Source organism: Chionomys nivalis, chromosome 8, assembly GCF_950005125.1.
Source record: "Chionomys nivalis chromosome 8, mChiNiv1.1, whole genome shotgun sequence".
Taxonomy (NCBI): domain Eukaryota; kingdom Metazoa; phylum Chordata; class Mammalia; order Rodentia; family Cricetidae; genus Chionomys; species Chionomys nivalis.
Window position 1 is genome coordinate 70,149,332 of NC_080093.1, and position 133,421 is coordinate 70,282,752.

Here is a 133,421-nt window from a genome sequence, read left to right on the forward strand (position 1 = left end):
ACCAGGTAAAGTTCCGGCGTCTGTCTCTGGCAGGGCTACATGGCGTCTCTCTCTCCACCTTCCTTCTCCCAGAATTCAGTCCAGTTTTCCCCACCTACCTAAGTTCTGCCCTATCAACAGGCCAAGGCAGTTTCTTTATTCATTAACCAATAAAAGCAACACATAGACAGAAGGACCTTCCACACCATTTCCCTTTTTCTGTTTAAACAGAAAGGAAGGCTTTAACTTTAACATAGTAAAATCACATATAACAAAACATATATCAAGCAAGAATTACAGTTACAATATTTATACCTACTTTATCTTTTATCATAACTAAGGAAAACTAGAACTATAAATTCTTCAACTCCATCAAAGACTCCAGAAGGATATATATTAACTAAGTAAGCAGGAAGTACATTGTAAGCAACTTCCAAAACTCTAGAATTGACAGAGGCATCTAGCTGCCTGGACAGTCACCCAAAGTTCTTCTGTACCATTGGGGCATCCATCTTCAGCCCACAGGCCCATAGTATCCAGCAGACTTTTCCATGAAGCAGGAAATTTCAAAGACAGTTCCACCTATTCTGGCAGTTTGTCCATCACATTTTTCTGTGTCCTGCAGAATTTCTAGCAGACTCTTCCATGAAGCAGGAACCCCGAAGATCGTCTCACCTTTAGGCAACTTTAGCAGTCATCTCTCTGTGGGTTCTGCATGTTCAGTTCATCAAACAGTCCAGGCAACAGCAGTTTCTTGCCCAAATGGCTAACAAACTTCATGAGGAGCCTCTTTGATGCCCATCTTCCTCTTGAAGTAGATTGATGCTGCCAGGAGCAGATGTGTCTCACTGTCATGAAAAGTCCTAAGTTCATAAAACACTTAAATGCCATATTCTGAAGGTCTCTGAAAGATTTGAAGAATACCTAACTAACGGAAATATAACTCTATCTATCTAGAAAACCTAATTAACATGACTACAATCTTGACTATTATAGATGATTATCTATTAACCTATATTTCTTAATTATAAATTACTTTTTAAAAAGATTTATTTATTTATTTGTTATGTATACAACAGTCTGCTTCCATGTATGCCCGCACGCCAGAAGAGGGCGCCAGATCTCATTACAGATGGTTGTCAGCCACCATGTGGTTGCTGGGAATCGAACTCAGGATCTCTGGAAGAGCAGCCAGTGCTCTTAACCACTGAGCCATCTCTCCAGCCCTTTTTTTGTTTTTTTGAGACAGGGTTTCTCTGTAGCTTTGGAGCCTGTCCTGGAACTAGCTTTGTAGGCCAGGTTGGCCTCGAACTCACAGAGATCCACCTGCCTCTGCCTCCTGAGTGCTGGGATTAAAGGCATGTGCCACCACTGCCTGGCTATACATTACATTTTTAAATGAACTGCACAAACACAATAAGTTAATCAAGAGCAAAAATATACATATAACAAAATTGACCTAAAATTTGTATCAATAAACCAAGATCCATACCAATGCAAAGTATCCATCTCTATAGCATATCCCCCTTTAAATGTAAAGAAACATTTATAAACAATATTTGGAAAAATGGGCATAGTTTCTCCAAACTGATTCCTGATGTTTATTGGGCAAAGTATTTTCTTTGGGGGACTGTTCACAGCAAACTTTCGGGGGGTCTTGTTCTATCATACCACATTAGTCTGGAAGCAATCCACAGGTTCTCATCCCCTGTGGAAACAAAAGAAGAACTTCTTTTCCAAAGCAACACATCCTTAGACCCAAATTTGGAAGTCATGATACCTTTATAATATACATGCTGGTTTAGCTCAGTGGACCATACAATGAAATGTCTCTGTACTTAGCTCATTCACATTTAAAAAATTCAAAGATAACACAATAATATACATAATCCAGACTCTCTGTGAATTTTCCATTTTTATGTGGCTTATTTTTCTTTACTCCTTTTAATCTATGACTGTCTTTAAAGACTTTATTAAAAATGATTTACTTCTTTTCCAACTCTCTATACTCTTTTTCTTCTCTCTCCCCAGCCTCATTTAGAGGTCTTTTATATCTGGATTTGTCTTTATTGCATATATGTAATTATTTTGTGTCTTGAAGAGATTTTAAAATGGTAAGCAGCTTGGTTGCAGTGACTCTGAGTGCTGGTTCCACCTCTCTCCACTTTCAAAATGGTGGAAGTACCATTATTGCCAGCTCTGGGGCTACCAGGTAGGAGCCACGCTCAGCACTTTTAACTCTGAGAATAAGTGTGCAGCACATAAACCCTTTTTATCTGAGAAATAGCTAAATCTGCCATGCAGAGCACTGCACAGCTTGGAAATATCTCGGTGTATATATGGTGGTGGGAATCTGCTATGCTCTCCTGCCTGTGCAAGCCTGGTAGACCTGATCCCGTCACCTGCCCAGGTGGGGAGTGCTGAGCCGTGGGCATGGTCTCAGCTACTTTCCTCCTGACCCCAAGTGGGCACACAAACACCCGGGCCCACAAATGCCATTCAAGTGCTCCATAGCTAGAGTTCACGTTGGCAGCACAGCCCAGGAAGCCATGTTTTAAAACCGCACGGCTTTTTCTCTGCTATGGCTGAATCAGAAAAACCTCCCATAAGGGAGCTGCAGCATGCCGCCAGCCGAAAAAAATGAGGCTAAACTTTGTTTTTCTGTGTCTAGAGTTCCTTTTTCAAGCTTTTTTAGGTTTTAAATAGATTTAGTCCACCACGTTTGTACTCCACATGTAGTAGGAGGCTGCTTGTTGGTTCCCAACTGCCCGGCTTGCTTAGACCCGGAATAATTACACAGAAACTATATTAACTAAATCACTGCTTCACCCATTAGCTCTAACTTCTTATTGTCTAACTCTTACATATTAATTTAACCCATCTCCATTAATCTGTGCATCTCCACGTGGCTGTGACTTACTAAAGTTCCAGCATCTGTCTCTGGCAGGGCTACTTGGTGTCTCTCTCTCCACCTTCCTTCTCCCAGCATTCAGTTCAGTTTTCTCCCACCTAAGTTCTGCCCTCTCAACAAGCCAAGGCAGTTTCTTTATTCATTAGACACACAGACAGAAAGACCTCCCACACTATTCCTCTGAGAGGGCCTGCCAAGCAGTGACCTCTCCCCAGGGAAGGTCAAGACCACTCCCCTTCAAGTCTACTTAAACTGCCCCCCAGAGAAGGAACACTTGGCCTCCGGGTTTTGCATGGTCTCCCTTTCTCTCTCTTCCCCTCGCCATGCTTTCCCAGTGCCACTCAGGAGCACTGCATTAAATATGGGCATCTTTTATTCGGTCTGATTTGGTCTGATTGGAATTATTTGCGTCAGTGGAGAGGCTCATCTAAGAAATATTCCTAATATTTGGAGATTCCATGGGGGCGGAGGCTGTTTTTCCCACAGGCCAGGGCCACATGTTGGAAAACGCCCCTCTTGTCCGTGTTCTCTGCCAGGCTAAGATCAGCTTCATCTAGGTGAGTTTCCCAGGCTAGAGTACCTTTTGAGCTGCAGCTAGGGTCCCAGAAGACCCATTTGCACTCCTTTATCTTTTGTCGATTTTCGGGTTTTCCGTGGAAGTCATGATTGTGCCAAAAGCCCAGTTCAAGCGGCGAGCCAGGCCTTGCTGAGATGGGACTTTGGTGTTTCTCATGAACTGTTTTGACTCAAGAGCTCTGTGCCAATGGATGCATTGCGACAGGCTTGAGTCCCAATTGGCATGGGCTTCTAAATGGGTTCTTGAGATTCAAACTGAATCCTCAAATGCCCCTGGGCTGCCTTTTACAAAAAATCCTTTTAAATTGTGACTATCTAGCATTTAATGTAAAACCAGGCAAGGATCCAAAAGCTCATGGTTACTGTATTCCTGCTCCACCCTGCTCCCCTTCCCCCTCCCCCTCCCTGCTGTTTGCTGTTGGTCTCACTCTGGGGTTCTCTAAAACAGATCTGTTTCCCGTCCTTCCCCTCGAACACCGTAGAGTTCCTCCATCCTTTTGTTCTTGTTCCCCCTTACAGCCTCTGCTAATCTGGTCCTTAACGGGACCACCTCTGTGCTTCCCTGGCTTCTGCCGCCTACTTACACCAGGATTTTTAAGTTAGCCAGCTAACACATGTTCCTAAAAGTTTTATTTGTCTGCCTATTAGAATAATGTGGCCACGGTATGTCTGTGAGTATGTGGGTGCATTTTCATAGTATGCTCCTTTCTATCTTTATGTGTGTTTGTGTGCATGATTTAAGATCTGTAAAATTTATAACTCCAGATTTCAACAGCTCTGGAAAAATACAAAGATGTGGGTAACCCCCATTTTGACCCCACCACCATCTTGGGTAAGACTCCCCACGTGTGCTAGTGTTCCTCAACTTATTAAAATATCCTCTTAGCCAGTGGTGACGCACGCCTTTAATCTCAGCACTCGGGAGGCAGAGTCAGGCGGATCTCTGTGAGTCCGAGGCCAGCCTGGTCTACAAGAGCTAGTTCCAGGACAGGCTCCAAAGCTACAGAGAAACCCTGTCTCGAAAACAAACAACAAAATTTGAAATACCCCTTTTAATCTTCTTACATTACTAGCATTGGTAAGCTGTAACTAACTGGGTAAAATACATGTCTAAATTTAGTTTATATGTCTAGTTTAAATATAACAGGTAATGGTGCCCAATTCTCGAGTGCCTTTACAGATCTGCTTCTAACACAGAGACATGCCAGCTCCCGCAGCATCCTATAGCTCCTCCAAGAAGATGCATGGTTACAAAAGACCTTTCGCCTTGAGGCTTGCCTTTAGGTTTGGCAGCCACCCACACAGCAAAAAGCGGCCTTTCACCTCTTCAGCTTCCTGGATGCCACCTGGGGAATCGGTCTTCTCATCCGGCCAAGACAGGTAGACTGAATCTTCCCCCCACAGGAAAATATCTGGGCCTCTTGTACTCAGCAGCTAACAGCAAACACTGCTTTTAGGCTGATGTTCTCCAAGGACAAAGGAAAGGGGAGACCACGAGAAACCTGGAGACCACGTGTTCATTCTCTGGGGGGGGGGCAGTTTAAATAGCCTATGGGAGTGGTCTTGACCCTCCCTGGGGAGGAGTCACCGCTTGGTGGACCCTCTCAGAGGTGGAATTTGGACTAAAGCAACTCCGGGGAAGAGGGCTTGAAATAGAACTTTCCACCCAACATTCCAAAGATGGGTGCCAGGGGCTGGGATGAGGCCCCCAAGGGAGTCAGAACCCGTAGGTTGACAACTGCTGTTTTAGACAAATATAAAAAGTGGGGGGAGAGCTGGGTGGTGGTTGCATATACTCTTAATCCCAGCACTTGGGAGGCAGAGACAGATGGATCTCTGAGCTAGCCTGGTCTACAGAGTCAGTTCTAGGACAGCTGGGGCTGTTACACAGAGAAACTTGTCTCAAAAAAGACAGAGAGAGAGAGAGAGAGGAGGAGAGAGAGAGAGAGAGAGAGAGAGAGAGAGAGAGAGAGAGAGAGAGAGGAAGAAGAAGGAGGAGGAGGAGGAGGAGGAGGAGGAGGAAGAGGAGGAGGAGCGAGAGGAATCACCAGATAGTAAACTCTAAAACCAAATAAAGCCTAAGCCCCATGGCGTGGAGAGACAGCTTAGCAATTAAGAGTACTTGCTGCTCTAGTAAAGGACCTGATTTCTGTCCAGTATACATGTTGGGCACTACACAACAGTGTGTAACACTAGCTTCAGGGAACAGACACCTCTGGCCTTCACAGTCGCCTGCACTTACAGGCACAACCACCACACACACACACACACACACACACACATAATTAAAAATAACAAAAATCTTGGTGGGGTTAAGAGCACTGACTGCTCTTTCTAGAGGTTCTGAGTTCTATTCCCAGCACCCACATAGTGACTCCCAACCATCTGTAATGAGATCTGATGTCTTCTGTCATGTAGGCAGAACATTCAAATATATAAGTAAATAAAACTCTTAAAAATAGTAAAATAATAATAGAAATACAATTCTTTAAAAGAAAAAGAAAGGACTAGCGAGATGATTCAGAGGGTCGGAGCACTTGCTGCTCTTCTAGAGGACTTCAGTTCAGTTCCCAGCACCCACGTCAGGTGGGTCACCACTGTCTGTGAGAGCAGCCCCAGGGGTCAGATGCGAGTGGTCTCCACAGACACCTTCACTCGTGTGCAATGCCCATATGCAGACATATACACCTACACATAAATAAAAATTATAAAATAAGTTTTTAAATAAAAGGAAAAGCAGCTGGATGGTGGTGACACACACCTTTAACCCCAGCACTCAGGAGGCAGAGGCAGGAGGCCAGCCTGGGCTACAGAGCAAGTTCCAGGACAGTCACAGCTACACAGAGAAGCCCTGTCTCGAAAAATAAACAACAAAAGATAAGGAAAAGCAAAAGTTGGGATTAACTGGGTGAAGGAAGGGAAATGGTTGTGGGAGAACCACAGGGGGAATGTATTTTTCTTTTTCTTTCTCTTTTCTTTGTTTTGTTTTCCTTTTTTTTTTTTTTTTTTTTTGGTTTTTCGAGACAGGGTTTCTCTGTGTAATAGTTCTAGCTGTCCTGGAACTAGCTCTTGTAGGCCAGGCTGATCTCAAACTCACAGAGATCCGCCTGCCTCTGCCTCCCGAGTGCTAGGATTAAAGGCGTGCGCCACCACTGCCCAGCTGAAAATGTATTTTTCTAAAGACATCCCAAACAAGGATATGAAAACCAAAATGGCCCATGCTTACTTAGGACTAGGATGTTTTGTAACCCTGACCTTTACTGCATCAACACCCCTCATTCACAAGTCTAACCCGAATACTTCAGGAAACCATGAGACAACTTTTCGAGACAGGCTTTCTTTGTGTAGCCTTGAATATCTTGGAACTCACTCTGTAGATCAGGCTGGCCTTGAACTCAGAGGTCTGCTTGCCTCTGCCTCCAGAGTTCTGGGATCAAAGGTGTGCACCACTACCCCTGCCACCTTACAGCTTTTTACAAAGGGAAATCTTTAAGAAAGGTAAGTAGCCAAGCAGTGGTGCTTGGTGGATCTTTGTGAAATTGAGGCCAGCCTTGTCTACAAAGCAAGTGCCAGAACAGCCAGCACTGTTACACAAAGAAACCCTGTCTCAAAAAGTAAAAATCCAAAAAACACTTTTAAAAGATTTTTTATTTTATGTGTATGAGTACTCTATCTGCATGTATGTCTGCACGCCAGAAGAGGGCATCAGATCATTACAGATGGTTGTGAGCCACCATGTGGTTGCTGGGAACTCAACTTAGGTGCTCTTAATAGCTGAGCTATCTCTCTAGCACCAGGAAGACAGTCTTTTCTTCTTTCTCTCTTCCTCCCTCCCTCCCTCCCTCCCTCCCTCCCTCCCTCCTTTCCCCTCCTCCTCTTCCTCCTCTTCTTCTTTCTCCTCCTCTTCCTTCTTTTTATTTTGAGACAGGGTTTCTCTGTGTAACCCTTGTTGTCCTGGAACTCACTCTGTAGAACTGGCTGGTCTTGAACTGAGGCAGGCAGCATAAAGAAACAGAAGACAGAATGAGTATGAGCTCAGACAGGACTGTTTATTAGCACACACAGAGAGGAGCAGCCTCTCTCCCTTGGGGACATGGAGGGGTCTGCGAGGGTGATAGGGACATCGCTGCAGCTGCAGGGTTGTGTTGGGGCTTGACGTCTCTCTTTCTTGGAGTTGTTTGCTTTGAACAAGACATTATCTTGGTACTCAGGTTCTCTGTGCAAGCATTCCTCTGGGTTGAGGCAAGTTGAGCAAGGTCAGCTGTAATCTCCGAGAATCCTGTTTTTACAAAGCAGGAGGTACTCTACAAAATGAGTTTGCTCTTTGCCTGAGCATGGCCATATTAAAGACTCATGGGAGAGGCAAAGTCTACCAGGGTGAGGTTCAGCAGGAGTGTTTGCAGAAAATGTCCACCCCCACCTGTTTACTGCCTGCATACCAATCCAGCCATGATTAGCTAAACCTACCTCCTTATCTGACCTAACGACCCCTCCTCCTAGTTCAACTGGAATCAACATGCTGCACTTCTGGAGTGCTTCAGGGAGATCCAACCCCAGCTTTTCTGGACTTGTTTCCATGTGTCATTTATTTCCTCAAAGGTGTTCAGGGACTGAAGCTGTGCAGGATGCGGCAGCATCCTTTCAGGAATGTAACTTGGAAAACCACAGGATTATATAGCCACTGTAAAGAAATCTACGCATGACTATTCTTTAAGTAGACAACGCCCAGGTCATGGGATGTATATTGTCCTTTTCCTATGTGATTGCCTCAATACTTAATAAGCTCACTAACTGCCTCACTCTGACTCATCCTACAATTCTTTCCGGGAGCAGGCATGAATCTGACCTTACCTAGTGGCTGTCCCCAAGGCACGGTAGGCTGCTGGTGGCTGTGTTGGGACATTCTCTACCACTACTGAAAAATCCTCAATTTTACTTGACCCTTCTCTTTCTCTTGACTTGTATGACTAACAATGTCAGTCTTCTCTTTCCACAACCAACCCATGGCAGGTTCATTGACCCTGTGTTTTTCCAGGCTCCATTTATTTAATTCCTGTCCTGTTCTCATCTACTCGCTTTTGTGTGGACTTTCTTCTAAACCTTGCGATGCACAGCCTCATGAATGCTAGGCAGGAACTTTACCAGTTAGCCACACCCCCAGCCCCAATTCCTAGGAGTTTTTAAATAGTCTTGTTCTGTTGGAACCTCCAGCTCGCTCCTGCAGAATCGGGAAAGCCCCATTCCTGTCTCTCTCTCCAAACCTCACCCGCTCAGAGAGCCTCTGAAGGAAAGGTGCCAAAAAGTCCAGTTCCCCATTCTTAGTGGCTACTGCAGCTTCCTCCCCTGATGTTTCCAGCTGCCCAAGTGCCTGCCTAAAATGCTCGGCCTTTGACCACAACCCCCGCTTGTGGTGGACACGTCATCACCCCTCGCCTACAACCTATAAAGTCTCCCTGCTTTCTTTTGTGGGGGTGGCTTCTCCAGCCTTGAGCTCTGGGATTGGAGAACCCACTTGGGAGTTGCTTTGCTCAAATAAACCTGTTGTTATACTTTTTCAATTAGTCTTGATCCCATTTAATGCATCAGCAGAGAAACCTATTAGCCCTGATTTCTTCAATGCACACTGGTTTTCTAAAATCTATTGTTCAATCTCCATGTATCTGTGTAGTACCTTTGTTTGAGACAGGGTCTCTCTAAGGCAGTATTGGAACTTGATACATGGATCAGACTGGCCTTGAACTCAGAGATCTATCTACAGTGCCTCCCAAGAGCTAGAATAAAAGGCATGCACCACCCCACCTGCCTGTACAGTTTCTGTAAGCTCTTGTCATTAAACTTTAGTCCAGCCTGATCTTATAAGATACAAAAAAAACAAAAACCCCAATTAACCAGATAAAAAAAACAGGTCACTGAGATGGCTTATTGGGTGAATGCACTTGTCCCAAGCCAAACAACCTGACCTCAACCCCATGACCCACATGGTGGAAGAGAACTAAGTCCTGCAAGATGCCCTGACCTCTTGAACGATGGCATGTGCTCTTGTGCTGGCCTGCATGCACATGCACACGCAATGTAGTAAGATTGACTTTGAGAGATAGAAAAATTTATTCAAATTATTTTGTTATTTGTGAAAGCTAGCTTTTGGACTAAGATATGACCAGTTTTAGAGAAGATCCCATGGATGGCTGAGAACATGTATTCTATAGCTTTGGGTGGTAATTTTGTATAGATGTCATTTAAATGTAACCCTGAATTTCTTTTTCTTTCTTTCTTTCTTTCTTTCTTTCTTTCTTTCTTTCTTTCTTTCTTTCTTTCTTTCTTTCTTTCTTTCTTTCTTTCTTTCTATTTATTATGTATACAATATTCTGTCTGTGTGTATGCCTGCAGGCCAGAAGAGGGCACCAGACCCTGTTACAGATGTTTGTGAGCCACCATGTGGTTTCTGGGAATTGAACTCAGGACCTTTGGAAGAGCAGGCAATGCTCTTAACCTCTGAGCCATCTCTCTAGCCCCGAATTTTCTTGTTTTTAGTCTGGATGCCATACCTATTGGTAAGACTGGGTATCGAAATCATCTACTATTATTGTATCTCGACCCATCTGTCCCTTTATACCCACTACTATTTATAAAACCGGAAAACCCAACATTTGGTGCATATATATTTACAACTGTTCTGTTTTCTTTATTAATACATACTGGCTTCTTGACTTCCATTCCTTCACGTTCAGTCTGTGTATGTGTCATTGCCAATGAGATGTTTCTTAGAAACCAAATTTATTTATTTTTTTAAAGACAGTTTCAGACACGCAACTTTAATACTAGCACTTGGGAGGCAGACAGATCTCTGTGAGCAGCCTCATCTACATAGTGAGTTTCAGAGCAACAGAGACCTTGTCTCAAAGAGTCTTACTATGTCATCCTACCTACCTCCTCTTCTTGAGTGCTGGTGTTAAATGCATGCTCCCCTTGCCTGACTCTACTGGTTGCTAATCCAGAGAGGCTGTGTTTGATTCCCAGCACCTACGTGGTGGCTCACAACTATCTGTAACTCGTTCCAGAAGATCCAACTCCTTTTCCTGGCCTCTGCATGTATCAAGCACACACACAGGTCAAATACCCATACCCACAAAAGAAAGCTAGCTAAATATGACCAGAGTTAGCATTATGCCCAAATCCACAAAGTCCCCCCAAATTCAACAAGGAGACAGAATCCTGTATGTAAAAGCAAAGAGCCTTTATTTTATGCAAGTTTGCAAACTCGGTCTCTCCACATGCCCAACCTACTGGAATAAACGGAGGGCCTCAAGCTCAGTTAGAGTTGGGTTTTTATAGTAGTAGAGGTGGGGGTGAGGGGTTTCTTAAGGTTAAGGGCCCCTGATTGGCTGACATTTGTCTAGGGGTGCCCTGTTGAGCGTGTCCTGGCAGGTGATCCTGTAATGGAAAAATTAAAAATGCTGCATGATCCCCAGCGGCAGTAGGCAGCAGAAATTCTGTAGGTCCCCAAGCGGTGGTAGTGGCCATGTGGTGGCAGGCAGTGGGCCCTGAGAGCAGCCAATCCTAGGAAGATATGGCTGCTGGTCCCAGAGCGGTGGCTGGTCCCAGGCAGGGAGACACATGGTGGGTGGGCAAGAGACAGAAATATGGATAGACATGCCATGCAGAGTGAGGTTGGATATTTATTCAGGGAGTTATGGAGGGGGAAGGGAGAAGGGGAGAAGAGCAGAGAGAGGAGAGAGAAGAGAGACAGAAGTGGGGGAAGGGGAGAAGTGGGAAGAGGAAAACAGAAAGAGGGAGAGCTCAGGCCAGAAGCTGAAGATCAGCCTGCCTCAGCGGATGGGGGAGGGAGTGGGCATGGCTTGTCTCTTAAAGAGACAGAACAATCATTACAGGGAGCATGGGATGATGTGTTCCTTTCCGCAACTACTTCAAGCTGACATTGGGGCATTGTTATCGGGGTCCAAGTAGGTTGAAAGGCTAGCCAAAGGTAGGGAGGAAATTTAGGCAATGGGGCATCATCAGACTTTGTTGAAGGGACAGGGGGTGTTCATATCAGCTGGGCTGGTCCACATCAGCTTTTAAGGAGGTTTAGGGCTCACCACTGTTCAGAGCAGGTTGTAGTCAGCAGCTGATGCTTAGATGCGTCTGCCAGCCAAGTGGAAGCCTATTGAGATAAGTTTAAGCTAGGAACAGAAATTAAAATTTAGAAAAAGAGCAGATAACAGGTATCTGTAAACAGAAGGAATAGATTTATACCTTTGAGTCCTAGCAAAAACTACTGACTTTGGTTAGAAGGATGTATATTTTTCTTTTGTCCAGAGAACCATGTATGGTGGCTTTAGAATGAGCTACCAAGTTCACTATAGCTTTGTGGAAGAATCTGGATACCTAGCCGGGCGGTGGTGGTGCACGCCTTTAATCCCAGCACTCAGGAGGCAGAGGCAGGCAGATCTCTGTGAATTCAAGGCCAGCCTGGTCTACAAGAGCTAGTTCCAGGACAGGAACCAAAAGCTACGGAGAAACCCTGTCTCGAAAAATCCAAAACAGCCGGGCGGTGATGGCGCACGCCTTTAATCCCAGAACTCGGGAGGCAGAGGCAGGCGGATCTCTGTGAGTTCGAGACCAGCCTGGTCTACAAGAGCTAGTTCCAGGACAGGTTCCAAAACCACAGAGAAACCCTGTCTCGAAAAACCAAAAAAAAAAAAAAAAAAAAAAGAAAAATCCAAAACAAACAAACAAACAAACAAAAAACTGGCATTATAACTGCCCTAACTATTAATACTATCAGAGATCTCAGAAGGATAAATAAAGTATATCTGAGTACAGATCAAATAGTTTCTGAATCTATTAAAAATAGCAGGGACCAGAGTCCATAGAGTCATACCCAGGTCTCCATAGCACTGGAGGCAGAAGTATCCAGAACAGCAGTCTTACAGTCTTAGCCAGGCCCATAAGGTGAATATTTTTCCTATGGAAAAGACTGACCTTATTTTGTCTAGGAAAAAGTGGTGCAATCAATTTTCCAATGTCCTGCTGTTCACAGTCTGGATGGGGTCCTGGCAGCAAGTGTTGCACTGGGTTATCTTGCCCAGTGGTCACCGTAATCCAGGTGGAGACATCATAATGCCCCACAATCTTCTTTGGAGACCTTGGGCTACTGCTAGGATCTCAGAGTCTCTAATATGATAAGCTTTTTTTTTATTTTTATTTTTATTATTATTTTTTATTTTGGTTTTTCGAGACAGGGTTTCTCTGTAGTTTTGGAGCCTGTCCTGGAATTAGCTCTTGTAGATCAGGCTGGCCTTGAACTCACAGAGATCCGCCTATCTCTGCCTCCCAAGTGCTGGGATTAAAGGCGTGCGCCACCACTGCCCAGCAAGTTTGTTAATCATTATTTTAAATGCCATATTCTGCAGATCTCTGAAGTATGAGGGCTGCCTAGGTATGTCTGATTAGACAAACTCTGCTTTTCATTACTTGTTTTAAGTTTGACTTTGAAAACATATACAGGGGGCTGGAGAGATGGCTCAGTGGTTAAGAGCATTGCCTGCTCTTCCAAAGGTCCTGAGTTCAATTCCCAGCAACCACATGGTGGCTCACAACCATCTGTAAAGAGGTCTGGCGCCCTCTTCTGGCCTTCAGGCATACACACAGACAGAATATTGTATACATAATAAATAAATAAATATTTAAAAAAAAAAAAAAAAAAAAAAAAAAAAAAAAGAAAACATATACAGGGAACTAAATAAGGCTTGTTTCTGTAACTGATTATATCAGTACTTTAAAGATGACTGACTGCCTTGTATGTTTTAACAGTCTATAATAAGTTAGCAGCTTTCACAAGACTAGAACTCTATACTCTGTAATAATTTTGAATTAAAGCTAATAAAGAAACTGAATTAGTCATTCCGAGGGTAAACACAGAACAAGAACAGCTATATCTAGCTGTTAATGCTGTCTCCTGCAAAGGCAAGAAACAGGTCCCAAGGTGAAATGGGAACAGGAAGGAATCTAAGAGCTAGCATTGCCCTAGGGCAAACTGAGACTCAGGTCTACCTTCCTGCTAATCTATAGAACCCATTTTGGCAGGTGTGTACCAAGTTGCCCTGGGCCCTACATTTTTTTCCCCTTCACAAGTACCGGTGACAGGACACAATCATGGATCCTGTCTGTCCAGGGGCTCAAAGGGGTGATACTGGGACCTCAATACCATCACTCAAACAGTATTGACCCATTCTTGAACAAAAGCCATCAAGTCTGTTGATAAGAAGAAGCAAGATCATTAGGGGCCTGTTAGAGCTGAAAGTAAGGTGGTTAACCAAGGAGACCAGCTGAACAAGTTTTCATCCAGCTTCCCTGTGAGCATTCTGTTCTCTATCATTAGGCCATTGAATCTCTAATGACCCCAGAGTGATTGACATAGAAGCAACATTCTTTCCCCAGAAGAGGAGGTCCAAACTTCTTAGTATCAATACAAAAATTTATAACTCAGTTTATCCAAATAGCTTAAACCCAACAAAGTTAGCAAAAACAAGGAGGCTAAACATACATTTTTAAGCCTTAATAGACCTTGAACAAAGAAATACATTTTTTTTTTTCGAGACAGGGTTTCTCTGTAGCTTTTTTTGGAGCCTGTCCTGGAACTAGGTCTTGTAGACCAGGCTGGCTTTGAACTCACAGAGATCCGCCTGCCTCTGCCTCCTGGGTGCTGGGATTAAAGGCGTGCGCCACCACTGCACGGCCAAAGAAATACATTTTTAAACCATTAGTTAATATTTTTAATGCTTTGACCTTTTATAACTTTTTTAGACAACATAAAAACTCTTACTGAAGGCTTTCTTGTGGTTTTCCTCAGTGGTGTATGATATATTGTATGGCTACAATATTTTAAACAAGAACAGAAATATGCACATAGTATAACAAAAAAACCTTTTAAATTTACATCACATAAAATGTTGTATCAGCGTGAAACATTTGAGACCAACAGTAGTTTTTTTTTCATACATTCACCAATAATAATCTGTAACCAGCCCCTATAAATGATGACAGATATTTATAACACATTGGCTCTGAATGATCAAAGCAGCTCTGGTGGAGGAAAGTCTGGCTATAATGTTACAACATGGCCAATGAAGCAACACCTAAAGCCAGAGTTCTTGGCCCGTGGAGCCAAACCTTGGTCAGGTTTGATCAGAAGTTGAGGCCCACAGCCCCCAGGGCAGGGGGAAGGAACTCACCCATCAGCATGGGAAGGGACAGGGTGGTATGCAGCACGGGTGTATGTGTGTGTGTGTGTATTGTTAACCTCTCCAGCCATAGCAATTAACCCCAGATTCTCTGTTCAGTGTTTGAAATCCTATTGGTATACATCTGCCCCTACAGCTGTGGCTGGCAGCCTTGCTACATTGACAACAAGGCTGCATAGCCCAGCCACTCATCCACACAAGCACACTGTCCCACAGCCTCGTGCTCAGGGCCAAGGCTGACTCCTTTTCATGAAATGTTCAAGGCCATGGTAGAGGTTATGTGTCTTATCCCTTTTAGGAAAATATACCCCTATGCTTATGGCCCTATCTCTAAAGTCCTGTAAGTGATCACAATATCAAAGTCAAAGAAATCATGATTTGAGTCAGTCCCATATCTACAATAAAACCCTTCCCCCCTTCACACCTTGGAGCAGATATGTCACCAATGCCATCAGTTTATACCTTCCCCTAGAGAGATGGAAATTTTTTGTTTTTCAAAATAGACTTTCTCTGTAACTTTTTTTGTTTGTTGGTTGGTTGGTTTTATTTTTTTGTCTTTTGAGACATTGAGACAGGGTTTCTCTGAGTAACAGTCCTAGCTGTCCTGGAACAAGCTCTTGTAGACCAGGCTGGCCTTGAACTCAAAGGGATTCACCTGCCTCTGCCTCCTAAGTGCTGGGATTAAAGGCATGTGCCACCATGATCTGGTTCTCTGTAGCTTTTTAAGCCTGTCCTGTAACACTCTGTAGACCAGGTTGGCTTCGAATCTACAGAGATCCACCTGCTTCTACCTCCCAAGTGCTACGATTAAAGGCCTGCGCCACCACAGCCCAGCAAGAAATGGAAATTAAGTCGTTCCTGGAGGGTCCTGTCGCCTGCCTTGCCACAGCTCTCCTCTGAGACTACAACTCTGCAAGGGTCAGCAGATGCGCATCTGTGATGCAGAGAGCCTCTGCAGCTCCAGTGCAGCTTGCTGCTGCATCTTCATCCCAACAGAAGATAAAGATCAAGAGGGCGGGGTTCTTCCCCTTCCTTATAACTCTGCCTTATAACTCTCCCAGCTGCGGCCTTTTCCTGTCTGCAGAGCTGTTTGCAAGTTAAGAAAAAAAGGATAAAAACCCTTCTGGGGACTGTTCTTCACCAGTCACAAGTAGTAAGTACTGGGTGAGGTAGCTCAGCAGCCACGAGACGGGGAACCTTGCAGGGCCTTTAGACTCCAGGTCTTTCCTCTCAACAGCCTTCCCTACTTTGCTGCACCTCCAGGTCACTGACCCTGCTCGCTCTAATCATTCTGGATTTTCCCTGAGCACACCTACAACTACAGTATTGCTGTGGTTGCTAGGATCTGAACTCAAAATGTCCTCAAGATTGGCTTGGAGTCAGCAAGAATGTGAATAGCCTTGCCCTCATCTGGCCACCTCCTTCCCTTTGTTCGACTGTGTCAATTGTCTGTTGATCTACCCTGAAGTTTAAAGTGAGGAAGGAGCCAGAAACAATGCAAAAATAACACTAACTTTCCTTTTAACCTTCTGGTTTGTTTTTTTCCCCTCGTTTCTCCAGGCTAAACCCACAGTCCATTAGTAGTGGTTACAGGGCTCCGCCCCATCTCCACCCCTTTCTGCCCCCGTTTTTTTGGGAGGACAGCCAGTCCTAGCACTGCTTCCACTCCCTCCCACTTGGGTCCTACAAAATATTCAACTCAAAGTCCAACTGCGCATTTCCTACATTGCAACACCCATACAGAGATCCCTACCACTGTGCACCAGGGCAGTGAGGCTCAGAGCTCGGAACCAGGTGAGTGGCAGGGTGGGGTGGCCCCCATAGTCCTGCCCAGCTACAGGTTCCAATATTCAAGGGCCAAATAGTTGATCCATCTTCATTAGTCTATTTGAAGCCCTGCCTGGGCCTCTAACTGCTCTCCTTTCCCCGCGCACACTCCACCTCAGAAGGGCAACTGTAGCTTGTCTGAGTTTCCCCTCTCTTCCCTGGCTGGTTTTGGAATCCTTTTAAATAGAAAATCTCTCCCCAGCCTGCAACAAGCTTAGTAGCTAAACTGGTTATGCTTGTCTCAGAGCAAAATAAGATACCAGGTTTAGATGGTTTGGGGCGTTTCTGAAGGATGAAAAGTGGGGAAAGGCACATGCGCATGGGCTGACCATCCAGCTGCACCAGGAAGTGTAAGAGACACAGGGCTGGCTCCCCAAGTGTCCTCAGTACATGCTGGTATCTATCCAAAAATACCAAACACTGTTTTGGTTCTACCTCAGAGTGCTTTAATGTCTGGACTATGCTTGGGACCCAGGGACACGGAAAGTTTGCAGGTGAGCAGTGACACAGCCACAGAAGTGACTTTCTCTGGACTTACACTTGCCTGTGATCCCAGGTCTACCTGCCACCTCGGTGGCTGAGCTTTCAGAGCCTCAGGAGCCCAATCTTATTTTTTTCTTTTTCGAGACAGGGTTTCTCTGTAGCTTTGGAGCCTGTCCTGGAACTCGTTCTGTAGACCAGGCTGGCCTCAAACTCACAGAGATCCACCTGCCTCTGCCTCCCGAGTGCTGGGATTAAAGGTGTGTGCCACCACAGCCCAGTGACAGGATCCTAATCTTTTTATTTGGAGGGGGGTTTCAAGACAGGGTTTCTTTATACCTTTGGAGCCTGTCCTGGAACTAGCTCTTGTAGACCAGGCTGGCCTCAAACTCACAAATATCTGTCTGTCTCTGCCTCCTGAGTGCTGGGATTAAAGGCATGCGCCACTATCGCCCGACCAGGATCCTAATCTTGAAGCAAGAATCTGCAGTATTGTGAACTTGTTTTTAAAAAAGTGAGTTTCACTGTTCTCAATGCAGTTGTTGCAACATGGAGTTGATTGAGGATATCTCCCGTCCACCACTGGTGTATGTGAAGGGTATCCCACTCATCAAATATTTTGCGGAGGCTCTTGGGCCATTGCAGAACTTCACTCCCTGGTCTGATGACTTGCTTATCAGCACATACCCAAAGTCTGGTAAGCAGCAGGGGGTTCCCCAATGTCCTAAAGACCTCATTTTGGCAAGCAGGTCCAGACTCTGTATTCCCTTCTTTCCAGGTACTACCTGGATGAGTGAGATCCTGGATATGATCTACCAGGGAGGCGAGGTAGAAAAGTGTCTCCGGGCCCCCATCTATGCCCGGGTGCCCTTCCTTGAGTTTGGATGCCCGGGAGTTCCCTCAGGTATGAGCATCAGGGTGCTAGTGGAGACACAAGTGGAGAGAGGTAAGACCAAGCCCTAGCTTAACAAAGTTCTCTGCTCAACTTTAGGTCTTGAATCTTTGGCAGAGACACCAGCCCTGCGGCTCCTTAAGACACATCTGCCACTGTCCTTGCTCCCTCAGAGTCTGCTGGATCAGAAGACCAAGGTAAAAACAAACAAAAACTAAAACCCCAGTTATGGTAGTACCTTCCAGCATTTGGGAAGTAGAGGCAGAAGGACCAGGAGTTTAGGGCCAGTGTTTGCTACACAGCAAGTTCAAGACCAGTCTGAGCTGTATCTGACCCTCTTTCAAAAACACGGGGGAAAAAGAAAGAAAGGGAGGGACAGATAGAAGGAGGGAAGGGAAGGTGAGAGGACGCAAGGGGCCCCTGGAGTCATTCTAGCTTTGGTTTGCTTTGCTGGAACTCGTGGGACTACTTAAGCCCTGTTTCATTTTGTATGGAGGGTCTCTGGCTGTCACCCTGGCAGGGCTCTGATAACAAGGAAATTGGACTTCTTCAGTGTAAACTAGAGATGCAAAGTCCAGATACACATGGGACATAGATGAAGGGGCTGGTGGAACTCTAACCTACTATGTGGATGTGCTGGCAATAAAGGAGTCAGACAAGATATAGTTCACAGAATAGCCAGAACTTTGGCATCAAAGGTGTAATCTTAGGTCAATGGTACCGCTACCATATCTCAACAAGTCAGCTTCTAGTCCTATTTTCTTTTCTGCCATCCCCAAAAGAAATGCTGAGAGTTTCCCAAGTGCTAGAAGGCACAGGACTTCTCTGGGTCCTGTGTAGGGTGATAGGAAAGCAGAAGGAGGAATCAGAACTAGGGACTGTCTGCCTCTGCAGATGATCTACATTGCCAGAAATGCAAAGGATGTGGCCGTCTCCTATTATAACTTCTACAACATGGCCAAGGTGCACCCTGATCCAGGCACCTGGGACAGCTTCCTGGACAACTTCATGGAGGGGAAAGGTGAACCTGAGTCTGTAGCATGGAGGGGGCTGGAGCCGAGGGCACAGCTGGAGCTGAGGGCACAGCTGGAGCCGAGGGCACAGCTGGAGCTGACAGGCATGTCTGTGCCCCATTCCCTTCCCCAGTGTCCTATGGGTCGTGGTACCAGCACGTGAAGGAGTGGTGGGAGCTGACACGCTCTCACCCTGTTCTCTATCTCTTCTATGAAGACCTGAAGGAGGTGAGACTGCCTGCTGCCACTTCCTTCTGTGTCACAGGCAGGAGCATCACTCACCTGGCCCTGTCCTGGCCCTGAGCCCCATCCCTATCCCAGCCCCACCCCAGACCAGCCCCTCCCATCCTACCTCCTGGCTAGGCCCTCAGTGCAGCTCATCAGAGGGTGCTGCACAGCCCTTATCTTGAAGCAGGTGTCACTCATGTGCCATTGTTGATCTGGTGCTTTGCTGCTCTTGCTTCTCCCTGCTCCAACGTGCCAGGTCTGGACACCAGAGATCAAAGTCTGTCCCTGTCCTCTCCCAGAGTGAACCCACAGAGATCATGCCAAGATGGCAGGGTAGGAAGCTACCTACTCTGCATCAGGGCAGAGGCTCACAGTCAAGGGGTCAGGTCTGAGAATTCCTTGGTAGAAGTGGCCTACTTCCTATGGGTGCTCTCCCAACCATATCGCAATGAACACCCAGAGATCATCTCTATGCTTCAGAATCCAAAAAGGGAGATCAAGAAGGTCCTAGAGTTTTTGGGGCGCTCTTTGCCTGAGGAGACCGTGGATCTCATTGTTCACCACACATCCTTCAAGGAAATGAAGGAGAACCCCATGACTAACTACACCACTCTCCCCTCTGCAGTCATGGACCATGACGTTTCTCCCTTCATGAGGAAAGGTGGGTAGTAGCCTGGATGGGCATTTGGAGGATTTGGGGAAGGGAGGTCGGATGCAGCCAATAAAGCCTGCAGTCCCATGGGTCCTGTGGCTGTGACTACAGTCTCTCTTCCTCTCTCCCTCTTCAGGTACCACTGGGGACTGGAAAAACATCTTCACTGTAGCTCAGAATGAGCGCTTTGATGCCCACTATGCTAAGATGATGAGAGGCTGCAATCTCAAATTCCGTTGCAATCTGTAAGTGGATATGGCTATACTGGGAATGAGGGTAAGCTGACATAACCCATTATAACCTCAAGAATGAAATATGATGCATCCATGTTGTATGCCTACAGGAAATCTGAGCCAACAGAATGACCAGGACTGGGGACGTACATGAATGAAGAGGGTTTTATCAACATCCGTCAGGAAAGCAATCCATCCGCGCATTGAAAAGGAACCCAAACATGCAAGAGAAGAAGACAAAAACTGTATTTTACCTGAAAGAATAAATGCCACTGGGAGCTGACTGGGCCTTCTCCCTCCTGCGGCCATCAATCCCATGTGTCTGACAGAGGAGGGCAAGAGGGTCTGAAGCAGTGAGGCCCAGGAGACATGGTGAGAGGAAGAGTGTTTATTTGATTACAGGAACTCCTTTGTTGCCTTTTCCCATGAGACTCAAGTCTGCCAGCCAGCTTCACTTTTTCTTGGGCTCCTTACAAGCCACCACGTACCTCTGGGCCACATTGAGAGGAGGGGAGTAGCCATCTGCATAGGAGGTGTCTTCAAACAGGACTGAGTAGTCATCCTGAGGCTGTAGGGCACACACAGGAAGCCTGGTCAAGATGCTTCTAGGCCAGGGCAGCCTTTCCTTGACCAGAGCCCCAGCTGCATTTCCCCGCCTCTCCCGCCTTCCTCTCTACTCTCCTCCTGGTGCTACCAGGAAAGCCTATGTTCAGGAGATGAAAGGCTACAAGGCAGCAAGCAGGCATCCTGAAGAAAGATGGGGAAAACCCTTAAGGTTCTGGTGTCCAAGACCTTCCACGGTGGCTCCTTACCCGCTGTGGGGGGGTGTGAATCAGGGCACGGTAAAAGCAGGTAGTCTGGGGATATAGGGCCAGCACCAGCTGCTCCTTCTGAAACAAGGCCTCAGGGTCTGTCTCAGGGTTAGCTTTCCACTGGGGCAGTGGGATGATGCGTCGCCGACTCAGGGTGTGTCTCCTGGGGGAAAACACAGGCCGTGACCAGGGAGGCCTCTCCCAGAAGCCTGTGACTCCACTGTTCCCCACTTGGACACTCACTCTTTGCCTTCTTCGTCAATGTCGTCTACCTCATACCTGTGGGCAAACCAAAGGGAAATAGTGCTGGAACAAAGGACACAGTCTGCATCCAGGAGGAAGCAGGAGAGAGGATGAAGAGGGGCTGCAGAAGCTGGCGTGGTGAGCATGTGGCCGGCACACACTCACTTGTTGGTAGCGTGGCTGTAACTGACTACTTCAGCCAGGATCCACTGCTCGTCCCCATCCACAGCCTTCACTCTAGCAGCCACCTTGTCTCCAGGTTTGGCCACATAGTCCCCTGAGGCTGGAATGGCTCCACAGAGGGGTGGGGGCCTGTGAGAGAAAGCCTGTTAGTCTGGGCCCCTGGCACCAGCCCTCTCTGGCTAGTTCCCGCCCTCACTTGTCACCAGGCTTCCCGATCCAGAGGGGCAGGGTCATGGCCGACTGCTGCAGCAGTGTCATCAGGACCCCTCTGCGCATGGTCTTCCGTGGGGGCTCCGAGTCACTGTAGAGACCTGCGATCTTGGCCGCTGTGGGAAGCAAGGGAAGCCCTGAGGCCTTGTGGATGGTGCCTGACCCAGTCACATCCCAGCAACTGCTCTGAGCTAGAGCACGCTATACCAGGATCCCCAAACCATCCACACCCCTTCTTAACAGATATCTAAGGTTGGGAACAGCCAGGCCTAACTCTCAGACGGGTGAGATGTCAGGACAGTGACTACTGCCATGGAGAGGAACTAAAGAGAAGGTTCCTAGGATGCAGGCTATATTCTGTTTCCTGACCAGGGCCCTGGATATGTAAACGTGCTGGGTCAATGAAAATTCCTGGAGTGAGATACGCACGCAATCTCCTTTCTACTAGTGTTTGCATGCCAGCAAACACTGCACAGACTATCTAGTGTGAATTCTTGGCCTCGTCAGCCATGGCTCATCACACTCTTTAACTGAAAACAGACAAAAATGGTACCGTGATCACACTAAGGGGAAAAAGAGTTGCATCTGGGGCAAGACAGATGTCAAGAAACCAGGGCAATGGCACCCAAGGAGACCTATAAGGCCGGGGGCTAACCCAGCTTCAAATGTGTTCACCAAAGCATGCCACAGAGGGAGCAGTGGTAGAAAGGAGAGAGGTGACCAGCCCTGGCTAAAGTGAGCAAGGGCAGGGTGAGGGGTGGGGCACAATTACCTGGGTCTGACCAGAGACCTAGGCAAACTCTGCCTCTGAGTCTGTCTCAGACAGCTGTCGGGTGACTCCACCAACTTGTGTCCCATGCTCCCCGCCTGCCAGGGCCATAACTGCTTTCCCCCAAACCCACACCTGGCCTGGTTAAGAAATGCCCTGCATTTTCTCCCACTTACCAATCCGCCTCTCTTCCAACAGAGACTTGATCTCAGCTATCTTATCCAGCGCTTTGCGGAGGATGCTAGGCAGGGAAGGGAGAAAAGGGTGCTGGGTGAGGCACTCAGCATAGGCTTCTTGGCAATTTGGGCTCCCGGATCAAGTCTATGCTGAAAACTCCAGATGCTGTTGGATGTGGCTGACACCTGTAATCTTGGCACACAGGAGGCGGCAAAATGAGCTCCAGGTCCGCCTGGGCTAGAGTGAGACCTTGCTTCAAACACAAAAGGAGAGGCTCTAGAGATGGCCCAGTGAATTAAGGACCAGTTATGCAAACTTAGGGCCTGAGTTAGATTCCCAGCACCCATCTGAGAGCCAGACATGGCGCCTGCAATCCCAGTGCTGGGTGACTGTGGAGACACTAAGATCCTGGGAGCTCACTGGCCAAACAGCCTGGCCAAATTCATCAGTTTCTGGTTTGTGGGGGGGCAATAATCAAGGAACACGTCCAATATCAACGAGTAGCCTACACATGCGCTTTCACCCACGTGCATGCCCACTCACATGCGATATATGTATACACTACATAGCATATACATACCACATGTACACACACAATACTAATAAAAAACAAAGAGTAAGATAAACTACAGACCCTACATAGAAGTAGAAACTACCCCAGAAGTCTGAGTCTATGACAGTGGCCCCACAGGATTATAATTTGTGCCTCTTGGCACCCTGCCAGCTTAATGTCATAGTGCAATATATTACGTTCTCTGCACCGACAGTCACATACAATCATGTACACTCAATCACACTTGATTATAGTAATGACTACGCCACTGATTTAGAAATTTACTGAGGTTGGAGAGATGACTTAGTGGTTAAGAGCACTTCTAGCTGCTCTTCTAGAGATCCCAGTTCAGTTCCCAGCACCCACATGGTGGCTCATAACCACCTACAATGGGATCTGATGCCCTCTTCTGGCATGCAGGTGTATATGCAGATAGAACACTCATACACAAAATACATAAATACAAAAAACCACAATCAAACAAATAAAATTTAGCTGGGTAGTGGTGGTGCACACCTTTAATCCCAGCACTTGGAAGGCAGAAGGAGGTGGATCTTGAGTTCGAGGTCAGCTTTGTCTACAGAGTTCCAGAACAGTCAAGGCTACACAGAGAAACCCTGTCTCAAAAAACCAAACCAAACCAAAACAAATAAAAATTTACTAAATTATACTTTTGACAAAATACATGTGACACTGGCAGCTACATTATACATTTCATGTTCATGGATGTCTTTATTGTCTAAGAAGCCACAGTGAGTGTCAACGCATCTAAGTTTGTGACAATGCTGTGTGATACTCACAGTGGGATTCACCAATGGCAGGGCTCAGAAAACTAACTAACTAATGACTGTGAACTTTTTCAGTGCTAAGGATAGAACCCAGGGCCACTGGAAAGCTAGGCAGCTGTCCTACCACTGAGTGATAGCCTCAACTCTGTTTTTCAATTAAAAGCATAAGGAGCAATGTAGCAGAAAGTGTCAGGACAACCCCTGGAGAAAGCAGGCGCTCTGAGAGGTTACTGATACGGCCTTGTCCAACTCTGTAGAAGCCCCACCAAAGTTCTGATCCAGTCCTGAGGTGACAGGAATGGAAGTTCAGATTTGAGCACCTCAGGTCCCTAATAGACTCATGTTTGAGCAGGTGGTCCTTAGTTGGCGTGGCTTTTTGCGGAGTTGTGGATCCTTTAGGAGGTGGGGCCTTGCTAAAGGAAGTGGCTGGGGAGGGGCAGTCCTGTGCTCTGGCCTAGCTCTCTGCTTTCTCAGTACAATGCACTGTAACCAGCAGCCTCATGCTCCTGCTGCCATCCTTTCCTTCCATGACAGACAACCCTCTCAAAGCAGGAAGCTAAAATAAACCATTCTGTCCTTAAGTGCTTTCTTCTGGGAGATTTATTACAGTAAGGAGTAAATAACAGTGAAGCTCCAGGGCTGTTCCAGGTAGCAGAAAAAGCAGAACCCCTAGAGACAGCAGGCAAGCTCAGAATAGCCCCAGTTACAGGAACTTGCTCCTGTAAGACTAAAGCCATTCCCACTCCTGTGTAATCAGTCCTGTAGGCTGAACCTCCAGAAGTCAATTTACAGATGGTCCAAGCTGGCAGGCAGGCCGGCAGTGGATATCACTATATAGGTTCTCCAAGTCTCCCAGAGAAGGCTTCAACCTTAATCAGCAGGAACAACTCCACTGTGGGTCATTTTATCCTGTTTCCATAGCAAACCTATAGCAACGCTTTAGCCTGGGAGTGCTGGGACTCAGACAGTGAGGCACCCAGAAAGCAGACAAGGAATGACAGTCAGGAGGCCAAAGATACTGTGAAAGGCTGATGGGCCTGTTTGGAGTTCATAGTTTTATGTCCTACATCCAAAATTGCAGTCTACATCACAAGAAACAGCAACAACAAACCCCACCAAGAACCCAGTCCAATGCTTCAGGAAAAAAACATAAAGGGCTACTCAAGGGCTGGAGAGGTGGCTCAGAGGGTAAGAGCACTGGCTGCTCTTCCAAAGGTCCTGAGTTCAATTCCCAGCAACCACATGGTGGCTCACAAGCATCTGTAATGAGATCTGGTGCCCTCTTCTGGCCTGCAGGCATACATGCAGACAAAACACTGTATATAAATAAATAAATATTAAAAAAAAAAAACCCGGGATACTCAAACTAATTGGTGACATGAAATGGGATTTTCACACAGTCACAGAGCATCTCCCCACAAGACATTTGCTAACTACACAGAAGAAAACAGAACCTGGGAGATACCACATCAAGTAATGAGACATAGTATCTTGGGCCTTCCAATAGAAGGCTACCACTGTGCTACCAATGCCTCAAGTGTCAAACCTGAATCTAGAAGCCAGGAAGCACTAAATACACCCATGAGAGGGTCATTCTACAGAATAACTAACCTATAGCCTTCAAAAGGTCAAGTCACAAATGGCTAAGAGAGATTAAAAACTGATCCAGATGAAAGAAAACTGGAGACATTTGCACAATGGAGATCTGCACTAGAACAGGGCCTCTTTCATGATGAAATATGAACAAGCTCTCTGGGTCACAGTTTTATATCTGAGCTGATATCCTAGTTTATACGATATACAAGAAACACTATGGTGTTTATTATCATCTAGATGAGTTCAGTAGCACCCAGCGGCATGGGTCTGTCTGACCTAGATGGAGTAGCGTCTTGGGAAGGTCTGGTTGGGTGTTTACAGGGTGACAAAAGGATTTCAGTGCAGGCCAGTGTTCACCTAACAGCCTCTAAGTGCCGAATGCTGGGTAGGTCGTGCTAGAATCATTCCATACCAAACTCTTTTGAGTCTTCACTCTGCCAGCGTTTAGGACAGAAAGGGCAGTTTGCTTTTTATTCTCAAATGAAGATTTGGGGTGTAGGTTTTGATCCTACTGCATGTACTGGTTTTGTGGGAGCCTAGCCTGTTTGGATGCTCACCTTCCTAGACCTGGAGGGGGGAGGACCGTGGACTGCCCACAGGGCAGGGAACCCTCGGACTGGAGAGGGACAGGGAGGGGAGTGGGGCGTGGGGAGTGGGAGGAGGGGGAGGGAAAAGGGAGGCCGGGAGGAGGTGGAAATTTTTAATAAAAAAAAAAGATTTGGGGTATAACTCAGTGGTACTGAGCTTGCCTACTACACACAAGGCTCTGGGTCCCATCCCTAGCACTACAAAAGGAAAAAACACAAAAAACAGAAAAAGAAACACACACAGCTTTCTGCCCCCCCCCCGTTTTCTTTTTTGGTTTTCGAGACAGGGTTTCTCTGTAGCTTTGGAGCTTGTTCTGGAACTCACTCTATAGACCAGACTGGCCTCAAACTCACAGAGATCCACCTGCCTCTGCCTCCCGAGTGCTGGGATTAAAGGAGTACGCCACCACCGCCAGGCTGTAGCACTGTGACTTATGCAAGTTCCTCTAGCCCAGGTGAGTGGGAAGGGCTAGGCATTCCTAAGAATTCGTGTTGTTTCTTCTTCAGGAGTAGAACCCATTCTTCTGTGCTCCAACCTCACATGGGGAGCCATGCCAGAGCCCTCCATCCAAACTAGAAACCTTGCCATCTTGAACCTCCCTTCTGTCAACTAGTTCCCTAAATAGATCTCAAAACATCGCTGCTCTTGCACTGGCTTTGCTCTCTGTTCTTCTCCCACTGCTCCCGCTGCTCCACCAGCACCATGGGCTTGGTCTTTAACTGGCTTTGAATCTTTCTCCAACTCTTCTTTTTCACTGCAACTCTAAGGCTTTATTGTTCCCCAAGGCCTCTAGAGTGAGGTGTGGTACTCAGGCCCTTGTGAAGCCCTCCCCTGCGTCTGAGCCAGGCAGGCTACTCTTGTCCTTATCCCACAGCTGGCTCCTTAGGGGCCTAAACATGTAGCCATTACTAAAAAGAGCAAACTAAGACTTATTAGGACAATTAATTTTCTGCCTATAACTTGCATTAAAAAGTGAAGAGATCTGGCTACACATAACGGCACATTAACTGTGACTTCTGTCAGAATCCTATGAGATGCGTTCATTTAAAATAAGCAGAGCTCTGTCAGCACCTAGCAGAGTACTAACTGTGGACTTCTGCCTTAAAAACCAGATTTCCCCATTTACTAGTTATATGAGTTTTGGCAGATTTTATTATCCCTCTATGAGTCTGTTTCCTTAATAGTAAATTGGGACAATCCTAAAAACTACATCAAAGGAGTGCTTTGAGGATCAAGTGAAGTAAATTAACACAGAAGTATTTGGGCCAGGTATGGTGGAACACATCTTTAATCCCAGTATTAGGGAGGCAAAGTCAGGCCAATCTCTGTGAGCTGGAGGCCAGCCTGGTCTATGTAGTGAGTTCCAGGGCAAGCAGAGCAACACTGTGTGATTCTGTTTCAAAAAATAAAAAAAAAAAAAATAACAAAGTACTTAGAATGAATGGTAACAGGAGCACAGCAGTGCCACACAGTGGTCCTTGTTCCCATCACAGGCACAACAGTGCCACACAGTGGTCCCTGTTCCCATCACGGGAGCACAGCAGGGCCACACAGTGGTCCTTGTTCCCATTACAGGCTCAGCAGTACCACACAGTGGTCCCTGTTCCCATCACAGGAGCACAGCAGCGCCACACAGTGGTCCTTGTTCCCATCACAGGCACAACAGTGCCACACAGTGGTCCTTGTTCCCATCACAGGCTCAGCAGTGCCACACAGTGGTCCTTGTTCCCATTACAGGCTCAGCAGTGCCACAGAGTGGTCCCTGTTCCCATTACAGGCTGCAATAGTCAGCATATTCCCATGGCAGGGGAGGGTCAGTATGGGCCACAGAATCTGGCCTTCTCCCCTCATAACCTCACAGTATGTTCACAATCCAGTAGAGTTATTTATTACCTATATTTTAACAACAAGGCAAGGGAGTTTCGGCCATCTGTAGAGCAGTAAGTAGAAGGGAAGGTCTTGGGAGAGGGAGGCAGAGCAGGGGCAGCTCGGTGGGTGGTACTCACTTGCACTCAGCCTCTGCATCGGCCTTGGCGGTTGTGTAGAGGCCACGCAGCTTTGTCCGGTAATAAGGAGAAACTATAAACACAAGCATGAGGAGGTATGAGCAAGAGGAGGTGGCAACATGTAACCCTAATTCCAGGACATCAGAATCAGCCCACAGAGGCTCAAGGCCAGGGCCTGGGTTCCTAGCTTTATGAGTTCAAACACGCTACCAAGGGGTTAATAAGATGGCTCAGTAGGGAAAGTACTTGCCTTGAAGTACTTAGGAACCCAAGCTTAAAAAAAAAAAAAAAAAAAACAAAACCCAAAAAACAAATTAGGCATGACCAGCCTGGCTTAAACACTGAGTTCTATAACAGCCAGGGCTGTTATATATAGTGGACCATCTCAAAAAAAGAATGGTGTCCAAGAACAAAACATGAAGTTGGCTTCTTCTGCACACATACACATACATTTACGCCTCCCCGACGTACGTTAAGAAAGTGCTCCCTGTCTGCTCATCAGGGTCACATTTCCATATGGTAAAGATGCCACCACCATTCTCGGAAAGCACCTTCTAACTTGCCACCCGTCGATACCTGACAGGTGCAGAGAACCAAGGAGAAGAAAGAACTATCCAAGGCTATTCTGAGTTAGAAAGCACCAGGCACAGGGGGGTGACCTGCCTTGGAGAATATTCAGAAGCCATGGGTGACTCTGCTTCAGAAAAGCCCCGTGCCCATGAGCTCTAAGGTAAGGGTGAGTTCAAGGCTGCTTTTCCAGTCCTGAGCTGAGAGACTCTGAGGTCTTTTGGTGCAAGGCCATCAGTCCCTGCCATTTTAGGTCATTCAGCCAAAGAAAAATGACCCTACAGAGCAATTTTAGAACATGCACATACAAGCAAAAATTCCTTTGAAGACACAGTAAGGCCATGTTCCTGGTCTCAGCCCTTCCCACCTCCTTTCTCTCCTGCCCTCAGTTACTCACTCTTGTTCTCAGTCTGCATCCGCTCGTGGGTTTTCTGGATGTTCACCAAGTTGTGCTCACTCCTCGAACGCTCTTCCTGTAAGGATGAGGTCAAGGGGCCATGAGGTAGACCCTCGCCCTAACAAAAGGCTCCTTCTGTGTTACACTGCCCCGTCTGTGGCTTTTGACAGACGATTCATTTTATACCTATCCTTACAGTGTCATACCCAAGAGTTCTACCCCTAAACACACTCCATGCTGCTCCCATCTTGTCAGCCCACCCCAAGTCTCCCAGGCTCTGACAATAACATCCTTGTACTGTCTCTAGGTTTGTCTTTTATGGACTTTGTCACACAGTTGGAATGTGTGTGTGTAGCATATAACCTACTGCAATCTTTTTTTTTTTTTTTAAATATTTATTTATTTATTATATTATGTGTACAGCATTCTTTCCACATGTGCCTGAAAGCCAGAAGGGGGTGCCAGGTCTCATTATAGATGGCTGTAAACCACCATGTGGTTGCTGGGAATTGAACTCAGGATCTCTGGAAGAGCAGTCAGTGCTTTTAACCTCTGAGCTATCTCTCCAGCCCAACCTACTGCAATCTTATACTTAGCAAATATGCATCAATATTTTAGATCTTTATGTTTCAGGGTATACCAACTACAAAGGGAATGTTCTGGAGAGGAGTTTCTGGGAATTGCTCCCTCCTGGTTCACTGGATCACATGGTCCAGCAGAATAACCAGTGTGTGGCTATAAACATCAATAAGCCAGACATGGTGGCATATGACTTTAAACCCATCACTCAGGAGGCAGAGGCAAATAGGCCCCTATGAGTTGGGTCAGCCTACTTTATATAGCAAGTTCCAGGCCAGCCAGGACTACATAGAAAGATCCTGTCTCAAAAACAAAACAAAACAACCACACACACACACACACACACTTCAATGAGCAAATGTCTGAAAAGGCAATAACGGACAAAATAGAGCAATGGCATGTTCAACATGCTTCAGTATGCCACAGACACAAACACACCATGCTTTATTGGTGAATGAAAGAAAAGGTATTTTAATATATAGGAGGAATGAGATTTACAGCACTATGGGCTGAAGATATGGCTCAGCAGTTAAGCGCACTGGTTGCTATTCCAGAAGACCCAGGTTCTAGTCCTAGCACCATGTGGCAGCCCACAAATGTCTGTAACTAGAGTTCCAGGGCATCTGACAAACTCTTCTGGCCTATAGGGCACCAAGCACACATGCAGTGAACAAACATACAGACAGGCACTCAACCATAATCATAAATAAAAACAAGCCTGAAAAAAAAAAGAGTAGAGAACTAGCTATCACCTGGCAGATCCAGGATCTTGGTACTACATGCAGGACAAGCAAATGTGCATGTGACTGTCACCTTTTAGTCCTAGGATGGGGCACTGCACATTTTCTGATATGAACGTCACTGCATCTAGGCCATCATTATACATCTGCAACACGAGCAGCAAAGTAAACACTGGCCCACAGACTGAAAGGGCTTTGGGAACTGGCAGATGATGGCCTGTGCCTTGTGGGACAAGACAGATTCCTGACGAATGAGGAGCTGCCTTCAGAGGAATGATTCTCCCACTCCAGACAGACGCAGGTTAAGATCTCCCTGGTAAGCCAGCTTGTGGGGCTACACAGAATATTAGAAATGGGTTAGATCAATATGTAAGAGCTAGCCAATAAGAGGCCGGAACTAATGGGCCAGGCAGTGATTAAAAGAATACAGTTTCCGTGTAATTATTTCGGGGCATAAGCTAGCCAATGTGGGCGGCTGGGTGCCGGGGACGCAGCCCTGCCGCTCTTATTACTACAGAGTGGCACCCAACGTGCTAATGAACTCCACGTAAAACCTGAGAGGGCTTAAAAAGGACACAGAGAGAATTTAAGACAGTTTTTTGCTGTTTGTGGGTTGCGTGCCGCAAAGAAATTGTCCTGACTCAGCAGCAGGAAAAAAACTGGCTGTTTTAAAATGCCGGCTTTCTGGGCTGTGCCGCCATTGCGATCTCTGTCTGGCTCCTGCGGGAGAAAGAGTCTTTTGAATGGATCATTTGGAGTAAAGTGCTACGATTTGTTTGATCGCAACTAGACTCACTGTGTGCCTAAAAGGAAGTCATTGCGTGCTGCGGCTCAGAGGCACAAGCAGCTCCACCATGCTACTGGTGCAATGTGCAAGGATCAGAGACACGAGCGGCTCAGCCATATTGTACTGGGCGGGGCAAGCTGGCAGTACCTGTTTTTGACCTAGGAGTGTCACAGCTTAGATTCTTAAGCCCCTAAAGATTTAAAAGCTCAAAACAAAGTGCTCCTGGATAGTAAAAAAATTACAGATTCACAACAGATTCAGACATAAAAGACCACAGTGTTGGTGAATGTACGTAGGCTTGAGAGAGAGAAAAAATATATATAAAAAATAAAGTTAATGCCCTTAAAAAGGGGATAAAGTCTTTAAAGAGACAGAGTACAGATAGTTATAGATTAAAAGAAATAAAGAAAAATAAGCCACGTAAAAATGGAGAATTCACAGAGAGTCTGGATTTTTTGTATTATTGTGTTTTCTTTAAAATTTTTGACTGTGAAGGAGCTAAGTGCAGAGAGACATTTCATTACATGGGCTGCCAAGCTAAACCAGAATGGATACAAGGGTATTATGATTTCAGAATATGGGTCTAAGGATATAATGCTTTGGAGAGGGTCTTCTTTTGTTTTCACAGAGGATGAGACCCTGTTAATTGCTTCTATCCCAATATGGTATGATAGACCACGCCCTCCTGAAAGGTTGCTGTGAATACCCTCAAAAAATTGCTTCACTCAACTGCTCACTGAGATGAACCTGGCACACAGGTTACACCATAAAAGATCTGAATAACAGCGCCCCCATTCAGCAGGAAGCAGTTTGGAGAGAAAAACTGCGCCCATGTTCCCAAATATGGTTTATAAATGTTCTTTTACATTTAAAGGGGGATATGATATAGATGTGACTAATTTGCATTGGTATGGATTTTAAGGTCAATTTTGTTGTATGTATATACATATTTCTAATCTTGATTAAGGTATTGTGATTGTATAGTTCATTTAAAAATGTAATGTATATAGGTTGTTAATGGATAATCATCGATAATTATCAAGCTTTTAGTCATGTTAGTTAGATTTTCTAGGTGTGCATAGATATATTTCAGCTAGATAGGCATTCTTCATATCTTTCAAAGACTACAGAACATGGCATTTAATGTTTTAATAACTTAGGGCTTTTCATGATAATGAGACACGTCTGCTCCTGGCAGCACCAATCTACTTCAAGAGGAAGATGGGCACCAAAGAGGCTCCTTAAGGAGTTTGATAGCCATTTGGGCAAGAAACTGCTCTTGCATGGACTGATGCATAAACTGGACACAAAGAACCCGAAGAAAAAGAACTGCTGAACTTGCCTAAAGGTGAGATGATCTTTCGGGGTTCCTGACTCATGAAAGAGTCTGCGAGACATTCTGCAGGACACAGCAAAAAGTGACTGAACTGTCTTTGGAATTTCCTGCTTGATGAAAATGTCTGCTGGATACTATGGGCCTGAAGGCTGAAGATGGATGCCCCAACGGTACAGAGGAACTTTGGGTGACTGTCCAGGCAGCAAGATGTCTCTGTCATTTCTAGAGTTTTCTTATTTCTTGTTTACTTAGGTAATATTATATCCTTCTGGAGTCTTTGATGGAGTTGAAGAATAAATAGATAGTTATAGTTTTCCTTAGTTATGATAAAAGATAAAATAGATATAAATATTCTAACTGTAATTCTTGCTTGATAACTGTTTTGCTATATGTAATCTTACTATGTTAAAGTGAAAGCCTTTCTTTTTTGTTTAAACAGAAAAAGGGGAAATGATGGAGGTGGTTCTTGTATTTTATCTGTTGCTTTCATTGGTTAACTAATAAAGAAAACTGCCTTAGCCCATTTGATAGGCCAAACCTTAGGTGGGTGGAGTAAACAGATAGAATGCTGGGAAAAAGAAGCCGAGTCAGGAGTCGCCATGATTCTCCCACTCCAGACAGACGCAGGTTAAGATCTCCCTGGTAAGCCAGCTTGTGGGGCTACACAGAATATTAGAAATGGGTTAGATCAATATGTAAGAGCTAGCCAATAAGAGGCCGGAACTAATGGGCCAGGCAGTGATTAAAAGAATACAGTTTCCGTGTAATTATTTCGGGGCATAAGCTAGCCATTGCGGGCGGCCGGGTGCCGGAGACGCAGCCCTGCCGCTCTTATTACTACAGAGGAAGAGTATTTGTTGATTAGAATAAGATGATCAACCTGAGCTCTCTTACAGGAAAAAGGCCAAGAATGGAAGTCAATCTAGAAATGGTGAGGGCCTCTAGAGTCAGGCAGGACCAGCAAAAATGCCAGGTAATTCTAAAACCATCCACCATGGGGAATAAAACCAACCATCATGGGGAAAGAAAGGGTTTAAACACTGACTCAGCAGAGCAGGTTAGGTACTTTGAACAGATAGAGGCCAGAGAAGCCACAGACAAGCCCTCACTGCTGCAGCCCATGGACATACTTATGTGAGTCTCATGGACCTCCAGGGCACTTGTAGTGCCGTGAAACACTAGGGCTGCTCCTGAACCAGTTAACAGAGCGACCTCTGCTGTGTCGACACCAATAAGAATGATCCTAAATACCTCCTGCGTCTATCTCAAAGGAAGGTGGCAGATTCCAGTATGTAACGCATGGTGATCTGTCTGGACTGAGGCAAGGTGACTGGTTTTCTTTTCAACCGATCTGGAGCCCAGAAATATGTGGCCATGGGCAGCAGAGGGTTAACTCAGCAGGCCTGGGTTGTCTCAACCCCACACATGCTAAGTGCTTTGGCCTTTGACCAGATTCTGGAAGCTAACTCTAAATCCTTCGACTGTCTTGCCCCGTAAGAACATCTGCGATTTTTTGGAATTTGGGGATGGAGGCAGAGGAGTGACGGCTGATGGGTACAGGCTGACCGTGGTGCCAACTGCGTGACTACATTTCTAGAGCAATCACTGAACTGAACGCCTTCAACAGGAGCCTTGTGTTGGGTGTGATCTGTCTTTCAGACCGCTGTTAAACAAAAGGAACCCTGAAATCTTGTACTGGACAGAAAACCCAAAAGGAATGGCAGTCAACAAGACTTCCTCCTGCCGCCTCTTTTCCAGCATCTTAGCTGACGGTGGTCTCTCTGAACATGACCCCACCTCCACACAGCTTCGCACCACAGCCTGTGTTTCACTCGCTCTTACCTGGGTTTGCTTGATCAGCTGATGGAGCTCTGTGAGAAGCTCTGCAATTCGGGAATCAGCAGAAACGAGGGCCATGGAATGGGCCTGTGAAGGACATCTGTTCAGAGGGAAGAACGGAGGGAAAGCTGTCACTGTTTGCTGTGGGTTGAGCTATATTTCTGAAGTGTGAAGTCCTAACCCTTGGCACATGTTAAGGATGTATTTGAAAACTGGGTCTTTGCAGATGGAAGTCAGAAGTAAGACAAGACCTTAGCCTGGAGTGACTGTGTCCTTATCAGAGACTAACACGCTCAAAAGGAAGATAACCACACAGGCAGAGATTGGAGTGATGTAGCAAGTGATTGTTGGCCTTAAACTTGAAAGCTTTTGCCTTTGCCTTCAGAGTGGCCTGAGTGATAGCCAAGCACCGCCACACTCTACTTTAAATAAGACATTATATGAAGATGATTTCCAAGTCAAATGGACATTATTTTCTTACTAGAAAGAGAAATCACTAAAAAAAAAATCCTTCCCAAGGTAACTTAAATATATTGTAATAAATGTTTTTGCATAACAAAAAGTAATCAGAAAAATAAAAATGACAATAAAAGGCAAAAAGAAAGTTATGACTAGTTGAAGATAGATACATCTAAAATACAGTTTTCTTGGAATGAGGAAGTTTTTTTTGGATGGGTGCTGGAATTTTGTACAATACTGGTTTCTAAGAAGGGTTGTTCTGGTGCCAGGCATGGTGGTAGGTACCTGCAATTCTACCTACTCAGGAGGGACAGGGGAAATTCCATGTTCCAGGCCAGACTAAGCTACATAAAAAAACAAAAACCAAAAACAAAACAAATTATTTCAAAAAAAGAAACAAAACAAATACTGGGTGTAGTCAGTGGTAGAGTGCTTGCCTAGTGTGCACAGGCCTTACAGCCAATCCCGAGGGTGGAAAAAGCTTTAATGTGACACACTCCCGATGAGCAAAGGATGCACAAAGGAGATCCTAAGGAGGCAAGAGGCAAACGTCCCATGTCCATTCTTTGTATAAACGCACCCAGTGGAATATGACTAGAAACTCCAGGCACGTCTCAGCATTCTAAGAGGGCCCAGAAAGGTAGAAGGCCATGTGGGATAGAGACAAAAGACAAGGTTTACCACAAGAAATGACCTGGTACCAGAGGAGCCCCCTTGTGGGTCTGTGAAAAACACACAGAAGAACACGTTCCTAGGCATTGGTGGGGTTAGAGAGTGAGCAGCATAACAACCCACTGCAGGTGACAAGCAGCCTTTTGAAAAAAGAGATGTTGAGCTCAAAGAATAATAGAGGCACACTGCTGCCTACTGGGCTATATAGAGGAAAACCTTATGCAAAAAAGGTGTGTGTGTGTGTGTGTGTGTGTGTGTGTGTGTGTGTAGGGTGCTGGAGAGATGAGCACTGGCTGTCCTTGCGGAAGACCTAGGTTTGGTTCCCACCATTTACATGGTGATTCAATATCTCTAACTCCAGGTGCAGGGGATCTGATTGTAGGGCCAGCCAAAGAAATTGGCCCCAAAACCAGAGCCAGTGAAAGAAATAGTTTAATACTCTAACCCTGAACCCAGAACCAAAGAAATACACCGACTCCAAAACCAGGATCAAAGAAACACACTGGCCCTTGAATCTGAGACACTGAAAGAAATATGCCCTGGCCCCAAAACTAGAGCCAAAAAACTTAAAAAGGCCAAACACAGTTTGGCTCTGAAATCAGCTATCTCTGCTCCTGACCAACTAAACTAATCAATCCCTGAGCAGGGAAATCTAACCAATTCCCCTTCTCCCTGGGAAAACCCCACCCCCAAGAAGCCCTATAGAAGCCCTGCATGTCAGTTTGCCTGCTCTTCTTCCACCTGGTAGAGGCAGCCAATCTCCTCGTTCTTCCCTCCCAAGAAATCTCTTGAACAAGGAACTGCAAGTTGTTACAACTTCAGCTTTGCTGGGGAAGCCAGAGAAGGAGAAGAGTGGGGCTGTAACACTTTTGCTGGGGAAACTTTCCCCTAGCAGAGCTGAGTTGTTCCACTCTGGAGCGCCAGAGCTGAGCTGTAACAACTTCGCTGGGGAAGGCCTCTCCTACAGGAACAGACTTGTTACATTGGGGAAGTCTTTCCCTAGAGCAGGACTGTAAACTGTCACACTTACTGTGGTCGGTGCTACTCCCTGGCTCCCAGCTGCCAGAGCACTTCGCCACCAGAGCTGTAACACTCAGTATTCCCTGGCTCCAGACGGCCAGGATCCCTTTCCTTACGAGCTGCAATGCTTACACTTGATGCCCTCTTCTGACCTCAGAGGGCATCAGGTATGTATATTGTCCACTTACATACAGGAAAAATACTCATATATATATAAAATAAGTAAATAAATAAATCTTTAAAATTTTCAAAGAAAGCCGGGTGGTGGTGGCGCACGCCTTTAATCCCAGCACTTGGGAGGCAGAGGCAGGCGGATCTCTGTGAGTTTGAGGCCAGCCTGGTCTACAAGAGCTAGTTCCAGGACAGGCTCCAAAACCACAGAGAAACCCTGTCTCGAAAAACAAAAAAAAAAAAAATTTTTCAAAGAAAAATAGTTCTCAAGGCTGAAAGGATCAAGAAAAAGAGGATGACACAAAGGAATATGAAGACAAAGATAAAGTGGTTTTTATTTTTGTCTATAATTCATTTAACATTCCTGGACACAACTCATTCTCAAAGAAAACAAAACTACAAAGCAGGGTATGGTGACACATACCTGCAATCCTAGTACTTGGGAGGCAGAGGCAAGAAGATCAAGAGTGTAAGGCTAGCTGGGCTATATGAGACCCCTTCTCAAAAAGTTAAAAATTAGGGGCTGGAGAGATGGCTCAGTGGCTAAGAGCATTGCCTGCTCTTCCAAAGGTCCTGAGTTCAATTCCCAGCAACCACATGGTGGCTCACAACCATCTGTAATGAGGTCTGGTGCCCTCTTCTGGCCTGCAGACATACACACAGAGACAGAATATTATATGCATAATAAATAAATAAATATTTTTTAAAAAGTTAAAAATTAAAATCTCCACAACAGTTGTTGGCTTTAGACAACACTGTCCTAGAGGCACTTTCAAGAGCCATTCATATTTCCTGGTAAGATTGTGAGCTGACATGGAAACTGAAGCAAGTTCTTCTTGGTATACATCACAGTTGATTAGCTTTATATGGGGACAGTTCTTTTGTTTGTTTGTTTTGATTTTCAAGACAGGGTTTCACTGTGTAGTTTTGGCTGTTCAAGAACTCACAGAGATCTACCTGCCTCTGTCTCTAAGAGCCAGGATTAAAAGTGTGTAGCACACTGCCCTGGAGAGACAGTTATCTTCAACTGTGATACAATTTACATGAAATAGTTGGTCTATTATCTGAATGCCACTCTGCAATTATAAAACAAATATGGCTAATCAGGACTAGATATAGTTCAGTGGTACAGTGCTTGTCTAGCATGTTCTAAGTCCTGGGTTCCTGTGTTTCTTTGGGTTCCTGTGTTTCTTTGTTTTTAATTAAAAATTATCTTATTTTATGTATATGGTGTTTGCCCATCTATGAATCATGTGTGTGCCTGATTCAGACAGAAGCCAGAAAGAGAGCACTGGATCTTTTAGAACTGGAGTTACAAATGGTTGCTAGTCATCATGTAGGTGCTGGGAACTGAACCTGGGTCCTCTGGAAAAGCAATTAGTGTTCTTCTGCTGAGACACTGCTCCAGCCCCCCCTCCCCTTTTTGAGACAGGGCTATGCTATGTAGCTAGATTCAACTAGAACTCATGATGTGGTCTACAATGTTCTTTTTTTTTTTTTTTTTTTTTTTTTTTTTTTTAAAAATTTTGGTTTTTCGAGACAGGGTTTCTCTGTGGTTTTGGAGCCTGTCCTGGAACTGGCTCTTGTAGACCAGGCTGGTCTCGAACTCACAGAGATCCGCCTGCCTCTGCCTCCCAAGTGCTGGGATTAAAGGCGTGCGCCACCACCGCCCGGCCCTACAATGTTCTTGAACTTGTGATCTCCCTGCTCTGCCTCCTGAGTGCTGAGATTACTTACAGGCATGTGGCATCATTCCTGGCACGGACTGATCCCTTGTGCCACCAAAACAAATAATAAATCAGAAGAACTAAGTAAGGATGGGGGAAGACAGTTCAGTGGGTAAAACTACTCGCTGCACAGGCATATCGACTTGAGTTTAGATCCCCAGAACTCATGTAAAACCTGGAGGCAGTAGTATAAGTGGCTGAAATTCTAGCACACCTCCAGGAAGGGAGAGATTGGACAGGTGAACCTCAAGAAGCATGCACACACACACTGAGACAATGGGGACGTTCTATCAGGAACTCACCAAGGCCAGCTGGCCTGGGTCTGAAAAAGCATGGGATAAAACCGGACTTGCTAAACATAATGGACAATGAGGACTACTGAGAACTCAAGAACAATGGCAATGGGTTTTTGATCCTACTGCACGTACTGGCTTTGTGGGAGCCTAAGAAGTTTGGATGCTCACCTTACTAGACCTGGATGGAGGTGGGTGGTCCTTGGACTTCCCACAGGGCAGGGAACCCAGATTACTCTTAGGGATGATGAGGGAGGGGGACTTGATGGGGGAGGGGGAGGGAAATGGGAGGTGGTGGCGGGGAGAAGGCAGAAATCTTTAATAAATAAATAAACAATAAAAAGAAAAGAAAAAAATAAGTACTAAATTAAATTCCAATAAAAATTGAAAAAAAAAAAAAAAGCGTGCACAGCACAGAAAGGACCGGCACCACCTGCTTTATATCACCACGAAGAGACCCTGTCTTAAGGTGGAAAGGTAAACACGCAAAGACTGTCCTGCCTTCTACATGCACAGCGTGGTATGCATTAACCACTCACCTATCTGTTACATACACTCATATATAAACGGGGAGGAGGAGGCCTATTAGATTTCATTTTCATGGATGAGAAGACAGAATATTGTTCCGACAGCAACACTCCCCTGCTGATCTACAGGATTCAATGCCATCTTAATCAAAATCTTTTCCTGAGAGAGCACATTTCCAAAAGTGTCAGGAACTATTCGAATGAGCAAAATACAGTGCAATTATAGTGCCTTATGAGGTCGTGCAATTATATAGTTTTTTGTAGATTAACTTGCATGATTTCCACCAGTGAGATCGCTTCATTTGATGTGGACAAGATAGTGTGTTGACATCTAAGGTTATAACAGATGGCATTTGACACTCTAGAACACTCATGAGTGGTCCTTAAAAGATGGCACGAGAAACAAGAGGAAACTCATGAGCTGTATGAAATGTGTTAATAGATAATGGGCCTCTAACTCTTCAGAGATCTGTTGAATATGGTATTTCAACTGTTTAATAAAAAAAAAATTTCCTGTGACACACAGAAAGACCAGTTCCTAGCAGGGACCTTGAGGTCTCCAAAGGAGGCGGACTCCACCCAGACTGTGGTAGCACTAACTATTGTAAAAAGAACTGCCCCAGGCCTCACCCACCGACAGGACTCTGCCCAAACTGGACTCTGATGGGTTGAGAGCTCTACTCTGCCTTGCTAAAGTGGGTTAGTTTTTCCAAGTCCCTCCTCCACAGGAAAACCCGAGACCTTCTGGGTTTGGCAGCTGAAGGCTGAAGATTTAATGCTGTCCTGTGTGACAGATGAACACGAACTACTTCTGACCCAACAAAGCCATTGAGATCACCACAAGAACGCAGGCTAACCATTCAGGTAGCTAGTGAGTCTCTGTCATTTCAATTGATATAGAAGCCATTTGAATTAACATCCTGCTCTAATTTATCCTTCTCGGACGTGACGGTGCTGACAGCTAACTGTGGCTTTATCAGTTTAACAAACCCGTTCCTCCTCCCAAGCCTGCAGTTTTCTGGTCAGTCCATGCGATGGTTTGAAAGAAAATGGCCCCCAAAGGGAGTGGCACCATTAGGGGATGTAGCCTTTTGGTCTTGTTGGAGGAAGTGTTTCTCTGTGGAGGTGGGTTTGGAGATCTTATATATGCTCAAGCCATGCCCAGTGAGACAGTTCACTTCCTGTTGCCTTTGAATCAAAATATACAATTCTCCAGCATGATGTATGCCTGAACGCTGCCATACCCCAGCCACCACACTCCCTGCCATGATGATAACGGACCAAACCTCTGAACCTGTAAGCCAGCCCCAGTTAAACGTTTCCTTTATAAGAGTTGCCGTGGTCATGGTGTCTCTTCACAGCAATAGAAACCCTAAGACAGTTCATTTCATATGTAAAAATCAGGCCTACTAGGTCTCCTGCTAAGAAAGGCAGACAGTTTACCTTGCAATGACTACTATTACCAAGTCCCAAGTTCAAAATTTTAAATTTCCTTGGTTGTCTTCTAAGTATATTTAAAAGTGCTTCTCTTAGCCGGGCGGTGGTGGTGCACGCCTTTAATCCCAGCACTCGGGAGGCAGAGGCAGGCGGATCTCTCTGAGTTCCGAGACCAGCCTGGTCTACAAGAGTTAGTTCCAGGACAGGCTCCAAAACCACAGAGAAACCCTGTCTCAAAAAACCAAATAAATAAATAAATAAATAAATAAATAAATAAATAAAAAATAAAATAAAAGTGCTTCTCATTGTGCTGAAAACATCAGAGTAAACAGTGTTTGTGCTTTAACCCAAAACCATAAATTTGCTGTGACTCAAAGGTGTGAGTCAGTTCAGCTGCTTACAGACACAATGAGGATTTCAGTGCTGATTACTAACGGTGGTAATGCTAATACACCCAAAACCTGTATTTCTTTTTGTAAATATTTTAAAAAGTTCATGTAAACTTCAGTGAGCTATGACCTGTACCTACCGGTCACAGGTCAAACTGACTCCAGATAAGTACTCCTGCCAACCAACAGCCTAAGCTTCCCTACCTACTGCCTATTCCCAAGGGAATATCAATCTCTTACTCCCCGGCCCCACACTCCACTCCTGTCTTGGGACTACTTCCACACCCCCAACTACCAGGACCATGGGCCTGGAAGTTTCAAATGTACACCCAAGATAAAAAATTTCCCCGAAACTTTAACTCCTGTCCTCACTCTGTATCTGTCCTAGCAGGGTTCCAATCAGCTGAAGAGTGCAAACTGCTCCCAAACTGCCTGCCACGCTCCAGCCCCAGGGATTCCTTCACAACCTGCATCCCACAGGGCTCCAAAGTGGCCTGCACTTCACTAGCCCCAGGTGGTCCCTCAGAACTGGGAGGTGATAAACAGACATTCCTCAGTCTGCACTTCTCTGTCCTTTCTGGGACTTGGCCAGAACTCCAGACTTCCTGGGCTCTGACTACCACACCCCAATTTCAGCTAAGAATCAGGTACAGAAGAGATTATGCCCCCTTTTATCACCAACAAAAAGGCTAGAATGTTAGGTCCCCAAAAACCTCAGGACAAATGGCTGTGTTGCCTATTAGCATACCAAAGTGCTTGCTTGTGCTCTGGGCTCAGCAAGAGCCCTTCTCACTGGAACCTCTCTTATCTATAGAACCATGACCTTTGGTCACACGCTCTTTTGGTTCTCTCTTGGTCCTCTTGTTCCCCCCCCCCTCCATTTCCTCTCATTGGCTCGATCCAGATGCCTCTGGCTGTATTCTCTCTCATATCAACAATAAAATCCTTCTCATTTTCACCCACAGCTCTGTTTCTCCAGTCCTGCCATTCACAGAACACAAGTTGTTTTTCAAAGGCTCAAACAGCCCCATAGCAGCTGCTCTTTGCCAATCATCCCATGATCATGGCACCTCCAAATATGCTGGGGTCTCCACTGCAGCTGGGCTGCACCTTCACCAATAGTCTCTCCAGGGCCCGGGACCCTGCCCCTGCCACACAGTGCCAAGCCTCAGCTGCTCTCCAAGACCCCTTCTACCCCAGAGTTTCCACTGCTACTAAGGCTGCAGTTAACAATGGCTTCTCAAAAAGGCAGGCCTCGGCTGCTCTCCAGGATCTCTTCAAATCCTGAAGCTCTCATGCCGCCCAAACCAGCTACGCTGGAAAGACTCTTTTTTTTTTTTTTAATTTATATGGGAGGCCACAGTTTTGTTTTGTTTTGTTTTTTAATATTTATTTATTTATTATGTATACAATGTTCTGTCTGTATGCCTGCAGGCCAGAAGAGGGCACCAGACCCCATTACAGATGGTTGTGAGCCACCATGTGGTTGCTGGGAATTGAACTCAGGACCTTTGGAAGAGTAGGCAATGCTCTTAACCACTGAGCCATCTCTCCAGCCCGCTGGGAAGACTCTTACACATTATCAAGTTTGGTTGCCAGCTTGAGCTGTAACCGTGGCTCTCTCTGGACCATTGTTTATTTCTCAACTCCAGCTAACCAGCACTGATTGTCCCCATTTAGTAGGCTGATCTCTTATAATCACAGCTGATTCCTTAGCTCCAGCTGACCATACACCTTAGAGTCTTTTTTTTTTTTTTTGCTTTTTCGAGACAGGGTTTCTCTGTGGTTTTGGAGCCTGTCCTAGAACTAGCTCTGTAGACCAGGCTGGTCTCGAACTCACAGAGATCCGCCTGCCTCTGCCTCCCAAGTGCTGGGATTAAAGGCGTGCGCCACCACCGCCCGGCGACCTTAGAGTCTTAATTCAAATATATTACACAAACTATCCTCAAGTCTTTGAAGGACTGTCACACGCCACAAGCCAGGCCTCCATCACTTGCACTTCTCCAGTACTCCTTATCTCCCAAGCTCCACACAACAGACCATTAGCTGCAAGCACCCAGTGGCCTTTCCAGCCCAAAGTGCCCAAGTCTACAGTACTCCTGAAAACATACCTTAGGTCTGTTACAGCAATACTCCATTCCTAATACCAATCTGTCTTAGTTACGGTTCCCTTTTTATCTTCCTCCCTCCCTCCCTCCCTCCCTCCCTCCCTCTCCTCCCTCCTCTCCCTCCTTCCTTCCTTCCATGCATGAGTGCTCTCTCTGCATGTATGTATGCATGTACACCTGCATACCAGAAGACGGCAGCAGTTCCCACCACAGATGGTTGTGAGCCACCATCTGGTTGCTGGGAATTGAACTCAGAACCTCCAGAAGAGCAGCAGGTGCTCATAATTGCTGCACCATCTCTCAAACCCCATTAGTTAGGGTTTCTATTGCTGTGCTAAAAAATATGCTCATCAAAAACAACTTAGGGGTCAGGAGTTGGTAACACACACCTTTAACCCCAGCCCAACTTAGGAGGCAGAGGAAGGTGGATCTCTGTGAGAGTGAGTTCTAGGACAGGCTCCAAAGCTACACTGAGAAACCCTGTCTCAAAAATCCAAAACCCAAAAAACAAAACAAAACAACAACAACCAAAAAAAACAACTTAAGGAAGAAAAGGTTTATTTCAGCTTATAGTCCATCATGAAGGGAAGTCAGACCAGGAACTTAAAGGCAGGAACTGAAGCTGAGGCCATGGAGGGATGATGCTTACTAGTTTGGTTCCCATGGCTTGCTCGGCCTGCTTCTTTATACAATCCAGGGCTATCTGCCCAGGCCTGGCACTACCCATAATGGGCTGGGCCCTCCTACATTAATCACTAATTAAAAAATGCCCTACAGGTTTGCCCACAGGCTAATATTATGGAAGTATTTTCTCAATTGAGTTTTCTTACTCCCAGATGACTCTAGCTTGTAGCAACTTGATAAAAAAACAAACAAAAACCACAAAAAACCAAACCAAAACAAAACAAAAAACAGGACAGGTACCCAAATGGTAATTGAAATGGCATAATAGCACTAGGGAAAAACATCTAGACTAATGAAACAGAAAACAGAAACCAGGAATCTATGTTAGGGCTAGAGAGATGGCTCAGCACTTAAGAGCACTGGCTGTTCCTTCAGGGGACCCTAATTCTATCCTTACTAGAACTACAGGCCTGAAAGTTCCAAATGTAACAATATCTGTTGTGGGAATTCATTCAGCTGATAGCCTTTTGGGTACCAGTCCATGAGGGCGAGGTCTGAGGTACTACGTGTGGATTGATAAGCAGACGTGAAGCTTGCTCGCTCTCTTGGCTGGTGCTCTGAGTTTTATTCACAGCTTCCAATGCCCACAGAGCAGACGATCACAGCGGCTCTCTACCCTTATCGTGAGTTTCCTCAAATAAATATTTGTTATCCTTTATTCTGGGCTCTTGTGGATTTCCTTAATCAAGCCCAGCATGGCCAGAACCCAAACTTAGCCACCTAGGTTTGGAAGAAAAACTAGTGCTCCCAGCTTCCTGTGCCTGGCTTAGATTCCTCCCCTCCATCCACCCATCACCCCGCAGCTCAGCTTGGCTCTGCTGGCTGTCCGCACCTGCACAGCTCAGGGGCTCCACCCCCACCCCCACTACATGGCTATCCTGAACAGCATTTGGCAGTCCTTCAGCGCACGTGGGTGCTGCTTTTTTCCCCTTTGTCTTTAACAAAAATCTGTTCAGTTTGGGTTTTAGCTTTTGCTTAGAAATCCACAGGTTTGGCAACATATGGGTAAGGCCGGAACTTTTGACAGTACAACTGCTACACCTGCTGGCCAACATCGTTATTACACCTTAAACTCTCAGCAGCCAACTGAACACCAGCTCCACCTACTGGTCAATAAAGATTATTACACCTACGACAGTTTTCTGAGGATTTCAACAGAGATAAGTTATTTGATAACTTAATATTAGATTAATTTTTTTTCAATTTGTAAACCACGCCCAAGATAATTGCGGATACTATCATCATTCAGGAATTTTAAAACATTACAGTTTCTACTATGGATGGAATACTAGAAGTGGTATATGACGTACCTGGGACATATGGGACATATACATTTTTTAGCAGTAGCTACTATTAGTTTGATACTTCATATTATATCCTTAAAGAGATGGCTTGATAACAGAGCAAACAATGAGAAACTTAAGGAAGTGATGCAGACTTTATAGACTGGTAATGAGAGGTTAGCTAAAAGGATTCATACCATTGAAAATGGTAGTCATAACTTGACAGGCAAACTCACCCCATGTCAATGGGTTATGAACCTTACAGAATGGTACTGAGAGATTAGCTGGAAGGACTTATACTACTGAAATTAACAATCATAATTTGTCAAAGAGTCATGACAAGCTAGCAGATAGAACATCCCTCCTAGAAGGCAATCTGCATGCCTTCCGAATAATCTCTAAGAATAAAAAGATTCCATACGGGTCTGCCAGGGCTTCTATCAGAAAGTAATAATAGAACTGACCTGTTATTGACAGGAAGTGTACTGGAGGCCTCAGAATTTCATAAAAAATATCATATCAATAGTAAAGGTTTAAAAAAGGATTTCTCCATCACGTGGCATCAACAAGTTACGGAAATCATAAAACATTGTCCCACTTGCTCCTTCTATAACCAAGCTATTTTACCTGCAGGAAGCGTCCCTAAAAGTATGCAAAGAAATGAAATTTGGCAAATAGATGTATTTCATTTTTCAGAATTTGGAAGATTAAAATATGTACATCATACAATAGGCACATTTTCAGGATTTTAATGGGCAACTACTTTGATTTCTGAAAGGGCTGATGTAATTACACACCTATTAGAAGTTATGGCTGTCATGGGTATACCTGCACAAATTAAAACTGACAGTGCTCCAGCATATGTCTCTGGCAAGATGAAACAGTTTTTTGAATACTGTAACATAAAGCATATTACAGGTATAACCACATATTCCTACAGGACAAGTGGACATTGAGAGATCTAATCGCACCTTAAAAGAAATGCTTAATAAACAGGTGGGGGGAACCAAGACCCCCAAAGATAGACTACATAATGCCTTATTAAACCTGAATTGTCTTAATGCTAATGAGAAAGGACCAACAGCTGCAGAGAGACATTGGATAATAGAAAAAAAACTTCTGAATTAAATCAGCCAGTGTACTTCAAGGATATGTTGACATCAGAATGGAAACCAGGAGAGATGCTACATTGGGGAAGGGGTTTTGCTCGTTTCCACAGAAGAAAAGCTATGATACCATCAAAATTAATCAAGATTTGGTTGGAAAAGGAGAAGGGAAACCTCACAAGGGTTGGGGCACGATTCTGTTCTTGCCTTTGCAGGAAAACAGAAAATACCCATTTTCAAGAAGTCAAGAGACCTTGGACATCTAGACACCCGAAGAAGAAAAGATAGCTATCTAGAAAGAATCACCAAGTAGACAAGAATCTGACTTATGATACTAATATTCTCTGCAGGGTAAAATCTCACTGCCTAAACATACTTATCTCCTTACTTCTCAGTATAGTGGTAGTCCTGACTCACTTAAAATTCAAAGTTGGACTTGGTTCTCTCCTTCTCTAAATCTAAACATGTTGTTAAAAGAAAAATTCAGAGTTTCTGTCTTACATCAGAAGAGCTGTCTGGTGTTAGACAGAAGGAAAATAAAAATCTCGGGACTAAAGTTATCAAAACTCAGCTTTCAAAAATTCTATTTCTCGCTGGGCGGTGGTGGTGCACGCCTTTAATCCCAGCACTCGGGAGGCAGAGGCAGGCGGATCTCTGTGAGTTCGAGACCAGCCTGGTCTACAAGAGCTAGTTCCAGGACAGGCTCCAAAACCACAGAGAAACCCTGTCTCGAAAAACCAAAAAAAAAAAAAAAAAAAAAAAAAAAAAATTCTATTTCTCCCCATATGTCTCTATGGTGTCTTTCCTTAGATAAATGTCTATCAAAATTCAAACTTTCTGTTTTGATATTAATAATGTCTAAGTTCTTTAAAGTTGTCAATAATTTTTCCTATAATAATCTCTAAAATCTCAAGAAAGAAGATGGGCCTCATAATGATTTCACCTGTTTCTTTTTTTTTTTTAAATATTTTATTTATTTATTATGTATACAATATTCTGTCTGTGTACATGTCTGCAGGCCAGAAGAGGGCACCAGACCTCTTTACAGATGGTTGTGAGCCACCATGTGGTTGCTGGGAATTGAACTCAGGACCTTTGGAAGAGCAGGCAATGCTCTTAACCACTGAGCCATCTCTCCAGCCCTTCACCTGTTTCTATATGAACATTAATATCATGACAGATATATAATTTATAAGATTTTATATAAAATCTTATAAATTTTGTGATAAAATTTTTACCTTAAGGAAAGTTTTAAAGCCAGGCAGTGGAGGCACACGCCTTTAATCCCAGCACTCGGAAGGCAGAGGCAGATGGATCTCTGAGTTCGTGGCCAGCCTGGTCTACAAGAGCAAGTTCCAGGACAGGCTCCAAAAAAATAAAAAAAATTACAGGTTAATAGTCACCCATGTTTGTCATATTTTTAGTTATGTTTGTCAGGTTCTCTAGATACACAAAGATGTACTCCACATAGATAGATAATCTTCAAACACTTCAAAGAACTGTAGAATATAGCATTTAAATAACAGAGGCTTCTGTTGATGTGAGACACAATTGCTCCTGGCAGCACCAATCTATTCCTGAGGGAATGTTGGGCATCGAAGACACTCCACTTGGAGCTTGTCTTCTTGGCAAAACTAACCTTGGGCACAGAACTGCCCTTGCCTCGACTACTGACAAGATGCACAGTGTCCAGACTGGACAAGCAAGATAAAAGAAAAGCGACTGCCAAGACAGGGTAAGATGGTGTTTCCAATTTTCCTGCCTCTGAAAATGGTTTGTCAGATACCCTAGGCCTGAGCCAAAGTTGGCTGCTCCAACACTGCAAAAGAGGCTTTGGGTGATTGTTCAGTTAGCCGGCTGTCTCCGTCATTTTTTTTTTTTTTTTTTTTTTTTTTGGTTTTTCGAGTCAGGGTTTCTCTGTGGTTTTGGAGCCTGTCCTGGAACTAGCTCTTGTAGACCAGGCTGGTCTCGAACTCACAGAGATCCGCCTGCCTCTGCCTCCCGAGTGCTGGGATTAAAGGCGTGCGCCACCACTGCCCGGCTGTCTCCGTCATTTTTGCACCATTTGGAAGTCACTTGCTTGCACTTTCTGCTTACTCAGGTAATATTGATTTCCTTCTCAGGTCTATGATGGGGTTGAAAACTAGATGGCCATAGCTACATTCCTCTCATAACTTAGTCAAGACATTTTTAGTATTAGACTCCTCAGGATAGGACAACTATTGAAATAATCTCTGCCATTTGCTAACTACCTTAGACTGGACATTTAGCATGTGTTTTTTGTTTGATGCTGTTCATCTGGTTGTAGTTCTATTTTTGTGTATGTTTTTGCCTTTTTTCTCCTGGAAAATACTTGATATTTGTTCTTATTGTATATAGTTTTTGTTTTTTAGGTTTTTTTTTTTTTGAGACAGGGTTTCTCTGTGGTTTTGGAGCGTGTCCTGGAACTAGCTCTTGTAGACCAGGCTGGTCTTGAACTCACAGAGATCCGCCTGCCTCTGCCTCCCGAGTGCTGGGATTAAAGGCGTGTGCCAACCACCGCCCGGCTTATTGTATATAGTTTTGGATTACGTTTAGAATCTTCTTTTTCAGACAAAGGAGAAAGTGTTGTGGGAATTCACTCAGCCAATAGCCTTTTGGGTACCAGCCCATGAGGGTGAAGTCTGAGGTACTACGTGTGGACTGATAGTGCAGACAGAAAGTGTGCTCACTCTTGGCTGGTATTGAGTTCTGTTTGCAGCTCCCAGTGTTCACAGAGCATAGAATCGCAGTGGCTCTCTACTCTTATTGCGAGTTTTCCCCTAAATAAATATTTGTTATCCTTTATTCCGGGCTCTTGTAGACTTCCTTAATTAAGCCTATAAACATATTTTCCTTTAAGTTCATAAATTTTAATTTCTGTCCCTAGTCTGTATTTGTCTCAGCAGGTCTCCACTCGGCTGGCAGGCACATCCAAACATCGACTGCTGACTACAACGTGCTCCAAATGACTAGGGGCCCTGGACGTGCTGAAGCTGAGGAGGCCCCACCCAGACAATGTGACTGTTTCCTGTCTCTACAGTCTAGCTAGATAACCACATGCTTCTTTCTGGTGAGTGCTCTACTGCCCAGCCTCTGACTAGCCTTCCAACCTCCCTGGGCCCTGACAACAACATACCAGTTTCAGATGGAAGGAGTTACAGAAAAAAAATACATTGTTATCCCTTGACCCCTGCCCTTAATAAACTGAAATGCTAAGTCAAAAGGGAACTCCCTGACAAAGGGGACAAAATGGCTATCTATAATTCCCATTGACATACCAGAAAAATGGGCCCAGTGTTGTGTGATATTTTGTTTGTGTTCTGATAAATAAAGTTTGCTTAGGGTCAGAGGGCAGAACTAGTCACTAGTTAATCACAGAGGTCTGGAGAACTGTACAGAGGAGAAACAGGAAGTTATAAGGTGGGGCTGCGAGAAGATCTCAGCCCCCTTTTGGATGGAGGTATGGCAGAATCAGAAGTGACTGTGGCGGCTCACCTGCTTCTCTGAACTTTCAGGTTTTTACCCCAATATGTGACTCCTGATTTTCTTTCTTTCCTTTTTTTTTTTTTTTTTTTTTTTTTTTTTGAGACAGGATTTCTCTGTGTAGCTTTAGAGCCTGTCCTGGAACTCACTCTGTGGACCAGGCTGGCCTTGAACTCACAGAGATTTGCCTGCCTTTGCCTTCCTGAGTGCTGGAATTAAAGGTGTGCACCCCCCGGCTGACTCCCCATTTTTTATTGATAAATTAATAAGACTGACATTTCATCTGGCACCAGGTAGAGCTCACAGCTGCAGCTGTCCTCAGCCAGGCTGTGCACGACTGTGCTCTCTACTCAGACATGCTGTGCAGCAGCAGCAGCAGCCTCACACTGCACTGGAATCACTAGCAGATCTCGTGGGACAACTGGGAATTCTTGGTTTTTTTTTTTTTTTTTTTTGGTTTTTCGAGACAGGGTTTCTCTGTGGTTTTGGAGCCTGTCCTGGAACTAGCTCTTGTAGACCAGGCTGGTCTCGAACTCACAGAGATCCGCCTGCCTCTGCCTCCCAAGTGCTGGGATTAAAGGCGTGCGCCACCACCGCCCGGCTTGGGAATTCTTAAAGGGGGGAATTAGTTAAAAAAAATAGTTTATTTCCCACATTAGAAAAATGGAAAACATGGGGGCTGGAAAGATGGCTCAGCAGTTAAGAGCACTGACTGCTTTTCCAGAGGACCCAGGTTTGATACCCAGCATCCACATGGCAGCTCACAACTGTCAAAGATCTGTCGCCCTCACACAGACAGACACACAGGCAAAACACCAATGCACATAAAATAAAAACAAATTACTTTAAAAAATGAAAAACACTATTATTATGGAGGGAGTTAGGTCTTTGTATGATTCCACAGTGGATGGTTTAAAAATGGAACAATTAATGAGGGAATAATTAATTTCGCTGGGATTTATACAATATCAATTATACATTATTGGTTTGATAATTCTTGTTTTATCCCTAAAACAAGGTTAGTTGATGAATGCCAAGATACAGGCCTTAGAAATAGTTACTAGAAGCCGGGCGATGGTGGTGCATGCCTTTAATCCCTCGGGAGGCAGAGGCAGGCAGATCTCTGTGAGTTCGAGACCAGCCTGGTCTACAGAGCTAGTTCCAGGACAGGCTCCAAAGCCACAGAGAAACCCTGTCTCGAAAAACCAAAAAAAAAATAGTTACTAGAGAAAATAATGCCATTTTGACTGATACAAGCCTTAGAAAAGCTTACTAAAACAGATAATTGAGATAATCAGATAAAGACAGAGAAATTAAAGGAGAAACAACCTCACCATTACATTATAAAATTAGAGAGGAGGGGCTGGAGAGATGGCTCAGAGGTTAAGAGCATTGCCTGCTCTTCCAAAGGTCCTTAATGGTCAGTTAGTAATAGAATTATCCCACAAGACTGGAAAGACTTGGTTACAGCAGTATTGGAACCTGGTCCTCAATTGCAGTGGAGGACCTGGTGGAAAGATGAGGCCAGAACCATTGAACAACAAAGTAGGGCTAGAGGTACTGAAGTTTCCCAAGACCAACTTCGTGGAGAGGATGATTATCCTGATGCACAAAGACAGGCTCCACATGATGACCACACCTAGGCTCTATGCTGTGCAGCAGCTTTGAATGCTTGAGACAGAATTGAAGAAGTCAGAAAGAGAACTGAGTCATATACTATAGTTATACAGGGCCCAAAAGAAACCCTCACTGATTTTTTTTTTTTTTGTAACAAAGACTGAGTTCAGCTGTAAATATGATGATACCAAATCCAGACGCAAGACAAATACTAAGTGAATCTTGGGCTTTTGAAAATGCTAATTCACAATGCAAAAGGATAATTAGGCTTTAAAGGCAAGATCAGCACCCATAAAGGACTAGATCCAAGATAAAGCAATATTGAATATAATAACCATGATGATAATTAGATAGGACAGGTGATTTCCAGAAACTCTAAGAAAAATCAAGATGTTAGGTGTTTTACTTGTGGTAAACAAGGTCACTTGAAAAGGGATTGTAGGCGCTTTCCTAGAAACAATGTTTCTTCTAGGAATAATCGAAACAGAAGGCTCTTGCCTTCTGAGTATGCAGACGGTACAGCAAAGTCCAACACTGAACCAATGCAGATCAACAAGAGACAGACAGGGCAGCCCTTTGCCATCAGGAAACACCTTGGGGGCCCCCATGTCAAATCTGGTTCAAACATTTCCTGTCATCATGGGAAAAGCTTCTCCCCAGAGCAATTAAAGGACCTAATGCCTATTGTAAAAGAATGATACTGATAAAACAACTTTAGAAGATAAACAAAAATTTCAGAAGAAACTATAAAGCAAATATTATAAAGATTAGATTCAAACAAGAGAGACCTCTTGATTACAAGAAGTGATAGTTCATCAAACAGTGTGATCATTCAATATAAACTAATTTATAAAACTAACAAATGCTTTTCATTTGATCAGATATAACTTTCTTTTCTTTTCTTTTTTTTTTTTTTTTTTTGGTTTTTCGAGACAAGGTCTCTCTGTAGTTTTGGGGCCAGTCCTGAAACTAGCTCTTGTAAACCAGGCTGGCCTTGAACCCACAGAGATCCAGATGCCTGCCTCTGCCTCCCAAGTGCTGGGATTAAAGGTGTGTGCCTCCACCGCCTGGCTTTAAAACTTTTCTTTTCTGGGAAAATCCCAGAGTCAAAAGGAGGGGGGGGGGGGGACACCTGGAGAGATGGCTCAGTGGTTAAGAGCATTGCCTGCTCTTCCAAAGGTCCTGAGTTCAATTCCCAGCAACCACATGGTGGCTCACAACCATCTGTAATGAGATCTGGTGCCCTCTTCTGGCCTGCAGACATGTACACAGACAGAATATTGTATACATAATAAATAAATAAATAAATAAATAAATAAATAAATAAATAAATAAATAAAATATTTTTTTTTTAAAAAGTAAACAGAATAATAAAAGTTAAGAAAAGCTGGCTAGAAACAAGTCAAGCTAAGGTCGGGCATTCATAACTAAGAATAAGCCTCTATGTGTGATTTATTTGGGAACCAGGTGGTAGGCCCCTCAAAAATCAAAAAGAATAAAACATCACACAACAAAGTTCTCCTTTGCTAAATAAACTTGTGCTTAAACTGCCTTTTGATTGAATGTTCCAGGCCCCACTCAAGGCTAGTAGCTTTCCAAGTCACTTGGTATATGGGCCAAAGTCACACACTCAAGTGGGGAATGTGCTGTCTCCAGAATTCAAACAGCCTACTAAACACTGTGCTGTTTCACTGGTGACAGGAGGGGCCAGGTGCAGTAACTTACCCTTTACCTTGGAAGGAATGTCTGCATGCCTCACACCATCGGACTCCTAAGAATTTCACTAAGGTGGAAGGCCCTTGAATTTTGGTTAGATTTATTTCCCATCCTCTGATTGCACATATGGGTTACCAATGAGTTCTAAGTGGTTGCTATTGCCTGTTCTAATCAGCAAATGTCATCAATATAGTGCATTAATGTAATAAGTTGGAGAAGGAACAGATGAGCAAGATCCCCTCTAAGTTATGATAATAGGGCAGAAATAAATCTCTGAGGTAAAACTGCTGAGATATACTGCTGGCCTTGCCAACTGAAAGCAAACTGCTTATGGACAGGACTGAGAAAAAGGCATTTGCTAGATCAGTGTGCATACCATGTGCCAAGAGATGTGTTAGTTTGCTCAAGTAAGGACAGAGATTAAATTCATCCTTCAAGGAGACAAGACCTAAGGGACCCCAAAATATTTGCCACACTACGAAGCCAGAATGGACTTAAACGCACAGCTCTGCCTCAGCCTTCCAAGTACTGGGATTACAAATGTGACACTCACCCAGCCTGTCTTCTCAGACAAGATCTTTATTATGTTTGTGGACCTTAAAACCTATGAGATGAAGTAACCCCCCCCCAGCTTAGCACCCAAGGAGTCAGTATTACGGCATGCACGTGACACAGCTTACACAAGGTTTGTGTTGACATATATTTTCATTTTCTAGGTTTATTCACAGGAATGGAATTACTGAATCCTTTGGATTTAGCTTTTTGAAGAATGGCCAGATTATTTTCACAGTGGGTGGGCCATTTTACTACCAGCAATGAGATTCTAGAATGTCCGCAACCGTGCCAACATACACTGCTGTCCTTTTGCTACGGTCATCCCAGTGAGTCCGATATGGCATCTCACTGCTGTACCTGTTTTTGTGCAGCGTAGGGACTCTGTGATGACCCAGGGCCTTACGCATACTGGGCATGTGCTCCATCACCTAACTACTCTCTGGCCCTGGTTGCTTTGATTTGCACGTCCCTGGTGGCTAATGATAACAGATATCTATCCATGTGAATGGTGATAATTTGTATTATCTTCTTTTGGCAAACTGCCCCTTTTCCATTAATAAATTCAGTTATTTCTCTTTTTATTACTGAACTGTGCTCTTGGAAGCACATGTCTTAAATATTTAGGAAGCACAACATTTTCTACAAACATGAGTCTTGGAGACATGACTTTAACAAGGTCTGCAAGATAATCTATTTTCCTTCACATTTATGACACTATTTTTTGTTTGTTTTTCAAGACAGGGTTTCTCTGTGTAGTCCTGGCTATCCTGGAACTTGCTCTGTAGAAGATCTCAAACTCAGAGATCTGATGTGGGGTTATCCCTCTGTATGCTGTGAATAGGTTTTATTACCATTGGTTAATAAAAAAACTGCTTTGGCTTATGGCTGGGCAGAATATAGCTAGGTGGGAAATCCAAACAGAGTCAGAAAGAGAAAGAAGGCAGAGTCGAGAGAGACACGAGCAGTTGCTGGAGAAGATGTGAGGTCAACAGTCTCATGGTAAAATAAAGAAAAACAGAAATGGGCTAATTTAAGTTGTAAGAGCTAGTTAATAATACACCTGAGCTAATAGGCCAAACAGTTTGTATTTAATAAAAGCTTCTGTGTGATTATTACTCAGGACTGGGCAGCCAGGAAACGAAAGCACAGCCTCCAGTTACAGAGATCCATCTGCCTCTGCCTACTGGGTGGGATTAAAGGCATATGTCACAATGCCCAGCACATTATTTTTTAATGTTAATTTAAGTGTGCTGTGCGTGAGTATATGTATGTGTACCACATGCATGAAGGAGCCTTCAGTGGTTAGACGAGGTGTCAGAGTCCCTAGAATGGGAATTAAAGATAGTTGTTAGCTGCCATGTGAGTTCTGGGAACAGAACCCCAGTCCTCTGTAAGAACAAGTGTTTCTAACAGCTGATCCAACTCTCCAGCCCCTACAACACCATAGAATTTGCAGCACCACAGAACTATTCATTTTCATATAAAGAAGAAAAAGAGCTGGATATAGTGGCAAACACCTTAACCTAGTACTTTGGAGGCAAGAACAGGCAGATTTCTGTGAGTTCAAGTCCAGCCTGGTCTACATACTGAGTTACAGAACAGTCAGAGCATAGTGGAACCCTGCAATGTCCACCCCCCCCCAAAAAAAAGAAAGAATAACGAGCCATGATGGTGTGCATGTAATTCCAACATACCTGAGGCGGGGCAGGAGTGACTTGAACGCAAGACTTAGCTGGGGCTATTAAATAATGAGACCCTGTCCAAATCGGACCATTCCCAAAATTCAAATTTCAAAAAGTATAAAAAGTCTAGTTATGGGGCTGGAGAGATAGCTCAACAGTTAAGAGCATTTGCTGCTTTTGCAGAGGAACTGGGTCAGTTCCAGTCCCACATGATGGCTCACAACTGTAACACTAATTCCAAGAGATCAGACATCCTCTTCTGGACTCCGAGGGTACCAGACATGGTACATGATACACATACATACATACATGAAGGTAAAACACTTTACATATAAATAAATCTTGGGAGGAAAAAAGTCCAGTTATGCTAGGCATGGTGGCAAGTTCCTTTAATTCCAGCACTCTGGAAGAATAGATAGGCATATTTCTATGTGTTTGAGGCCAGCCTGGTCTACAAAGCAAGTTCCAGGTCACTCAGGAGAGTGTAGGTTGTAAAAATGGTTGGTAAGACTCTTGTTTAAAAAAAAATTCTTGGGCCGGGCGGTGGTGGCGCATGCCTTTAATCCCAGCACTTGGGAAGCAGAGGCAGGCGGATCTCTGTGAGTTCGAGACCAGCCTGGTCTACAAGAGCTAGTTCCAGGACAGGCTCCAAAACCACAGAGAAACCCTGTCTCGAAAAACCAAAAAAAAAAAAAAACAAAAAAAGAAAACATAATGGCTAATTACGCTGACATACTACAGTTAATAAAACATTGCTTCTGGGGGTGCTTGTGAGGGTGTTCCCAGAAGTGGTTATTATCCAAACTGCAGTTCTCAGGCTTTGGGCTTAGGCTGGATCCACTGGGGCTTTCTTGGGCCTCCAGCTTGTAGATGGCAGAGCATCAGATTTCTCAGTTGACTCAACCAGGCACCTCTAAGCTGCATCCCACTGGTTCTCTATAAAACCTAACAGGGAAATAATGGCTGTTCCTTACTAAGCAGTACCATGTGCCAACTGCTTTTCTGTAGGGCATTTCCCTAATAACCCTGCAAAGGGCTGTTCATTTAGTACTTGTGGGAAACTGGATCTGAAGAAATAAATTACCAAGGTCCACAGTAGGAAGTGACAAAGATGGGGTTCAAAACCTTTTTTTTTTTTTAAACTACAACCTAAGCCTGAATGTACAAGCAACCCTTATGATCATCCACATCCAACTCACAATGGAAATGCTCACCAAACTACCTTCTACTTGATAGGCTGTGGTCATAAATGTTAATGAAACCAATTTGGTATTTTTTTTTAAACAAAGATGATCCAATTTAAAACCTTTGTAAGAATCTTAATACAGACATCTAGAAATTGAGGGGATCCTCTGTCCCCACTAATTTTAGCTTCAGAAAGTTGGTACTAAAACTACAGATTTATCTGACCTCTCCTACTGAACCCACACTACCCTAGGACACAACCAAACAAGCACACACTTTCCCCTATTCCTCCTGTCTGTCTGAAGTACCTCTAAAGTATCCTTTTCTTCCTTTTTAAGTCACTCTAATTTATTCAACTTTCAGGATTTAATTACAGTTGTCAAAATGAACTTTTAGCAGGGCAGTGATGGGGTGGTAGTGAATGCTTTTAATCCTAGCACTCGGGAGGCAGAGGCAGGTGGACCTCCAAGTTCAAAGCCAGCTTGGTCTACAGAATGATTTCCAGGACAAACAGGGCTATGCAGAGAAATCCTGTCCTGAAAAACCAAAATCTAATAAGAACAAAAAGCTTCTACAAGTAGAGCTTATCAATTTTTTCACACCAAGATCATGATGTTTATATAAGAAAATGGGGGAGAACAACTGTAGTGTGAACAATAAAAACCCAGAGACAGAAACTGGGGTTCAAGCCAAAAAACCAGAAAAGCAAGGCAGCCAAGCCAGCCATTAGAGATGTCTTACTCTACCAAGGGTGGGTGACCATAGACTAAGCAGACTAAGTCTCTCTCCTCCCATTTTATTCCCTCTAGTGCTGAGATTAAAGGATTATGATTCCCTAGTACTGGGATTAACGGTGTAGGCCACCACCATCTCTATTGTTTCTGTATTGATCTTGTGTAGCCCACAGTGACCTTGAACTCACAGAGATCCATCTGCCTCTGTCTCCCAAATCCTGGGATTAATGATATGTGTCACTATTACCGGGCCTCTAGTGGCTTTAGCTTTGCCTCTGGTCTTCAGGCAAGTTTTATTCGTTAAAATACAAATACTATACCACTACAAACAACACCGCTCACAGACAGCCACAAGCTCTTCCATTTACCCCAGGTCATGGCAATGGCCAATCAAAACTTCTGGAAAGTTCCTAAGGCCTGCATATAAACGTTATTCTTGTTTTGTTTTTATTGTTGTTGTTTTGTCCTGGAACTTACTATGTCCTGGCTAACTTGGAACTCCCAGAGGTTCGCCCTCCCTCAGTCCCCCCCCCAGTGCTGGGATTAAAGGTGTGTGCCACCATGCCCAGCTTATTTGTTTCTGAGGTAGGGTCTCACTGTGCCCAGGTTGGCACTGAATTCCTCAGCCTCCTGAACAAACTTCTATTCTTGTACTTGACATTCATGCGTATGATGAGCTGTTTCACTGACAGCTCTCCTAGCAGATCACAAGCTCTGAGAATACAGGAATGCTGCTCTAGTCTCTCTGATCCGCACAGGCCTTGGCACACAGTGCTTTCAGATCAGATGGCTGAACAGAGCTGAGTCCCGAACACCCTTTAGAACAGTCTTTCAGCTTACAACACTGCAACAGTTTGAAGCTAAGCTATTCAAGTTCTCTGTCTCCAGAAAAAGCTGGTGAACACCAACATCTTCCAAGAGACTCTGTACTTCCCATATATGTAGAAGTGCTGCCCCTTCATAATTCCACTTAGTAGTATTTAAAATTATCGAAGACATGAAGGGTACGCAGTAGTGAAAGAAAAGCAATGCAGAATGGATATTAAACAAATACAGCCACATGTCAAACAATGCCAGCACCCAACAATAGACCAAACTTACGATAGTGGTCTCATAAGATATTAATGCAGGTTTGTATATTCAGATCTAGCATTATATCTCCTCTTGAATATCTGGTATTATTAATAGAATCTTAATATAAGTTTATAATATTTATTATATTTTCCAGGTAAGGGGGTAGACACCTCTAATCCCAGCACTCAGGAGGCAGAGGCAGGAGGATCTCTGTGAGTTAGAGGCCAACCTGGTCTACAGAGGGAGTTCTAGGACAGCCAAGGTTCTTACACATAGAAACCCTGTCCCAAAACACAAAAAAGATAACGCTCAAAAATATTTATAAGATTATAAGCTCAAACTTCCATCACCTCACTACTTTTTATCAAATATTTATTTACTGTGTGTGAACACGTACCACAGTGTTTACTGGTTTTCTTCCTACCATGTGGGTCACAGGCAGGCTGTCAGGCTTAGTGACAAGTGCCTCCACCATCTGAGTCATTTTACTGGCCCTCACCTAGTATTTTTATTGAACCTTTTCTGTGTAGATACACAAATACTGTCCATTTTATGAAAATTACCTATACTATTTGCTACAGTAACACACTATGTATAAGTGTAGCCCAGGAATAACAGGTATGTAGTAAGCCACACAATCTAGGGTTGTATAAGAACATTCTGTAATGGTCATAGGACAAAATCAGCTAACAGTGCATTTCCATCACTATGTGAGCATATGCTCCATGTATTTATTCTTATGGTGAAATCAGCACGCGAGAAGATAAATATGGAATGATTATTAGTTTTAACTTGACATCTAAGTCATTTGGGAAAAGATTCTCAATGTCTAGATCAGGATGCCTGTGAGAGATTATCTCAATTGTGTTAATAGAGATGAGAAAACCACCCTTTCTTGGTGGCATCATTCCCTGGGTTTAGGTCCTCGACTGCGTATGTGAAGAGACAGGCCTGAATACGAGCAGACACTCTGAGTTCACCTCTCTGCTCTTGACTGCAGCTGTGACTATCTGCTGCCCCACAGTGATGGACTACAATCCAGAGTGGTCAGCCAAACAAACCCTTCTCTTCCAAGTTGGTTTTTGTCAGGGTGCTTATCACTGCAACAGAAAGGAAACTATGCAGATGGGTAAGTCAGAGTACAAAATGACAACATACAATTAGGCGCTGAGAAATTCTACCCTCAAAGCCTCAAGAATAACTATGTTCTATCACACTGATGGGAAGAGTGGGGGAACACCACAAACATCTCCCAAGTTCCTAGCCTGAGTATCTGGAGGAACTGGAACACTAGTAAAAGTAAGAGCACATGAGGATAAAACTAAAAATCTCAGTTTGGGCCACACTTAAAACGTTTATTAGACATTCAAGAGGGGAGATGATGCCAGAGCTTGACAAAAAAATCTGCAGCCCTATGAGACCAAGACAGGGGGATCATCATGAGTTCAAAGTCAGTCTGGACTTTAGAGAGAGATCCTGGCTGTTCCTCTAGAGACACAGGTTCAATTCCTAATAACCATATTCCAGTTTCAGGAGCTCTGATGACCTCATGTGGTCTCTGCATGTGGTGTATAAACATACATCAGGCAAAATACTCAGATTCATAAAATAAAAATAACCTTTAAAAAATAAAGCGTTCGCCTTTAATCCCAGCACTTGGGAGGCAGAGGCAGGCGGATCTCTGTGAGTTCGAGACCAGCCTGGCCTACAAGAGCTAGTTCCAGGACAGGCTCCAAAACCACAGAGAAACCCTGTCTCGAAAAACCAAAAAAAAAAAAAAAAAAAAAAATTAAAGCGTTGCCAGGCATAGTAGCCCATGACTTTAATCCCAGCACTGGGAAGGCAGAGGCAAGCAGATCTCTGTGAGTTACAGGCCAGCCTGGTCTATATAATGAGTTCATGGACAGGTAGAGCTGCAAAGGGAGACCAGTCTTAAGATAACAAATTAAGGGCTGGAGAGATGGCTCAGAGGTTAAGAGCATTGCCTGCTCTTCCAAAGGTCCTGAGTTCAATTCCCAACAACCACATGGTGGCTCACAACCATCTGTAATGAGGTCTGGTGCCCTCTTCTGACCTGCAGGCATACACACAGACAGAATATTGTATACATAATAAATAAATATTTAAAAAAAAAAGATAACAAATTTAAAAATATAAAATTGGTTGGTTGGAGGCTTCACCCAGCCCCTGGCATCCATGTGTCTGGGGAGTCTGGAATGTTTAGGTGGAACTTTCCATTCCAGGCCCCCTCCTCTGGGAGTTACCTCAATCCAGATACCACCTCCAAGAAAGCCTGGGAAAACGGTGACCCCTCCCCAGAGAGGGTCAAGACCACTCCCACACTTAAACTGCCCCCCAGAGAATGAACATGTGGGCTTTCCAGTTGTCTCTTCCTTCTGGTCTTCCTTCCTGTTTCTATCCCTGGGGGACCTGGGGGAAGCGCTGGCATCTGAGAGCTGGCATCCGAGTGCTGGCATCCATTAAACTTCGGCTTTTTCTAGTTTGGTTTGATTTGGTCTGATTTGGATTATTGCATTGGCGGAGAGGTTTATCGGGCCATAAAACCTTTCAAAAATATTTTAATTAATAATAAAAATGCACAAATAAACCTAAGTCTTGAATTCAAGGTAGAATTGTTGGGGGATGTGACAGCCAGCACTAACCTGAAGGCAATGTGTTATTGCCCGCTCTACCCCAGTCAACTACTGACACTCGCCCAGAGTACCCAGACCTCTAATAATTCACACACAGCGTCCCTGTGACAGCCAAAGAAACTGGATATGGTACTAGGCATCCCTTACAGGCTTTCCTGTAATGTCTGTGAGATCCTAGAGGCCTGCTGGTGAGACAAGAATAAGATAATGGTGTTCCTGCCTTTTGCTTTTGTAGACTTGCTTATTGCTCTGGAATTGGGATGAAGTGGTCTTTTTATTGCCATACAATGGGAAAGGAAAACAACTGAAGGCTGCAAATTTCCTTGCCCAGCTATGGATTACGTAGCTGACTATAATGTACACTTTTGATAGCCACCCACCTTTGTAAACCCTTTCTTTAGCCCCTCTGGCATGGTATGCTGTTTGGCTCTAAGGTTGTTGTCCTTCTGGTAGTAGTAGGAATAAACTCATTTGAGCTGGGCGATGGTGGCACAAGCCTTTAATCCCAGCACTCGGGAGGCAGAGGCAGAGGCAGGCGGATCCCTGTGAGTTCGAGGTCAGCCTGGTCTACAAGAGCTAGTTCCAGGACAGGCTCCAAAGCTACAGAGAAACCCTGTCTCAAAAAACCAAAAAAAGAAAAGAAAAACGAAAACAAACAAAAAAGGATAGGAACGAGAGTTAGCACCAAAATAAATGTCCTTTATACTTAAAGTATAAAGTAGATAAAGCCCGGGGAGTGAACAGAAAGAAAGGCAAGATGTAGTAGGGTTTAGATATTTCGATGGTACAACCATTAAAGCTAAAGAAATGGGGCAAGAGTTTTAGGCAATGAAAGAGGGTGTTACCAAGCCTTCATCACTGAAGTAGGCAACCCAGAAGTCAAGGTGGCTTTGGTAGAGCTGTTTCTCTGGAATGACAGGAGACAGGGCTTCTCTGGAGAGAGCCAAATAGAGACTGGTGGGAGAAGATGCTAATGAGTAGAAGCCGCCGCCCTAGGCTGCACGAGCAAGCAGACAGGTGAGTGAGCAAGAGGGTGGCTAAGTTACTGTTGTGTAAATATGCACAGGTAGGGAATGTGTGGCTCAAATCTGTAATCTCAGCACTTGGAGCTGGGAGCGCACGACTGCGAGGTCAAGGCCAGGCTGAGTGAGAGCATCTCAAAACCAAAGAGCTTTTGAGCGAGCAGTAAAAAGTGTCGGTGTCGGGGAAGTGGGGAGGGGTGGGCGGCACTCTCAGGCCGAGGACCTCATCAGGTGCCCGCCCCAAGGCGAGCCAGCTCCAGCGCCGTCCCACTTCGCCGGGGACGTAGGGCGCACGCGCAGACCCAGGGAGCCGGTCGCAGGCCCCCCCACAGCCCCGCCCCCTTCCCCGTCTAGAGCGCTTGCGCGTCAGCTCCGAAGCCGCCTCAGCGAGCCGGGCGCCGGGCTGGAACGCTGGCCCTTCGTTCCCGCGCTGCTCGGAAGTGTCTTGCCATGGTCCCGTCCCACCTACCGAGTCTGGGGCGAAACAGCACGTCGGGCTGGTGACTGCGATGGCGGGAACAGGAGAGTCGCTGGAACGCTTCTTCACAGGGTACTATGGCACTTGTGTTCGAAGGTTCGTGGCACGTCAAGAACCACACACGCTGTTTCTCTTATGAGCGCGGTCGAGCGCGGAGGACTCCTCTGCGCATGCCCGATACTTCTCTGTGACGTGATGTATTGCACGCTGGGAAATGTAGTTTTTATTTTGACACCTGTGCCCTAAACTATTTAATCATGATTTAATAAATCACAGTGCTTGTTTGTTTCCCGTGTCTTTGCATACTCCCCTGAGAGCTTTCACATAAATCAAGAGAACCAAAAAGCATGTATGGAACCTTGCCTAGCATGTGGCCCCTCAGCACCAGAAGAAAACAAAAACATCAGATTGTTGGGAAGAGGGAAAGAAGGCCCCCAGGAAGCATATGAGGACTCTGAATTTTAAGCTAAATTTTGTTGTGAATCTAAAATTTATCCAAAAATATTTTTAAATCGCAAATAAGCAGTTACATTTTTACAGAATCTTCCCAGGAAATGAAGAATGTGGTCATGCAAATATTTAGCTATAAAGATATTCTTTGGGACTGGGCGGTGATGGCACACGCCTTTAATCCCAGCACTCGGGAGACATTGGCAGGCAGATCTCTGTGAGTTCAAGGCCAGCCTGGTCTAAAAGAGCTAGTTTCAGGACAGGCTCCAAAGCTAATGATAAACCCTATCCCAAAAAACTAACTAACTAACTAACTAACTAACTAACTAACTAACTAAATAAATAAATAAATAAATAAATGTATTCTTTGGAAGCCTACCTAGCTCGTGGCCTTAGCATGGTTCTGGTTTCAATCCTCAGGACTGCACCCACCCCAAGTATCTTTCCTAGTATTTTATATTTCATACATAACCCCTAAAAAGTCAAGATAATTTGGTGGTTAAGAGCACTTGCTGCTCTATCATGAGGACCAGAATTAGAATTTTAGCACCCTGCTCCCCTTCTCCCTCACTATTCTCCTACTACCCTTTCCCCTCCCCCCATGCTGCCAATTTACTAAGGAGACCTTGTCTACTTCTTCCCAGGGGGATCCATGTGTGTTTCTCTTTGGGTTCTTCTTGTTTCCTGTCCTCTCTGAGATTGTAGCCTATAGGCTGGCTATCCTTTGCTTTATTCTAAAATTAACATATAAGTACATACCATAGTGTTTGTCTTTCTGTGTCTGGGTTACCTCACTCAGGATGTTTTTTTTTTCTAGTTCCATCCATTTGCCCGCAAATTTCAAGATGTCGTTATTTTTTGCCACTGAGTAGTACTCCATTGTGTAAATCTGCGGCATTTAGTTTATCCATTCTTCGGTTGAGGCGCATCCAGGTTGTTTCCAGGTTCTGGCTATTTACAAATAATGATGCTATGAACATAGTTGAGCAAATGTCCTTGGGTATGATTGAACATCCTTTGGGTATATGCCCAAGAGTGGTATTGCTAGGTCTTGAGATAGATTGATTCCCAATTTTCTGAGAAACTACCATATTGATTTCCAAAGTGGCTGTACAAGTTTGCATTCCCACCAGCAATGGAAGAGTGTTTCCCTTACTCCACATCCTCTCCAGCATAAGCTGTCATTAGTGTTTTTGATCTTAGCCATTCTGACAGGTGTAAGATGGTATCTCAGAGTTGTTTAGATTTGCATTTTCCTGATCGCTAAGGATGTTGAGCAGTTCCTTAAGTGTCTTTTGACACTTAAGATTCCTCTGTTGAGAATTCTCTATTTAGATCTGTACCCCATTTTTAATTTGGATTATTTGATATTTTGATATCTAGTTTCTTGAGTTCTTTATATATTTTGGAGATCAGCCCTCTCTTAGATGTGAGATTGGTGAAGATCTTTTCCCATTCTGTATGTTGACTTTTTGTCTTGCTGACTGTCCTTTACCTTACAGAAGTTTCTCAGTTCCAGGAGGTCCCATTTTTTTGTCTATCTCAGTGTCTCTGCTACCGGGGTTATATTCAGAAAGTGGTCTCCTGTGCCAATGCATTTAAGGCTACTCTTCTATGAGGTTCAGTATGGCTGGATTTATGTTGAGGTCTTCCTTGAGGGATCAGGAAGATCAAGTTAGGTGAAGGACAGAGAGGGAGAACAAGGAAAGAGATACCTTGAAAGAGGGAGCCGTTATGGGGTTAGCGAGAAACCAGGCACTAGGGAAATTCCCAGGAATCCACAAGGATGACCCCAGCTAAGACCCTATGCAATAGTGGAGAGGGTATCTTGACTGCCCTTCCCCTGTAATCACATTGATGACTACCTTAATTGTCATCATAGAACCTTCATCCAGTATTTGATGGAAGCAGATACAGAGATTCACAGCTAAGAGCTGTGGTCAACTCTTGGAGTCCATCCATAGAGAGGGAGGAGTGATAATATGAGCAAAGGGACCAAGGCCATGATGGGGAAACCTGCAGAAACAATTGACCTGAGCAAGTGGGAGCTTACCGACTCTGACAGCTGGGGAACTGGCATAGGACTGAACTAGGCCCTCTGAATGTGGGAGACAGTTGTGTGGCTTGGGCAGGTTGTGGGGCCACTAGCAGTGGAACCAATATTCATCCCTAGTGCATGAACTGGCTCTTTGGAACCCATTCCTATGGAGGGATACCTTGCTCAGTCTAGATACAGGGGGAGGGCTTTGGTCCTGCCTCAAATGATGTGACATTGTTGACTCCCCCTGGGAGACCCCACCCTCTCTGAGGGGTGGAAGGGGGTGGAGTGGGGAGAAGGTGGGGGTAGTAGGAAGAAGGGAAGGAGAGAGAACTGGGAATGGCATGTAAAATAGATTATTTTAAAAATTAAAAAAAAGGAATAAAAAGAAAAGAATTCCAGCACCTACTTAAGGTAGCTCACAACTACCTGTAATTCCAGTTCCAGTCAGTTCCAAGGGATCTGATGCCCTCTTCTGGCCTCCAAGGGCTTTGCACAAGGAGAGACAGAGAGAGAGAGAGAGAGAGAGAGACACAGAGAGAGAGAGAGAGACAGAGAGAATATAAATTTGCTTTGGTTTGAGGCAGAGTTTCTCTGTATGTCCCTGGCTATCCTGGAACTCACTGTGTAGTGCAGGCTGCCCTCAAACTCAGAGATCCGCCTGCCTCTGCCTCCTGAGTGCTGGGATCAAAGATGTGCGCCTCCACTGCCAGGCTAAAAGCTGTTTGTTTGTTTTGTTTTGTGGACTTCGTGGCAACCACTGCTCCTTGACGAAGTTCCAGCATTTCAACATTGCAAATCACAACTTTCCAGCACCCTTTTACCTCCTAGGATTTTTAAAAAAATGTTCATTGGTGTTTTGCCTGCATATATGTCTGTGTGAGGCTGTCAGATCCCCTGGAGCTGGAGTTACAGAGAATTGTGAGCCGCCCTTTGGGTACTGGGAATTGAACCTGGGTCCTCTGGAAGAGTGACCAGAGCTCTTTACCACTAAGCCACCTATCCAGCTCATTTACTTTCATTTTTAATGATTCTCATTATGTGTTATGGGAGTTTCCTTATGCCTGTTCCTTTGGGAAACTTTGTGTGAGCTTTAGTGAAGGATGAGAATAGATACAATGGGGCTGGAGAGATGGCTCAGAGGTTAAGAGCACTGATTGTTCTTCCAGAGGTCCTGAGTTCAATTCCCAGCAACCACATGGTGGCTCACAACCATCTATAGTGAAATCTGGTGCCCTCTTCTGGCCTGTAGGCAAACATGCAGACAGAACACTAAAGGAAATAAATAAATAAATAAGTAAGTAAGTAAGTAAGTAAGTAAATAAATAAATAGAACATACGCTTTACACAGACAAATCACTGCCACTGTGGAACTATATAGCATGATAACTCTGCCTACTTTCCACACAAGACTCCCCATTATGTGCCCTGATTACAACAAGAATAGAGAAGTTAAAGATTTATTAACTGGGCATAGCTGGTCCCAGAGATGAAAATCACACAATCGAGAGGAATAGTGGTTACAGATCCAGAGCCTGAGGCTGTTTAGGGCAAGGGTTCGGTTAATGAGTATAGAATAGTGCCCACTATTAGTGGCTTTCTGAATGTATGGCAAGATTTAGTACGCCCCACAGAGAAAAGATCTGGTTAAAAAGTTAGACTGGCTTGATTCCCCTTTGCCATATATAGGAGCGTACATTAAAGGAATCAGATGGTATAGTATAATGGAGAAAGAGTAATGTGTCAGGACCTTCCCTTTTGGGAGCTTATGAGGGGAACAGACCACATTATAAGACTAAGGCACAAAGGAATGCAATTAGGACACAGCTCAATGCTTGCTGTGCTACATGGTACAAATGCTGCGTCGTGTCGCTTGAGGAATAAAAGTTGCTCTTACAGGTTTGTTTCTCAAGCCTTGATGTCTGACATCTCCTAATCACAAAGGCTGAGACTTTGCAGGAGGAAGTGTGAGAGGGTGCCTGGTGGGGTTACTGAAACTTAGAGGACAAAAGTCATTTAGATTCTTGCTGAACTTACTGCTTTTTGCTTCAGGAAAAACCCTGATGGGATGACTGAATCTTTAGAGACCAATAGGCATTCAGAGTCTTGTTTGGTGTAATGGCCTCGATGACCCCTTTCACCCCAGAACCATCGCTGGCTTTCAGTGTTGATTGTGCTCACACTATAATGGAACTGTAGAGTATATAAAGTGTAGCCCGTTTTCAATAAACGGGCAGCCATCATGATTCCCTCTCAGATCCTGTCAGTCTCCTTCCCTCGACAGCTCTACGTCTCCTCTTTGGGACCCGAACCCTGCTGGAGCTGGACTCTGACAGTTTCGTTTTGTTTTTTCAGACAAGGCTTCTCTGTGTAACAGTCCTGGCTGTCCTGGAACTTGCTCTAGAGACCAGGCTGGCCTCGAACTCACTGAGATCGTCCTGGCTCTACCTCCCAAATGGAGTGCTCAGATTAAAGGCGTGTTCCACCACTTCTCAGATGAAATGAGTCCTTTAAAGTCTATAATTACATACTGTTATTCTCTGATAGACTTTCAGACTCTGTAAGGTCAAGATCATCAGTGTTGTTCATTTCGGCATCCCCAGTACGCAGCACTGTACCCAGCACACAGTAAGCTCTCAGATTTTTTTCTACTAGGGATCATTAAACACTGGAACTATTCCAGTCCCCAGACTAACAAAGAAAACCAAGAAAAATGATGAGGCTGGGAAAATGCCCAGCAATTAAGAACACATACTGCTTTTGCCAAGAACCCAAGTTCAGCTCCCAGTGTCCACACTGATGGCTTATAACTGCCCGCAGTTCCAGCCCCAAGGGTATCTGCTGCTCTGTCTTCCTCTGCACCTGCAATCATGTACACATACCCCCACAGAGACACATAATTTTTAAAGTTTTAAAAAAGAATATTTTCTTTCACTGAACCTGTGTCTAGTCAGGTGTCCTGGTTAGTTTTAACAATCAGCTTGACACTGCCTGGAGTCACTTGAGAAGGCATTCTCAGCTGAGGGATTCCCCAGACAGAAATTGCTTGTGGCCACATCTTTGGGAAATTGTCTTGATTGCTAATCTATGTAGGTGGGCCCAGCCCACTGTAGGCGTCACCATTCCCTGGGAAGCTGGCCTAGATAATAAAACTAATTGACAGCAAATGGAAGGCAGAGACAGGTGAATGTCTGTGAATTAGAGGCTAGCCAGACTAGACAGTGAGACCTCGTCTCAAAAAAGAAAATTTCAAAAAAAGAAAGAAATCAAACAAGCAAGCCAGGCAGTGGTGACTGACACCTTTAATTTTAACATTCAAGAGGCAGAGGCCCCAGCCTGGTCTATAGAGCCAGTTCTAGTTCCAGGGCTACACAGAGAAACCCAATCTCAGGGGAGAAAATGGACTGTCACTTTGAAAAGCCAAATAAACCCTTTCTGTCTCTAAGTTTCTTTAGTTTAAAATGTTTAAACACTAGGCACTAGGCACAACAGTGCACTCCTATAATCCTCGTACGCCACAGGCAGAAACAGTTCAGAAGGATCACCTACAACTTCAAGGCTTGCCTGGTTGACGCGGTGAGTTTAGGCTAGCTATGGTTAGATAACAAGACCCTGTCTCCAAACCAGGGCTCAGAGAAGGCTTAGCCATAAGAACATTTCTTGTGGCGCTCACTTCCACTCCCGGCAACCACGTGTTGGCTCACAATCATTCCTAGTTCCAGTTCTGGGAATCAGCTGCTCTCTGCTGACCTCTGTAGGAACTGTGCACACATGCAGTGCAGGTACATACATGCAGGCAAAATATTCATACACAAAAATGAATCTTTAAAAAAAACATTAAAAACACAAATAAGAAAACTACATTCTATTTTGTTTCTAAAAGACGTTTTTTTCTCTTTTCCCACTCCTCTTCTGAAGAGGCAGGCTGATCCTTGCCTCTTTTCCTCTTCCTCTTTTTCTCTGTATCTCTCTCTTTCTCTCTGCCCTCCCCCCACTCCCTTTATCTCAATAAAACTCCCACGTAATAAAAAAGATTTGTTTTTATTTTCTATATATGATTGCTTTGTCCACATATATGTATGCATACCATGTGCATGGTTAGTATTCAAGGAGGCCAGAAGCGGGTACTAGATCCTCTAAAACTAGAGTTACAGACAATTGTCAGTCACCTCATGGGTGCTGGAGACTGAACTGGGGTTCTTTTCAATAGCAACAAGTGCTCTTAACTGCTGAGCCATCTTTCCAGCACCAACCCTGAGCACGGCCCCCCCGTCCTGTCTCAGTTATGCATCCTTAATTTTGGAGAAATTATAACATGAAGAATTTCCAGTCAGGTGTGGTAGTGAACCCCCCATCATTTGGGAGGCAGAGGCAGGAGAATCTCTGTGAGTTTGAGGCTAATCTCTTTCTCCGCAGGAACTCCAGGACATGTGGGATTACATAGAAAAACAGAATACATTGTCTCAAACAAAAGAACTCTATAATTTTTTATTGTTTAGTTTTTGTCATTGTTGTTATAGACTGTATTTCACCATGTAGCCTTGATTGGCCTAGAACTTGATCTATAGAGCAGGCTGACCCCCAAGTCACAGAGATCCACCTGTCTCTGTCCCCTCCCTGTTTTGTTTTTAGAGTCAGGTGGGGTTTGCACTCCTGAATCCTCTGCCTCTGCCTCCCAACTGCTGGGATTACAGATTTACTGCACCAGGCCCTGCTACAAATTTTGTTTGTTAAGGTCACAGCAACTATCCATTCTGAAAGTCAAATATGGACATGGTGGCTCCCTGTAAGACATTTAGGGCTCACAATTGTGCTCTTCATTACTTTTCCTGTAGCTATGAGTAAAAATACCCGTAAAAAGGCAATGTAAGGAAGAAAGAAGTAGATAGATTTTTCTTTGGACTGCCAGCTCACAAAAAAATGACACAGAGACGTTATTAATTTTGAAAGCTTGGCCTTAACTTGGGCTTATTTATTAAACTCTTATAACTTAAATTAACCCATTGTTAATTAATCTATGTGCTGTTAAATGACTTGTGGCTTTCACCTCTCCTCCTGTGTGTCGGCTTCCTCTCTATCTCCTCTGGTGACTCCCCCACCTAGATTCATTTCCTCTTCTTTTCTTTCTGCCCGGAAGTCCCACCTAATCTCTTCCTGCCTAGGTATTGGCCATTCAGTTCTTTATTAATTCAATAAGAAGGCACCTTGGCAAAGACACATCTTCACATTGTACAAAAAGATTATTCCACAACAGAAAGGTTTATTTGGGTTTAGTGTTTGATCGGGATTGATCAAGGTAATGTGGACTATAAAAGCAAGAGACCTACCTCAACAGAAGATTGTCTTCAATGAGAACAATGAAGGGCAGCCGCCTCTTGGAAGTGGGGACTGTACAGAAGTACAGTGGGTTGGGGGCATTTGGAACATGTGTAGGAGAAGATTTCATATTCAGATCCCCCCCCCCCCCAAGTCTCAAGGTCAGTATGTTGACCTTCTCAGGAGTTTACTGGCTCCCAACTACTTGCAGATGTTATTAGCCTCTCAATTGTCCTGCCAAGAATTTCTCAACTCCCCTGAGGCATCTGAGTCATTAACCCTTGCTTACAATTCAGGATGCAGTTCATCAAGTTGGGAAGTCACAACCACAGGAGTAGAGTCACAGAAATCTACAGTGAAGAAGAAGAGATGTTCAGGCTGGCCTCGACCTAGTGATCCTCCTGCCTCTGCCTCCTTCAGCAAATCCTACTGGTGAGCACCACCACGACTGGAGCTGGAGAGACAGCTCAGAGATTAATGTTGTACCCAGTCTGTGGGGACCCCAAAAGACCACCAGGGAGACTGACTCACCAAAATGCAAAAGCAAGGTTCATTGGGTGCACATTACAAGCTGGTAGGGACCTTATCAGTGCAGCAGTAGCAAGAAGAGCTTGTCCTTTTAGAGGGCAGGCATTATTTAAAGGCAAAACACAGAAAAGTTATATTAGCCAGGTATGGGGTGTCGGGTTCAGTCCTGATTGGCTTGTGTCTAGGGACTTTTCAAAATTTTACTTTCGAACCTTGCCTGTTGCTTGTCAAGTTTTCTTATCGGCTGGCCTTCGGGTGGGGATGTTCTGTGGTTTTTGTACTTTCCACATGGCTACCCTGTTACTTTTGCCGCTAGCCATTTCTGTGGACTAGAATGTTTTACAGGAAATAGCTTATGCAAGACACAAGATGGAGGCGGAGAACAAAATGGAGGAACTTTGGTTCTTCAGTTAAGAGCATTGACTGCTCTCCCAGAGAACCCAGGTTCAAATCCCAGCACCCACATGGCAGCTCGGGCAAAACACTGATGTACATTTTTTTTTTTTTTTGGTTTTTCGAGACAGGGTTTCTCTGTAGCTTTGGTGCCTGTCCTGGAACTAGCTCTTGTAGACCAGGCTGGCCTCGAACTCACAGAGATCCGCCTGCCTCTGCCTCCCGAGTGCTGGGATTAAAGGCGGGCACCACCACCGCCCGGCTTGTACATTTTTTTTTTAAAAAGCAAGGATGCAGCCAGGTATGGTGGATAATGCCTTTAATGTCAGCTCCTCAAGAGGCAGAGGCAGGTGGATCTCTGATTTCAAGGTTAGTCTGGTTCACACTACATAGCGAGTTCCAAGACAGCCAGGGCTACAGAGGAAAACCCTGTCTAGAAAAACAAAAACAAACAATGGAGCTTGCTTGCTAGTGCTCAGTCTGGAATCCCTACCCAGAACTTACTGTGGAGTTCAGGATCCTGCCTATAGTTCTGCCCAAGATCAAGACGGGTCTTCCCATAGACATGTCCAGAGGCCCATCTCTCAAGAGCCTAACAGGTTGACAGTTAGCATTAACTATTACAGTTGAATTTTAACTCCTGATTTTCTATATATGTTAGGTTTTGTGTGTGTGTGTGTGTTTTATTGTTTTACACCTTATGGTGCTGAAGGGAGAAGGCAAAAGCACCTTGTCCTAAGTACTGCCATTTTGACTTCAGACTCCATTTTACCTGTAGTGTGAAACAAGGTTCAGGTTCCCAAGGCTTAGAGGAGCAAGGTTAACTTTCCAAAGGCTGGCCCACCTCCTCCTTAAACAGTAGAGACAGTCTGGAGAGTTTCCCTATTGTTTTATCCTGGTGTGGTGGCATATGACTCTAATCCCAACACTAGGGAGTCTGAGCCAAGCTTCCGAGCAATGCCAAGGTAGCTCAGCGGGAAAGGCACTTGTCACTAAGCCTGACAAGAGTTCAATCTCTAGAACCCTCTGGTGGAAGGAGAGGGCCAAGTCCCCCAAGCCATCCTCTGAGCTCCATACTCACATCATGGCAGAAGTGCATTTGTGCATGCACAATAAATAAATAAATAAATAAATAAATGTAATAAGATTTTAATTATGGCCAGGAATGGTGGCACAGGCCTTTAATCCCTCAACTTGGAAGGCAGAGGCAAGCAGGTCGAAGTCAGTCAAAGCCACAGAGTTAAGACCCTATCTTTAAAAAAAAAAAAGTTTGTTTCTTTTTTTTAATTAAAAGAAGATGGCGTGGTTGGGCAGTGGTGGCACACACCTTTAATCCCAGCACTCAGGAAGCAGAGGCAGGCATATCTCTGTGAGTTTGAGGCCAGCCTGGTGTACAGAATGAGTTCCAGAAACCCTGTCTCAAAAAAACAAAAAAAGAAAAAAAGAAAGCGAACACCCCCCCAAAAAAACCAACAACTACAAACCCCCAGTTTAAGGCTAGCCTTAGTACATAGCGAATCCCAAAGTTCTATACCAGCCGGGGCTACATAGTGAAACCTTTCGAAAAGGCCTCCTAACCCGTGCAGCCCAGGGCTGTTGTTCAGTTGGTAGAGTACCGGCATAGCAGGGGCGAGGCTTCAGGTTTGATTCCCAGCTGCGTAAATAGGGTGTGATGGACCAGATCTGTAGTCTGGTGCTTAGGTAGGGGATGCATGAAGATCAGAAATTTAAGGACGCCTTCAGCAACATAGGGAATTCCAGAACAGTCTGGGCTACAAGAGACCCAGTCTAAAAATAAACAAAAAGAGCTTCCTATTGTTCTAATCCCAGTTACTGTTTTCGCCTTGTGCATGTTTAAGCTACATTGTATTTTATTAGGGCCCTGTGTGGGCATATGTCAGCCACAGCCAGGCATCTGTGCTGAGATCACAGGATAGACTGCGGGAGGGTGCCGGGATTGAATCTAGGTCAGCAGGCTTGGCAACAAGCGCTTCTACCTTCTGTTCCATCTCACTGATCCAAGTGAGAATCTGTTTCTGATCAGTAAGGCCGCCATTGAACTCCAGGGCTAGAACCATCCTCCTGCTTCAGGCTCCTGAATAGCTGGGACCATGGGGTAGGGTATGGAGCGGCCATACCCGTGCATTAGCCTGTTTGTGTGTTTGTTTGGTACATGGTCTCTCCATGTAGTCCAGACTATCCTGGAGTCAGATATGTAGACCAGGCTGGCTGCAGACTCACAGAGATCCGCCTGCCTCCGGGTGCTGGGTTTAGCGCCCCGCCACACCTGGCCTTCTTATTTGTTTTTCCATTTGTTTTGTTTCTAAGACTTGTCCTTGTGTCTACATTTTTAAATTTTAACTTAAAATTTTTATTTTATATGTATAGGTATTTTGCTTTTTTGTATGTCATGTCTGGTGCCTACAGAGGCCCGAAGAAGCTGTCAGATCCTATGGAATTGGAGTTACATGTGGCTGTGAACCACTATCTGGGTTCTGGAACCAAACCTGGGCTGTCTGAAGAACAGCCAGCACTCTTAAGCACTGAGGCATCTCCCCAGCCCCCAGGTCTACTTTGTGACTTAGAACAAGTGTGCCATCAGTTTCTTCCATATTATGTTTGAGGCAGATGAGCTATGTCGTCCAGGCTGGCTTTGAATTCGCACTCTTTCTGCCTCAGCCCCCTGAATGCGGCTGCTGCAGGCCTATACCATCGAGCTTAGTTTAAACATCCAACATTTTGAAGTCGTTTGGACCCCTGATGATGGATTAGATACAATCACATACACTGTCATGGTGTACCACCTCATGCCTGTTCCCTTGTGGCCTGTGTGAAGGGTTCTCTAGAATGTATATTCAAGCCGGGCCGTGGCGGTGCACGCCTTTAATCCCAGCACTCAGGAGGCAGAGGCAGGTGCATCTCTGTGAGTTGGAGGCCAGCCTGGTCTACAAGAGCGAGTTCCAGGACAGGCTCCAAACTATAGAGAAACCCCATCTCAAAAAAAAAAAGAATGTATATTCACTAGTAAATTCACTAGTAAGAGAGAACAATACCCTCTTAAATAGTCTCTGAGAGTCTGCTCAGACCAGACTGGTCTTTCTACAATGCAAATGTGTGCATGCCCTGGTATACATATTTCCTGCTTGGGAATTCTCCATTGCTCCCTTCCCTCAGGGCCTCCGTAAATGCTCAGAGAATATTCCTCTCCCTCCCTCCTTTCCTTTTTCCTCTTCCGTCCTCCTCCTCTTCCCTCTCTTTCCCTCCTACTTTTTCTAAGATTTATTCATTTTTTATTTTAAGTACATGAGTGTTTGTATGCACACTTGTACAGATGTGTGTAGTGTCCACAGAGGCTAGAAGAGGGTTTTAGAGCCTCTGGAACTGGAATTACAGACGGTCTTGAAACACCACATGGGTGCTGCGAACCCAACCCAGGTCCTTTGGAAAAGCAGCCGATACTTTTAATTGCTGAGGCGTCTTTCCAGCCCTTTCTCTCCCTTCTTTACCTCCATGACCTGTCACTGGATCTTCCTGACTGGGTCATCCTCTCTTCTAGTCTCTTGACATTGTATAGATCTCTGCTACTGTGACAGTAACCCAAAAGTCACAAATTTAGATGATGGAGGAAGTGGTGGTGGTGGTGGCTTGTACTTCTGGGAATCAAACCAGGGCCTTGGGCTCACTAGGCAAATTCTCTACCACTAAGCTATATCCTCAACCCAACAGGCATGGCATTTGATTCATGTGTGCCTGTCTTTTATTCCTTGGATATTAAACTCCACGAAGGCTAGGCTCCTTTCTGTGTTCTCAGGTTGGCATTTAATATAAGTAAGCCAGGCACTAGAGAGGCAGAAGCAGGCCAGTCTCTGAGTTGGAAACCAGCTTGGTCTACATAGTGAAACACTGTGTCAAAAAAATTGGGGTTTTTGTTGGTGTTGGTGTTGTTGGGTTGGGTTTTTTTTTTTTTTTTTTTATGTAGTCTTTGTTTGGTTGGTTTTGGTATTTTGAGACAGAGTTTCTCTGTGTAATAGCTTGTAGACCAGGCTGGCCTCAAACTCACAGAGATATGCCTGCCTCTACCTCCCAGGTGCTGGAATTAAATGTGTGTGCTACCATCGCTTTGCCTTGAAATTTTTTTTCTTAAGTAAAAGAGCAAATGAAGGTGCCATTCTTGCTTGGGAAGGCTGTGGCAGGCAAATTTTTGGTGAGGTGACTGCTACAGACTTTGGTCCTCACCTTTGCAGGACCAGGAATCGCATTCTATCACCCGTTTTTCAGGTAGATTCCCAGCGATACAGCCCCTTGATTCCCAGTGATTCAGCCCCCAAAGAGTCCGAGTCACAGTGCTGCTGACCAGAATATTCTCTTTTCCAGGAAAAATCTCAGCATGGAAGGAAATCGGGGTCCCTGTGCTCTAACCTTTAATCTCATGGTCACAGAATGTGAGATTCAAATACTTCTCCAAGGAATCTTGAAACATCAGAGAGAAGGCAGGCATGGCAGCCCAGGCTCTGATCCAGCACCTGGGAAGCAAAGTCACAAGGACTGTGAGTTTGTGACCAGTTTGGGTTACATAGAAAATTCCAGGTTAGCGCGAGCTACCCAGCAGCACTCTGACTCAAAGGGTTGAGGCTCAGTAGCAGAATGTAACGACTGTGTCCGTCCTTAGCACTGTGGGGAGGGGGAATTAGAGGTCTTTTTTTTTTCTTTTCAGATCACATTATTTATTTATTTTATTTTATTTATTTGTTTGGGATTACAGGTCTTTACTGAAGGACACTGAGCAGTTCCAGGGCCCATCTTCCCAAGTCACCCTTTACAGGGCCCTTTCTGTTGCTGAGTCCCACCCCAAAGCATAGCTCACAGCGTCCCGTCCTCCCCCCACCCCCCACCCCCACTTTCTTCTTGGCGGCTGAAGGCATCTCTCTCAGTTTCTCCCTGATCATGTCCGCTCAACACTCATTTGATGGAAAGTGGGGCCTTCCTTGGCAGGCGGGTAGAGGAGACTGAGTTTTGGTCCTGGCGTGCACACAAAAGCCACATTATAACCAGAAGGTGGCATAGTAGGCATGGAATCCAAGGATGGAAGGAAGACGTGCCACACAGGAACTCAAGGCAATTGCTTTATGTCTACTTACAATTTATACACTGTGACAAACTCTGAAATCCACAATATACAATGGAAAAGTAAACTTCTCCATCACCCCAGTCTAAGCGACATCCACAATGCAGAGTTTGGTGTATGGTTCACTGTCTCTTCTTTTCGTGCTCAGTAAATAAAATAAATTTTCTTGCCAAAACAACACAAAATATTACAAAGCCAGGTGTGGTGGCACAGGCCTGTAATCACTCCCAGCACACTGGAGGCTAAGGCAGGCAGATCTCTGTGAGTTCGAGGCCAACCTGGTCTACAAGAGCTAGTTCCAGAATAGGCACCAAAGTTACAGAGACAGCCTGTGCTACAAATCAAGACCATGTCAAAAACAGACAGGCAGTCTGTGGAAGCATGCTGGAAGTGTTGGGTGATGCTGGGCTCAGGATCACCGTCTGAGGGCAGTGTGGGTGGACTCCTGGGTGAGGGGCAGGTTCCTCAGTGCTGCCCTGGACAGCCCTAGCCTCCAGAATTGCAGCCTGGCAATGTTGCTGCTTTGCCTTGTTAATGTGGGAGTTGATAATTAAACTTGGATTGTTATCCTCTCCAAGAAACCTTCACCAAAAATTACAGTGTCATGCTACCCACATGCCTCTTGTCCCAGAACTGAGCATTTAAATTCCCTCCAAGGTGGGGCATGGTGGCACGGGACTGTAATTTCAGCATGCAAGAGGCCAAGTGGGGGAGGATAGCTGTTTAGAAGTCAGCTTCAGGCTGGCAAGGTGGCACATGCATTTAAATCTAGCACTCTGCGAACAAAGGAGGGCAGAATTCTGTGAATTTGAGGCCAGCCTGGTCTACATAGTGAGTTTTAGGATAGCCATGGCTACATAATAGAGAGATCCTTTCTCAGAGAAGGTGGGGGGGAGATAATCCTTTTGTACGCTGTGAAGATGTGTTGCTCTCATTGGTTTAATAAAGAGCTAACTGGCCAATAGCTAAGCAGAAAGAGGTCAGGCAGGAGAGCCAGACTGGGGGAATGCTGGGAGGAAGAAGGATGGTGTAATCAGATGTTTCTCTCCTGCCCACCAGTTCCCAAATAATCACTTAGAGGCTTAATATTACTTATAAATGTTTTGCCGATAGCTAACTCTTACACTGAAACTAACCTGTATTTCTTCTCTATGCTTTGCCACGTGGCTCATGGCTTGTTACCTCATTTTCTACATGTCCTGCGTCCTCGGCAGCTACCTGGTATCTCCCCAACTCTGCCCTTCTTCATCCCAGTATTCGCAGTTGATTGTCCCACCTAACTTTATCCTGCCTTGCTATAGGCTAATCAGCTTATTTATTAACCCATAAGAGTAATAAATATTCACAGTGTGTAGATGGAATATTCCACAGCAGGTGGAGTTAAGAGGAGACTCTGAGAGAAGAGGAACATGCCGTGTTAAAGAAAAGTACTGAGGCCGGACAGTGGTGGTGAATGCCTTTAATCCCAGCACTTGGGAGGCAGAGGCAGGTGGATCTTGTGAGTTCGAGGCCAGCCTGGTCTACAAGAGCTAGTTCCAGGACAGGCTCCAAAGCTACAGAGAAACCCTGTCTCAAAAAAAAAAAAGAAAAGAAAAGAAAAGAAAAGAAAAGAAAAGAAAAGAAAAAAAAAGTACTGAGCCATGTGATAGAACGCAGATAAGAAATATGGGTTAATTTAAGTTGTAAGAGCTAGCTAGTAATAAGCCTAAGCTATTGGCTTAACATCTATAATTAATAAGCCTCCATGTTGTTCTTTGGGGAGCCAGCAATCCTGACAAAAAACTCCACCTACATAAGAGCTGTATTTCTTAGCCCAGAAAGTGTAATCTAAAATCTAAACATAACCCAAAACTGCAGCTTCTGACTCTATAAAATAAAATCTACCTAATTGACCAGAAAATGTAACTTGGGGTGGAAACTCAAGAACACACCTGCAAACCGGGCGGTGGTAGTGCATGCCTTTAATCCCAGCACTTGGGAGGCAGAGGCAGGTGTATCTCTGTGAGTTTGAGGCCAGCCTGGTCTACAAGAGCTAGTTCCAGGACAGGCTCCAAAGCTACAGAGAAACCCTGTCTCGAAAAAACAAAACAAAACAAACAAAAAGAGCACACCTGCATATGAATGCCTCTGTGAGATTTTGATATTATAGCTCAAATCTATATAAACTGTGGGAGATTTCCACTCTTGGCTCAAATCCCATAGGCATTAGTCAAACCCCAAACTCATGCTTTTATTAGAGAACTAATCTCCTTTTTAATTAATCTATGAAGTGCTTGGAGTGATTTCTCACTCTAAAGACTTAATTCTGCCATTACAAGGGGGTGTGCGTGGCTAACCTGGGAACACAGAAGCAAGCATAATAGATGTTAGATGCTGTTGGCTACAGTTGTGAATGGAGAGGAAACTGGAATCAGATAGCGTAATTTTAGGAAAATAAACATTATTTGTTCTTTCTCTTATTCTGGGTGGGTGCTGGGCATTGTGGCATATACCTTTAATGCCTATAGAGGCAGGAGGATGTCTGTGAGTTCAAGGCTAGCCTGGTCTACGTAATGAGTTCCAGGACACCCCATGCTACATAGTGAAATCTGCCTCACACAAAAGTGGGAGGCAGGAAGGAGCTAGAGAGATGGTTCAACACTTAATTTTGTTGTAGAGGACCCAGGTTTAGTCCCCAGCAACCACATGGTAACTCACAACCATCTGTAACTCCAGTTCCAGGGATCCAAAGCCTTCTTCTGACCTTCTCAGGCACCAGACACATACATGGTGCACACGCACACACCCAAACACATATGAAAATCTTTTTAAACTTAATTTCTTTTTCCTTTTCTATTTTTGGTTTTTTGAGACAGGGTTTCTCTCTAGCTTTGGAGCCTGTCTGGGAACTAGCTCTTGTAGACCAGGTTGACGTCAGACTCACAGAGATCTACCTGCCTCTGCCTCCCGAGTGCTGGGATTAAAGGCGTGCGCCACATTGCCTGCCTTAACTTAATTTCTTTATTGATTCTTTGGTAACATCATGTACTCTAATTCCTCTTACCTCCCAGTCCCCCCATATTCTCCCCTCACCCCTGCAGTGCTTCCCCAAAAGAAAATTTTAAGAAAGATCAAAACAAAGTAAGCAAACAAACAAAAATAACAAAATAAAACCAATCTTCCCTCCTCTATCTTTCATTTCCTGCCTCTCCAACTCTTCTTCATTGGTCCTGGTGACATTGGGAGTAATGTATCACACGGTGTACCTTTCTGTCCAATCAGCTTTACTAGCAAATATTTATTGCTATGAGTCACTGGTCTGGCTCAAGGCCTCTGGTTTCTGGTACACCATCATCACTGGATCCTCACCAAAACTCCTCTGGGACTTCCTGCTGTCACCCCAAGTCACGGAAGCCCTGTTGGTGTCGTTCCACAGGACCAGTCCCTTCATGAGCTCCAGCAGGACCTAGATGGGGTAAATGTTAGATCGGGCCAACCCAAGACCCAGCTATGGCCTGGGTAGTAACTGATAAGTTCAGGCCACTGGGGCTACCTCCCTCAGGCGACAAGGCAGAGGCCCCTCCCTCAGGCGACAAGGCAGAGGCCCCTCCCCTATGCTCATGCTGTCAGGGTCAGTTCTCCCTAGCCTGTGATAAAGGATGTGACCATCACTCCCAAATTGTGGGGGCAAGCTCTCTCGTGAGGGTCAAGGTCAGGATCAGCTCTCTTGCTGCAGTGTCTAGAGAGGGACAGGGCCAGCTTTCCCAGGGCCAGTGGAGGGCGGGGCTGGCTCAGCATGGCCCTTGGATTTCATCATGCATGGTTCCAATGATCCATGAGATAACACAGGCCACAGACGTCAACACAGACCCAGCTTCAGCTGGACCATGGATCCATACATGGCCCTTGGTAGCAGTTCAGGCCAGGATGACATCCTGACTCTGGGTGGAAGCACTGGCCATTCAGATCAGGATGGCTCTGGCAGAGACATGTCTCCTGGACACCAACAAGGCCACAGCCCCAACTCCAGGCTTCTGTGTAACCTTTGGTGGCAGCATGGGCCTTGGTCTTCAACAGACCCCAGCCTTGGCAAGACCACAGACCCAGCAGCAGCAGGGTCTGGATGTCACCATTGCCCCTGGTCATAGTGCAGGCTACTCAGGTTAGCCAGAAAAATCTTTTTAAAAGATTTGTGTGCGTGTGTGCATGCATGTGTGTGCATGCGTGTATATGTGCATGTGTGCAAATGTGTGCACGTAAGTGTGTGCACGCATGTGTGTGCGCGTGTGTGTGAGTACGTGTGCGAGCGTGTGCCCTGTGTGCAACCAAATGAGTGCAGATGCTAGAAGAGCTAAGATGTATCATATCTCCTAGAGCTGGAGTTGCAGGCCATTGTGAACTGACCAATATAATTTCTGAGAACCAAACTTGAGTTCTCTGCGAGAGCAGTATGCACTCTGAAGTTCTGGGCCATCTCTTCAACCATTTTTTGAGACATGATCTCACTTTGAGGTACTGGCTTCAAACGTGCCCTCCTCTAGCCTTCACCTCTAATGAAGATTGCAATTACACAGGACACACCTGGCTGTTAGGGTTTTTTTTTAAGTAATAAATGTTCAAAATTTTATTTATCTATCTGTCTGTCCGTCTGTCTGTTTTCCAAGAAAGGGTTTCTCTGTGTAGCCCTTGTTGTCCTGGAACTCACTCTGTAGACTAGGCTGGCCTTGAACTCAGATCCACCTGCTTCTGCTTCCCACCTCTTTCCTAACTTCTTTACTTGCTGTAGGAGAAATTCTGCAGGTGGTGCCAGAGTATGAGGGAGGTGTGCGCGTTCCAGGATCTTACCGGTATTCCCTAAGTGAAAGGCAGAGTTCATTTACGCTCAAAATGAGATCACAGAACCAAGAGAAATCCCAATGCAGCCCTAGGTTTGAGGGTCCTATGGACCAGGCACAAGCTGTAATTACTGGGCTGTACTAGGTGTTCCTGGCAACCTCCTGGAAAGTTACAAAGGCGTAATGAAAGCTAAGAGCAAATCCCCCTAACAGAACAAAACCCAGAATTCCTCATGGCTGACTATATACATTCCTGGAGGCCACAGGAGGTGTAAACTCATATCTAGATTTTCCGAAGAGTCACTTTTGAGGTTCTACTGATAGGAGTGGAATTCTAGATTTTTCCGTAAGTTCTTTTCTCAGGTTCCTATTCCTTCACTCAGCTTTCCCCAGTGTTTAAGAGGTCCTTTGTGGTCCTCTGTGAGGTCAGGTTGGATGGCTCTGATGCCTCAGGGCAGAGCATTCAGAAACTGGATACACAATATTGGCCGAGTGCGTCAAAGTTTGTGTATTTATTTGGGTTGTCATTTGCTGAACTGGGTGTTCAAGGTGAGGAGGATGGGCAAGATGCCCACCCTAGAGAGTAACTACTATCTTCAAGGCACTATGCTAATAAGGGCCTTTCTATTTTTTGATTAAGATGGAGTCTTAGCTGGGTGCAGTGACACCTGTAATCCTAGCACCGAGGAGGCAGCAGGACCGTGAGTTCTGGGTTAACCTGTGATACACAGTAAGACCCAGAACTATGGAGGCAGAGCTGGATCTCTGTGAGCACAAGGCCAGCCTGCTCTTCGTAGTGAGTTCCAGGGCTGTGCAGAGAAAACCTGTTTTACCCGTCCCCCACCCCCATAAAAGCAAAGTCAGTGGTGAACCCCTTTAATGCCAATACTAAGTGTTAGATCAGGATTGGTGAGACTCCGAGGTGCAGGAGGCTCGAGGGATTATGGGGCAGAAAAGGGAACTTGTGGGGTTGGAAAACTCCCTCTGTGGCTTGGTTTCCTGCGATCTCAAGGTTGTAAATACCGGCTGAGGTTCTTAGGAGCCTTGACTTTCTGGTCAAGTGATTATACTTGTCGGTGTGCTCAGTGCAGAGTTTCTCAGCTCACCTGAGGCTCTTTGTTTTGGGTCATTAACCCTTCACTCAGGAGGCAGAGGATCCCTGTGACTAAGACCAGTGTGAAACCAAAGCAGGAGCCACATTGTTACATATATGTTACTAAATCTTCATACCTCACAAGAAAAAGATATGTGTGTGTGTGTTTTGTTTTTCATTTTTCCGAGACAAGGTTTCTTTTTTCTTTTGTCTTTCTTTTTTCTTCTTTTTTGTTTTGTTTTGGTTTTTTGTTTTCTCCTGGAACTAGCTCTTGTACACCAGGCTGACCTCGAACTCACAGAGATCTGCCTGCCTCTATCCTCCTGAATGCTGGGATTAAAGGAGTACACCACCACCATCAGGCCAAGGCTGGGTTTCTCTGTGTAGCCCTGGCTGGCCTGGAATTCACTGTGTAGACCAAGCTGGTGCCAGACCTGAGAAAAACCATTTCCATGACTGTCTGATTAAAGCAAGCTTTACTCAGAGGGCCACGTTGGACTGGTCGTATGGCTGCCTCACCCTGTTGGGGTTTCAGAGAGCAGCCCCTCACTGACTTTTGGGGTCCTTTTTATGGGGAATAGTTAGGGTTGATAGGAAACAGATGTAGAGATAATTGGCCATTAGCACATGGATAAAAGAGTGGGAGATTCAGGGCTCAAGGCTGCCTGTAGGGTAGAGAAGTGTTAAAGTGAACAGCTGTTGGGATAATTGGCTGTTAGAAAGGAGGCAATAAAAATAAGGGCAAGTATCCTTGTTGAGGAAGGGCGGTCAGCGAGGTGTCTAGGAAGACACATTTTTGTCTCAAAAGAGGTGTCTAGGAAGACACATTTTTTTCTCAAAAGACCCTGACCCTGTCTCAAAACAAAAGAGAGAGAAAGAATAATTCGGAAAGGAGGAGACGGGATCTTGCTATGTCTTCTCGGCTGGCCTCAAACTTGTGATCTACCTTCCTCAGTTTCCCAAACAGCTGGGATTACAGGCGTGCACCGCAGCACCAGGCTGAGAATTCTGCTCCCTTTGAAGTGTGTGTGTGTGTGTGTGTGTGTGTATGCGCGCGCATGCGCATGCGTTGTGCTATGTGTGTATGAGACAGAGAAACAGAGAGAGGCACACAAGTACTCCCCAGAACTTGTATTAGCTCAGAGGGTGATCTGTGGGAGTTGGTTCTCTCCTTCCACTATGTGGGTCTTGGGAATTGAATTCAGGTTCTCAGGCCTGACAGCAAATACTTTTACCTGGTGAGCCATATCATGAACCCTAAGAATTGTCCTTTTAACGCTCACAAAGACTCCAATATGGTCTACAAATGAGGAAACAAAGACAGAGAGAGGTTAAATAGCTTATGTGATGGCACACATCTCAATAAGGGGTGGAACAAAATTTTGTTTCTGGTTTTCCGAGACAGGGTTATTCTGTGTAGTTCTGACTGGCCTGGAACTCTCTTTGTAGACCAGGCTGTCCTAGAACTCACAGAGATCCACCTGCCTCTGCTTTCTGAGTGCTGGGATTAAAGGTGTGTGCCACCACTGCCCAGCCTAAATGTTAGGTTCAGATAGCTGCGGTCAGAGCCTTCTACTTTAACCACTGATTAAATAATCAATAGTTTGATTCTAGTAGAGACAAATGATGAGAAAAATAAACAAGTGGAAAGATACTTTATTTTGTTTTTCTCTGTGTAGCCCTGGCTGTCCTAAAACTAGCTCTGTAGACCAGGCTGGCCTTGAACTCAAAGATCTGCCTGCCTCTGCCTCCTGAGTGCTGGGATTAAAGGTGTGCACTACCATGCCTGGCAAGATACTTTTGTTAATGTGGAGTTCCCTCTGTGTGCTGTGATTACCATTAATGAATAAAGAAACTACTTTGGACCTATAGCAAGGCAGAACTTAGGTAGGCAGGGAAAGCTAGGCTGAATGCTGGGAAAAAGAAGGGCGGAGTCAGAGAGATGCCATGGAGCCACAGCCAGAGTCAGATATGCTGAAATTATGCTGGTAAACCACTGTCATGTGCTGATACACAGATTAATGGAGATGGGTTAAATTAATATGTAAGAGCTAGCCAATAAGAAAGAGTATGCCATGCCCCAAAACAGGCTAGCAAGCACAGCGGGACACATTCACTTATGTTTTATCCTAACACAAGGGGTCACTTAGTTTCGTCCCATTGGTAGGAACTTGCCCTCATAGTTGGATGCTAATGGCTAATTTACGATCAAGCATGAATGGAATGAAAGCATGGAGGGCTCTGTGTCATCTGGGATACAGGGGACCTTTGCAGGAGTTACATCAGCTAGGGAAGATTAAAATGGGCCAAGCAGTTTCTTTATTCATTAATGGTAATCACAACACCCAGAGGGAACTCCCACATCAAATGTTAAGTGGATGCTGGGAAGACAGTAAAATAGAGCAGGGTGACAGCATGAATGGTAGCCGTTGGTGTGTGTAGTGCTCAGGGTGACAGCATGAATGGTAGCCGTTGGTGTGTGTAGTGCTCAGGGTGACAGCATGAATGGTAGCCGTTGGTGTGTGTAGTGCTCAGGGTGACAGCATGAATGGTAGCCGTTGGTGTGTGTAGTGTTCAGGGTGACAGCATGAACGGTAGCTGTTGGTGTGGGTGTGCTCAGGGTGACAGCATGAATGGTAGCCGTTGGTGTGGGTAGCACTTTTGCCCTTTGGACTTGCTTTGGTCTGTTACTTATTATTTATTTTTGACAGGGCCTTGCTGTGTGATCCTGGCTGGTCTTGAACTTGAGACCCTCCTGCTTCAGCCTCTTGTGTGCTCTAGTTTCAGGCGCGTCACTGTGACTGGTATACGTGTGGTTTTCAGGACAGGGATGCACACTGCTATGCTGAGGAGCCATCTCCCCACGGCACAGAGCTTTCAAAGGGCACGTGAGGTTCTCCACATGCTCGGTACAAGACTGGTTCAGAGAAGACACAATGCCTGGGAAGGAAGAGAGCACAGAGAGAGCAACTGGCAGTGGCTGCACATACACAGTGCAAACAGTGCCATTGTTGGCCCAGCTAGGGTCTGTGCTAGAGCGGGGTCCTTATCAGTCACAGCACTGTGGCCTTGAAACAGATACTCCTAGAGCCACGGCCAGCTTCCTTCTTTCGGGAATAAGGAAATAACAGGACATCACATGCTGGCCCTGGGCTAAGCCCTGTCATACACATGCAGGTGTTCTCATCGTCCTGGATTTACACAGGCGCAAACTGAAACTGAGAAGTTGAAGCTATCACGGTGCGTGTTGACGAGGCAGGGAGAACTTCGTGTGTCTTTGGAAAATTCTGCACTGCAGGAGGATGGCTCTTCAGGTGACAGTACACATCCTTGACCAACTGCCCGGGAGCCTAAGAACACTGACACGTCACCAACAGGCTGGTGGCAGATGTGAAGGAATGGAACATCTGCCTCTCAATAGGGCTAGGACTGCCCCTCACGGGACTTCTTAGCACTCCGGAGGGCATGGTAGGATGGTGTGAGGAGGGGAAGAGACACAGAAGAAAAGTAAGGGCTTGGGGTATACCTCAGTGGTAGAACTCCGTGCAAGGATCTGGGTTCAATAAAAGGAAAGGAAAAGAAAGGCAGGAGATATGTGTGTCTGTGTGTCCCACATCCTGCCCTTACTGCTGTCTTGCTGGACCTTCAGGATACAAGTGATCTCATTTTCAATATCTTTCCCTACACCTGACTCCAACCCATGTCACAGTAGAGGAATTATTTTGCTATCACGGCGATAAAGCCCTGCAGGGCCAAAGAACACCATTTTCTGCATCTTGGTCTTGATGCATTAGTTCCAGTTTTTTCTTTGTTTACTGTATGCTTTGTTTTAACGTTGATTTTGGGGAGAGGTATCATTGTGTAGCACAGGTTGGCATTGTTGGAAAAGAATAATCCCAGTGCCACACAAAGAAATACACAAACAAAGCAAGCATAAACTAGCAAGGTAATTTCCTTCAATAGAAACAGTATGTCATGCCCCAAAGCAGGCTAGCAAGCACAGCGGGACACATTCACTTATGTTTTATCCTAACACAAGGGGTCACTTAGTTTCGTCCCATTGGTAGGAACTTGCCCTCATAGTTGGACGTTAATGGCTAATTTACGATCAAGCACGAATGGAATGAAAGCGTGGAGGGCTCTGTGTCATCTGGGATACAGGGGACCTTTGCAGGAGTTACATCAGCTGGGGAAGATTAAAAGATTTTCACAAATGTTTTGCAATGTGTGTGTGTGTGTGTGTGTGTGTGGAGGGGAGGGGGAATCTATGGAATATTGCCCCTTGGCAGGCTAGCCACCTTACATAGAAAAAAATCAAGTTTCTCAGAGCCTTGACGTTGAAATCCTGCTGCTCCAGCCCCCAAAGGCTGGGGTTTCCAGCCTGCACCGTCACACCCAGCAGCTTTGATCAATGCTTTCTTGTGTTTCTTTTGTTGATTTCCACACTGGGGATTGGACCCAGAGCCTCAGACATGCCAAGCAAACTCTCTGCTCTTGAGTTGCATTCCTCATCTTCTTTTGACTTTTCATTTTGAGACAGTCTCACCAAGTTTCCCAGGCTAGACTTGAACTCACTCGGTAGCCTATACAGGCCTTGAACTTGCTATCCTCCCACCCTTGTCTCCTGAGTAACTGAAATTTCTCATCAGCCTCCCGGGGCCAGGCCACCTAACATCATTCTCTTCCTCTCAGCATGAGGTCTGTAACTAGACCCGTGCTTCTCTGGCTCAAGCAACCTTCTCTTCTTACTTTTTGCTTTGCTTTGTTTTGTTTTTCTAGACAGGGTTTTTCTGTGTGTAACCCTGGCTGTCCTGGAGCTTGCTCTGTAGACTGGGCTGGACTCAAACTCACAGAGCTCCACCTGTCTCCCGAGAACTGGGATTAAAGGTATGGGCCACCACCACCCACCCTGTTCCTACTTTTATATCCTAGGTATACATTTTGTTTTACTCTGTCTATCCTCTCTCTCTCCATCCATCCATCCATCCATCCTTCCTTCCATCTACCTATCTATCTATCCATCCAGGTGATTATGTATATATTTATGTGTTGCTGTGGTGTAAGCTCATGCCTCTGTGTGTGAGAGAGACAGAGAGAGAGAGAAAGAGAGAGAGGTGACAGAGGACGCCTTATTCCCTTGAAACAGGGTCTGTCACTGAGCTTGGAGCTAGGCCGGCAGGCAGTGAACCCCAGCAGTCTTACGGTCTCCATCATGACTCTCCACAGGTCACAGGTAAATACATCACCAAGCCTGACTTTTACCAGGGTGCTGGGACCCTGACTCAGGCCTTCTCGCTTGTGCAAGTGCTCTCATTCCCACGCCGTGTCTCCGGTCCACGCACACGGCATTGTGCTCCCACTCCCACGACGTCTCTCCAGTACACACACACACACACAGCATTGGAATCCGGAAAACAGAAACTGGGTTTTGTTGTCCGGGTGAGGGAGCAGCAAGCAGAAACTGGTCCTGTAGCAGGCTTGTGGGAAGGATTCAGGTAATACCGATAGGGAAACTCAACCAGGAGGCTCACAGCCTGTGGGATCCGGCAGAGGAATAGTATCTGTCTGGGTTAAGAGGGTTTGGTTTCATTGGAATCCAGTTTTGTTTTGTTTTGAGACGTGGAATGTTTTGTCTGGCTAACTCCTGCCCAGAGACGGGAACCAGAAAGAATTGATGTGGGCACCCTTTCTGGGCTAACATATGACTCACAGGGTTCAGCTCCTTCCATCAAGGAAATTCCCCTCCCCTCAGGGCTGGGGAACTATGTGGAAGAGGAGTTGGAAAGATTGTACGAGCCAGAGGGGGTGGAAGACACCAAGGAAACAGTGTCTTCCGGGCACAAAAGGACTGATCCACATATGAACTCAGAGACTGGCAGCATGCCTAGGGCCTGCCCAGGTTCAAACCAGATGGGATCCCAGCTCTGCAAGGGGAAAGTGAGCGCCGGTTCCCACCCCTAACCAAACTGACATCTGCTCACAAAGGAGAATTATCTTTCTCCAATGTGGTCTCTCTGGTTCTGTTAACCACAGTTAAGGGTGGGCCCCATGTCCAGCAGGAGATGGCCAACACAAGGGTATTTCTGTAGACATTTTTTCTCATATAGTTTTGTTTGGACATTTCTTTTGTCTCACTGGCCTTTTGCTTGCACATTACAGTTTCTGATTTCGTGTTTTTATGAATTTTTTAATGTGTATTTTGTTAGGTCTCACCCCATTGCCACTACACACACATCAAAGCAGATGCCATCCCCAGTCTTTTCAGCATTGCCCGTACCTGGCTGGCATAGCCTGTGACCTACTCTAACTTCTCCAGCCCCGGTCTGGCTCCCCGCCCCCCCCCCCCCCCCCGCCCCGCTTTCCCTCCCCTGTTTCTCTGATTCCTATGTAACCCAGCCATTCTGGCTACACTGGTCCCTTTGCCTCTTTGATCTTGGGTTCCCAGGTACTCTCTTTGCCTCTTGGCCACTTGGTCTGAGGCTCTTCCTTTAGCCCTCCTCTCCTGTCTCTCTTCACTTCTCCCTCCCTCTTCTGCTTTCTCCTACAAGGCCCTTTGCGGTCTGCTGGCCACATTCACTCTGGACCCTTCCAGATGCCTCTGGCTGTTTCCCTCCTATCTATAATAAACCTCTACCATTACCTAGGAGGCAGTCATGTCCTCCTTTTAAAGTTTTTCTCATATTATTGTTATTATTACTATTATTGCTCAGTTACCTGGTTGTTCCCTAAAGAGAGAGAGAGAGTAAACAGTTGTGAGAGTGGGGGAGGATCTGGGAGCAGTTGGGGAAGGGAAACCTTGATGAGAATACACTGTATGAAAACTTTAAAAAAATTTTTTAGAGCCAGGCGGTGGTGGCACACACCTTTAATCCCAGCACTCGGGAGGCAGAGGCAGGCGGATCTCTGTGAGTTCGAGGCCAGCCTGATCTACAAGAGCTAGTTCCAGGACAGGAACCTAAAGCTACGGAGAAGCCTTGTCTCAAAAAATCCAAAAAAAAAAAATTTTTTTATATGTGTTGGTGTTTTGCCTGCATGTTATGTCTGCATGAGGGGGTCAGAGCCACTGGAACTGGAGTCACAGATAGGTTGTGAGCTGCCATGTAGATACTGGGAGTTGAACCTGGGTCTTCTGGAAGAGCAGTCAATGTTCTTAACTGCTGGGTCATCTTTCCAGTCTGGAACTTACTTTTTTGTTTTGGCTTTTTTGAGATAGTGTTTCTCTGTAGCTTTGGAGCCTGTCCTGGAACTAGCTCTTGTACTCGAACTCGCAGAGATCCTCCTGCCTCTGCCTCCTACATGCCGGGATTAAAGGCGTGCGCCACCACCACCCGGCTTTTACTTTTTTCAATAATTAAAAAAAAAGTAGAAAACTCCATTTCACATGTTTCTTTTCTTCTTTTGGTTTTCAAGCAGGCTTTCTCTGTGTATCCGTGGTTATCCTGGAACTTGCTCTGTAGACCAGGCTGGCCTTGAACTCAGAGATCTGCCTGCCTCAGCCTCCTGAGTGCTGGGATTAAATATGCGTGCCACCACTGCCTGACTTCACATATTTCTTTTCTTTTTTTCTTTTGGTTTTTTGAGACAGGGTTTCTCTGTAGTTTTTGGAGCCTGTCCTGGAACTAGCTCTTGTAAACCAGGCTGGCCTCAAACTCACAGAGATTCACTTGCCTCTGCCTCCCAAGTGCTGGGATTAAATGTGTGTGCCACCACTGCCCGGCCATATTTCTTACTTGAACTTAAAATTAATACAAATTCTTATCAAGTTCATTCTTAAGACCTGGCGTAATGGTGTGTGTACACTAGTAGTCATTGCTGCCCAGAAAGCTGACGCAAGAGGATTTCAACCCAGGACCTTGACTTCCACCTGAGCAGCATAACGAGATCTAGTCTTTAAAAAGACAAAGAACATTCTAAGTTTGGCACGCTGGCACCTGCCTGTCTGTAATACTAACACAGAGAAGGCCAGTGTGGACTGAAAAAAATTAATATTTAATTCATACTTACATTCGTATTGACTGGATATGGTGATGCACACCTTTGACCCCAACTCTCAGGAGGTGGAGACCAGTAAGTTTAACACCAGGCTGATCTACAGAACAAGTTCTAAACCAGCCACAGCTAAGTAAGACTGGGAGGCACAAATGCCTGTTTATTTCGTTATGCCTTCCACACCAGAATATTATTTTATTTAAAACTGAAAAGTCACATTTATATATTGTGTATGTGTGTGTACGGGGGTGTGAAGGTTAGAAGACAGTTTGTGGGAGTTTGTTCTCTCCTGACACTGAGAACCCCTGAACTCAGGCCGTTCCATTTGTCATAAGTGCCTCACCCACTGAGTTGTTTTGCCAGCCCACAATATGTTATTTTATCTAAATTCCTCTTTTTCCACTCTTCTTTTGGCCACATTGAGGGCATTGTTCTGGAAACCATGGGAAATTGTAACTGACGCTTACGCTGTTCACAGCTGTCTCAGGACCTTTCCAGGCGGTATGCCGCTGGCGCCTCTCGCCAACCAACAGGGTTACCCTCTGCTAACAGGAGAACTGAAGCAATCAGGGAGGGCAAGGGACATGTCCAAGGCCACACAGCAGACACTGGGTCTCAGTTGACTTGTTGAGTTTGTAATCTCAGTATTTGGGATGTCGAGGCAAGAGAATTGCAAGTTCAAGGGTCAGACTGGGCTATATAGCAGGACTGTGTCAGAAAGAAGAGCCAAGGCAGGTGGATCGGGGTCAGAGCGTTGAACCCGGGGTATTTGTTGTCTCTACCAGCTAACTAGCCCCCATCTCCTCGGATGAGGGGGACATCCCTAGGGACTCTATTGAAGTACAGTACAGGAACTTTCCATAAAAATAGAAGCCTCGGGTGTGACAGGATAGGAACTGCTAACGTGGCATGAAGCATGGCAGTGGTCCCTCCTCTCTCCTTTTTAAATATGTAGGCTGCCACCAAGTCATGAATCTGAACCAAACTAGAGTGGTGTGTGTGAGGGGCAATGTGTGGCCGAGGCCCAGGTCCGGCAGTGGTTGTGTTTGAGGGTGAAATGGTGAGAAGTGGTCCGTCTGAGCCTTCTGCTCTCCCTGGCTGACATCCCAAAGACTGTTTGTGCCCAGATCCTATCTGCACCCTCCTCCCCCAAAGGCAGGAGTCTTCCCTGTGGAAAAACACAGCTGGGCCTGGGTGAGCCCTGTGAGGGAGGAGGAGGGGAGAAGGAGTGTCTCTGCCCAGGATTGGTGTCTATGGGCCCAGTTCTGGGAAAGGGCCAGATTGCATCAGACAGGACTTGGAGGGCGGGAGCCAGTCTGTGGTCTGAGGAGGAGGCAACTTCATAAGTAAGGGCGAGGGAACTGAGAGAGGGCAGACAGCTGGAAAACACAACACAGGCAAGACTTTGGAGAAAGCAGACCAGGCATGACGGCCACCTTGCCACCGACAACCAGCCCTTCCCGGCCACCCCTAGACCCAGAGGACGAAGATGACATTCTGGACGAGTGCGACCATTACAGCCTGACCCACTCTTACGTCGGTAAGGCCGCTCAGCAGCTCTCTGACTTCTCCTCCTCCTCCTCCTCCTCCTCCTCCTCCTCCTCCTCCTCCTCCTCCTCCTCCTCCTCCTCCTCCTCCTCCTCGGATTTGGAGATTCTTTCCCAGATTGCCCTCTCTAACTAATCTATTCCCTACCCCAAAGTAACCCCATTCTAGCCTCATCTACTGAGTTCTTTCTTCCTCAGCCCTGAGAACTCACATCTGGGCATCTTCCATTCTGTGCATGAGGAAACCGTTAGCAGCCATAGATGCCCCAAACTTACACGGTGACCAGCGCCCTCTGGCTGGTCTGCCCTTCCTACCCTTGTGCTCTGGTCCTTTGTTCTCTGACCCTCACACTTCTCCTCTGCCCGTGTCCCTCCTCCTCCTGCTCTACCAGCCGGGGGAGCTCGGAAAGGTCGTACCAAGAGAGAAGCTGCTGCCCACACCAACCGCCGGAGCCCTGGTGGACACGAGAGGAAGCTGCTGACCAAGTTTCAGAATTCTGAAAGGAAAAAGGCCTGGCGCTGAGGCAGAGCTGAGGTGAGGAGTCAGAGCCAGAGAGCCAGCAGAGGTGGCTTTGCCTAAGGCGACAGGCCGAAGTGTGTGTCTGAGTGGGAAGTGGGGAATCAAGAGTAGTCCCCGGGTTGGTGAGATGGCTCAACTTGCTGCCCAGCCTGGGCCCCTGTGCTTGATATCTGGGTCCCACATGACGAAAGGGGAGAGAATCAATTGAAAGTTGTCCTCTTAGGGGGACCCTGCAGGTGTCCTACAGGGAAGTGAAGCCAAGAAGAGATGAGAACCCGGTACAGATAACATCACCAGCCTAATGCCAGGCCGTTCCCTGTCTGCATATTTAAAACACAGTATAGTTTGGGAAAAGGTTTCCAGGCAACAACCAGTCCAGGTCCAGGTGCACAATAAAGCTCAAGGTGTGACTACATAGAGACTCTCTTACAAAGTACACACACCTACGAGGGTGGGCTCTGCAGCTAAAAGGCCTAGAATCTAGTGTGGTCTTGACCTGATAGCATAGAGATCAGAGGCCATAAAGTACATGTGACATCTCCCCTAAGGATGGGATGGACCAGGGAGGGAAGAGTCCAGGATAATCACTCTAGGGAATTTGGGTGCGGTCTGCCCCAAGCAAAAGGATCACCAGGTTATTAATAAGATCCACTCTCGGCTTTCCGGATGGAATGCAGAAATTTGATTTTATCTTCTCCACTGAGGAGACACCCTTGCACGGTTAACGTTTGTGGTTCTCTTGGTGTTTCTCTGTGAGTACAAGGACCACGCCCACAGCATCCTGACCTCCACATGCTCACATTGCCCCAACCGCATGAGAAGACACGTGTGCACACACAGAGGCGTGCACATCCACATACCAATAAACGAAAAGGAATAATAGTGTGTCATCTACAGTGAGAATATAATGAGACCCGTATTTGAGTTCCCTGGTGACCATGTTGGGGACAGTTTCCCGTAGAGCCTTTCTAATTGGAAGGAAATTTGGCTTACAGAAAGGGAAACCGAAGCTCGACAGAGTCAAGTACTTCTCTGGGGTTACAGAAAAAAAAGAATAGGGAAGCCAGAATTCAAACCTGGGTCTCCGCCCCTTCCACCACCTGCTTTCCCTCCCCACAGATGAGGCCAGACCATGGACGTTACAGCCAGCAATGGACACAGGACAACCACACCCAGCAATGGATACAGGACCCTGGAGAAATTAGGAGACACAGGCAGGGCCGAGGCCTGCTTGACTCTTTCCCACCTAAGTGAGGTTCTGGAGAGGGGCTACCAAAAGAGCCCTTCCAGACCCAGCAAAAGAGCAAGATAGGAGCAAAAAGCAGGGGGTGGATGGGGGAGCTAGCACCCCCAAAAAGAAATGTGAGAGAAACCAGATGCCCCCAGAGGCAGCAACAATAAACAGTGTAGCAGTGACAGCTTTCCTGTGTGTTTCCTGCTGCCTTTGTTGTGTCTGTGCCCATGGTGCGTCTTTCTCGGGAGTATTATTAGAATGGCAGATTCCACACTATGTAGGACTGGTGCTGTCGCCCTTCTGTAATATATGCAGATGTTTTTGGGTGCCTAATTCTGTGGTCTCTTCTAAGGAAATTGCTTTATTTCTTTGCAATGCTACCTCAGAGACGAACTGTAGTCAGCCCCTTCACATTCCTGAATGGGATGAGGTCATATTTATATAAAACTGCTTTTTGAAGAGAATGTTACTATTAATACCATTTGCAAAATGAAATAATAAACGAGCGGAGTTTAAAACATGGCGAGGATTGGCTGGGCGCTGGTGGCACACCTTTAATCCCAACATGTGGGAGGCAGATGAATCTCTCTGTTCTAGGCCATCCTGGTCTACAGAGAGAGTTCCAGGATAACCAGGGCCACACAAAGAGAGCTTGTCTCCAAAACAAAACAAAACAAAAAATGAAAATAAACAAACAAAAAAACATGGGGAGGATTTGTTTTCAGCGACTGAGGGCTCAAACCCAAGCAAGGAATTTCTGGGACAGGTTGCTGGGTCAACTGGGGAGAAGGTTCTTGGTGGGTCTCAGAACCAGATTTCCAGGAGAAGATGTTCGGGACCAAGGGTGTAGGTGATGGAGGCCCGAGTTTGGGCAGCTGCAGTGACGCTCGGACAAACAAGGCAGAAAGTTCTTCTCTCACACGTGATAACTCCAAGAGTAAATATTCCTAAATTGCAGATGGCAGTTCTGTTGATCGGGGCCCGCTACTTTTAGCTTGCTATGCTGCCATACTCCACACATTTCTACTCTTAAGTCCCAAATAATAGATGCTCTTAGCCCCGCGCCGCTCCAGCCCCGCGCCGCTCCAGCCCCGCGCCGCTCCAGCCCCGCGCCGCTCCAGCCCCGCGCCGCTCCAGCCCCGCGCCGCTCCAGCCCCGCGCCGCTCCAGCCCCGCGCCGCTCCAGCCCCGCGCCGCTCCAGCCCCGCGCCGCTCCAGCCCCGCGCCGCTCCAGCCCCGCGCCGCTCCAGCCCCGCGCCGCTCCAGCCCCGCGCCGCTCCAGCCCCGCGCTCACATCTGCACCTCAGCCTGTGGAAAGGCAGGCAGGATAGAGATTAGAAAAAGCCACACAGCACTTCTTTTTTTCTCCTTTCTGAGACAAAGGATCTCTGTTTCTCAGGCTGATCTCAAACTCCTGGACTATGACTCGAGTGGGCCTCCAGCCTCGACTCCCTGAGTGCTGGGATGCCAGGTATATGCCATGACTCCCACTCTCCCTACTCATTTTTTTTTCTTCTGAGACAGGGTTTCTCTGTAGCTTTGGTGCCTGTCCTGGAACTAGCTCTTGTAGACCAGGCTGGCCTCGAACTCCCAGAGATCCGCCTGCCTCTGCCTCCCGAGTGCCGGAATTAAAGGCGTGCGCCACCACCGCCCGGCCTCCCTACTCATTTTTAAGGGCTCCATTTGAAAGTGGAACATCCAGTGCTTGCTCATAATTTAGTCACACGCGGCTCCCAACTCTAAGAGAAGCCAGGAAGGCCATACTCAGGGGCTCAGCCATGAGCTAACCCGAGCTTGGGTGAAGGCGGGGTTTGTTAGAGGCAGAAGAGGAAGAGTACTGGAAGGGGTGAGTAAGAAGCATCGCTTACACCCAGTTCCAGCTGAAGTGGAAGTGGGAGGGAAGAGCCCTAGCTCCAGCCCTGGCCTGGCCGTTGACTCCTCCACAGAAACCCTACTTATCGGGCTTGGAAACCATTGCAGTTAGGTAGGGCCAGGGGCTAGGGTACCTGCTGACTCAATGACCGCAGACTAGGACCCAGCTGGAATTATCAGGAACCATATTCAGTCACCTTCTGAGTCCAACAACACAGTCTCTCCTGGAATCTGTAGCTGGGAACATTAAAAAATAATAAAATAAAAATAAAAACAAAACCTTCTGGCCTGGTTGGGCATGGTGGCATACATCTTTAGTCCCTGCACTCAGAGGACAGAGGCAGGCAGAGCTTTGTGAGTTCAGGCCAGCCTGATTTACATAGTGAGTTCCAGGCCAACCAGGGCTCTATCATGACAACCTGGCTTTTTTTTTTTTTCTTTTTTTTAATAGTCTTGACTGTGCTGGAATTATGTAGGCCAGTCAGGCCTTGAATTCATAGAGATCTACCTGTCCCTGGCTCTGTCCAGTGCTGGGATGAAAAGCATGTGCCACCATGCCCAGCCCAGATCACTCACTGATTTATCACTTGCTAGCTGCCTGTCATTTCACCAGGACGGGCCGATGGTGCTACCGCAGCTCTAGAAGAGCACAGTTGGTGCAGCATGCTGGCAGACGCATGCGTCTATCTAGATGCCGGCTTCAGAAACTGTAGCAACAGCTCCTGTGTTTCAGGCTGCTGCCCTGGAACAGGTCTGCTCATTTGTTTGTTTGTGGGGTTTATTTTCTTCTGGACATCAGAGGCAGGGCTGCATGCTGAGAAGGCAGTCTGCGCTGGGACTGGACTTCACAGGAGTCTTCCACGTAATCCTTATAGTAGAGCATATTATCAGTGCTCCCATTTTTCCAACGGAAATCCAAGGCTCAGAGAATTCCAACTTCGCTTTGTAAGTGCATACTACATTATATTGTACTTCACAATGCACCTAAGAGTCAAGCAACTTCAACTGGTGGGGCATGAGACTATGAGCTCAGGTCTATCCGATTTCTAACCCTTGACCTTTTTCCTTTTTATGGTGTGCTTAAGAAACAGAGAGTCAGGGGGTTGGAGAGGTGGCTCAGAGGTTAAGAGCACTGGCTGCTCTTCCAGAGGTCCTGAGTTCAATTCTGATCAACCGCATGGTGGCTCACAACCATCTGTAATGAGATCTGGTACCTTCATCTGTCATGCAGACAGAACACTATATACATAATAAATAAATACAAGAAAAAGAAACATGGAGTCCTGATAACGAGAGACCCTAGATTGTAGATCTAACGATAGGTCTCCTCATCCATCAAAGCGTGAGCGCAAAATCCCTTCTGTCAAGGAGAAAATGAAGGTCAGAAATGTCCTGTTACCAGTCAGTCCTAGCTTCTGGGCCTTTTAGTGCCTGCTTCTCAGGAGACACACACATCCCCCTTACTCTTGGCCCTGGCTGGGAGCCTCCTGCCTCTGCTGCCCTGGCACAGTCTCTGCCTGGGAGGCCTTTCCAGGCTGTCCTAGGAACTGTTACAGCAGTTCTTGAATCCTCAGATATCCTAGATCAGGGAGGGCCCTGAGCAGAGTGTCCCTCTTCCCCACCCCTCCTTTTTACCCTTTCTTCTGGTTGCATATAATGTCTATTTCCCCCCAGTTTTGGGGATTCCTCATTAGAACTAGAGAAATCACTGACCTCTTTCCCTTCAGGGCCTTCCAGAAACTTCTCTGAGATTTCTATAACTGAAAGGCTTCCCAGCCCCTTGCAGAGAATTGAAAAACTCACTAATTTTCCCTTTTAGTTTTTCTTTTCTTTCTTTTTTTTTTTTGTTTTTTTTTTTGTTTTTTTTTGTTTTTCGAGACAGAGTTTCTCTGTGGCTTTGGAGCCTGTCCTGGAACTAGCTCCGTAGACCAGGCTGGTCTTGAACTCACAGAGATCCGCCTGCCTCTGCCTCCCGAGTGCTGGGATTAAAGGCGTGCGCCACCATTGCCCGGCTTTCCTTTTAGTTTTTCTATAACCAACCCTTTCTCAAAAGTCAGCTCACAATACATTATATACATACATACATTCATATGTACATATATATATATATATATTTAAATTTCAGGATGACTCAAAGTTAATTTTCAACTAGTACTTTTTGAAGATAATGCTAGTCAGAGTCATAGCTGTAGCCACCACTATGTTGGGTGCCTCAGGGCTTCCCCAGCGTCATCTCTCACACAGTTCCTTCCAGTTCCGCCCCACGGGACACTCGTGCTGTACTGTATTTACTTAGCATTGAAAAAAAAAAATCACCCCTTTACCTTTTTACTCAAATGCATTTAAAAAGGAAACTGTAAGCATCCTAAAGAGGCGCCACAGTGAAGCATCATAAGCACAAATTAACTCTGGCCAAGCATGGTGTCTTAAAATTGTGATCCCAGCCCTTGGGAGACTGAGGCAAGAGGACTGCAGTCTCAAAACACAAAACAAACAAATACAACTCAACTGTAAAATTATCTTCTTTAAGAAGTTCATCTTAACTGGGCATGGCGGATCCTGACTTTAATCCCAACCCTCGGGAGGAAAAAGCAGGCAGATCTCTTTGAGTTGAGTTCCAGCTAGCCAGGGCTCCACAGTGTGAGACTCTGTCTTTGAAGAGAGAGAGCGAGTTCATGTTTTCTTGCAATGACCGAAATTCACGATCGTGCGCTTTGGGAAGCACACGGTGTGTGGTGCTGACAGCACAAGACAAACATGCCTGGTGGCATCATGGATGGGTGGCCGCCAACTCACAGTAGAAGGTCTCATTGCGTCTTCTCTGGTATTAAAGATGTGCCTGGCCATTGCCGGGCATGGTGGCACACGCCTTTAATCCCAGCACTCAGGAAGCAGAGGTAGGTGGATCTCTGAGTTTGAGATCAGCTTGGTCTGCATAATGAGTTCCACTACAGTCAGAGCTACATGGTGAGACATGCCTGGCCCCAAGCAATTTTTCATCCACTTTACAGTAATGTAAAGGTCACACATATTCAAAAGAAAGAGTTCTTTGTTTCGACACAGTTTCTTGTAGCCCAGGCTATGAGCTTGCTATTTAGTTGGGAATAACCATGAACTCCTTTATTATTGGTATTGGGGGCGGGGCGGCCTGGGTGCCACATGTGTGTGAGGTCAGAGGACAACTTTGTGGAGTCACTTCTCTCATTTGACCCACACGATGGTTCTGGGGACCGGCTAGGGATGCCGAGGCTGTCTGGCAGATGCCTTTTGCTTATTGAGCCATCTTACTGTGCTGAGCTTGGACTTCTGATCTTCTCACCTCCACCTTTTGAGCATTACAGGGGAACACCACTGACTCAGCATGGGGCACACGCCTTTAATCCCAGCACCTGGGAAGCAGAGACGGGCAGAACTCTGTGAGTTCAAGACTGGCCTGGTCTATATAGTTCGTTCTAGGAGAGCCAGAGCTATGCAGAGAGACCCCGTCTCCCCCCACCCCAAAAGGCACACAGATGCTCCCCATTTTATTAGACAATGAGATCAAGCCCAAGGCTTCATGCATGCTGAGCAAGCATGCTGCCAGCTGAGCCACATCCCTAACTCCGCATTTTAAACTTTAAAAATTATTTTAATCCATCCATCTATCTGTATGTCTGTCTGTTCGTCCGTCCGTCCATCTGTCTTCCATCTATCCATCCATCTAGCTATCTACCTACCTATCTATCTATTTATGGGGGCGTGGTACATAATACAAGTGTAGAAGTCAGAGGACAACTTGCAGAAGTCAGTTCTTGCCTTCCACCATGCGGGTCCTGGGGACTGAACTCGGATTGTCAGGATTGGTGGGGAGCACCTTCACCTGCTGAGTCATTTTGCTGCCTCTTCCCCATTTTTTATTTTATTTATTTATTCGTTTTTCTGGACAGGGTTTCTCTGTGTAACAGACCTGGCTGTACTGGAACTGACAGAGATCCACCTGCCTCTGCCTCCAGAGTTCTGGGCTTAAAGACATGTGCCACCATGCTGAGCTTTCTCTCCATTTTTGACATCACATCTATCTATCTATCTATCTATCTATCTATCTATCTATCTATCTATCTATCATCTATCTATCATCTATCTATCTGATGTGTGGAGAAGTTATGTGTATTACAATATGCATGGGAGATAGAAGTCAATTCAGCTCAGGTCCTCGGGCTTGGCAGCAAGTGTTTTCACCTTTGGGACCATCTCACTGGACCTATTTTATTATATATTTTTAAGTATTTGTTTTTATGTGTACGTGGATGGATTTCTGCCTATATGTATGTTTGGGCACACATGTATGCAGTGCCCACTGAGGCCAGAAGATCACCTGGAACTGCAGTTATAGATGGTTTTGAGCTGCCTTGTGGATGCTGGGAATTGAACCAGGGTCCTCTAGAAGAGCAGCAAATGTTCTTAACTGCTGAGCCATCTCTCCAGTTCTTTTAAAAATATTAACCAATTTACAGTTTTATAAAGGAAATCCTAGTTTTCTTCTGCTGTTGTTAGGAGCTCTATGACCACGAGCAACATAGGGAGGGTTTCTTCGTCTTCCTCTTGTGGGCCACAGTCCACCACTGAGGGAAGTCAGCCAGCTCAGGAACCCAAGCAGGAACCAGCAGGAATCATGGAGGGGTGGGGTTTACTTCTTTTCCCCTCTGGCTCATGCCCAACCAGCTTACTTTCTTCTTTGTCTAAAATTCTTTTTAAAATTTGGATATGTGGGGCTGGAGAGATGGCTCAGCGGTTAAGAGCACTGACTGCTCTTTCAGAGGACCCGGGTTCAATTCCCAGCACCCTCATGGCAGCTCACAACTGTCTGAAAATGCAGTTCTATGAGATATGACACCTTCACACCAATGCACATAAAATAAAGTTAAATAAATCATTAAAAATTTTAAAAATTGGGTATGTGAATACGGCAGTGATCGTGGGTGCAGGTGATGAAGCTGGACCCCTGCAGCTGGAGTTAAAGGGGGTCACGAGGAGCCTGGTGTGGGCCTGGGTCATCCGCAATAGTAGTGTGTGCTCTCAGCCACTGAGCTCAGTCCTTCAGTCCCTAAGTCACCTGAGATAGCCTGACCTGGTTGCCTAGGGATGCACTCACGGTAAACTGGACCCTCCCACCCCAGCATCAATTAGCAATCAAGAAAGCGACCCTCAGACATGTCCATAGGCCAGTCTGATCTCTGAGGTCACTCTTCCCAGGTGACAATAAAGTAACCAGTACACAAGGTTCTACAGGGTAGCCCAGGCTGGCCAGGAACTTGGGATCCCCAGCTTCAAGCTCCCTTGTGCTAATGCTTCAGGCAAGCAATAACACCCCCAATGTATGCATTTCCTATTTATATCTCCAGCTTACAGAGGGCTCATGAAGGCATGAACCCGCCACATATTGGGGAGCACCTGCACCCATTAAGTGAAGTGGTGGGTGCCCCTGCTGCCACTCACTGGTTTTCTCTATATCGTCAGTAATGTATTTTTAGTTGTGTGACCTCCAAAAGTAGTGATTTTTAGGTCAACTAAGAGGAAACAAGGACTGGGAGAATAGCCTTGCTTTGTAATATGACACCACTTGATTCTGTGGTCCTGGGATTTAATCTGATGTTGTTATTATATGAATTTAGTGCAGACTCCGCAGGATAGAGACCCAGTCCTAGAGGACTGCTGTCACTGTAAAAATCAAACTAAAGCCTAGGCCTTCTGCACTTCTGACCCATGGAGACAGCTCAGGGACTGCCACAAGAGGGCACAAGGCAAGTGAGCTTGGGGCCCTGAGCAATGAAAGCCTGGTGTGTGATCTGCCTTCCTCTTTGTACTCTCCAACAGCTTTGTCACAAGACATTAGTTTGGGCCATCAGGGCAGCATTCTCATGGAATAGAGAAGCCCCTTGAAATATGTCTAAGCTAAAATTAGAGTTAGAGATAGCTGTGCAGATGACAGAGACAAGAGGGGAATTGTTAGCGAGGAAAAACTTTGTCCCATAAAATGCCCTTGGTAAACCCCCCAAAATCAACTCAGATTTTGAACAATCCGTCAGAGCAAAACCCACAAAACTTCTGTGAGTGCATGTGGTGTGTGTGTGTGTGTGTGTGCATGCACACACGCATGTGCATATGCACGTCTATGGTAATGGGACTTGAACCCAGGCCTTTGGCACATGCTATGGGTCACACCACTGAGCTCTACTCCCAGCCTTTGTGTCCTCTCAGTTGACCTAAAAGTCACTAATGCTGGCGGTCACCCAACTAGGCAACACATTACTGACTCCCGTTAGCTTTGGCGTCTCTGACCTGCGGGCTATGATGACAGTGGCTTGGGTTTCTTATGGAAACTTGAAGGCTGTTTTTGCTGGTAGCTTCGGGATCATTCGAGGCTACAGATGGACCACACAAATGAGATAAGCAGTGTGGCAATTCTCTTCTTACATTGTTCCTGTCCCTTTCACTACCTCACACTTTAGGGTCCCCTCCGCTCTGCATATAAACATGTTGCTTACAGGAGAACTGTTTAGTCCAAGACCAACTATAACATAGGTAAACTTGGCCTATTTCCCATCAAATCATTTCTTCTTCCCCACTCCTGAGCTTTCTCAGCAGCAGCTGTGCAGTTGAAGAAGGTATAGTCCCTCAGCCTTCCCCTTAGCCCCAAGCCAAACCCTGAGGAAGAGGATGACGTCAAGTCAGGTGTGGTGGCCTGTGATCTCAGCCCTGGGGAGGTAGAGAACTCAAAGCCAGTCTTGGCTGTGCAGTCAAGTCTAAGGCCAGCCTGAGTAAATAGTATGAGATCGGAGTGAACGCTAGCCATGGTGGTGCATGCGTGTAATCTCACCACCCAAGAGACAGTGGCAGAAAGATTGCTATACGTTTAAGGCCAGCCAGGACTACACAGGGAAGCTCTATCAAAGAGTCAAAGAAGGGAGCTGATGTCGCTCGGCTGGTAGAGGGTTTGCCTTGTGTGCTCAAGGGCCTGGCCTCTATTCTCAGCATCTCAGAAGCCAGAGGTGGAGACTGGAAAGTCAGAAGTTCAGGGTCATCTAGCTACATAGTGAGTTCAAGGCCATCCAGGAATTCTTGAAGGCCTATCTCAAATAATAATAATAGTAATAATAATAATAAATAATGACATTAACAACAGAAGGAAATCAGCAGTTCTGGGGTAAACCTACTGCCACTAGCCTGCCCCAAGGTTAGAATGATTGTGCAGAGGAAGGAAAAATACCTTTACCTTAAAAACTGTGCCCCTGACCAGTGGACGGCTACTTTAGTTCAGTCAAGAAAATCGAAGTTTATTCTTGACTTTGCTAAGTGAGCAGCTTGTCCACCTCTTTTGGTCTGTGCCAGTTCCTTCTGCTCCAGAGCTGAAGTTCCCTCAGGGGACCTCGTCACCTTGTGTAAAGTGCATAGCATGCCCTCATTTTAGTCCCTGTGCCATCAGAGCTTGCCACCTGCCAGTAACAGCGGCCATATAAATTCAGGCTTCCTAGAACCTTCTCCTTGGGCTCCGTCCTTTGCCAAAAGAGTTCACAAAACTCAGGGACACACCTGCTTCGGTGGAGTAGTTTAGACAAAGGTTACCACTCCGAAAGAGCCAGAGCACAGGGGAACTGATGAGGAGGTAAAGACCCTCCTGAATGTCACCTTCCTGAGCCCTCCCACAGGTCACCTTGCTGGGCCCTCCCATGTCAGTCCCACATCACAGACCAGCTTTTTTGCCTTTAAAGATTAACTCAACTTCTGGTCCCTTTCCCTGAGGGAGTGGGGGCAAGGATGTTGTGGGGAGGCAAGAGCTAAAACCTCTAATTTGGGTTGGTTTGGCTGCCTCTCCCATTCTCAGAAGTCATCTTAGGAGTATAAATGCAGATATGCCTGAAAAAGGCGAGAAAAGAACACTATCTTCTGTTCCTCTGGCTCGGCCAAAATCTCAAGGGCTTCAGGAGCTCTGTGCCCAGAACTTGGGGAAGAAGATACGTTTACTTCCTTCTTTTTCCTCTTCCTCTTTCTCTCTCTTCTCCACCATCCCCTCTCTCCAGGGTATTACTATGTAGCCCAGGTTAGCCCTTAACTCTCCGTGCCTCTGCTGGGTTTACAGATTCGTGCCACCAAGTCAGGCTTATAAATCATCGTTTCCTTTTTTTGTTTCTGTTTTGTTTTGTTTGCAACAGGACCTCAGGTAGCCCAGGCTGGCCTTTGTTACTGGAAATTTGGGGGAGTCCCACCAGTGCTGCCACTTATTACCAGGAAAACCGGGGTTTCCCTCTTGGAGTTCTTAGTCTCATTAATAAAAGAATTTAAAAACAGGCTCAAAAGGAAGCTCCAGGACGATTTTATTAGCGTTTAAAAGAAAAGCCCCGGGGACAGACAGTGTAAAAATTGAATCTCTGAGCCAATTGCTTGAGGGAGGGAGGTGGAAAAGAGGAAGAGAGAGAACCAATCCTTTGAGTTAGGCATGGAGGTGAGGCCCAGAAGCCAAGTAGCTGCAGAGTGGGGAGGAGAGAAGCCCAAGTTGTAGGAAAAGCAGGCTGAGAGCAGAGGCAGAGGGACTAAGAGAATGGCTCAGCCCAAAAGTGCACACTGTTCTTATAGGGGCCAGAGCAGGTTCCCAGCACCGCCGGGCGCTCACAACCTGTCACTCCAATTCGAGGGCCTCCAATGCCGTCTTCCAGCCTTTAAGGCCTCACATGTATAAGACAATACATGCACACACACAAAAATGATTTTAAAAGGAAAGAAAATCTACCTCTTAGCGAAAGAGATAGAAGGGAGAAAAGGAAAAGTGACATTTTCGGAGAAATTTAAAAGAACAGCCCACTCCTGAAGTGGCTTAGCTTTGTAAGCAGTTTCCGTAGGGGTGGGAATTCTGGGAAGAAAAACTACATTATATCATTAGAGGGATAATTACTCCTCCTACCTCATTGGAACAGCTCAAGGTGGATTTGCACACAGGCAGGAGAAACAGCTTTTCCTAATGGGCCTCCTATGAGGGCCAAGCTCTGATGCCAGGAAAAGAGAGGGTTACGGGAGGTTGAGAGGCTGAAAGATTTCAAGGAGCTGCAGGCAAGTAAGACCAACTTTATTCCCTCTGGGTGAAGGTTGCTAGGCAGCCACTCACTAGTCAGCCTCCAGCAAGTACCCAGGCATATGTATGAACTGCACAAAGGCAGACAGTTTAAAGTGAAGAAGACGGACTCCTACCTCAAGATTATATTTATGCAGAATCTCATAAATGTAGCCCTCTGCCCAAAGAAAATGAAGTGACAGCCCTCATCCCTAGTGTCCTGTGCCATCTCTTGTCATTTCGTATTCCTAGCACGTAGTAGGTAGAAGCTGGAGATTCAGGAGTTTAAGGGCAGCCTGGGCTACACAGACCTTGTTTCAAAATTTAAGGTGAAGAAACCAGATGGGTGACACACACTTTTGACCCCAGCACACAGGAGACAGGAGCAGGTGGATCTCTGTGACTTTGAGGCCAGTCTGGTTTACAGAGAGTTCCAAGACAGACAGGCTGTTACACAGAGAAACCCTGTCTTGGAAAAAAAGAAAAATTAAGGTAGAAAAGGTGGCACGTGCCTTTAAGTCCAGCACTGAAGAGGCAGAGGTAAGTGGGTGTCTGTGAGTTACAGGCAAGCCAGGGTTAACCGTAGCTCAAAACAGTAGGGATAATAATAATAAAGCAGAGAACAGTTGAGGAAGACACCAGACATCAACCTCTGACCTCCGTGCAGACACACACACAGACATGTATATGTATCTGCATATACATGCGACAACAGTGAAGCTCCAAGAGTTGGGATGCGGCTCAGTGGTCATCCCCTCAGAATGTGTCTTGGGAGAGTTTTCTTCATGGTGGGGAGGAGTGAATATGAACCCCCACCCATGCATACACACACACTCTTCTAATGTCCCAATAGCAAAGCAACATTCAATCCACCAACCAAAGTTGCCTCTGGGGAATCAGTGAGTTTATTAGATTTCTACAGAGTGCCGGGAGAAGGGTCATAGGCAGGAGCATGGACCCTCTAGCAGCCTCTTCTGGAAGGTGTGTGGTCGGCATGGTCGACAGTGTCTCCACAGTCACACAGGTGGGGCCCTTGTCCTCTAGTCTTTCCCAGCCTATACACTCTAGCTCCTCCCTGAGACCCTGGGGACGGGTACAACCAGGAAGGAGGAGTGGCTGGATACTCGGTGAGGCTCCCATGACCGTTCCCTCCCTCCTGCTAGGAGAGAACTGTATTAGTCAAGAAAAAGCATGCCTGTGATGTCTTTGGCGAGCAGACCTGGCCATCTTAGGAAGATGGCAGCTGGCTTGGCAGAGGACTGTGCTGTATCACTGTGAGAGCCAAAGTTACATTTCACATTTTAATTACTGTGCCTAAGAGATCCATGAAACAAAACTGCCTCTGCTCTGCAAGCCCCTGGTCCAAGGACAGACAGTTCCTGGAATGCTGGCGGCTGTTGTTTCTGGGTGATGACAAGCCACGTGTTTTCACTCCCCTAAACAAGTTTGTTTGACCCATCTGCACTGGATCACATGTGGGCAGGAGCTACGTAGGCAGGAAATATTGTCAGGATGTATGCTTGCCCCTGATTGGCCCTGATGGGAAATGCAATGAATTACGGATTTTCCTTCTTAAACCCTTGCCATTCTTGACTCTGAATCATTTCCCAGGAACGGGGTTATGGACCTGGCCAGAGCTCAGCTCCCTGGTCAGTATTCAATTAAAGCTTTCTTCAAATTTGGCTTTAAACTGTGGGAGTGGTCTTACTCTTGCCATTGGGATTAATACCACCCTATAAAAGTCCCCAAATTTACTTCCCAGTACTGTAGAGAAGAAAATCCATGTATTACCTCCCACTCAGGAGTCCTTGAAACTTAGCTGTTGTGATACAAATAGTTCAAACTGGAACACCCGGAGACAGCATGAGAAGGCCACAGTCTAGCTGAAGTCCCAACTGAAAGCCAGTGAGTGAGGCACTGTCACCCACCAACCAGACTAGTGACCGAACAAGTGAGTTCAATCCCATATGGGCTTTCATCTCCAACTGAATCTTCAGAGAAGGCCCAAGGTATCACAGGCCTCATTCTTGACACAAAGATCCACGGTCATAATAAAATGTTTGTGTGCTGGGTTACACTGCAATGACTGAATTCCCCTACAGACCTGTGGTGGTTTGAATTAGAATGGCCCCCAGAGACTCATATTTGAATGCTTAGGGAGTGGCATTAAGAGGTGTGGTCTTGTCGGAGGGAGTGTATCACTGGGGGGTGGGCTTTGGAGTTTCAAATGCTCAAGTCAGGCCCAGTGTTTCTCTCTTCCTGCTTCCTGCAAATCCAGATGTAGGACTCTCAGCTCCTTCTCCAGCACCATGTCTGCCTGCCTGCTGCCATGTTTTCCAGCATAACAATAATGGATTAAACCTCTGAATCTGTAAACATCTTCCTTATAAGACTTGTCATGGTCACACACTCGGTAACAAACCAAACCTCAACAAATAAAAAAAAAAATTGGAATAACCCCATGTATCTTATCAGATCACCATGGCTTAAAACTAGAATTGTATGGCAAGAACTTTAAATCTTTGAATAAAGAAATTGAAGAAGACACCAGAAAGTAGAAAGATCTCCCATGTTCTTGGCCAGGACTGTTACACAGAGAAACCCTGGAGAGATAGAGAGCACTATTATCCACTTATGCAGTGGATAATAGTCATCATAGTGTAACTCCAATGCTGGGGAGTCTGATGTCCTTTGCTGAACTCCTAAGGCACAGGAGTTCAGCTGCAAGTACTGAGGGTGCTGCCTCAGTACCACAAGGTGCCTCCTGGTCCGGCTATGTGCACTAAAGTCTCTGTTGGACTCTATAGAATAAGCATCCTGCAGCTTCTCCATCAGAGCCCAGCCTACCCCAAGCCAGCTTTTCTGTGTATCCATTGTGTTGGTCCTTTCTTCATTCCCTTGCTGCCTCAGTCAGGTATGTCCCTGTGTCATGCAAAGACTCAGCACCTGACAATGTAGCTCAGGCTAGCCTCAAACTCAAAATCAACTGGGATTATAGGTGGAATCACAGCCAGCTGGGTGTTTCCTTTGCTTGACTCAGGGGTGTTTAAAGTCGCTCTCTGCTACATCTTTGCTCTACCTGCTTCACTCTTTGATTTTCAGGGTTCTTGGGTCCTGAGCCCCTAAAGCTGCTGACTTAAACTGAGGCTGAAGTTCTATCCTGCTATGGCCGTTCCCTCTGAAACTCATAGTGGACTTTAACTGCCATGGAAACAGTGCTGCAGGAAGATGTGGTGGTGTGGGCTTGTTTTCGTGGTTCTATTTGTTTGTTTTTAATTTACTCTTTTGGTACTACTTTTGGGTATATATCCAAAGGATGCCCAATTGTGCCACAAGGACATGTGCTCAACTATGTTCATAGCAGCTTTGTTTGACATTTCCAGAACCTAAATGCCCCTCGATCGAAGAATGGATAAGAATCAATTTTTAAAATTTTTACTTATTTCGAGAGGTTTCACCATGTAGCCTTGGCTGACCTAGAACTCTCTATGTAGACCAAGCTGGCCTCAAACTCAGAGAATAAGTGTTGGGATTAGCAGTGTGCAGTATATTGTAATGGAAAAATTAAAAATGCTACAGGATTCCCAGTGGCAGTAGGCAACAGAAATTCTGTAGGTCCCCAAGCGGTGGTAGTGGGCCATGTGGTGGCAGGCAGTGGGCCCTGAGAGCAGCCAGTCCCAGGCAGAGATGGCTGCCAGTCTCTGAGTGGTGGCTGGTCCCAGGCAGGGAGAGAAGTGGCGGGCAGGCAAGAGACAGAGACATGGATAGGCACGACATGCAGAGTGAGGTTGGATATTTATTCAGGGGGTTATGGGGTGGGAAGGAAGAAGGGGAAAAGGAGAGAGAGAGAGAGAGAGAGAGAGAGAGAGAGAGAGAGAGAGAGAGAGAGAGAGAGAGAGAGAAGCGGGGGAAGGGGAGAAGTGGGGAGAGAGGCAGAAGTTGCCTCTCTGAGAGGAAGATGGAAAAGAGAGAGAGTTCAGGCCGGAAGCTGAATATCAGCCTGCCTCAGCAGATTGGGGAGGGAGTGGGCGTGACATGTCTCTTAAAGGGACAGAACAATCATTACAACCATGCCCTGCTACAGCCTTGAGTTCTAGCACTTGGAAAGTAGAGGTAGGAGGATCAGAGATCCAGGCCATCTGTGACTATATAAGACTCTGTCTCAAAAAAAGGCTGGGAATGAGGCTGGAGAGAGACTCAAGGGTTAGGAACACTTGTTTTGCAGAGGACCCAGGTTCTAGTCCAGGCATCACTTTGGCGGCTCATAACTGGTTATAATTCCAGTTCCAGGAGATCCAGTGCCCTGGAATGAGATGGCTCAGAAGTTTAAAGTGAGTACTAGTCTTGAACAAGGCTCTTGTTTAGTTCCAGCACCCATATCACATGACGCACAACAATGTGTAATTTCAGATGCAGAAGATCTGACGATCTCTTCTCCACAGCTCAGGTATCTGCACTTCATGTACACACAGATGAGAAAATAGCTCAGAGGTAGAGACTTGCTTAGCAAGCATGAAGCCCTAGGTCCAATCTCCAGTAATTAAAAAATAAGTTTGCTGGCTGTGGGTATTGCAAGACCTGACCCACAGGAAACAATGAGAAATACCAGTTTTTGCTAATCTGAGATGAGTGCCCGACAAGGCGCTCAGCTTGTAACTTGCTGGGAAACCCTTGAAAGTCATTTTCTGGTCTTTGTTTCTTCCCTTGGAGAATGGGGTTCAGCAAGCAGCCATCTACTTTCCAGAGGAACAAAGGGCTCAGAAGAACAGAAAACGCTACATAAAGAGACGTCCAGGGAAAGGGACCCAAGCCCGAACACATTCATTTTTTTCATATGTGCATTATACACACAGCCAGAGCTGGGTGGTGGTGGTGCACACCTTTAATCCTAGCATTCAAGAGGCAGAGGCAGGCAGATCTCTGTGAGTTTGAGGCCAGACTGGTCTACAGAGCGAGTTCCAAGACAGTCAGGCAGAAAAAATTCCTGTCTCGAAAGACCCTCCCAAAAGAAAAAAAGTTCTTTATCAATTACCCACCTAGGTGAAGTGGCACATGCCTGTGATCCCAGGATTTGGGAGGTTGAAGTGGGAGGATCAGGAGTTTAGGGTCAGCCTTGGCTATAAGAAATTGTTTCAAAAACCAAGAAGGGAGGAGGGGCTCCTGAGACCCACTCATCCCTGAGGATACACGGGCTGTTAGCTGCTGGTGTGGGAAAGATGTTTTCTTCAGTGGTGTAGCCACTAGCATAAGGTGTCCATGTTTCTGTAAGTAACACACAGAAAAAAGACATGAAAACAGAAGCGACACTCTTTGGGGAGCAGAAGGAGATCAGTGGGTGTGGGAAAGGGACAAGAGATGATAATGAGTGTGTCAAAGAAGGGGAAGGGGCCCTAAGGGCAGAAAAAAACAGGAAACAGCTTCATAAGCTGATGAATGTCCATGTATGTGACTGTTCAGACCATATCTCTCCTAACGCCTCCTTTCCTCTCCCTCCCTTCTCATTCTAGACATTACTAATGAGTAGGGACTTGTGCAGAGGCACAGTTATCTAGGAGAGTAATTTCCAGAGCCACTGGTGACTTAAACCAGGCATGTCCCAGTATCATCTTAAGTGTACTATTACCACCCTCTTCCCTGCATCTCTTCAGGGCAAAGAAGAGAAGTGTCTCTGGATCTAGAGGATACAAACCCTCAGAAACAATTATCTAACCCCAGGACTACTCTAGCTCAGAACTCCAAAAGCTAAAACAAGACTTTTCCCAGAAAGGAATTGTAGGCCGAGTTTCTCTGTGTCTAGGCAGCTGCTCCCAAATAACCACAAAGAGGCTTAATATTAATTACAAATGCTCAGCCAATAATTCAGGCTTGTTACCAGCTAACTCTTACATTTTGAATTAACTCATATTTTATCTATGTTTTACCATGTGACTCCACACCTTATCTCAGTATGGCATGTTCATGTCCTGGTTCCTCTATATTCCTGGCGACTCCTCAGACTATGCCCTTCTTCCCAGCATTCTCCTAGTGTGGCTCTCCCACTCAATCTCTTTCTGCCCAGTTATAGGCCAGTCAGCTCTTTATTAACCAATGAGAGTAATATATACTTAGTGTTCAAAGATTGTTCCATAGCAAGGAATGACTGATGTAGACTGGTTACTTAAAATCTAGGAAGAATAACAGTTAATAGAGATGAAGCAGTGCCATGAATAGCGACTGTAGCACACCCTTTAACTCAGAACTGTAGCCATGAGAAAGGCAGAGGAATTGAAGTCTTTCCTTGAATTAATGTATGGTGCTCTCACAGCACCATTCGCTTAGCCAGATGCCAATGCTATAGGCAGTCAAAATAAATGGGAAATTGGTGTGGGAAGTCCTCTTGTATATGTGTTGCTTTTATTGGTTAATGAATAAAGAAGCTGGCTTGGCCTGTGCTAGGGCAAAGTAGAGCTAGGTGGGGAAAACTAAAACTGAATGCTGGGAGAAAGAAGGAGGAGTCAAGAAAAAAACATGTAGCCCCTCCAGAGAAGGACACTGCTGGACTGCTGGAGGGAACCTTGCTGGTAAGCCACAGCCACGTGGCGATACACAGATTAATAGAAATGGGTTAAATTAAGATGTAAGAGGTAGCCAATAAGAAGCTAGAGTTAATAGGCCAAGCAGTGATTTAATTAATACAGTTTCTGTGTGGTTATTTCAGGACTGAGCAGCCAGGAACAAACAGGTGGCTCTCTCCTCCTACAAGGGGAAACTCCTAAGCAAAATATTAAAATGCATAAAATGCTTGCAGTCTTATACAAGGTATATGAAATAGGAAACAGACAAACATCCCTGACTGCTACCTATTTCAGAAAGATCACAGTAATAACATACCTTCCCTTGGGAAGGAAGACAATATGCCTACCAGAGACTCCCACAAGGATATAAAACTAGTCCAGACATTGCTTGAAGTCTATGATCAGAAATTAAAATGCATAATGAAATCCTATCCCGTGGGAGGTTCCTGCAAGCATCACAGCTGTCAGGGAAACAATCCACGTGAGACAAGAAAGAAAACTTAGTTCAGCCCACTTAGTTGGTGCTGGGTCAGGTTCTAGAGAGTCTGTTGCCAAGAAGTTTATTATAAGTGTATCTAAACACAGTACAGTTTGGAAACAAGTTTCCTGGTATAAGACAATTTCCTGGTGCTCAAGCAAGTCATAATTACATTGAAACTCTTTTGGAAAGTACATGTGACCGTGAAGATGGGTTCTGTAGCTTAATGGTTAAGGATGTGGAATGGTCTCTGAACAAGATATCACAGAGGTCAGTGGGTTATAAAGTATATCTGATATCTCCCCTATTTGCTGAGAAACAGTGCTAAACTTTTTTTTTTTTTTGAGACAGGGTTTCTCTGTGGCTTTGGAGCCTGTCCTGGAACTAGCTCTGTAGACCAGGCTGGCCTCGAACTCACAGAGATCTGCCTGCCTCTGCCTCCCGAGTGCTGGGATTAAAGGCGTGCACCACCAACGCCCGGCGACAGTGCTAAACTTAAAGGACTAGGAAGGGAGAATCTGGGACAAATTTTCTGGGGGATTCGGGTGAGGTCTGGCTCTATAGATAGCAAAGTCACCAGGTCATTAACAGCATCCACCCCCAGCTTTCTGGGTGGAAAACAGGCTTTTATTTCCTTCATTGAGAAGGCAGCTGTCTTAGTTCGAGTTTTTATTGCTGTGAAAAGAGACCATGACCATGGCAACTCCTATAAAGAAAACATTTAATTGGGGTGGCTCCCTTACAGTTCCAGGGACTCAGTTCATTGTCATCATGGTGGAAAGCATGGTGGCATGCTGGCAGACATGGTGCTGGAGCTGAGAGTGTTATATCCTGCAGGCAACAGGAGGTCGAATGACTGCCATACTGAGGGAAGCTTGAGCAAAAGAGACCTCAAAGCCTGCTCCCATGGTGACATACTTCCTCCAATAAAGCCACACCTCCCAATAATGACAGTCCCTTTGGGAGCCATTTTCTTTCAACACTAAACCCTGTATTATTGACATTCCTGATTCCCACAATGTTTGCATGTGAGATCTCATGCATACTACATTGACCTACATAGATGATATAATTATTTATGGTAATGATGAACAGACGTTAAAAGAAGACAAGGAACATCTATTTAGAGAACTTAGGGCTAAGAGATGGACTTTAAGGAATCTAAAAATAAGGGCCCATCCAAAGAGACAAAATTCTTAGGGACAGAATGGTCCTCAGAAGATAGACTACCAAACACCATCCTAAACAAATTGCAGACCTTAAAACCTCCACAGAATAAGAGAGAGGTACAGAGACTTGTAGGTTTATTTGGATATTGAAGTCAACAAATACCTTATCTGCAACAAATATGCCAACTTATCTGTAAGGTCACTAGAAGACACAGGACTGTGAGTGGAACACCACCCAGCAAAATGATTTGATGCTATTTTAGGAAACAAAACACACCCAAACCCAACCTTGCCTTGCACCATAGACAAATTTATATTAAGAGATATGATAAGCCGGGCGGTGGTGACACACACCTTTAATCCCAGCACTCGGGAGGCAGAAATAGGTGGATCTCTGTGAGTTCAAGGCTAGCCTGATCTACAAAGCAGGTTTTAGGACAGGCTCCAAAGCTACAAAGGAAAAAAAAAATCCAGTACTCTGAGAGTAAATACTTAAATTTTGAGAGACACGTTAGAACCTTGTTTGAATCATCAATCATCTCAGCCCTCTGCTACTGGACCCAACAATATATAAGAATATAGTGCCATATGCCACTGCTACCTTGTGTCAGTATGACTGGAGAAGCTCTCCGCAGAGTACAAATAGAACCAAAGCTGTTAACCTGGAAATAGTACAGGCATTGTGGAATATTAGTTAAAGATGTGCTACATTCGTTTATGCTATGGAATATTTGTTTAATGATGCAAAGGCGTGTTCTTTTTTTTTTTTGTTTTTGTTTTTTGTTTTTTGTTTTGGTTTTTCGAAACAGGGTTTCTCTGTAGCTTTGGAGCCTGTCCTGGAACTAACTCTTGTAGATCAGGCTGGCTGGCCTCGTACTCACAGAGATCCACCTGCCTCTGCCTCCCGAGTGCTGGGATTAAAGGCACGGGCCACCACTGCCTGGCAAGGCATGTTCTTTTATGTTGCATTTTTTTTAAAGATTTATTTATTAATTATGTATAAAGGGTTCTTTCTGTATGTATCCTTGCATGGCAGAAGAGGGCACGAGATCTCATTTCAGATGGTTATGAGCCACCATGTGGTTGCTGGGAATTGAACTCAGAACCTCTGAAAGAGCAGTCAGTGCTCTTAACCTCTGAGCCATCTCTCCAGCTCCTGTTGCATTTGTTTAACTCTGTAAAGCTGTGTTACTGTGCCTGTCTAAAATATCCTACTGGTCTAATAAAGAGCTGAATGAACAATAGCTAGGAAGAAGAGGGATAGGCAAAGCTGACAGGCAGAGAGAATAAATATAAGGAGGGGCTGGAGAGATGGCTCAGCGGTTAAGAGCACTGACTGCTCTTCCAGAGGTCCTGAGTTCAATTCCCAGCAACCACATGGTGGCTCACAACCATCTATAATGAGATCTAGTCATTCTTCTGGCCTACCGGCAGGATACTACATAAATAAATAAATAAATCTTTAAAAAATATATTTAAAAAAATAAATAAATAAATAAATAAATATAAGGAGGAAAAGAAGAGAGAGGAGAGAGAAAAGGAGGAGAGAGGACATCAGGAGCCAGGCACCCAGCCACACAGCCAGCTACAGAATAAGAAGGAAAGAAAGAGATATAGAATAGAGAAAGATAAAAGCTCACAGGCAAAAGGTAGATGGGATATGGAAGCGAACAGAAGACCCGGATATCAATCCACATATCTTCGAACACCTGATTTTTGACAAAGAAGCAAAAGATATCAAATGGAAAAAAAGAAAGCATATTTAACAAGTGGTGCTGCCATAACTGATATCAACATGTAGAAGAATGAAAATAGACCCATATCTATCATCATGCACAAACTCAAGTCCAAATGGATCAAAGACCTCAACATAAAGCCAGCCACACTGAACCTCATAGAAGAGAAAGTGGGAAGTACACTTGAATGCATTGGCACAGGAGATCACTTCTTAAATATAACCCCTGCAGCACAGACACTGAGAGAAACAATTAATAAATGGGACCTCCTGAAACTGAAAAGCTTCTGTAAAGCAAAGGACACACTCAACAAGAGAAAATGACAGCCTACAGAATGGGAAAAGATCTTCACTAACCCCACATCAGACAGAGATCTGATCTCCAAAATATACAAAAAACTCAAGAAATTGGACACCAAAAGAACACATAATCCAATAAAAAAAAAATGGAGTACAGACCTAAACAGGGAATTCTCAACAGAGGAATCTAAAATGGCTGAAAGACACTTAAGGAAATGTTCAGTTGCCGGGCGGTGGTGGCGCACACCTTTAATCCCAGCACTTGGGAGGCAGAGGCAGGCAGATCTCTGTGAGTTCGAGACCAGCCTGGTCTACAAGAGCTAGTTCCAGGACAGGCTCCAAAACCACAGAGAAACCCTGTCTCGAAAAAGAAAAAAAAAAAAAAAAAAGGAAATGTTCAACATCCTTAGTCATCAGAGAAATGCAAATCAAAACAACTCTGAGATTCCTCTTACACCTGTAAGAATGGCCAAGTTCAAAAACACTGATGACAACTTATGCTGGAGAGGTTGTGGGGAAAAGGGAACACTTCTGCATTGCTGGTGGGAATGCAAGCTGGTACAACCCCTTTGGATGTCAGTGTGACGATTTCTCAGAAAATTAGGAAACAACCTTCCTCAAGACCCAGTAATACCACTTTTGGGTATATATCCAAAGGATGCTCAATCATGCCACAAGGACATGTGCTCAACTATGTTCATAGCAGCTTTGTTTGTCATAGCCAAAACCTGGAAACAACCTAAATGTCCCTAGATCGAAGAATGGATAAGGGAAATGTGGTGCATTTACACAATGGAGTACTACACAGCAGAAAAAATAATGATGGCTTGAACTTTGCAGGAAAATGGATGGAACTAGAAAACATTATTTTGATGTAGGTAACCCAGACACAGAAAGACAATTATCACATGTACTCACTCATAGGTGGTTTTTAAACATAAAGCAAAGAAAACCAGCCTACAAATCATAATCCCAGAGAACTTAGACAACAATGAGGACTTTAAGAGAGACTTACACAGATCTAATCTACATGGGAAGTAGAAAGTAGAAAAAGACAAGATCTCCTGAGTAAATTGGGAGCACAGGGACCTTGGGAGAGGATAGAAAGGGGAGGGGAGAGTTCAGGGAGGGGAACAAATAAAAATGTAGCGCTCAATAAATATCAATTAAAAAAAAAGGTAGATGGGATAACTTAAACTAAGAAAAGCTGGTTAGAAACAAACCAAGCAAAGGCTGGGCTTTCATAAGTAAGAATAAGTCTCTGTATTTATTTGGGAACTGGGTGGCATGCCCCCCAAAGAGCAAGGAGTAAAAACAAAAAACAAAAACAAACAAACAAAAACAAATGCCAACTACATCCAAGCAAGGGAACTCAGACAGGGTGGGGAAATACACAAGCTGACTGAAGAACTTTCAGTCGTGGAGGTCTCCCCACCAGAGGTGGAGGGAGACTAAGGAGGAACACTCACCCCTATAGAGTCTTGCCCCCCCCCCCTTACAGCTCAGACTGGTTCAGAGATGGCTCCGCCTCAGAGACAAGCACTATGGCTGTCTGGAAGTCAACCACACCACAGAGGATAACAGATGCAGAATCCCAAGCAGCAAGGAGGGCTCTATGGCCACAAGATGATAAACATACACACTGACTCCTAGGCCTTAGCAAACGGTATTGCAAGCTTGTCCAAAATAAATGGAAAAATTTTACCATCAATGGAAAACAGCTTTGGTCTAGAAGGACTGACACATTTGTTTGCTTTTTGTTTTTTTTCTTTTTTTTTTTTCCGAGACAAGTTTTCCTGTGTAGCCCTGGCTATCCTAGAACTCGCTCTGTAGACAAGGATGGCCTCAAACCTGTATCTGATACAGATTTAGTTCAAACCTTCTTGGTCTACTCACATAGCAAGAAACTCCTAAATACTGGTCCATATGAATGGATTGTTTGTTCCTTTACCAACTCCGGTGATCTTAAAATAAAACTATGTCATGTAAAGACAAAGACTAAACACAATCACATCTTAACCAATAATGTACCTACTTAATTGAGCCTTCATGTAATACTTAACAGCACTTGTGAAACTTTAAAAGGATAAGAAATTCCCAAAACACTCAAAAAAAAGTCCTATAACAAATTTCAAATTATCTCGGAGATGACTAAAAAGCAATTCATAAAGCAGTTCAAAATTATAATGATAACCTAATTCTGATGCAGAGCAAGCACATGACTTCATCACTATGGTTCACGTCTTCAATATAAAGGCAATAGGCTTAACAAGATGTTAACGGGGGTAAGGAACCCTGCCACTTAACTACAGGGCATCTAAGGTTCTCTGGACTTGCACCTTGGGAAGGCTCAGCCTTTGAACTTCTCACCCAAGTCTGATCCTGGCTATGGAACTGAGTGACTTACAGTGTTGTAAAACTTCTGTTCTGAATTTGCTCTTATTGTTTGCTTTTATTAATATGCAATGGTATTAAGAGATGTTATTCTAAAACCTCTATTATGTATAGGGCATTCTGGGAACCAGGGACATTGCAGCAGAATATTGGGCATCTCAGATTGTAAGGTGTACCAAATGAATAAAAAAAAGAAATAAAAAGAAAAGGAAAGGGGGCTGGAGAGATGGCTCAGTGGTTAAGAGGTCCTGAGTTCAGTTCCCAGCAACCACATAGTGTCTCACGACCATCCGTAATGAGATCTGGGACCCTCTCTGCAGGTGTACATGCAACACACTCATACATGAAATATAAATTAATTAAATTTTAAAAAGGGAAAGGAAAGGGCATGGCTGCTCCAAGGTATAGTGGAAGAGAAGGTTTGTTATGGATAACGTACCCAGAGGCAGAGACATCTGGGAGAGTCTAGAGTGGGCATGACTCTGGGAGAAGAAGGGAATAGGGAAATGAGGAACCAGGTGGGAGCATCCAGGAGGCCAAAGGAACAAAAAGATCTGGTAACCAAAATGTCTGGATTATATAAGGAAGAAACTCTGGGGAAGGACAGGGTAGAGGGCAGGGTATGCCAGCCATATACTGTAACAGGTAGAGACTGAGGGATCCTGGGAGAACCGAAAGGCCAGTGCCAGTCTGATACGTTAAATAGGCACCTCAGCTATTTGTCCTGGGTTTAAAACCTAACGCCAAGTGCTCGTTCTTTTTTTGGAGGGCAGGGGGGGGTTGTATTTTTAAGGAGGGGTTTCTCTGTGTAGCCCTGGCTATCCTGGAACTTGCTCTGTAGACCAGGCTGGCCTTGAACTCACAGAGATCCACCAGCCTCTGCCTCCTGAGTACTGGGATTCCAGGCGTGCGCACCTCCACCACCCTGCATGTCCGAATGTTCTAATACTTGCCTTGACCAAGACCACATAGCACAAGATGGTATCGAGGGCATGGAATGTAAAGAATAGAACTTAAAAACAATTTTGTGAGATTCAAAAATCATTTTGCGTGACTTGGAATAATATAATGTATGTGAGATAGAAGTTTGCCACCAGGAGCTAGGCCTCCGAAGCAAGCCCCTGACAGGCCACCCTGCAGCTCAGACACCAGCCTGCAGCAGGACAGACATTGATATACTAACAAACTAACCCCAAGGCGGCACTGATGTACTAGTGAACCGACCCTACGCTGTCCTGTGGGCCCTCATAGTGCAAGATTACTGCCCAGTGAGATAATTTTAAAAAATTGGAATTTTGGGAATGGTTTCTAGGATTGCACTGCTGCGTACCCAAGACCCCGTTTCACTAGCCTCTCTGTGTTGATATCCATCTCCTAGAGGAATTGAGACTGCATGACTCGGGACTCAGTGACCCTTGAACTTCCTGGCACTGCCCCTGAGCTGTCAGTGCTAACCACTGGCCTGTGCTCTCAAGAACCTTCTGAGCCTCCATCAGGGCCATCCTCTCAGACTGTCCCAGCTGAAGAACTGGGCCTGCAAGCTTTCCCTCACCAGAGAAAATTCCCCAGGGGAACCCTGCAGCAGCATTTCTGCTTAAACAACTGTGCCCCAGTTGCTGGGATGTCTGTTTAACTTTTATATCAGCATGACATTATAAGGAATGCTTGCAACCCATAGGCTGTGCCCTCTGCGTCCAGAACTTCTAATCCTTCTACTCTGCCTCCCAACTGCTGGAATCTAAGGCTTGTACCACTACACCTGATGGTTGCTGGCTATTTCTGTTGCTGTTGTTGTTGTTGTTTCTGCAACTTGACACTCAACATGTAGCCTTGGGCGGCCTGGACCTTGATATATAGGCTAAAGCTAGCCTTACGGGGATCCACCTCCTCTGCCTCCTCAGTCCTGGGATTAAGGAGTGCACTACTGTATTCCAGGGGGATAGCAAAGGAGAGGAGCTCCAGAAGTGCCTTTATCCCCCAACCCATGACCCTGCGAGCTGGTGCTATCAGCCACTTAAGGGACAAGGCCACTCCGCAGGGCAGGGCCAACAGCCAGGTCTGTCATCTGGACATACTCTTTTTCCTTTTCTGACTATTAAAGCACTCTGACTACAGAATCACAAGAGAATCTCCAGGCTTTGGTCTGTCCTCCAAGTCCTAAATGCACCCTCCTCCCAGCTCTTGCGAAACACACTTCAACTACGAAGTTAACCCACTATAATCCCATCATAGAGGGTTCTTACCAGATCTGAACACCCTTATCCTAGTCTTTCTTTCCTAAAAAGCTATTTTGGAGGGTTTTGTTTGGGGAAAACAAACTTTTATTATTTAACAAATCTTTCCTGAGTCCCTGTGGTGTCATAGGGAATATTCTAGAAGCTACAAACGCAGAAGTAACTAGAGAGGCACTTCATTCTTTCTGGAGTTTTCATGAGCAGTAGGGCAAAACTACAAGAGAACAGACAGATAAGAATCTCACCACACCTTGGGTAAGAGAAGCTACATTAAGAATCATTTAAGCAAGGCCGGAAGGAAGTCCTGTCATGCTACAATTCCTGTTTGCTCATTAAGAGGACATTGTCATGCGTCTGCCACATTATATTGCTATATCGTTATTGAGTGGCTGTTTAGTCCACTGCCTTCTCTTTGTTACCTGAATATAGTAAATTTTCAATAAATATTTACTGACTAAATGAATAATGTTAAAAATAAAATAAATAATGCTGGTCATGGTAGCACATGCCTTTAATCCTAGCACTTGGAAGTTCAAGGCCAGACTGGTCTACATAGAAAGTTCCAGGACAGCCAGAGCTGTATAACAGAGAAACTCTGTGTCAAAAAGACCAAAAATAAAAGCCGGGCGGTGGTGGCGCACGCCTTTAATCCCAGCACTCGGGAGGCAGACGCAGGCGGATCTCTGTGAGTTCGAGACCAGCCAGGTCTACAAGAGCTAGTTCCAGGACAGGCTCCAAAACCACAGAGAAACCCTGTCTCGAAAAACCAAAAAAAAAAAAAAAAAAAGACCAAAAATAAATAAATAAATATTAAATAAAACAGTCTGATCAATAAAATAAAAGATCAGAAGATATTTCTTTGGAGAAAACGGAGGCAGGAGGGTTGTATATTCTGAGTCAGCCTGGACAATACAGTGAAATCCCCTATTTAAGAATAATGAAAACAAACAAAAACAGAAATTTTTTTATTTTTTATTTTTCTAGTGCTGGGAATTAAACCATATATATTTATGGGTTAGGGGTCTGGGAATTGGTGTGTGGTTCTGGTTCCCAACCCTTCACAGTCTCACAAGCCTGCCAGTCAGGGTTCTGGAGCTGATGGGAGGGGCCGGGGTGGGGCGGGGGACGGGACAGGTCCTGCAGTCAGTTTAAGACTCAGCCCTGAGGGGCTGGAGAGATGGCTCAGTGGTTAAGAGCACTGCCTGCTCTTCCAAAGGTCCTGAGTTCAATTCCCAGCAACCACATGGTGGCTCACAACCATCTGGAATGAGGTCTGGTGCCCTCTTCTGACACACAGACAGAATATTGTATAAATAATAAATAAATAAATAAATAAATAAATAAATAAATAAAGACTCAGACCTGAAGCCAGGCGGTGGTGGCGCACACCTTTAATCCCAGCACTCTCTATGAGTTCGAGGTCAGCCTGGTCTAGAAGAGCTAGCTCCAGGACAGGAACCAAAAGCTACAGAGAAATTCTGTCTCAAAAATCAAAAAAAAAAAAAAAAAAAAAAAAAAAAGACTCAGACCTGGAGCAAGAGCTGCTTCCTCACTCACTCAGTGGAAGCTGCAGACCTTCAGTCCCCATTGACTGTGATCAGACATTTTTGGTTTGGTTTTTAAAGGTTTTTTTTTTTTTTTTTTTTTTTCTGTGTTTGAGTGGTTTGCCCGCATGTATGTATACTATGTGTGTGCCTGCTGCCCGAAGAGGCCAGAAGATGTCATATAATCCCCTGGAGCTAGAGTTACAGACAGTTGTGAGCTTAAATCCCTCCAGCCCCTACTTGGTCAGTTCTCAGTTCATTTTTTGTGATATAGATAGATAGATAGATAGATAGATAGATAGATAGATAGATAGATAGATAGATAGATAGATAGACAGATAGAAAGCTGGGTATGTGCCTTTAATCCCAACACTCCTGAGGCAAAGGCAGGAGGATCTCTGTGAGTTCAAGGCCAGCCTGGTCTACAAAGCAAGTTCCAGAACAGCCAGAGCTACCCAGAGAAATCCTTTCTTGAAACCAAAATGAAGCAAAACAAAATCAGAGAGTGGATATATTAATTTTAAAAAGAGGTTAATCAGAGGATAGTAAAAAACAATCAAAATTTTAGCACTCAGGAAGCTGAGGCAGGAAGATTATAGTTCAAGGACTGGACTACGTACAAAGCAACTTCATTTTAAAAAATTACCCAGGTGTGCTAGATATGCCTTTACTCCAATGGGGTAAAGCAATGGGGAGACAGAGACAGACAGATCTCTGAGTTCAAGACCTGGTCTACAACAGCCAGGGCTACTCAGAGAAACCCTGTCTCAAAAACAAAACAAAAAACAAACAGAAACCTTTTTTGGTTTTCCAAGTAAATGAAGATTATTTAACTCATGACTGTTAATGGCTAGGAATGACTAGAATATCTAACAGTACAGTATCAGTATCTGGTCAACCCCGTCCAGCTGTGTCACAGCATGAAGGCTGATATCAGGTGGCAAGAGAGGAACCAAGCAGGCTTCCTCTTCCTCCTTCTTTTAAGACAAGATCTCACTAGGCAGCCCAGGCTACCCTTGACCCTTACACGTCACACCCCTACCTCACTCTCCATGCTGGGATTTTAGGGGCCACCAAATCTGCCAAGTACCCTTGCAAGCGAGTCTTCCATGCCTGAAGAACCATCAAGTGTGCTTTTTTCTGTTTCTTAGAAGTCACAAAGTCTAGTCTGCGTCCGTCACTGTACACAAAGTACAGCAGCGTGGATGTGCAGGGACAGAAGGGATTATAGCTCAGGCCACATAAAGGCCCTTATCACCCTGCCTGGTCAAAGGACACAAACAGCTTGGCTTCTGAGGTGCTACCAATTTGTGCTCAAGTGGTGGGGAAAAGAGAGAGGGAGCCATCGCTCTACTGTTTGAATAGGCATGAGTCTGAAACAAGTGACCTCTGACACAAAAGCAACAAACTTTGAGAGAAAGTCTAACCAGCAGAGGACACAGCAGCCAACTGGGCCCCTCTACGCAGCTCTGGCCATTTCTGAAGTTTGTAGGCTGCAGCTCACATCGACAGACAATTCAGAATAGTGTACTGAGTGTTGGGCTATGACAAGTGAACCTAGTTTGGGCTGAGCACTTGGATAATTACAGATCAAACCACATACACGTTCCTCACACCTCTGCCTCTCGAGTGCTGGCCATTTAATCTAAGGGATTCCCATGAAGTAGAGACCTTGTCCAGCCTAGGACTCTCCAGTAATAGGCCAATCCACGGCCTCTCAACTACGCAGTGGTCCCAGCACTGCCGACAGACTGCTTACAAACTCAGAGACGGTTTCCGCTGCTGTTCACTCTGAGGGAGGGTAGGGAGACTGGGAAACTCTGGGGTCATAGGAAGGAAAAGGGAACCTCACTCCAGTCTGGATGGAGCCTCCTGCCAGCTGAAAGTCAAGCATTCTGACACAATCAGCAACGCTGCAGGCACAGGGACAGCAAAGGGCTGGCAAGATGACTGAGTGGGCCAAGGTGCTTGCTGTCATGCCTAATGGCCTGAGTTTGATCCCCAGAGCCTCTGTGATGTAAGGAGAAAACTGACCCATGTAACTTGTCCTCTGATGACCACATGTGCCCCATAGATAGATAGATAGATAGATAGATAGATAGATAGACAGACAGACAGACAGATAGATAGATAGATAGATAGATAGATAGATAGATAGATAGATAGATAAGTAAATGAATAAATAGCAAACACTAGTTAGAAGAGTCGAATAGATTTTGTTTGTATTCACCGTACTGGAGCTCAAACCCAGAGCCTCAGAGATTCCAAGGAAATGGTTTGTCACTTAGCCACATCTCATTCCTAATAGGAGCAGATCTGAATCAATAATAAATTATTGCAATACAGAAAGTAGTCCAGGGTGAACTGAACTCAGCTCTGGTTTCTACAGAGTAGAGTGAGGGAATCGGGAAGAGGCATGTCATGAGCACCAATTCAAAAACTAGAAAGGAAGTGTCGGTTCATGTGAAACCCATTGGGGTTTGGTTAAGCGGTGGTTGTAAAATTAGGTTCCTTCAAGGCTGTGAGACAGGGCTCTGTCTTCAGAGGACAGCTGGAACAAACAATATTACCCTGATAGCCAGACAAGGTCTCCTTATGTAGCTCAGGATATCCTTGAACTTGTAGTCCTGGGTTTATAGATATATGTACCTGATGAATGCACTTGACTCCAACAAGACAGGCAGGCAGATAGACAGATAAAACATAGGAACCAATATGTGATACACACACACTTGACTTTTTGCATCAAAGTCTTACATGTAACCAAGGTGAACCTGCAACTGGGCATCCTCCTGCCCCAGCCTCCTGGGTGCTAGCATCACAGGTAGGTGCCTCCATGCTTAACAACCCTAAATTCTTTTGGCTGCCTTGAGTTTTCTGGGGCCGGCCCTGTAAGTAGAGATAGGGTAATCTGAGGGATCATACCTTGAGCTGTTAGGAACAGCGTTTGCTAAAATCTTTACAAGTTTGGGTTCTGATGGGGAAGTGGCTCAGAGGTGAATTTGGACACAGACCTGGGGCCTGGTTTAGGCTGTCCAGGCTCTTTCCTCCCATCTGAGGTAAAGGCTCAGAGGTCAGGAGGAGCCTCTTCCTCCTCTAAGTGGCTCCATCTTCTCACTACAAATCTGTGCCCTCTTTGGTCAACGCGGCCTATTTTAGGGTTTGTGTCCACATCTCTTTTGAGTAAAGCACAAAAGCTGTATTAGAACAACTTTGTGGCTTCTATTGGAGTTGCAGGGCCTGCTCTGCCCTCCTCCTCCAGTAACAAGTGGTTTTCTGGAATCAGACCAGGAGGGTGGCCTGAGGCCTCTGAAGTCCTAACTAACCAGTCCTGAGGGGGGGGACAGAAATAGTCTGTCCACAGCAAGGGCTGGTGTGTGTGTGTGTGCATATGTGTGCGTGTGTGTATGAGCATGTGTGTGTGCAGGAGATGCAGAGGGCCAGCGTGTGTATGCATATGTGTGCGTGTATGCATGTGTGTGTATGTGTGTGTGTAGGAGGTGCAGAGGGCTGCTGTGTGTGTATGCACATGTGTGTGTATGCATATGTGTGCATGTGTGTGTATGCATGTGTGTGTATGTGTGTATATGAGGTGCAGAGGGCCGGTGTGTGTGTGTGTGTGTGTATGCATATGTGTGTATGCACATGTATGTGTGTAGGAGATGCAGAGGGCCAGTGTGTGTGTGTGTGTGCATATATGTGCGTGTGTATATGCATGTGTGTGTATGCGTGTGTGTGTGTATGTGTGTTCTGTAGGAGGTGCAGAGGGCCGGTGTGTGTGTGTGTGCCTGTGTGTGTATGTGTGTGTCTGTAGGAGGTGCAGAGAGCTGGTGTGTGTGTGTGCACATGTGCATGTGTGTGGGAGGTTCAGAGGGGCAACACCATGTAGCCCCCTTCCCAATGGCCTGGTCCCTCTCTTTTCCATCTCTGCTCCTGGCTTTTCCTGTGAAAGCTTGAAATGCTTTTACACCTCCATTTAACCTGATGAGCAGCAACAGGTTGAGAGGGGACGGCTGTGAGGGACCCAGCCGGGAATGTGCAGGTCCCAGGTGCTGGGAGCCTTCAGGGCTTCCACAGTCTCCTTTGCCACAAAGTGCTTCCAGTCCCCTGTGTGCTCTGCCTTCTGCTGACCAGCACGGTCATGACAATCACATCTTCAGGGATGAGGGAACTGGGGTAGGTCTTGCTGCTGAGCCATGGAGCAAGTAAGGTTCATGAATTTTCATAATAAATACAGAAAGGATCGACATGGACACCTAACAATGTTGTTAAAAAATACTTGTTTGGTTTATTGGTATTTCTGAAACAGGATCTTGCTACATAGATCAGTCTGGCCTCAAACTCATCAGCTTTAGTGCTTTGGCCTCCTCAGTGCTGAGATTAGAGGCATGAGTCATTAGAGCCTACAAGGTTTTTTAAAATAATTTTTTTATTATCATATAAGAGCCAGGCATGGAAAAGCACACCTTCAATCCCAGAATCGGGAGGCAGAGGTAGGCAGATCTCTGTGAGTTCGAAGCCATCCTGGTCTACAAATCGAGTTCCAGGACAGCCAGTGCTTTTACACAGAGAAACCCTATTACCTTTAAAAAAAAAAAAAAAAAAGTTACCATGTGGGAACTGGAGAGATGTCTCCATGGTTAAACGCACTTACTGCTCTTGCAGAGGACCAGGTTTCATTTCCCAGCAACTATATGGTGGTCACAGCCATCTGCTACTCCAGTTCTAGGGGATCCAATGCCCTCTTCTGACCTTTGCGGACATCAGACACCCATGTGGTGCACATATGGACATGTGGCCAACACTCACAAAATAAAATAAGGAAATATAAGCTGGGTGGTGGGGGCACACGCCTCTAATCCCAGCACTCACGATGCTGAGGCAGACAGATTTCTGTGAGCTTGAGGCCAGCCTGGTCTACAAGAGCTAGTTAGCTAGTTCCAGGACAGGCTCCAAAGCTACAGAGAAGCCCTGTCTCAAAACAAACAAACAAACAAACAAAAAGAATAAATATAATAATAATTAAAAAAGAGTAGCTTGGGCTGGAGAGATGGTTCAGCGTTAAGAGCACTTACTGCTCTTCCAGAGGACCTGGATTCAATTCCTAGTATCCACATGGCAGCTCACAACTGTCTGTAACTTCAGTTCCAGGGAATCTGACACCCTTACATAGACATGTAGCAGACAAAACACTAATGCACATAAAATAAAAGAAAATAAATATTTTTTTCAAAAAATGGTATCTTTGTCAGGCAGTGGTGGCACAAGGCCTTTAATCCCAGCACTCAGGAGGCAAAGGCAGGCGGATCTCTGAGTTTGAGGCCAGCCTGGTCTATACAGTGAGTTCCAGGCCAGCCAGAGCTCTTCCTGAATAAGAACTTTTAACCGAGCTACGAGGAGCGGAGTTAACTGAGAGAGAAAGGACTTGTAGAGAGAGAATAAGACACTTTCAAGGGTGGGTGAAGGCTTCTCAGGGGAGAGTTGAAATTGTCGCGGTGGTAGCGAAGGAGGGGATTTTGGAGGCTTTGGGGATCCCGTTGCTCAATGGGTTTCTAAGACTTGTCTCTGCTGTCTCATCTACCCTTCCCCTTTTCAGTGAGTGAGATTACAGGGTGGTTCTGGGGACAAAACTGTAATTAGTTCAGATAAAGCATGGAACAGAAGGGTCCCTCCCATAGAGGGGTTGAAATATATCTTTCCTGTAGGTGGTTTTTCTTGTGAGATTTCTTGAAAGTTGCAGGTTAGCATCTGGGAAAGGAGAGCAGCCACAGATGCTGAAGCCTTGAGCATGATTCATCTCTATCTTAACATTTACTTGAAGTGTCTCTATGCAAGATGTGCATGTAGCACCCACGGAGGTCAGAAGAGAGCATCCTGAATCCTGGTCTCCTGGAACTGGAGTTGACAGATGGTTGTGAACCGTGCATCAGCAACCGAACCCAGGAGCTCTAAAAGAGTGACAGCCACTGAATCATCTCCAGCACCGTACTGGGAATCTTGACTCTCAGCTGGCAAGAAAATTTCACCAGATTTCCGGGCTCTTTTCCATTCCTATGTTCCTTTAATTTTTTTCTTTCTGTCCTAAATTAACAAAGCCAGTTTGCTTGGGTTCAGATCCCAAAGCTACCACTTGCTAGCTCTGTGAGTTGGGAAGGTCTTCCTGAGCCTCTTTCATATAACGTGCATGAAGAATAATGCCAGCAGCATAGGAACAGTGGGGGTGTTAAATGAGGAAACAGGTGATGTGTGTGGCAATGCATAAATATTATAGCCCAGCTGAGAAAGTTCCAGACCACCAAGAGTGGAAGCCAAATTAGACTCTGCTATTAGCTAGCAACAAGAGCAGATTCTTGCCCTAGAGAACTCTCACCACTAAAGCTCAGAAGTACAGAGAATTTTAACAGCAAAACTCGACTGCACCACTGTCAGGTGTAGGTCGGGGAAACCTGGTAACATTTGAGTTAGCTATAAATTCAGCAACTATTTTGGTTCTCATCTGGGCCATGGTCAAGGTCATGAAAAGTCCCGAATGGGATGTGAATTCATTGCCAAGGTGGATATGACTGTTCAGGGGGTTTAGGGACTGAAAAATGCCTGAGCAGACACAAAAATGGGGCCAGGGTAAGATAATGATGCCTTAGTCGATGTTCTATTGCTGTGAGAGACACCATGACCACGGCAACTCTTATAAAGGAAAGCATTTAATTGGGGGCTGGCTTACGGTTTTAGAGAGTTAGTCCATTGTCATCATGGTGGGGGCATGGCAGAAGCATAGTGATGCTCATGGCTTTGGAGCAATGGCTGAGAATTACATCCTGATCCAGAGATAGAGAAAAAGAGAGAGGAAGGCTGAGATGGGTATGGGCTTTTGAAATGTTCAAGCCCACCCTCAGGGGCATACTTCCTCCAACAAGGACACACCTCCTAATTCTTCTTAAATAGAGCTACTCCCTGATGACCAAGCATTCAAATATATGAGCCTGTGGGAGCCATTCTTATTGAAACCACCACACAGAACAAGATGTCATTACCTTGGCCACTTCATAAGCATTTGACTACAGTGCAGTTATAATTCCACGGCACTGATCATAGGCTTCACTAAGAATGACTAGGGCTGTGATTGCCATTCAGTGGTAGACTGCCCAGCCCAAGCAAGGCCCTGGATTCAATCTCTATCACATTAAAAATGAAACAATACGTAAAATTTAAAAATAAAAAGTAGAGCAATGACTGGACCACACTTATTGATATCCCATAGATCTACATCTATATCTACCTGTCTGCCTACCTAGACATCCACCCTCTATCTCAGTGCTGGGGATCATACCCCAAGACTTTAATTTTTATTCTCTCTCTTTTTTTGGTTAGGGTAAGGGTAATTGAGACAGAATCTTGCCTTGTAGCATAGGCTAGGCATTTTTTTTTTTTTTTTTTTTTTTTTTGGTTCTTCGAGACAGGGTTTCTCTGTAGCTTTGGTGCCTGTCCCGGAACTAGCTCTTGTAGACCAGGCTGGCCTCAAACTCACAGAGATCCACCTGCCTCTGCCTCCCGAGTGCTGGGATTAAAGGCATGCGCCACCACTGCCCGGCTTTAGGCTAGGCATTTAAAAAGGAGTGGAGGACAGGTGGAAATGACCTGTCAATTGTATCCTTACTCATTCACTCCCTGGCCAGTTGACAGGTTTTGACTTATGTATCAAATAGATTGAGCATTGCTAACTCAAAAATCTGAAATCTGAATGTCCCTAGATCCAGAAGGTGCGCACGCGAGTGTGTGCATGTGTGTTTGTGTGTGCGTGTGTGTATATGTGTGTGTGTGTCTGTGTGCGTGTGTGGAGAGTGAGGGGAAGCACCCCACATCACAGCTGGTCAGTTCTCTCCTTTATCACGTGTCCTGAGAGTCAAGTTCAAGTTATCAGGCTTGACATCAGGAGCCCTAACCAACTGAGCCTTGTATTTTTGTTTTGTTTTGTTTTGTTTTTCGAGACAGGGTTTCTCTGTAGCTTTGGTGCCTATCCTGGAACTAGCTCTTGTAGACCATGCTGGCCTCGAACTCACAGAGATCCACCTGCCTTTGCCAGCCGAGTGCTGGGATTAAAGGTGTGTGCCACCACCACCCGGCTGAGTCTTTTCTTTCTTTCTTTCTTTCTTTCTTTCTTTCTTTCTTTCTTTCTTTCTTTCTTTCTTTCTTTCTTTCTTTTTTTTGGTTTTGGTTTTTCAAGGAAGGGTTTCTCTGTGTAGCACTGGCTGTCCTGAACTTCTGAACTTTCTCTGGATCAGGCTGGCCTCAAACTTAAGAGACCCACTTGCCTCTTCCTCCTGGATGCTGGGATTAAAAGCATAAGCCACCATCACCCAGCTTTTCAAAAATCTTTTTTACTGTTTTTTGTGTTTATGGATGGGTGTTTTGCCTACATGTATGTCTGTGTGCCATGTGCATGCCTGGTGCCTGGGGGAGGCCAGAAGAGGGCAAAGTATCTTCTGGAACTGGAGTTACAAACAACTGAGTTGTGATCAGCTGTGTGGATGCTGAGACCTCTCCAGCCTCCAGTGAACTATCTTGACAGACTCAATATAATCCTTCTGGCACAGTGGGATGTTCCACACTTGAACTTACGTGACTCCAAAGCATCGGACTATTGGAAATATATAACATTATTGCTTCTCAGCCTTGTGAGATCAAATGTAAAGGATATGACATACCTCTGGGTGTGTATACCTTTGTTTTGTTTTGATTTTTTAAGACAGCGTTTCTCTGCATAACAGTTTTGGTTGTCCAGGAACTTGCTCTGTAGACCAGGCTGGCCTCAAACTCACAGAGATCAACCTGCCTCCACCTCCCAAGTGATTAAAGATATGCACCACCACCACCCGATCTGGCTGTGTGTATAAGTCACATAGAAAAGAAACAAATGTGTTCGGGCTTGGGTCCCTTTCTCAGGACGTCTCTTCGTGTAACATTCTCTGTTCCTCTGAGCCCTTTGTTCCTCTGAGAAGGAGACCACTGCTTGCTGAACCCCATTCTGAAAGGGAAGAAATAAAGACTTCTGGTCATTGTGACTTTCAAGGGTTTCCCAGAAAGTTACAAGCTGAGCGCCTTGTCGGGTTCTCATCTCAGATTAGCAAGAACTGGTATTTCTTGTTGTTTCCTGTGGGTCAGGCCTTATAATAACCACTAATAGCTAAACCCCTGTTTTACCAATGCAGGGCCTCATGCTCACTGCTTCGTGCACAATGGCTTGGTGAACCCTCCAGGTGTAGCCGTTGGCACGCTTTGTCTCGCATACAGATGGTACAGATAGGGAATCTGCCAGCCAAACAGCTTGCTACCCAGCGGCTGTGCTGACTTAGTTTTTCATTCTTTTTTTTTTTATTTTTAAAAGGAATAAAACATAGTTTATTCTGGAGCATTTATGAGTGACCATGACCCTGGAACACAGGCTTAAGTTACCTCCAAATTCCATGTTCCAACATGGAAGCAGTTTCACAGGGCTTTTTCAGTGTTACAGAACAAAGGAAGTCATAAATTAAGGCAAGTTTAAAATACATTGGTGGGCACACCAGACAAGCAGATACGTTGAGATGGGGGAAACCTTTTAAAGGTCCAAGACGCTATCTGATGACATTCTTAGCTCTCCACAGTACTGGACTCCAGTCTGTCCGTCAGTCCCTGCAGACAGACTCCTTCCAAGAGGTCTGTTTAATTTTATTCATCTATTTATTTTACATCCCAGCCACAGTCACTCCTCATCCCTCCCCCTCCCCACAGCTCCACCCCACTTCCACCCCTTTCCCTCCTCTTACAACTCCATCCAGGAAAGGGCAGGTCTCCCATGAGTATCAATAAAACATAGCCTACCAAGTTGCAGTAAAACTAAGCAATGCACACACACCCATGTATTAAGGCTGGGCAAGGTGACACAGTGTAAGGAGTAGAGTCCCAAAAGCCAGTGAAAGAGACAGCCCCTGTTCCTGCTATTAGCGATCCCCCAAGAGGACCAAGCTACACAGCTGTAGCATATATTCAGAGTGCCTAGGTCAGTCCCATGTAGGATCCCTGGTTTTTGGTTCAGTCTCTGAGAACCCTTATGAGCCCAGATTAGTCGATTGTGTGAGCCTTCCCATGGCGTCCTTGACATCTCTGGCTCCTACACGCCTTTTTCTTTTCCCCCTCTGGATTCCCAGACTCTGCCTAATGTTTGGCTGTGGGTCTCTGCATCTGCCTCCATCAGTTGCTGGATGGTGCCTCTCTGATGGCAATTGGGCCAGGCACCAATCTGGTCACAGGAAATGGTCAGTTCAGGTTACTTATCCCTGATTGCCAGGAGTCTAAGCAGGGGTCCCCCTTTGAGTCACTCACTATATATCCTTGGCTGTCCTGGAACTCACTGTGTGCCTACCATCCTGTGCCTAAACATGCTGTCATGGAACCAACAGCCTTGGAGGGCAAGAGGTAAAACCTTCATTTTTTTCCCCTGTAAAAGGACATTGCAAAGTTAGGTCTAGAAATGCAGGTGTGTTTGGGTGCAGGCTGGTAGTCAGGAGGGAGCTGGACAATGAAGACCTTGCTCATTCTGTGTAGGGTTTCTCCTGGAAGACTCTCAGTGGTAGAGTGTCCTTAACATACTCAAGACCCTGAGAGAAAAAAGAATCTTAGCTAGGCATAGCGGCACATGCCCAGAACCCCAGAACTTGGTAGGCTCAAACAGGAGGATGGAAAGTTCCAGGCCTGCCTGGGCTATATGACAAAATCATATATATGTGTGTGTGTGTGTGTGTGTGTGTGTGTGTGTGTATGGTACAGGTGGTGGGGGCTGGCATAGTGGCATATGCCTTTAATCTCAGCACTCAAAATGTAGAGGCCAGCCCCTGTGAGTTCTTGGTCTACAGAGAAGCTCCAGGCCAGCCAGGGCTACAGAGTGAGACCCTGCCTGGAAAGGGGAAGGGAGCTGGAAAGACGGCTCAGCAGTTATGGATGCTTACTAATCTTTCCAACGACATCAGTTCAGTTCCCAGGAACTATGTTAGACAATACAACTAATTGCCTCTAACTCCATTTCCAAGGGATTGAACACCTCAGCTTCTGTTAGTACCCACATGCTATAAACAAACCCCAACACAGACACACACATAAATATGTATAATTTAAAAAAAAAAAGTGTTTCTAAACAAAAACAAAACAAAGGCCCCGGGTGGAATGTGGCCTGATATAGTTACATCCACCTTCCTGTCGGAGGGAGTGGAAGCCTTCCCAACATCAGGGTTCTCCATCTGGGCTCAGAAACCTCCACGTGAGGCTCAACTCCAGACCTTCCTGCCTTCCCCACAGGCCATCTTGGTGGCACCATGTTAGGACTTTGGCACTGACATCACGTAACCTGGGGATTCCCCAGTTCGGCACAAGCTGGAAACACGAGCTGAGTTCCGGACTGCATTCTGTTCCTGCTCTCCACGTGCCTCCAAGTGAGACTTTCCTTCCCATGGCTCCTCTGAAATCAATGCTGCCCCAAGCTCAGGGCTCCCCCCACAAGCTCTGGAGAGCCCGCAGGGTGTGGGAAAGAACTAGAAACTGGGCAGACGGTCCTTTCGCTCTTGCTCTGGGTTTTAATTTCTGTGTGGTCTCGATGAGGAAACCGAGGTCCGAGGTTGCCAGGTCGCACCCTAGAAGCCACGCCCCAGGCTTCCCTAGTTTCCTTTTCTCACCTCTCACCACATCCCTTCCATTTCCTGCTGGCTCCAGGCTAAGCCACAGCTTTGGGACACTGAAGCAGGAAGCGTTCAAGCTTGAGGCCAGTCTGTCTTTTTCTTTTTTCAAAAGTTTTTAGTATTTTTTTTTTTTTTTTTTGGAGACAGGGTCTCTCTATGTGGCTTTGGCTGTCCTTGCAGGCTAGGCCGACTTCATAGAGCTCTGCCTCTCTCTGTTCCCAAGCACTTACAAAATATAGATAGATAGATGGACAGACAGATAGATAGACAGACAGACAGACAGACAGGCAAGGCTCAAAAATAAAGTATGGGGGGCTAGCTAGCGAGATGGCTAAGGGGGTAGAGCATTTGCCATACAAGCCTGAGGATCTAGAATGGATCCCTAAAACCTGAACAAAGGTGGAAAAAGATAACCGATTCCAGAGTTTTCCTCTGACTTCCACATGTGCACTTTGACACACATGCCTTACACACACACATGCAAAACAAATAATAAAAAATTAATAATGATAATTAATAATAACAATGATTAAGCAGGGAAAGGATAGAAAATGCAGAGACCGTGGATGGTTAGGTTGGGTTTTGAGAAGATTGTGTGACTCCCACCCGAGGGAGAATTTTATCTGCTGGGTGGATCATCTGAGACCGTGAGGCAGGAGGTATCGGGGCTCTTTCAAAGAGTAACTCTTCAGATATCTGAGGAAAGGAAGGAGAAGGAAGTGCAAAGGCCATGAGAACTTGATGCTCTAACAGCAACAAGGAGGCCAGTGTGGCAGAAACATGTGTGGGAGTGGAGTGAGCAGGGTACAACAACTGCAAAGAATCCATTTGAGATAAGATTTGTCAGGAGGGGATGAGCCACAACGCCAGGGAAACCAAAAGGGAATAGGTCCAGGACTCGGGTGGAGCCACTTGTCCAACACTGGGGACAGCACACCAGTGGCTAGCACTGGCATAAAGCAAGGGTCAGGGGGATGATGAAGGCCAGAGGGACTGGGAGGGAAGGC

At 45.5% G+C, this 133,421-nt stretch overlaps 3 protein-coding genes across 6 annotated transcripts; 2 read left to right on the forward strand and 1 right to left on the reverse strand.

Moving 5' to 3' along the window:
• Positions 1 to 14,487: 14,487 nt before the first annotated feature.
• Sult1a2 (sulfotransferase family 1A member 2) lies at positions 14,488 to 20,305 on the forward strand. Of its 4 annotated transcripts, XM_057778595.1 has the most exons (10): positions 14,488 to 16,503; positions 16,977 to 17,030; positions 17,556 to 17,713; positions 17,795 to 17,920; positions 18,008 to 18,105; positions 18,803 to 18,929; positions 19,055 to 19,149; positions 19,630 to 19,810; positions 19,938 to 20,046; positions 20,145 to 20,305. In XM_057778595.1, the coding sequence occupies exons 3-10, from the start codon at positions 17,566 to 17,568 to the stop codon at positions 20,164 to 20,166; spliced, it is 906 nt and encodes a 301-aa protein (XP_057634578.1). In that variant the 5' UTR covers positions 14,488 to 16,503; positions 16,977 to 17,030; positions 17,556 to 17,565; the 3' UTR covers positions 20,167 to 20,305. The 4 variants fall into 4 exon arrangements, with proteins under 4 accessions (XP_057634578.1, XP_057634580.1, XP_057634577.1 ...); XM_057778594.1 differs by lacking the exon at positions 16,977 to 17,030 and having other exon boundaries at positions 14,490 to 16,503; positions 20,145 to 20,303; XM_057778596.1 differs by lacking the exon at positions 14,488 to 16,503 and having other exon boundaries at positions 16,524 to 17,030.
• Sgf29 (SAGA complex associated factor 29) lies at positions 20,290 to 62,467 on the reverse strand. The gene is made up of 10 exons (XM_057778598.1): positions 62,293 to 62,467; positions 34,208 to 34,304; positions 28,924 to 28,999; positions 27,960 to 28,032; positions 22,428 to 22,492; positions 21,469 to 21,598; positions 21,255 to 21,401; positions 21,090 to 21,125; positions 20,847 to 21,009; positions 20,290 to 20,602 (listed from the first exon to the last, which is right to left on the reverse strand). The coding sequence occupies exons 2-10, from the start codon at positions 34,280 to 34,282 to the stop codon at positions 20,486 to 20,488; spliced, it is 882 nt and encodes a 293-aa protein (XP_057634581.1). The 5' UTR covers positions 34,283 to 34,304; positions 62,293 to 62,467; the 3' UTR covers positions 20,290 to 20,485.
• A 28,900-nt stretch (positions 62,468 to 91,367) lies between these two features.
• On the forward strand, positions 91,368 to 93,546 carry Nupr1 (nuclear protein 1, transcriptional regulator). Its single transcript, XM_057779139.1, has 3 exons — positions 91,368 to 91,587; positions 91,987 to 92,129; positions 93,234 to 93,546. The coding sequence occupies exons 1-2, from the start codon at positions 91,473 to 91,475 to the stop codon at positions 92,115 to 92,117; spliced, it is 246 nt and encodes an 81-aa protein (XP_057635122.1). The 5' UTR covers positions 91,368 to 91,472; the 3' UTR covers positions 92,118 to 92,129; positions 93,234 to 93,546.
• The last annotated feature ends 39,875 nt before the right edge of the window (positions 93,547 to 133,421 follow it).

Excerpts from the sequence above, each read along its gene's own strand:
- Sult1a2 (XM_057778595.1), top strand. The coding sequence starts at position 17,566 with ATGGAGTTGATTGAGGATATCTCCCGTCCACCACTGGTGTATGTGAAG. Across the intron at positions 17,921-18,007 it reads ATGCCCGGGAGTTCCCTCAG|GTCTTGAATCTTTGGCAGAG; the intron begins GTATGAGCATCA and ends GCTCAACTTTAG. Across the intron at positions 18,930-19,054 it reads CAACTTCATGGAGGGGAAAG|TGTCCTATGGGTCGTGGTAC; the intron begins GTGAACCTGAGT and ends TCCCTTCCCCAG.
- Sgf29 (XM_057778598.1), bottom strand. The coding sequence starts at position 34,282 with ATGGCCCTCGTTTCTGCTGATTCCCGAATTGCAGAGCTTCTCACAGAG. Across the intron at positions 21,599-22,427 it reads GTTGGAAGAGAGGCGGATTG|CGGCCAAGATCGCAGGTCTC; the intron begins GTAAGTGGGAGA and ends TGCTTCCCACAG. Across the intron at positions 21,402-21,468 it reads ATCGGGAAGCCTGGTGACAA|GCCCCCACCCCTCTGTGGAG; the intron begins GTGAGGGCGGGA and ends TTTCTCTCACAG.
- Nupr1 (XM_057779139.1), top strand. The coding sequence starts at position 91,473 with ATGACGGCCACCTTGCCACCGACAACCAGCCCTTCCCGGCCACCCCTA. Across the intron at positions 91,588-91,986 it reads CCTGACCCACTCTTACGTCG|CCGGGGGAGCTCGGAAAGGT; the intron begins GTAAGGCCGCTC and ends CTGCTCTACCAG.